The sequence below is a fragment of the Bos indicus x Bos taurus genome, chromosome 13, assembly GCF_003369695.1.
Source record: "Bos indicus x Bos taurus breed Angus x Brahman F1 hybrid chromosome 13, Bos_hybrid_MaternalHap_v2.0, whole genome shotgun sequence".
Lineage (NCBI taxonomy): Eukaryota > Metazoa > Chordata > Mammalia > Artiodactyla > Bovidae > Bos > Bos indicus x Bos taurus.
Genome location: NC_040088.1, coordinates 10,766,115 through 10,888,010, shown reverse-complemented (window position 1 = coordinate 10,888,010; position 121,896 = coordinate 10,766,115). Strand labels below are relative to the sequence as shown.

The window sequence follows — 121,896 nt, the reverse complement described above, 5'->3', positions numbered from 1 at the left end:
CTTCAGCCCCCTCTGAAACAGTTCCTCCCATGTCAGCCTTGCTTCTCTTCCCATATCCTGCTCATACCTATTACAAGGTCCTGGGCTCTTCTTCTGGCAAACAGAAGCCCTTTCCAACTGGAAAATGAGGAAGAGGAGCCTCCACTTGCTCCCTGGGCATGCTGCCCCACTGCCAAGTGGAGAACTAAGAATAGGGTAACAGCTCATATTGATGAAGCGACCTTGAAGGAAGTAATCTGCTCGCTTTCAGAGGAGGGGCCGTACGGCCAAGAAGCACTCATGAGGGAGAAGTTTCACCTCTAGAGACAGTCTTTTGGACAAAAGAAAAATGAGCTACCTGAATTTCAGCATACATGCAAGTTTTGTGTTTTAGTTTGGTATTGTGTTTATTTTGAGCTACACATTTGAGGGTGCACCACAGAACTTTTTCAGGCTTGAGGCCGCCAAAAGTCATCATCTGGGCCTTCATCTCTCCCAGCACAGTCAGATCCTTTGTTGGTTCATCAGAAATTATGAAAATTTTCATCTTGCCACAAATCCCTCATCTGGATCCCACAGCTCCCAGGTCCCCCATCTTTTTTTCTGCCTTGGAAGAGTCCTGCCAAGACTCCAAGGCAGTGGTAGTGATCACAGGCCCTGGTTAACATCCACGAGGTGGTTTTAAATTCCTCTATGGCACAAGACACCTTCAAAGGACCTTGGACCTGGCAGCGGAGGACAAACTTCCAGAGGTGTCAGTGGCCAAGGCTGAAAAGGGGACCAGCCAGGCTGTGTGCTGCGCTTCAGCCCCCAGGGGGCGCCGGACTCCAACCAACCTTACCTGACTCCTCGTTCCAGCCGGCTCTGGAATGAGCTTTCCCCCACCACCCCAAACCATTCAAGGGGATTAGAAGGCTGTCATCTGCCTGCCCCCTCACCTCACACTCCCACTTTACACACACACACATACACACAGGGCCAGTCTGCAAATCCCCCCAACTGGGCTGGCTGCCCACTCCCCCCTTCTCTTGGTGCACTTTATTCAAACCTCTGTAGAGTACAACTCCTCCCTCCTCACCCCCACCCCCTCCATCGCCCCTGCGGTCCTTCCAAACCCATCTTTTTTCTTTGGGACCCCTGGATTATTCCAGGGTTTTGACAACCTCTTTACCACTCATGAGCTACCTCATCGGATGCTCACAACCATGATACCTGTAAAGAAGGCAATGGGGCAGGGATGACGGTCTCCTTGGCAAAGAGGAAACTAAGGCCTACAAAGAGGGGGTCTCTGGCATGCAGTAAGTCAGGGATGACACTGGGCAGACAGCCAGGACTCCTGAGCACCAAAGAACTCTGGAACCTGCCTGAACTCAAGCCTACTGGTGAGGGACCCTCCCCTCCAATGCTCATGGGGGCTGTTGGCTTGACTTAGCCACTAAAATAAGTCAAGATAATTGCTTTCCCACCCCTGGCTTGTTGTGTGAACTTGGGCAAGTCTCTCCTCCCATCTAAGCCTCTGGAAGCTATGATGATGGCCTATAGGTCCTTCCTTTGACTGAGACGCTCTGTGACTTTCTGACAGGAGCCCGAATCACCTCCACCCACTCGAGGTTTCTGGGGTTTCAATTAAAATGCAAGAAGCTTGTGAGAGGGCTAATGACTGTACTTCAGGTCAACAGCAATAATGACCCCAAAATGGGAAGTCTGCACTTACTGCTCTCAATTACTGGGCTTTATATGAGCTTTAATGTTTAAAGTTATCCTCACTACAACCCCAGGAGGTAGTAGTATTTTCTCTGTTTTATAGATGAGAAATTGAGGCTCGGAGAAGTGAAGTAAGTATCCTAAGCAGGACTAGAGCCCAGGGAAGCCAATCTCAAAAGGCTGGCTCTTTTGGGACTTCCCTGGAGGTCCAGTGGTTAAGACTTTCAAAGCAGGGGGCACAGGTTCCATCCCTGACTGGGGAACTAAGATCCTGCGGGGTGGGTGGCCAAAGATTTTTTTCCAAAAGGCAGGCTCTTTCTTTTGCTATATGCTGCTCAGGGAATCTTTTAGAAGTTGGCTTTACAAACCCAAGGTCTTCCCTAGAAGGTCTGTGGCCCTGTCAGGACTGAAGCCTTTCAGCCACCCCTCAGGAGGTATTCCCAGGTGGTGCAATGGTAAAGAATCTGCCTGCTAATGCAGGAGCTGCAGGAGACATGGGTTCGATCCCTGGGTTGCGAAGATCCCCTGGAGGAGGAAATGGCAAACCACTCCAGTATTCCTGCCGAGCTGACCCCATGGACAGAGGAGGTTGGTGGGCTACAGTCCATGGGGTTGCAGAGAGTCAGACACGACTGAGCAAGTGCACACACAGGAGGTATTATGGAAACTGTAAGAGAGGCAGGGCCTGACCCAGCATGACCCAGGGTCCTCAGCTTCCCTCCTCCTCCTCAGACCAGTCCCCCATCCTGAGGCCACAAGCAGACCCCACAGCCCAGGCAGAGCCTGTGAGCAGATGCAAGTTTATTATTGCATAGACGGCAGCTTCCTGAACCTTCACCCCAAATACCAACCCCCAAACAAGACCCCACCCAGGAGCCCTGGTAGCCAGAGGCTTATCCCCAACCCTAAGCCAGACCAAAAACCCCAGACAGCGACCTCAGAGCCCAGGCCTGGAGCCTGTCTCCCCTGAGAAGCACCCCCGGCCCACCCTCCTCTTGCCCTACTTGTCCAGAAAAGCCCACACACGATGGCGGAGGCCCTGGAGGACAGCAGAACCCACAGGCTCCTCTCGGCAGAAATGCAATCCAACAAGCTCAAGGCCCCAGCAGTGCTTGAAACAGTAAGTGTGGAGTTGGAAGGAAGGTTCCCAAGTATTGAGGGAGGAAGGGAAAGCTGACCCCATCAGAAACAAACTTTAGGTCAAAGAGCAAGCCCGGGGGGAGGCCAGACTACCCCTGCCCCAGCCCCCAAGGAGCAGAGAAACAAAGACAGAAAAGCAGCTGCTCCCCTCCAACTCAGTTTAAATGTCCTGGTCACGTCCTTCCCCCCGCTCAACGGGGCCTGGACCACTGGCCCTCCATCCTTCCCCAGCGCCGAGGCCACAGCCCCCACCCACTCCCAGCCAGCACCAGGGACAGGAGAAACCAGAATGGTACACAGCACATTGGAAAGGGGCTACATGCAAAGACCGGCTCCTGCCAAGCAAGCCGAGGAGCTTATCACAGATGGCAGGAACCCCACACCTGCTCCCCTCTCCCTGGGACACGCTGGCTGACAAGCAGCCTTCTTCAGCATCGGCCTGAGAGTCTGCCCCAGCGAAAGCTGCCTGGGCTTCCATGCTCAGCACCCCCCACCAATCAAGCCTGCGGTGGCCCCTGGGAGCGGAAGCGGACAAACCAGTTCACGGGCATCCCTGAGGCTTTATCTCACCGGCCCCACGGCTCCTGCAGGGTGACCTCTCCTCACCCTCAGCATCCTCGAAGCCCCCATGTGTAATGCCAGCCCCAGGCTCAGGCGCCCTCAGAAACAGGGCCATCCTAACTGCCCCTCAGCCCTTCTCCCCACACACCCCGCCCCCTGGCCACCTGGTCAGCGGCTTCCCAGCCAAAGGTCCCAAACCCTCACGTCTCCCCCTCGCCTGCTGGTCCAGAGGGAAGCTAACTGGACCGGTGGGAGGAGACAGAAGCACTGTATTCTGGGATATTCAAACAGAAGATGTCCATTTCCTCTGTTGTCATCCTGAGCATCTGGAAGCAAGGGACAGAGTATGGGAGGGGTCGGGACTGAGACAAGAAGGGCCGGTGGGCTGAGAGCATCACCCGCCATGACCCACCACAGGGATCTCGTCACTTCCTCCGCTTGCCTGGGAGGCCTCAGAAGTTTAAAATAAAGCCAGGGAGGGTAGGAAGGAGGGGGCTGGGATTTAACATCCTGGTTTGGTGACTTCTCCCAAAACACAAAAAGCCTGGGGAGGGGGTGACCTAGGGTAGTGGTGGAGGCGAGGGAGTGGATGGGGATGGGGGATGGAGCAGATTGGGAAGTTCAAGACCAGGGCTCTTCTTTCAGGGCTTTCCCTGCCACTGGGCAGAGAGCTCCCGGACGTTGCCCAGCACTTTTCTCTTCCTCTGGGCATTGCCTGTGTCTGGGCACAGATGCCACGGGAAGCCTCCTTCAATGTTTGTGGTGTGGATGCGAGTGGACCCCCAGCAACCGGGTCCAGTCCTCCTCAGCCGCCCTGCCTGGCACTGCAAAAGATGGGTCCATGCATCCTCAGCAGGAACTCCTGGCTCTGCAGAGAAGAAAAGAGGTCCAGGTGAGGGAAGGATGGAGGAGGGATGAAGGCAGGGGCCGGGGGTGGAGGTGAGGCTGAGCCAGGCTCCGGGCAGGGTTCAAGGAGCAGGCCTGATCCTCTCTGGGGCAAGATCTCTATCACCAGCACCATCCCTGCCTCTGCAAGCCCGCAAGCCTCAGCCTTGGGCTCTGACTCAGTGGGACCAGAGACAAGCCCCAGAGGCCCCTCCTTGGCCCATGCAAGGCCCTGCTGGAGGCTGCCTCTGCCTGTTCCCTTTGCCTGGTACATGCTGCCCTCCTCTCCTCCCCTCCCTCACTGCCATCTGGCTCGCCCCTCACCATCCTTCAGGTCAGGAAGTTGGCAGTCCCCGCTGCAACCATTCCCAGATCCCCTAGGAAACACGGACCCCGCTGGGGCCAGCATCTGCTCCCAGGGCAGCACCTACCAGGCTAATATTGTCACTGGCTATTTACCCTTCTCCTTCTCCTCTGGGACTGAGTAGGAACCCCCGGCCCATACTAAGCTAGAGTCAAGGGAGGCGATCTTTGAGGGGAGCAAGGCAAGAGGCAGCAAGTCTTGTTAGCAGCACCAAACACAGGATTCACAGTGTAAAGGCTGGTCCTAGTATGAGGAAGATTTGATTTGCCTTGTGGCTACTTTGGGTTCCCAGGTGGTGATGGTGGTAAAGAACCCGCCTGCCAGTGCAGGAGACCTAAGAGACTATGGGTTGGATCCCTGGGTCGGGAAGATCCCCTGGAGGAGGGCATGGTAACCCACTCCAGTATTCTTGCCTGGAGAATCCCATGGACAGAGGAGGCTGGCAGGCTTCGGTCCACAGGATCACAAAGAGTCGGACACAACTGAAGTGACTTAGCACGCATGCACGTGGCTACTTCACCCTGAGACCAGCGAGGGCCATTTTCCTTCACCCCAGCCCTGCCCACTTCCTTTTCACCGGACCTTACCCAGCTCCTGAGCTCCATCACGGGGAGAAAACCAACTGATGGAACCGACTGACTGACAGCAGGGTTCAGGAAGAGGACTGAGGGAGGCGGGTGGAGAGTGCGAGCAAGAGAGAACCAGAGGACAGGGAAAGAGGATCCGGCCATCCGGGCGACCTCAGTCTAGACTTCCGGGGCTCTGTGGGGAGGAGGTCAGGAACTATTCTGCTTAACGTTTAAACTGCAAGACTCTTACACAATGAGCCATAAGTTAAAGGTTTACTTTCACGTTCGCCTCATTTCTTGGGGCAGGAATGTGTCCCTGCTGTGTCCCTATTCCCAGCAGAGCAGGCGCTCAGTAAAGGGTGGTTAAATGGGCTTCCCTGGTGGTTCAGGGGTAAAGAATCCACCTGCCAGTGCAGGAGACACGGGTTCGATCCCTGGGTCAGGAAGATCCCCTGGAGAAGGAAATGGCAACCCACTTCAGTATTCTTGCCTGGAAAATCCCATGGACAGAGGAGCCTAGAGGGCTACAGTCTGTGGTGTCGCAAAAGAGTTGGACACGACTTAGGGACTAATCAACAACCACAACAAATGAATGGTGAGTTCGTGAATGAATGAAGCCCCCAGCGTTCACCTGACAGCCAGCCAGTGTTCTGTGCACGTTGGGCCAACGAGGGTGCGTGCATGTGTGTGTGCGCACTGGGGAGAGATGATCTCTCAAATCCACACTCTAGGTCCCTGCCCCTGCTGGGGGGTGGGCCTCAATTAACCACAAGACAGTGGCCCAGCAGGCCCTTACTCTCCTCCCCAGAGACTGCCGTGCTCTCCTCCCGGCCTCACCTGGGGGACGAGGTCAGGTCAGCAGGTGAACGAACAGGATGGCCAGGCCAATGTTCAGCAGGATCACCATGCAGATGAGGACGGTGTTGGGGACCTGGGAACAGCCGAGACAGGCTGCCTGAGTCCCCAGGAGAGCACACTCCCCCACCCCAACCCTCCGCAGTGTCCAGCACCTGGACAGACCATCCGAGCTGGAAGGATTCCTGGAGGAAATAATCAACCAAACTGCTCAGGGTCTAGAGAGGATCGAGAACGTATCCCAGGGCACACAGCGGGCAGAGCTGGGACTGGAATCCAAGTACATGGCCGTACCCACTGCTAATTCCTCTGGGGCTGCATCTCTCAGGCCCTCTGAGCCCAGCTTCAGTCTTTGGCACTGTAGCTTCCTGCTCCCCTAACAAGGCCAGAGGGCCAGGACTCACCCCCTTAATGAACCATTCCTCTATCCCCCCAAAGCCCTCCCTGCTACACCATGTAGTAGAGGCTATTGGAGCCCAGCCTAGATCCTTCATAAACAGGAGCAGCCCACAGCCTAGCTGCTTGGGACTCCTAGTCGCCTCCTCCAAAGGAGCGCCCAGACAACTGTACAGAGGCCAGCCCCTGCCCAAGGTGGGGGCACTCTGCCTGTAACCCTGGGTCAGGCTGCACCTAACTAAGCCCACATCCCGGCAGGGGTTCCCCCCTGCCCTGTCCTGTGCCATCACCCTGGTCCCCCGGTCATCTGCCCCCCGAATCCCACTTCCAGCTCCCCGCCCCTCCCGCCCCCTCCCCCCCCTCCCGCCCCCTCCCCCCCCCGCCCCCCCCCCCTCCCCCACCACTTCCACCAGCAGCCTCACCTCCTCCACCTCGACCTCTGTCGCCGCCGCGGCCTCCTTCCGAGCCTTCTTCTTGGCCCCAGCCTTGGTCAGCCCTCGGGCCTCCGTCTTGCGGGCCTTGACCTTGGGTTCGGCTTTGGGCACGATGGGCTTGGGTTCCAGCTTGGCGGGGCTCTCGGGCGCCGACGCGGGGCTTCGGGGCGGGGGCGCCGTCCCGGGCGCGGCGGCTGCGGCCGGGGAGGGGGGCACGGAGTCGGCGGCGGGGGGCTCGGGCTCGTCCTCGAAGGGCGGCGGCGCGGGCGGCGCGGTGCGCACGGCGTAGCTGTGGTAGCCCTGGTACAGCGCCACCTCCGGCTCCTCGGGCCGCGCGGGCGGCGCCTGCAGCGCCTCGATGGCCATGCGTTCGCTGGCCGGCCGGGCGGGGCTGCGGCGACCCGCGCCGTCGGACGGCGTGACCGGCCGGCTGCCCTCGCCGCCGCCGCCGCCGGGTTCACCGTTCCAGGCGCCTGGGCTCAGCAGGCCGTCTTTGGACGCCGCGGCCGGACGGGGCCGCTTGGGCTGCGGGGGCGTCCCGGCCGGCGACGGGGGGCCACCCTCGGGCGCCGGGGTCTCCCGCTCGTGCAGCTCCGGGCTCTCGCGGAGCCGCTCCGGGAGGCCCGCGGCGCCGGGGCCCCGGTCGGGGGAATCCAGCAGGCTCTCCGAGTTCTCCAGGATCTCCTGGAGCAGCCGGCGCTTTTGATACTCCGGACCTGCGGGGAGACCACAAGGGGAGGTGGGATTCGAAGCTGGGTCCCCGCACCGGCTGACCTTGGGCAAGCCGCTCCAACCCCGCTGAGTCTCGTCAACTTACTCAGCCAGCACTGACCTGCAGCCACCAGGTGCCAAGAACACTGTTTTTAAGCCATTCCCCAATACTAACTCATTTACTCCTTTGAATAACCCTATGCTGCTGCGTTGCTTCAGTCGTGTCCGACTCTGTGCAACCCCATAGACGGCAGCTCACCAGGCTCCCCAGTCCCTGGGATTCTCCAGGCAAGAACACTGGAGTGGGTTGCCATTTCCTTCTCCAATGCATGAAACTGAAAAGTGAAAGTGAAGTCGCTCAGTCATGTCCGACTCTTTGCTACCCCATGGACTGCAGCCTACCAGGCTCCTCCATCCATGGGATTTTCCAGGCAAGATTACTGGAGTGGGGTGCCATTGCCTTCTCCGGAATAACCCTATGAGGTGGATGCTATTATTTAGCCTCCACTGCACATAAGAACTCGGAGAAGGCAATGGCACCCCACTCCAATGTTCTAGCCTGGAGAATCCCAGGGACGGTGGAGCCTGGTGGGCTGCCGTCTATGGGGTCGCACAGAGTCGGACACGACTGAAGCAACTTAGCAGCACATAAGAATAAAAGGAGGCTCAGAGAGGTAAAATGCCTTGCCCAAAGTCACCCAGCTGACCAAGAGCGGAGCCGGGGCTGGCACACAGGCTGTCTGGCTCCAGAGTTTATGCTCTTTATGGTCACACCGGCCTCTTTCCATTCTCTTATCTGAAAAACAGGCCTAATGATATCTATTTCATAAATACTAACTGTAAGATTAATCGAGTGGGAAAAAAAAAATGCCTGTGAAATGCTGAGCGCAGAACCTAGCACGTGGTGACAGCTGTTGCTATGACTACCCAAGGCGGAGGCTGCCAGCCAGCGTCGCTCTTCCTGGGACCAGCAGGGGGCGCACTGTGATGGGACGCGCGACTCCTCTTGCCGGGCTGAGATCTGCACTCTGAGGTCTTGTATCTAGCCTCCTTTGCTGCTGCTGCTGCTGCTGCTGCTGCTGCTGCTGCTGCTGCTGCTGCTAAGTCGCTTCAGTCGTGTCCGACTCTGTGCGACCCCATAGACGGCAACCCACCAGGCTCCCTCATCCCTGGGATTCTCCAGGCAAGAATACTGGAGAGGGTTGCCATTTCCTTCTCCAATGCACGAAAGTGAAAAGTGAAAGGGAAGTCGCTCAGTCGTCTCCGACTCTTCGCGACCCCATGGACTGCAGCCTACCAGGCTCCTCCGTCCATGGGATTTTCCAGGCAAGAATACTGGAGTGGATTGCCATTTCCTTCTGCCTTGCTGCTGCTGCTGCTAAGTCGCTTCAGTCGTGTCAGACTCTGTGCAACCCCATAGACGGCAGCCCACTAGGCTCCTCTGTCCCTGGGATTTTCCAGGCAAGAATACTGGAGTGGGTTGCCATTTCCTTCTCCAATGCATGAAAGTGAAAAGTAAAAGTGAAGTCACTCAGTCGTGCCGGACTCTTAGCGACTCCAAAACCCTTCAACATGGAGAGCACCAGTCGCCCACTCTGATGGACTCCCACCACTGTATTCAAGGGCAAAGTCTGGATCAGAGCCAGGAGGTCCTCCTCACTCTGCAGCCTCATTCCCCAGGGAGAGGAGACAGGCTCCAGTTGGGGAAACCTCTTATTACCACCCCAATCTCAGCCTGAGTCCCCTTGACTCATCCCACCCCATGCCTGCACCACGCCCACAGATGCTCACAGGCATGTGTGGACCCAGTGGAGCATCTCAGCTTTCCACCAAGCAAAGAAAAAGGTGTCCACCTCCCCATCCCCACCCCACGGACTTTCCCCACCCCATCCTGGCCAGTCCCCTCCCTGGCTGGCCCTACCTGGCTGGTAGAAGTCTGGAGCCAGCTCCCTGGCCAAAGTGCGGGCAATGTTGGACTCTTGGTTAGCAGCCAGGGCAGCCTGTTCTGCTGCCTCAGCTTTGGCCTTGGCGTGGCTTGTCCTAAGGAGACGACACGGTGGAGTCTCAGGATCCCTCCAGAGAACCAACCCTCTCTGCCCTTCCTCCCCCACCCACAATGAGACACCGTGGACAACACTTTTGTTCACTTGGGCTGTCAATGAATATTTATTAAGCCCTGTGGTCCAGGCTGTTGTGCGTTCCCCCGACCATTTCCTCTTCTCTCAGGGCACACAGATGGACTCCATTTTCCAGCCTCCCTGGGGTTAGGTGTGGTCAGGTGACTGGCTAAAGCATTGTGGGAAGACAGGATGATGCCATTTCCAGGCATGGTCCACAAAAACCTGTCCTGTAATCCACAGTGTCCTCTCTCTTCTCCGCTGTTGCTGGTAAAATGCAGAAGCCAAGCCCCCAGAACAAGGGACTTAACCTCATTTGTGTCACAGCTCTTTTCAACCTGGTGACACCTCTGGACCCTTTCTCGGTATACTGTTTTAAAATGCATAAATTACACAGGATTACAAAGACATGCAATTACACTGACACACTGTTACCAGAATATTTAAAGGAACAAATCTGTAATATAAGAATGTATATTCTTCTTTATAAACACATGAAACAAAATATTCAGCAGGCCTATTGACCACCATAACTTAAAAGTATAGATTAGCATAAAGGATATTTCAAGGATACATGCAACAACAGGAATGTGGCATGAAAATATATGTGATTTCTATGAGTGACAAAGTCAGAGATACTGCTAATACTACTGTGATTTATTGCCGACTTCTGTAATTGAAGAAAATACTAAATTTCAGTTACACGTCAGTAAAAATAGAGATGTGGTTTTCCCTGTCCGGATCCCTTCACTGGGCAAATGCACCCACCCTTGGCTGCTGAATTGACTGCTGATGGCTCACTGCTGTCTCAGAGAATTGCAACCAATAAGAAGCTACCTTGTTCCAAAGGTCCATACCCCTCCCCAACCCAAGGAGCCTATAACCAATGACTACTGACACCAGCCAGCCCCTTTTTGCCCCAAGAGGAACCAACTCTTGAGGTACCGCTCAGGCTCCAGAGCCCCACCGTGGGATGAGGTTGAAGGACTCCAGAACACATCCCTGCTTAGCTACTTCTATGTCCCAGCCTGCCTCTCTCACTCTCCCTTGCTTCTGAGAGCACTTGCTCCATAAATCGGCAGTGCAAGAATCCTCATCTCAGACTCAGCTTCTAGGGAATCTAACCTAAGGCAGCATCCAGATTCACAGACTCGCTGAATTCTATCCACAGAACCCCCGTGGCCCCCAGGGTCAAGAAACATGGTGGAAGGAACTCGGGTCCACAGATGATTATTGCATGGAGCAAAGCCCACCTCCCCAACAGTTTCATATTAAACATGCAACATTTGAGCATTAAATTTAAACATTAAACTCAGCAAGCCTTAAATGTCTACTGCATTAAGCGCCTAAGATTTGGGGGATGTTTATTTCAGCTGTTAATCTAACCTAACTAGGAAAAGCACCTACAAAAATATTAACAGCCCCACTAACCAATGGACTTCAAGGTAAAGAAATTAAAGATTATCTCATGTAATCATCATGATGCCTTAGGAAGCTGGTGCTCTTATTATTGTCCCTATTTTACAGAAAAGGAAACTGAGGCACAGGCAGGGTAAGTAACTTGCCCAAGGTCACAGAGTCCCTAAGTGCAGCAACTGGGATTTTGAACCCAGGCAAGATGATTCCAGACCCTGTGCTGCTCTGAAGAGTGTGCCGTGGTTGGTCAGGAGCCAAGATTCCAGGGGCAAGACAAGCGCCTTTCAAAAGGAGGAGATGGGCTGGACGCAAGCAACCAAAATTATTTAATATAATGTAACCAAATAAAAGGGATTCCCTGGTAGTTCAGCTGGTAAAGAAACTGCATGCAATGCAAGAGATCCCTGTTCACTTCCTGGGTCATGAAGTTCCCCTGGAGAAAGGATGGGCCACCCACTGCAGTATTCTTGGGCTTCCGTAGTGGCTCAGACGGTAAAGAATCTGCCTGCAATGCTAGAGACCTAGGTTTGATCCCTGGGTTGAGAAGATGCCCTGAAGGAGGGCATGGCAACCCACTCCAATATTCTTGCCTAGAGAATCCCACCGACAGAGGAGCCTGCGGGGCTACAGTCCGTGGGGTCGCAAAGTCGGACATGACTGAGCGATTAAGCACAGCACAATTAAGTGCCATTGTGAGAAGTGCCATAAAGGAAGAGTATAGAATGTGATGAAAATGTCCAACAGGAAGGCTTGATGTAGATCAGTGGTGGAGGGGGGGATCAGGCAAGGTTTCCTCGAGGATGTGACAGTTGAGACCTGAAACTGATACATCCATTGATTGGCTCATCAGCACTGAGGCAGGAACAGTGAGCCAGGCAGAGGGAAGGGCATGTGCAAAGGTCCTGAGAGGGGGTACAAGCGTCATGTCTTTGGGGAACTGAAAGGTCCAATCAGTGTCCCCATGAGCAGATGAGTCACTTCCTTGGGGATTTGATCTGCGTGTATCTCCAGCACAAATTGAGCCCCATCTAGAGATGAAGTTTACTAAGCTCCCTCCAGGTGCCAAGCCTTTTGCCTACGTTACGCCTTACAATCCTCAAAACTGCCTGGGAGGTAGCTTTTATTGAATCTACTCCACAGGTGGGGAAACTGAGTCTCAGAGCAATACCTTGCTCAAGGATGCCAAGTAACAACTGACATTTACAAAGCATTTACAACATGCCAAGAGCTTTATAGAAATTAATCCATTTCATTTTCCCAAGTACTCTTTGTGGCCCATCATCCCTCTTTACAGAGGAGAAATCCAAGGCACAAGAAGGTTTAAGGAGCCCACCTACAACTCATCCAACCAGCAAGTGAAAGCAAGGTTTCAAACAAAGGCTTTCTTGGGCCTAGAGTCTGTGCCTTTTGTCACAGGTTTGTCCGTCCACTCAATAGTAAGTAGTGGGGGATTTCCCTGGTGGTCCAGTGATTAAGAATCTGCCTTCCAATGCAGGGGACATGGGTTCTATCCCTGGTCGGGGAACTAAGATTCCAATGCTGCTGGGCAACTCCACCCACACACAGGAACTACTGAGCCCTGCAGGCTCCAGATCTCTGGTCTACAAGAGAAGCCCCACTCACCTCAAGGCGAAGCCCGGGCACCACAACTAGAGGCCCAGCACAGCCAAAGTAATAATAAGTAGTGGAGCTCAAACCCAGAACTGTCTGGTTTCTAAGCCCCTCCACTGCCACAGAAATGTTTACTGAAGAAAATAAGATTATACTGAACGAAAGAATCCATAAAAGAATGCACGCATACATACATGTACACCTGCATGGGCAAGGGGCAGCATAGAGAATAAAGAGCAGGCTTTTGGAATCAGCAGCCCTGGATTCTAACTTTGGCTCGGCCATGGCTGGGGCTAGGGTGCAAATGATGCATTCACCTCGGGCTCAAAATTTAGGGGGCTGACCAAAAAAAATTAAAAACCTCAGTAATCCAGATAAACAATACTTGAATGCAATATTTTTTAAAGTCAAAATTAATGCAGCAATAATCCTTGATGAACAAGTTATGAAAAAAATGTCAATAAAGTCCAAATCCAGACCGTGCACTTCTACGACTCACCTCACTCGCCTCCCCCTAGTCCCAACCCTACAAGGACTCTAGGACCTTGGGTGAATGGCTTTGCCTCTCTGTGCCTCAGTTTCTGCGTCTGTAGGATGATAATTCTCCTCTCTTGGAGTTGATGTGAATGGCTGAGAAGCAACATAGGAAGGTGTTTAGCCCGGGATGGGGCTGAGGGATGGTGATGGTGGTGGTGGTGATGGTGGTGATGGTGATGGTGATGATGATGGTGTTGATGAGGGTGTTGGCAGCGGTAGAGAAGAAAGAGGAGGAGAAAAAGGAGGAGAAAGATAACACTTGTTACACCGAAACCAACTGTGGAACCAACAAGGGCCCACTGTATAGCACAGGAAACTACAGAAAGAATCTGAAAGAGTATACACACACACATATGTATAATCAAATCGCTGGGCTGCACGTCTGAAACTTGCATGATATTGCAAATCAACTATACAATTAAAAACTAAAAAAAGAGAAAAAATGTAGTGCATGCACAACCCCAGACACACGTTTGCCTGTACATGGGTATGTGTGATTCAAAGATCTAAATTTTCAGAGACACTTCCCTGGAAACCTGAAACCCCAGGTTGGGTGGGGGAGGAGGGGAAAGACTGGGCAAACCTTCAAACTGAGAAAATGTCCTTTTTTGGTGGTGTGAGCTGGATGAGGCTTGTTTCCTGGGAAGCTGTGTTGCAGGACGGACTCTTCAGGCCAGAATGGCAGTCTTCACACTGAGCCCTGGAAGGTTCTAGAGGATCAACAATGGACCCTCCAGGGCAACCAGAACAGGGGTCAGAGGGGGATGGCCACACAGCCCCCTCTGTAATAAAGGTAATAAAGGCTGCTGGGCTTGAAGGAGGCACCCTTGACTGATTGAATACCTTACCAGCCCCGCTCCAATGCCTCTGATCTCAGGAATGGCCCCTCAGCTCCCTAGCCCTCAAGCCAGGCATCCCAGTGTCTCCCACACCCTCCTTCCTCATCTTTCAATATTCACAAACAAGCACCACCAACTCCTGTCTCTCCTGCTCCCCCCGAGGCTCTTGATCTGCCTATTCTCCATCTTTCCATGGCTCCTCCTGCCAGGTTCCCCTCTGCCCTCTGTAACCTCCCTGCTTCCAGACTCACTCCCTACAACCGATCACACACAGCTTGCTTGCCTCACCTCTTGCTGACAGTCTCTGCAAGGCTTCCTATCTTGCAGAAAGTAAAGTCCAAAGTGCTTAGCACGGCCTTCAAGGCTACCCAGCCTTGAAGCGGCCCTGAAGCGCTGAAGCGGCCCTGATGGGGTGTATCTGGCAGCTTACCAGGTAAACGGCAGGCTGAAGTGCTGCGGTCCAGAGGCTATCTTCTAGTCCAGTGGCACTCACAGTGTGATCCATGCAGACCCCAACCCCTCATCACCTGGGCACTTGTTGCGAATGCAGATTGGGGGGGCTCCACCCCAGATCCACTGAATCAGAATTTCTCAGGAGGAGCCCAGGAATCTGTGTTTTATAAGCCTTCCAGCTGCTTCCACTGCTCATTAAAATTTGAGAAGCCTGTGCTGGACAGATAGAAACATCCAGCTCTCTCTTGGGCAGTTCCCAGCCTGCTCAACCATCCAGGAGCCTTGAGGGTCTCCCTTCAAGCACCAGGCTCCCTCCCTGAATCCAGGGCCTGCGAGGGAAATGCAGGCACCATTTCTTTTCCTATGACCACTTGGGGAGGGGCTTTTGGGGAGGGTCTCCCAGGAGGGCTCTGCCCCTTCTGTAGAGAAGGGAAGGAGCAGTAACTGGGGCAGGGGGTGGGGCAAGGATCAGTCACCCTTCTTGATTTCATCAGATTTTCTTTCGTCAGCAGGTTAAAAATAAGGCTGGTGGTGGCCCAGGGACAGGGCAGGGCCATAACCCAGTGGGAGCACTCCCGACAGTGTCGACCCTCACTCTTGTCTCCCTTCCCCACCCTGGACCCCTCACCACCCCGGAATAGCTGGCCTCGTTGCCCAGGCGTCTCCATCAAGCTCTGATGGCTTTACTGGGCCAAAGCAGGGGCACCCACAGGAGGCACCCCTGACTCCTCTGCTCTGGTTGTTCCCCCATCTGGAATGTTCCTTTCCCTCCTTCCACCTCCCAGCCTTAAAGGGCCAGCTTCAGACCCACTTTGACTTCCAGATTTATTCAGTTAATGCAACTTTATGGAATGCCTGCTATATGTTAGGAATTTTCTGGGTGCTGTGGCTATGATAGCAAGCCAAGTATCTAAAAATCCCTTGTAGGGGGACTTCCCTGGTGGTCCAGGGACTAAAACTCCATGCTCCCAATACAGGGGGCCCGGGTTTGATCCCTGGTCCGGGAACTAAGATGCTGCCTGCCACAACTAAGACCCGGCATAGCCAAAGTACATAAGTAATTAAGTGAAAGTCACTCAGTCGTGTCTGACCCTTTTCGACCCCATGGACTATACAGTCCATGGAATTCTTCAGGCCAGAATACTGGAATGGGTAGCCTTTCCCTTCTCCAGGGGATCTTCCCAACCCAGGGATTGAACCCAGGTCTCCCGCATTGCAGGCAGATTCTTTACCAACTGAGCCACCAGGGAAGTCCAAAGAACATAAATAAAGATTTTTTTAAAATCCCTTGTAGAACTCACATTCTGTTGTAGGGGTCAGCAAATTAGGGCAACAGGCCATATCCAGCCTGTTTCTCTATCACCTGTGAGCTAAGAATGTTTATTATACTTTTTAAAGCTGTGAAAAAAAACCCAAATAGTAATTTTATGACACATGAAAACTATACAGAATTTAAATGTGTGTCCATATAAATAAAGTTTTATTAGAACAGAGTCACATGTATTTGTTTACTATTGTCTAGAGCTAAGCGGTTGCCACAGGACTGGAAAAGGTCAGTTTTCATTCCAATCCAAAAGAAAGGCAATGTCAAAGAATGTTCAAACTACCGCACAATTGCACTCATCTCACACGCTAGTAAAGTAATGCTCAAAATTCTCCAAGCCAGGCTTCAGCAATACGTGAACCGTGAACTTCCAGATGTTCAAGCTGGTTTTAGAAAAGGCAGAGGAACCAGAGATCAAATTGCCAACATCCACTGAATCATCGAAAAAGCAAGAGAGTTCCAGAAAAACATCTATTTCTGCTTTATTGACTATGCCAAAGCCTTTAACTGTGTGGATCACAATAAACTGTGGAAAATTCTTCAAGAGATGGGAATACCAGACCACCTGACCTGCCTCTTGAGAAATCTATATGCAGGTCAGGAAGCAACAGTTAGAACTGGACATGGAACAACAGACTGGTTCCAAATAGGAAAAGGAGTACATCAAGGCTGTATATTGTCACCCTGCTTATTTAACTTATATGCAGAGTAGATCATGAGAAACGCTGGGCCGGAAGAAGCACAAGCTGGAATCAAAATTGCCGGGAGAAATCTCAATAACCTCAGATATGCAGATGACACCACCGTTATGGCAGAAAGTGAAGAGGAACTAAAAAGCCTCTTGATGAAAGTGAAAGAGAGTAAAAAGGTTGGCTTAAAGCTCCACATTCAGAAAACAAAGATCATGACATCTGGTCCCATCACTTCATGGCAAATAGATGGGGAAACAGTGGAAACTGTCAGACTTTATTTTTGGGGGCTCCAAAATCACTGCAGATGGGGATTGCAGCCATGAAATTAAAAGACGCTTACTCCTTGGAAGGAAAGTTATGACCAACCTAGATAGCATATTTAAAAGCAGAGACATTACTTTGCCAACAAAGGTCCGTCTAGTCAAGGCTGTGGTTTTTCCAGTGGTCATGTATGGATGTGAGAGCTGGACTGTGAAGAAAGCTGAGCACTGAAGAATTGATGCTTTTGAACTGTGGTGTTGGAGAAGACTCTTGAGAGTCCCTTGGACTGTAAGGAGATCCAACCAGTCCATTCTGAAAGAGATCGGGCCTGGGTGTTCTTTGGAAGGAATGATGCTAAAGCTGAAACTCCAGTACTTTGGCCACCTCATGCAAAGAGTTGACTCATTGGAAAAGACTCTAATGCTGGGAGGGATTGGGGGCAGGAGGAGAAGGGGACGACAGAGGATGAGATGGCTGGATGGCATCACTGACTCGATGGACATGAGTTTGAGTGAACTCCGGGAGTTGGTGTTGGACAGGGAGGCCTGGCGTGCTTCGATTCATGGGGTTGCAAAGAGTCGGACATGACTGAGCGACTGAACTGAACTGAACTGAACTGAAACGGTTGCCACAGCAGTCCATGACCTGCAAGGCCAAAAACATTTACCATCTGGTGCTTTACAGGAAAAGTCTGCCCACCTCTGTTCTAATGCATCCACTCAACAATGGTCTCTCCTAATATTCTAATTAATAATATTAGTCTACTATTGGTTGAGCTCTTTGTGCCCAGTTCTGTGCTGTGATCACCTTTACACAAGTGACTTCAGAGAGGTGAAGTCACTTTCTCAAGGTCAAACAGCTAGAAAGTATACCTGCCCAAGCTCTTCCCCATTACACTGAGCTGGCACTTTCTTGGTACTAACTGGACCAGGTCCTCCACATGCTGGTACTAGGGATGGGGATAAATTAGATCCAGCAGGCATCTGAAGAGCTCCCAACCTAATGCAGCCCCTCCAAATCAACTGTGCAGCATCTCTGAAAATCAGCGGATGGCAGGGGCAGAGCAAAGTCGCTAAGCCACAGGGCAGGGCAGCTAAAAAGGGACAGCTCTGGTAGCCTTGGCTCTGCTCCTTATACTCTCAGGCAAGCCTGAGGCCCCTGAGCCCCAGTCTCCTCATCTGTACAATGGGGATAATAACAGCACCTATCCTGGAGAAATGGTATAAGGAGTATAAATGAATAAACATTCATCAGAAGGGTGAAGGGTACAAGCTCCAGTCCATCACATTCTGACTTTTGCTCCCTGGTCTCAGTTTCCTCAACTGTGAAATGGGGTTAATAACATTTACCTCAGAAAATTACTGGGAGTCTGAAATGAGATTGCACAAGAGTACTTAGCATAAACTGAGCACTTAACAAATATTAGCTATTATTATTGTTACAGTTTTGGTTATTATTATAACAATGTTTGGGGATCCCCAGGTGGCTCAGTGGTAAATAATTTGCCTGCCAATGCAGGATACACAGGAGACTCAGGTTTGATCCCTGGATTGGGAACATCTTCTGAAGGGAGGGCATGGCAACCCACTCCAATATTCTTGCCTGGAGAATCCCCATGGACAGAGGAGCCTGGTGGGCTACAGTCCACAAAGAATTGGAGACGACTGAAGTGACTGGGCACATAAGATAGTTTACCAGCAACTCCCTTCCAAAAGTCTAAGGACTGCCAACAAATTGGTATTTAAATAGATATTCTTGTAGCAGGATATGTCATGTAAACTTTATTTCAAAGTTCACCCAGTTTGTAGCATAGTATAGTACTTCATCCCTTTCCATTGCCAATAACGGTCCACTGTGTGTGTGGATAAACCAGATTTAGTTTATCTGTTCCTCAGCTGAAGGACATCTGGAATGTTTCCATCCTCTGGTTACTACGTATAATGCTACTATGGATATTCCTGTGCAAGTCTGGGGATGGATGTAGGTTTTCATTTCTCCTGGGTGTACACCTTAAGGCGTGGAATTGCTGGGTCATGTTGTAGCTCTTTTTAAACTTTTGAGGAACTTTCAGACTGGTTCTGAGTTGAGTGCACCATTGTACTTTCTTCTAGTAACATAAGGGTTCCGATATCTCTACACCCTTGTCTACACTTATTATTACCCACTTTTAAATTTTAGTCACATAATGGTTTGTGAGGCTCATTTCATTGTACTTTTGATCTGCACTTCCCTGGAGGCTAATGATGTTGAGTGTGTTTTTAAATGTTTAATGACCATTTATGTTATCTTCTTAGGAAAAAAAATGTTTATTTAGATTCTTTGCCTGTTTTCAATTTTTTTAAGTTGTAAAAGTTCTCAATATATTCTAGATACAAGTACCTTATCAAATATAGGATTTGCAAATATTTTTCCCATTCTATTGTCTTTTCAATTCCTTGATGGTGTTCTTTGAAGCACAGAAGTTCTTAAGCTTAATGATTTCCAATTTATCTATTTTTCCTTTTGTTACCTATACTGATGCTATCACATCTAAGAAGCTTTTGCTTAACTCAAGGTCACAAAAACTTACTACCATATTTTCTTCTCAGAGCTTTATAGTTCAGTTTTTACATTTACATCTAGGAAGACTACTTCTAATAAGGAAAAATGAGAAATAAACTAAGCGTTCATACTGCCCTAGGAGACAGGCACTACAACCATTTTACAGATGAAGAGACTGAGGCACAGTGGGGTTAAGTCACTTGGCCATTATTTTTATTGTGAACATTACGCCAGAAATGGCCCCTGCTCTGGAAGGATCTAGAGTTTGGTAGGAAAGATAAGACAAGGTGAAAAGTTTTGAGAACAAACATACACAAAAGGCTACAGGGCAGGAGGAAGCCCATGTGGTGAGCTACATGTTCATAATCTGCATTTTCTTATTTTCATATCATATATTATAAATATATAAAAGATGTACTAGAGGACTTCCCTGGTGGTCCAGTAGCTAAAACTCTGTGCTCCCAATCCAGGGGGCCTGGGGTTCTATCTCCAGTCAGGGAACTGGATCCCACATGCCCCAATGAAGACCTGGTGCGGCCAAATAAATAATTTTTTAAAACATGTAATATAATATGGCTTCATCAGCACAAAAGAATATGAAAAATAAACAGATTTTTTTTAATATTTTGGTATTTGAGGTGGTTAAGAGCAGTTTTTTCACAGTGGGTGACATAAATTCTCTGTACTTTGATTTTTTTTTTCCATCTGTAAAGTGGGGATATGAATAGCCCCTGCCTCACAGAGTTGTAGAATTATCGTACATAAAGTATTTAGAATAGAACCTGGCACATAGAAAGCTCTATGCAAGTATTTTAACATTTTAAAAAGTTGATTTGTTTTAGTTGAAGTGGAGGGGTATGCGTTTTGAGTCTGGGGGGCTGTGCCACCCCCTAAGAGCTTAAGCAGAACCTCCCCACCTTGGAAGCCCAGACTGAAATCCCCAGGCCGTGGAGGTGAACGCTTCCAGATTATGTTTTACAAAGACCTTTCTCCTCTTCTTGAAAAGGAATCACCAGCCCAGCTGGGAAATCTTCACCATGTGTGAGTGTGTATGTGACACCCCTTCCCATCCTCCAGTCTCTATGCAGGAGACAGAGTGACAAGCTGCTGTTTACTGAGTGCTAACTATGTGCCAGACACTTGACCTATGTGGTCAGCTGAATAATGGCCCCAGGGATATCCAGGTCCTAAATCCCTGGAACCAGTGAATGTTACCTTATACGGAAAAAGGAGCTTTGCAGATGTGATTAAATTGAAGATCCTGAGATGCAAGAATTATCCTGGGTTAGACAAACAGGCTCTAGATGTAACCACACATGTCCTTATAAGAGGGAGGCAGGAGCAGATGTGACCACAGGAGAGGAGAAGATGATGTGATGATGGAAACTGAGATGAGAGTGATGCCATTTGAAGATGCAGGATGGGACCACAAGCCAAGGAATGGCAGCGGCCAGTAAGAAGCTAAAAAATCAAGGAACTGGATTCTCCTCCCAGAACCCTCAAAAGGAACCAGCCCTGTCATCAACTTGTCTTTAGCCCACTGAGACCGATCTCAGACTTCTGACCTCCAGAACAGTAAGAGAGTAAGTCTGTGCTGTTTTAAGCCCCCACGTTGGTGGTCATTTGTTACAGAAGCAACAGGAAACTGCAGCAACCTGTGTGATCTCATGCCATCCTCAGGCAACTCACTGTGTAGAAGAAAGGAAAGATCAGGAAATTATTTGCCCATGGCTCATTGCCAGGTGACAGTTCAGTTCAGTTCAGTTCAGTCACTCAGTCGTGTCCGACTCTTTGTGACCCCATGAATCGCAGCACGCCAGGCCTCCCTGTCCATCACCATCTCCCAGAGTTCACTCAAACTCACATACATCGAGTCGGTGATGCCATCCAGCCATCTCATCCTCTGTCATTCTCTTTTCCTCCTGGCCCCAATCCCTCCCAGCATCAGTCTTTTCCAATAAGTCAACTCTTTGCATGAGGTGGCCAAAGTACTGGAGTTTCAGCTTTAGCATCATTCCTTCCAAAGAAATCCCACGGCTGATCTCCTTTAGGATGGGCTGGTTGGATCTCCTTGCAGGCCAAGGGACTCTCAAGAGTCTTCTCCAACACCACAGTTCAAAGGCATCAATTCTTCAGTGCTCATCTTTCTTCACAGTCCAACTCCCACATCCATACATGACCACTGGAAAAACTATAGCCTTGAGTAGACGGACCTTTCTTGGCAAAGTAATGTCTCTGCTTTTGAATATGCTATCTAGGTTGGCCATAACTTTCCTTCCAAGGAGTAAGCGTCTTTTAATTTCATGGCTGCAATCCCCATCTGCAGTGATTTTGGAGCCCCAAAATATAAAGTCTGACACTGTCTCCACTGTTTCCCCAACTATTTGCCATGAAGTGATGAGACCAGAGGCCATGATCTTCGTTTTCTGAATGTTGAGCTTTAAGCCAACTTTTTCACTCTCCTCTTTCACTTTCATCAAGAAGCTTTTTAATTCCTCTTCACTTTCTGCCATAAGGGTGGTGTCATCTGCATATTTGAGGTTATTGATGTTTCTCCCAGCAATCTTGATTCCAGCTTGTGCTTCTTCCAGCCCAGCATTTTTCATGATGTACTCTGCATATAAGTTAAATAAGCAGGGTGACAATATACAGCCTTGACAAACTCCTCTTCCTATTTGGAACCAGTCTGTTGTTCCATGTCCAGTTCTAACTGTTGCTTCCTGACCTGCATATAGGTTTCTCAAGAGGCAGGTCAGGTGGTCTGGTATTCCCATCTCTTTCAGAATTTCCCACAGTTTATTGTGATCCACACAATCAAAGGCTTTGGCATAGTCAATAAAGCAGAAATAGATGTTTTTCTGGAACTCTCTTGCTTTTTCCATGATTCAGTGGATGTTGGCAATTTGATCTCTGGTTCCTCTGCCTTTTCTAAAACCAGCTTGAACATCTGGAAGTTCACGGTTCACATATTGCTGAAGCCTGGCTTGGAGAATTTTGAGCATTACTTTACTAGCGTGTGAGATGAGTGCAATTGTGCGATAGTTAGAACATTCTTTGACATTGCCTTTCTTTTGGATTGGAATGAAAACTGACCTTTTCCAGTCCTGTGGCCACTGCTGAGTCTTCCAAATGTGCTGGCATACTGAGTGCAGCACATATTGAGGTGGCACTAGTGGTAAAGAACTGGCCTGCCAATGCAGATGTAAGAGACGTGGGTTCGATCCCTGGGTCAGGAAGATCCCCTGGAAGAGGGCATGGCAACCCACTCCAGTATTCTTGCCTGGAGAATCCCATGGACAGAGGAGCCTGGTGGGCTACAGTCCACAGGGTCCACAAAGAGTCAGACATGACTGAAGGGACCTAGCACAATCACTCACACATAGCTAGTGAGGTCCAGAGCCGGCTGGAACACGACTCCAGGTCTGTCTGGCACCAGACCCTTTGCTGACCCACGCATCTGCTGCACACTGCAGTTAAGCCAGAAGAGCCCAGCAGCTGGAACTGGCTACAACTATGCTATTTCCCCCAGGGGCCTGGGCATCCCTAGCATGCATCCTGCCTGCCTGAGAGTCCAGAGCTAATGGTTACCAGCAGGGACACCGTCAACTTCCCCAGTGAAAGGCTAGTCCATTGGAAACTGGGATCACCTGGATGACTACATATGACTGAGGTCTGGCTATACTATGGCAGCCAGTGAATGGACAGAGAGGGGACATGAGGCCTTGCTCCCCCTCCCCACATGGGACTGGGCTCTACAGTCCAATCTGAAGCCCAGCTCTCAGCAGTGAGGCCTTTTCTGCATGAGTTGGCTGTACAGAGAAGCTTCCTTTTTAAAAAATCTGTGCCAGGGACTTCCCTGGTGGTCCAGTGGCTAAGACCCTGCACTCCCAATGCAGGGGGCCCAGGTTAAATCCTGGTCAGGGAACTAGACCCCACATGCTGCAACTAAGTTCACATGCCACAACAAAGATCGAAAATCCCACGGGCCAGGACTATGACCCTGGGCAGCCAAATAAATAAACAAATATTTTAAAAAACAAAAAGCCTAAGCCAGATTTTAAAATCACATTTTGTGAATTATGAGAACAGTAATATCGAAGCAACAGCACTGTGAACCCACTGTGCTAAAACAAGGGCTATGTTAGCTTTTGAGCCTTCTTTTGAGCCTTTTATGAACAACTGTTAATTGTAAAGCCCAGAATTTAAGAGCATGGAATCTGAAATCACGCTACCCAAGTCTGAATCCCTGAGTTAGACATTAGCTGTGTGGCCTGAGCAAATCACTTAACCTCTCTGTGCATCCATTTCTTCTTCTGAAAAGTGAGCATGGCAAGAAGATTTTTCAGGTGGCTCCTGGTATTCACACCTTTATGGGATTCAGCCCCCACCCCCCGCCACTATGGAGTATGGGCTGAACTCAGTGACAGGCTTCTAACTAAAAGACCATGACAATGGTGATGTCACTTCCATGACTAGTTTACAAAAGACGGCAACTTTGCTTTTGATAACAGACTCTTGCTGGCCTTGATGAAGCAAGCTGCCATGCTGGGGAAGCTTTCATAACAAGGAACTGAAGACAGCCTCCCACCAACATCAGTGAGAAGCCAAGGGCCTCAGTTCAAATGCCCACAAGAAACTGCATCCTCCTACAAACAAGTGCATGAGGGTGGAGTGGATCCATCCCCAGTGGGGCCTTCAGATGGGACTACAGCCCCGACCAACAGCAGCCTCGTGGGAGACCCTGAGCCAAAGGGCCCAGCTGAGCTGTGTCCTGATACCAAATGGACAGAAACTGTGAGATAAGAAATGTGTGCTGTTTCGTGCTGCTATGTTTGAGCATAAGTTATTATCCAGTGATAGACAACTAATACAATTGGGATCATAATACTTCATAGGGTTGTTATGAAAATTAAAGGAATTAAGATACAGAAAGGGCTTAGAACAGTGCCTTGCATGCAGTGTATATACAGTAGTGTTATCCTATAGTAGTATGAAAGTGTTAGCTTTCACTATTATACATTTCTTACTTACATAATTTTTCGTGTTTCCACATATTCATGTTTATCATTTCAGACCCCCTAACCTTTCTTCTTTTGAAATTTAACATCTACCTATTTTTAAAATACGTATTTACTTATGCATTTGGCTGCACCGGGTCTTACTTGCAGCATGCAGGATCTAGTTCCCTGACCAGGTGTTGAACCTGATACCAATCTGCATTGGCAGCACAGAGCCTTAGCCGCTGGACCACCAGGGAAGTCCCAACATCCATGTATTTTTGTGCTAGTGCTTCCTCTTCTGGGAATCCGACCAACTGACATACTCAAACTGTGCAAAATGACACCCATACAAGGGTATTTACTGCAATCCTGTTTGTAAGAGCAAAACACTGGAAATGAAGCCAAAGCAAGAAGGGGGGACTAGTTGACTACATTATAGTATAATCAATACTTGTTGAGTACCTACTATGTGTCAACACTGTGCTTAGACGTTTGCATGTATTATTTCATTGTATCCTCACAATATTCTCTAAAGTAGACATCACTATCAATCCCCATTTTACAAGAAAACTAAGGCTGACAGGGTTAGGTAATCTGTCCCACTCACACGGTCAATAAAGGAGGAAAGCCGAGAATTCCAGTGTGTTTAACACCAAAATAAGACAAAGAAAGCATGTGTTAGTGTTGGAGTCAGACAACCTGGTTTCAAACCCCACCTCCTTCACGTCCAAATTGTACGACTTTTGCCAAGTCATGGAACCCCCTCCAAGTCTCAGTTTCGCCATCTGTAACTCAGGTTAATCACTTTGCCAACAAGAGTCTGTATAGTCAAAGCTATGGTTTTCCCAGTAATCATGTACAGATATGAGAGTTGGACCATAAAGAAGGCTGAGTGCCAAAGAATTGATGCTTTCGAACTGTGCTGCTAGAGAAGACTCTTGAGAGTCCCTTGGACTGTAAGGAGATAAATCAATCAATCCTAAAGGAAAACAACCCTGAATATTCATTGGAAGGACTGATGCTGAAGCTGAAGTTCCAACACTCTGGCCACCTCATGAGAAGAGCCAACTCACTGGAAAAGACCCCTGAGAAAGACTGAGGGCCATAGGAGAAGAGGGAGACAGAGGATGAGATGGAAAGATAGCATCACCGACTCAGTGGACAAGAATCTGAGCAAACTCTAGGAGACAGTGAAGGACAGGGAGCCTCGTGCGCTGCATGCAGTCCATGGGGTGGCAAAGAGTCAGACACAACTTAAGTGAACAACAACTCAGGTTAGTAATTGCACTTAGAACTGTACCGTGAGGATCAAGTGAACTGTGCCATGCGAAGTGTACATTCATTTGATCATGACAAGCATTTACTAAGCGCCTACTGCATGCCAAGTCCTGGGCTAGATCTAGGGGCACAACAATGAACAGAAGAAATCTACCTCCTAGAACTTACAGACTAGCCCAGCATGCGCATAGTGGAACCCCATAAATGGTAGCTGCTACTATTAGAGACTGATTCTTCTTCCCCAGGGTTGGTCTTCCCACCTGGGTCTACTGGTGACGTGGGTCTGGGTGTGTTCTGCTTCCCTCACTCGCCCCCCCCCCGCCTCGGCTCACCCCCACCACCCCCACCACCACCCCCATCCCCGGTGAGCCAGCCAGCAATGGCATCCCAGAAGACTCGAGTCAGCAGACATCTCCTGCCTAAATAAGGACAAGGCGTCCAGGAGAGCTTTCTGCGAGCCGGAGGAATGTGACAGCTGAGCCCGCCCGCCCAGCACCCTCCCCCGCCTCCGGCCCCTCCCCAGGTATGGCATTCCAGCTTTTCCCAGAGCAGCCCCCAAAGTCCCCAACACCCCCTCCCCCAGCCCAGGCCGCTCTGATAACTAACTGCTAAGGAGCCTTCCGGAGGAATTCCAGGCAGCTCCATCTGCTCCTGGGGCTGGCATCCCGGCTGCCACATGGAGAGGAAGAAACTGCAGGGAGGGGCCAACCCAGCCCCAACCCTGGAAAATTGCATCCCTTGGTTCGAAAAGCATTTCCAGAGATATTCTTTGGCCTCGGGCACTGTGTCAGGTGTGAGGGCCCCAGCGGAGATTCTGACCATGCTGCTGTCTCCCCGTCCCCACACCAGGCCCCAGCACTCACACCTGCTCCTGGTGGGGTGGGGGAAGGCAGACACAGCTAGTCCAGAGCATGGGGCCAGGGAAGACGTCTTCGAGAAGTTCTTGCTGAGGCAGGGGTTGAGCAGGGGAACTCTGGCACCAGATGACCGGAGTTCCCATCCTAGCCCTGCTTCTTCCTAGCTGTGTGACCTTGAATGAGTTACCTAACCACTCTGGGCTTTCATTTCCCCATCTGTGAAATGGGAGAATAACAGCACCCACCTCAGGGTCGGGAGGACTAAGTACACTGGTTTTGCAAAGTGCTCAGAGCAGCAAGGAGGAGGTCGCGTCCTCAGGATTTGTTCAGGGTGACCGACGGGAGAGCCTACCATTTAAACCAGGGTGCCTGAGGGTGAAAGCGGGAGCTGTTTATAAGTATACCCTGCACAATCCAAGGCAATCTCGGGCACACGAGGCCGCGTGGTCGTCCCAGACTTGACCACAACTAACGTGCCAACTGTCACCGCCAGCGACTACATATGTCATCTTTGTAAGCAAGCCCTGCAAGAGGTGAACAGCATATCCAGCACACTGATCTGGCCTTCAGATTTCCCAGGAGGAAGACACGTGAAACTGAAATTTGAGCTGGAGTCAAAGAAAAACATAAAGGATTTCAATGCATTAGTTAACACATATCTATTGAGCTTTTTATGTGGGTCCGTACCTGGGCCCTGGGGTGAAGGGGGAGGAGAAAGAAGTATCAGAAGAAGCAAAATAAAGAAGTAAAGGATTCCATTCCCGGTGACCAGCCATAGTTGGTCAGATAATAAGAGGGGATTTGGGGACAGGATTCAAGACAGAAAAGACACCATCAGGGAGGGGTCAGGTCAAAGGTGGACCCTAGGGATGTAACCATTGGCAGATCAAATGCAGAGCAAAGGCAGAGAGGTGGGCAGGAAGGGGACCTCAGGAACCAGATTTTGGACCAGAATTGAGGGTCCAAGTTTCATCTCCACCCCTAACGCGCTGGCTGACCCCTGGCAACTCACACAATCTACATCGCCTCACTTTCCACAGCAATAAAATGGAGCAAACAATACCTTCGCCCTTCAGGGTTGCCCGAATACCAAATGCGATGGAGCCTGTGAAATTCCGTTCAGTTCACAGGCAGGTCGCAAACGGAGAACACGTGCTCTACAAGGGGTTTTGTCCACTGATGAATCCCCAGCACCAAAAACAGGACCTGGCCCACAGTGGGTGCTTAATAAAAATTTGTTGAATGAATAAACAGCAGCCATTATAAATATTATTATCGTAAGTATTATAATACTTATAAGCCAGTAATAGGCCTGGCTGAGCTGGAGCAGAGGAAAACAAAGGAGCTTTTTTACAGGAAACAGGCTGAGACAGGTGAAAGGATTTGCCTGAAGTTACTCTCCTAGTAAGTCACAGAGCAGGGTCTGGGTTCCCGGCCAGGATCTTCAACCCCACCTTCTCTGTCCTCCTGGCCTACCTATTTTTCGCCTGTCTTCTATAAGCATTCCCTAGGTGCCTACTAAGTGCAGGCATCTGACAACATAACAGGAATAAAAAGAAACTTAAAACCATAAATCTGGCCTTAAGGATCTTATAGACCTGTAAAGAAAATCTACAGGAAAATAATCTAGTTGAGAAAATTCAGGTTTGGTTTTTTTTGTTTTTTGTTTTTTTTTTAAAATATGGACTATTTTCTTTTAAGTCTTTATTGAATTGTTACATTATGGCTTTTGTTTCATGTTTGGTTTTCTGGCTGCCAGGCATGTAGGATCTTTAGCTCCCCAACCAGGGATGGAACCGGCACTCCCTGTATTCAAAGGCAAAGTCTTAAACACTGGACCACCAGGGAAGTCCCAAGTTCAGGCTTTTGAAAACAGGGAACCCAGAAGAGGAAGAAACATAGTAAACTTGCCTGCAGATGAGAGCTCTGAGCTACAGCCTGAAACAGAGAAGAGATGGAGAAATCAAGCCTGGTACTAAGCATGTACTGGAGGTGACCTAGGCAAGCTCTTGACAAGACACTGGTAGCTTGAGATCAGCCATAGCCATCTTTACACCATGGAAACTGGCAAACTCCAGGAAGCAGAGTTCAACTCCGTCCCCCACCCGCCAGCCCCTCCAAGAGCTACTTAATCAGCATACTACTTCTCAAAATAGACATGAACTAGAAAAAAGTTAACAGTCTCAGCAGACTCAAATTATGTCTTACCTCCTACCTGGACAATCCCCCACCCCGCCCCATCCCTTTGAAAAACACGTTATTAGCTCTCTTGACAAAAAGCACTTAAATTTGCCATCTCCAAGCACAAAATCTCCCCTCCCTATTTATCACAGGACACTTTCTGAGTGGGTCTCAGGTGGCGTCAGAGTATAAAACCTGCAATTTGCTCTGTGACTGAGCTGGGGAAGCGAAGGGGATCCCTCCAGGCTGTATATAGGCATCCTTTCTTTTCCCTGCGTGTAGTTCTGGGAAAATGACAAAGTCTTATTTTCAATTCTGACTCTTATTTCCATCTGAGCTGGTCAGATGGAAAAGAAAGAAGGGAAGAAAAGGTGGTAAAAATAGAGGGAAGGGCAGGAGTCAAGGCAAAGAAAGGTTGTTTAAAACACACACACAGTTTTCATGAAACTGAGAAAAATAACCTGGCAATGTCACTTCACCAAACTGCTTTCCTCTGCTTCGTGAACACAAGCCTGGACTATTTCCCAGCCTCCCTTGCAGGGAAGTGTGGCCATGGACCAGATGCTGGCCAATGGAATATGAGAAGACATGATGCGCCTTACTTCCTGGCCAATAAGAACTTCCACTTCCTCTTTCAATGCGTTTTTCCTTTTCATTGGCTGGACGCAGAAGAGCGTGATCATCTTGGAAGCCACATGTGGAAGACAGCAGAGCTACAAGACTGGAGGAGACCGGGTCTTTGAATCATTGCACGGAACAGAGCTGCCCACTGGTAAGAGAACCCATTTTGGATTTTACAAGAGTGAAACATAAACTTTGCTGGATGTGTTCTGTGTCTGTGTGTTTGCTGGTTTCTTACAAACGGAGGGACAGAAGCAGATGAGGAAAGACGACAAAGGGACTCCTGTGCATCTTCTCTCCAGCCTGGGGGAGAGGGGGCTTCTGTTCCAGGGCTCCCGCAGCGAGCCTCAGCCAGGAGGTCAACTATTCGCCACTGGAAGCCAGAGTGAGAGCAGGACACCTCCTCTTCTTGGACAAGATTCAGGAAGGCACCGTTAGTCTGAATGCCCATCCCTCTTTCAAAAGAGCCCCACAGGCTCATTAATGAGTCGGTCATTGCCGAGCATTTAATGAACGTCTACTGTGTATAATGCCTAAGCTTGGGCTCCTCCCATCCACAACTCCAGAGTCCAGTTGCCCTTCTAAAGACCGGCTTTCCCTCCCTTTCAGGCTCTGGAAAGAGGGAGAGGAGAAATCTTTCAGGCCAGTGACTCAAAAGCTTACTACTGACAGGACCAAAAATGATAGGTGGTACCAGGACATTCATCGGATAATACTGGCCCTTTAAAATTCAAAGTCAACCATTCTGATTTCTTCAAAAAGAAAGTCTCATTTCATGCTTATATATCTTTTTTTTTCCCTCTTGGCAAATATTTATTTATTTGGCAGCTCCAGATCTTATTTGCTGAATCTTCGATCTTTAGTTGTAGCATGCAGGATCTTTTTTTTAGTTACAGCATGTGCGATCAAGTTCCCTTACCAGGGATCAAATCCAGGTCCCCTGCATTGGGGGCATGGATTCTCAGCCACTGGACCACCAGGGAAGTCCCTTATATATTCTTAATGAGTCTTATATTCCATTTTTTAACAGAGAGAGACCAGAGCAGCAAGTAGCCTTGATCTGAGCTTTTAGTAGGCAACCCTAGGGGGGACAGTTGAATGATGTTTTGCTTCACTGTATTTTTTTCTTTTTCTTGTGTTGTGTGTTCTAGTGTTCTTGTGGTATTATTTCTTTTTGTTTTTTCCCACTAACTCCTCTTTATGTAACACTGGATTTCGACCTATGGTAATGATCTAAAGATCCTTTATAAAAATAAGTTTCGGACTTCCCTGGTGGTGCAGTGGATGAGAATCCGCCTGGCCATGCAGGGAGCACAGGTTCAATGCCTGGTCCGGAAAGATTGCACATGCCACCAAGCAACTGAGCCTGTGCTCTAGAGCCTTCGGGCCCCAACTACTGAGCCACACGATGCAATTACTGAAACCACACACTCTAGGGTCCATGAGCCACGACTAACAAGCCCCTGCACCGCAACTACTGAAGCCCATTCATCTAGAGCCTTGCTCCACAGCAAGAGAAGCCACCGAAATGAGAAGCCCACACACGACAGTGAAGAACAGTCCCCAGTCGTCACAACTAGAGAAAGCCCACGTGAGGCTGCGAAGATCTGGTGCAACCAAAGATAGATAAATAAATAAAGAAGTGTGTTCATGTCCAAAAAAATTAAAAATAAATAAATTTAGGCTTAGGAAGATTGTTGGTTTTTTTTTTTTAATAGTAAAGAAATAGTAACCCAAAGGGTATATATGGCCATGGTTCGGCTTGGGAAGGTACATCAGTGAACGACATTTGGGAAACTCCGGCTCACCCCCCAGGGTCACACCTCTGGGCCTTTGCTCATGCTGGTCCCGCTGCCTGCTCTTCCATGCAGACCTCACTAGGCTCCCGTGGCCTTAGTCCGGGCTGAAGTCATCTCCCAAAGAAGCCATGGTAACAATGTGCACGTGGTCGGGCATGGGGAAGGCCAAGACAAACAGGCAAATCTGGGCCGCTGTTTTTCCCCAAAACAAGGAAAGGACAGTTCAGCAACCTAGGACACAGAGACCAGTGGGGAGCAGGGACTTGCCCAGGGTCATTCAGCAGGTTGGGGCAGAGGCCGTCTCACCCTCACACCATATGGATGGGATGACAGAATACCACCACCACTATTGAGACTTTGGCCGGTAACTGTACTTGGAGAAATTTATTCTAGACATATACTGATCCACGGGTGAAATGATGAATGTACAGCTTTATCTCGCAGAGCAAAATTCTGGAAGTTACCTAAACAATCCCTGCAACAACAGGGGCTTGATTCAACAAACGATGATTCAGCTATACAATGAAATACTATGCGGGAGTTCAAGCAGAAAAGTTCTTTATTTAGAAAGATCAGGAAAGCTCTCTGATATATAAACATAGCAAAGAGAAAAAAGCAAGGTTCAGGGCTTTCCTGGTGGCTCAGTAGTAAAGACTCTACCTGCCAATGCGGGAGACACGGGTTCGACTCCCAATCCAGGAAGATCCCACGTGCCATGGAGCACAGGCCTGTGACCTGCAACCAACGAGCCTGTGCTCTAGAGCCCTGGGAACTGCAACTACTGAGCTCATGAGCTGCAGCTGCTGAAGCCCCACAGCCTGGAGCCTGTGCTCCGCAATGGAGAAGCCACCTCTATGAGGAGCCTGCACCCTGCAACCAGAGTGTAGCCTCCACTTGCCACAACTAGAGAAAAACCCGAGCGACATCGAGGACCGAGCACAACCAAAAATAAATAAATGAATAAGTAAATAAAATTAAACAGAAAAAAAGGTTCAGACAAGTATGTATAATATGCTGCCTTTGGAGGCAGAGAGAGCAAAACAGAAACCTACAGGTTTGCTTGTATTAGATGGCACGACAGGACACTGCCATTTTGCAGGTCAAATGAAGTTCCACCTTAATAGAGTAACTCTGGAAGGAAAAGAAAAAACGGCAAATAACAGTTGACCAGGGAGTGTGGAGCAAGCAACCAGAGGGCAACAAGGGAAGAAGAGAGACTTTACATTTTTGCCTAAAAGTGGGGTTTTGAACCACATGAATGTACAAGCAATTAAAAATATAAAAGAATGAATAATTGGGGCTCCAGGGCCAACTTTTCTGGCACGGAGTGCTTGTGTCTATAACCACACCAGTTGGGGCGCTCAGGGAAGAACTATGTACATCTGACACCCGGTGGGGGTGGGGGCTGTCCCGGGGGGCATCTGACAAATTCCCAGCTACAGGACTTGCTTGGTGACATTTCTGAGCCTACCTGCTGGGTCAGAGCTCAGGGGCCCCCAGCCTTGGCCAGGCTTCTGGCAAGGCTGCTGCCAGTCCTGTGGGGTCACGGGGTTGGCAGCAGGTTTCTGTGACCTTGGGGTGATACCCCTTCCCAGACAGGGTTGCATGGAGTGGGGACTGATGGGAAGAGCACTGGGGCAGTCATGCGATCGCCCTTACCAGGGATGCGGCTTGGCCAAAGGTGGCTTTAGAGAGATGGATCCCCAACGCAGCCCCTCCCCAGACTGTGGTCCCACTCCACACCCCTCCTGGAGACGGGAGGAGAACGGCTGTCCCCAGTCTGGGCTGCTCTCTGGTTCCTCATTCAACAACACCCGAAGGAATCACTGAAGAAGAAGCATGGTTATAATAATAATGACAAATGCCGCTACTGAGTGACACCTGTATGCCAGGCGCCGGGGCTACGGTGCACGCATGCTCAGTCGCTTCAGTCGTGTCCAGCTCTTTGCGACCCCACAGAGTGTAGCCCACCAGGCTCCTCCTCTGTCCATGAGGATTCCCCAGGCAAGAATACTGGAGTGGGTTGCCGTGCCCTCCTCCAGGGGATCTTCCCGATTCAGGGATCCAACCTGCATCTCTTATGTCTCCTGCACTGGCAGGCAGGTTCTTGACCACTAGCACCATTTGGGAAACCTGTGGCTAGTACTTGACATAAACCATCTCATTTTAGCCTCACAACACCCTCATTGGGAAGTTGCCACCATACTACAAGGCCAGGGAAACTGAAGCTCAAGAAGAGTGACCTGTTGAATGAAGCAGTGTCATCTGACCCCAAAATCCATGCTCCTGATCACTAAAGGATGTCTTGTGCCTCTGTTTCTCCACCTGGGAATGTGGAAAAAGCAACAAGGCTTGTAAACAGGGGCTGAGGAAAGGGGCTGGAGATGTTTAGACCAGAGAAGACTCTTGAAGGTGTTAAGATCATAATCTTTGCATCTCCCCAGGGACGTCCGGGGCAGGCACTGCTAGTCGCTCACCAAATATCCATTCTTCCCCTTCTTGCCTCCTAACAGAAGTGTAACCTTGCTCAGGGAAGCAATGTGTCCAGCTAAAAATATTCACCTTCCCAGATCCCTTGCATGCAGGGAAGGCCATGTGATCCACTCTGCAGAAGAAGATGTGAGTCCCCGGTGGGCTTCTTTCCCTATCAAGAGATGCCGGTGCATTCTGCCCCCGGATATGAAGGTGGAGCTAGGGGTGCCGTGGCCATGTCTGAGTACAAGGCCAGAAACCACCTTCTAAGGAGAGCAGAAAGGAAAGACAGAGGGAGGTAGGCCCCCAGGGCATCTTGGAGCTGCCACGTCAGCCTTGCACTGTCTTTCTGGTCTGGGAGAAGATAAGTCAAGTGCTTAAGACAAGTACTGCTACCCGCAGCTGAACACGTTTCTAACCCACACAGTCCCCAAGGGCAGGACTGGGACCAATGAACTGAAGTGACAGAGAAGCAGAGCATTCTCCTGGTTTGAGCCAATCTTAAAGCCAAGGCTGTCCAAAGTTGGTCTGGACCAGCTCAAGAGGAGTGAGTTTCCTCCACCTGGAGACACAGAGGCAGTGACCGAAGGGCCGTTTGGCAAGGATGATGGGCAAGGCATTCTGACATTGCCTGGGGCTGGACCAAATGGCCTTGCATGCTTTAATCATGCCCACTTTGAGAGGTGAAGAAAGGACCCCAGGATGTGTGCCCAGCCATGTGTGGGCCAGGTTGCTGCCCTGCGATGACCTGAAAGGCCCCACCCAGGCTGTGTCTACACGTTCAACAATAAGGGCAACAGTCCACATCTGTGCTGTCCTACCCGATAGCCAGGGGGCCCTTGACATGTGGCTACTGAGACTGAAGAATGGCACTTTCATTTCAGTGTATTGCCATTTGAATTGCCACACGTGCAAGAACAGAGACACAGACATAGAGAACGGGCTTGTGGACACAGCAGGGGGAGGATGCGGAGGACACACTGGGAGAGCAGCAGTGACATGCACACTGCCGTGCTTGGTGGCGTCTGACTCTGCGACCACGGTCTGCAGCCCGCCAGGCTCCTCTGTCCATGGGGTTCTCCAAGCAGGAATACTGGAGTGGGTTGCCATTTCTTTCTCCAGGGGATCTTCCCAACCCAGGGACCGAACCCAGGCATCCTGCATTGCAGTCAGATTCTTTACCCTCTGAGCCACCAGGGAAGCCCATATACTGCTGCCACTGCTGCTGCTAAGTCGCTTCAGTCGTGTCCAACTCTGTGCGACCCCATAGACGGCAGCCCACCAGGCTCCCCCGTTCCTGGGATTCTCCAGGCAACAACACTGGAGTGGGTTGCCATTTCCTTCTCCAATGCATGAAAGTGAAAAGTGAAAGTGAAGTCGCTCAGTCATGTCTGACTTTTAGTGACCCCATGGACTGCAGCCTACCAGGCTCCTCCATCCATGGGATTTTCCAGGCAAGAGTACTGGAGTGGGGTGCCATCGCCTTCTCCGATAGCATGTGTAAAATAGAGAGCTAGTGGGAAGTTGCTGTATAACACAGGGAGCTCAGCTTCGTGCTCTGTGATGACTTTGAGGGATGGAATGGGGGTGGTGGTGGAAGAGAGGCTCAAGAGGGAGCAGATGTGTGTGTGTGTGTGTGTGTGTGTGTTGTGTGAGGGAGGGCATGTATGTATACATGATCAGCATGCATGTATAGCTGATCCCTGGTAGCTCAGCTGGTAAAGAATCCACCTGCAACGCAGGAGACCCTGGTTCAATTCCTGGGTTGGGAAGATTCCCCTGGTGAAGGGATAGGCTACCCACTCCAGTATTCTTGGGCTTCCCTGGTGGCTCAGAGAGTAAAGAATTTGCCTGCAATGCGGGAAACCTGGGTTGGATCCCTGGTTTGGGAAGATCTCCTGAAGGACAGCATGGCAATCCACTCCAGTATTCTTGCCTGGAGAATCCCTGTGGACAGAGGAGCCTGGCGGGCTGCAGTCCATGGGGTCACAAAGAGTCAGACAGGACTGAGCAACTAAGCACAGCACTGCATAACTGATCCAAGGCTTCCCAGATGGTGCAAGTGGTAAAGAACCTGCCTGCCAATACAGGAGACATAAGAAACATGGGTTCGATCCCTGGGTCAAGAGGATCCCCTGGAGAAGGGAATGTCTACCCACTCCAGTATTCTTGCCTGGAGAATCCCATGGACAGAGGAGACTGGTGGGTCCACAGGGTCACAGAGTCAGACACAACTGGTGTGACTTAGCACACAGCTGATTCATGTGTTGCACAGCAGAAACTAACACAACACTGTAAAGCAATTACCCTCAAGTTAAAAATAAATGAATAAATTGCCACATGTGGCTAGCGGCCCCCACATTAGCAGAGTGACCTGTCCCCACCTCACCCCTGCACTCTCCCCAGCCTCTTATACTATGGTTTTCTCTCACTCCACATCAGTCACGCTGGTCTCCTTGCTGCTTTTAGAACATTCCAGGCACCTCCTAGCTCTGTCCTCTGCTGGGATGCTCTCCCCTCAGGTACTCCATTAGCTAATTGGTTCAACTCCTTCATGTCACATATTTAGAAAGGCAACTTGCCCCCTCCCACACGCTCTAAAATTTATTCATGTCTGCTGTGCTGTCTCCCCAGCTAGAATGCAACTCCATGTAGGCCAGGATCTTGAGGTTTTCCTCCCTAAGTATCTACATCACTCCCTAGCACACAGTAGGTTGTTGTCGTTCAGTCACTAAGTCATATCCGACTCTTTGAGACCCCATGGACTGCAGCACGCCAGGCTTCCCTGTCCTTCACCAACTCCCTGAGTTTGCTCAAACTCATGTCCATGGAGTCAGTGATACCATCCAACCATCTCATCCTCTGTCGCCCCTCAGTCTTTCTAGCATCAAGGTCTCTTCTGATGAGTCAGATCTTCGCATCAGGTGGCCAAAGTATTGGAGCTTCAGCTTCAGCATCAGTCCTTCCAATGAATATTCAGAACTGATTTCCTTTAGGATGGATTGGCTTGATCTCCTTGAAGTCCAAGGGACTCTCAAGAGTCTTCCTCAGCACCACAGTTAAAAAGCATCAATTCTTCAGTGCTCAGCCTTTTTTAAGGTCCTACTCTCACACCTGTACATGACTACTTGAAAAACCATATATAGCTTTGACTATACAGACCTTTGTCGGCAAAATGATGTCTCTGCTTTTCAATACATATTTGTTCAATTTGATTGAAAGCTTAACTGAGTCAAATGGAGGGTGCCTCCCCTTACGAGCTGTTGGAGACCTACCTATCAATCAGTCAACAAGGCTTCCTGAGCCTCACTAAGTGCTGGGTGCTGTGCCGTTTGCTGGGACCTGGCAGTGAACACAGCCAGTGAGGGTCCCCGTGCTCTGGAAATGGACAAAGCAGCAGGGAAGACAGAATGAGTCAGGACAATGGTGGGGGAGGCAGCTGAGGCTGGGGCGCACAGGAAACATGTAACAGGGAACCCAGACTAGGAAAGAGCTCAGGGCTCCCCTGAGGAAGAAACAATTGAGCTGGGTGAGGTCTGATACATGAGAAGGTGTTAGCAAGACCAAGAGTAAGGGAAAAGCATTTTAGGTACATGGAACAGAATGTGCAAAGGACCAAGGGCAGGAAAGAGCATGGCCCTTTGGAGGAACTGAGGCTGGAGGTGAGTGATGGGGAGAGTGGTGTGAGATGGGGCTGGTGGGGGTGAGCTTGAGCCAGACAAGAAGGGTCTTGGGGGCCGAAGCAAGGAATCTGGAATTTCTCCGAAGGGCAGACACCCATGATGCCCACATCACACCCCCTCAGTCTAACTCCCAGTTTCATCCATAGCTTTTCGGGACAGCTCCACTCACAGGAAGATGCCTCTGGCATGGCCAGGGTCCCATCCAGGCTTTCTGCCCAGAGCCTGCTCTTGATGCTGCAGGAGGGAGGCCCGTTCAACCCACCCCAAATGCAAGCGCACCCGAAAGGACAGGGGATTTATGCCCCAGAGAAACCTGCCGTGAGTGGAGACTGGAGCCAGAGGATACGGCTTTGCTCACTTTCCCTCCCCGCCATTCTACAGGGGCACAGTCTCAGGAGCGTTCTGTACTGAAGTCCCCATCCAACCCAGTTCCTATGGCTGCCACCATGCCTCCATGACACACATTTATATTTGCTTTTCCTTCTTCTCTGTCTCTCTCTACCCACACCCACTTCCTCTCACCTCCTCCTTCCTAGCATCACTTCCCAAATCCACTTCCTGCACCCAGATCCTCGTTTCAGGCTCTGCTTTCAGGGGAAACCAAACTGAAGACTCCATGAAAGTTTTGCTCGTAAGAGTGATACGTATGGTCAGGCTTACATTTTATTTATTTTTTTAATCTTTGGCTGCACCACAGTGCATGCCAGATCTTAGTTCCCCAAACAGGGATCGAACCTGTACCCCTTGCAGTGGCAGCCTGGAGTTTTTAACCACTGGACCACCAGGGAAGTCCCCAGGTCTACATTTTAAAATCTCACTCCAGCTACTGAGCAGAGTCTAGGGCAGGAAGAAAACTGAAGAGCTGATGAGGGGCCCTTACAGTGGCACAGTGAGAGGCGCTGGTGGCCAGTTTAAGGCTGTAGACTCCAAGGGGCCCTTGGCTGCCCCTCAGGCTGAGAAGCTCAGCAGCAAGGCAGGGTGATGGACAGTTGGCCCCAGCCTGCCTGTCTGTGAGAACCAGGCTCACCAATTTCCATCCTGCAAGCCCGCCCTGGCTCTGGAGACCTGTGGCAAAAAGATGCTATTTTTAGAGAGCTGGGTGTTTACTTGAAGGATTTGAAGACTGGGCTTTATTTTTAACTGCTCTCCCAATGGCAGGGACCCACTGGTGTGGACTTAGGAAGTCAAGTGGAAGTTGGACTGGGCTTTGGAAACCCAGGGGAGTGAAACAGCCTGCGCTTGGGGAAGGATGAAGCTTGGAGGAAATGCCAGCCTGCCTCACTGAGTTCCACGTGCCTGACTCTCTGGTTAAGAAGAATGATGATAAAGCTGGCCAGGGCCTCTCCTTACCTAACACCGAGACTGCATAAAGTCCTCTACACACATCATCTCATTTAGCCCTCATCACGACGTGGGAGGCCAGGCTGTTAACTGTTTCCATTCTGCAGATGAGGAAAGTGAGGCTGAGGAAGGACAAAGGACATAATGTCTGCAAGAAACAGAGTGGGGGACTTCCCTGGTGGTCCAGTGGTTAAGAATCTGCCTCGCAATGCAGGGGACGCTGGTTCGATCCTTGGTGGGGGAACTAAGATCCCACATCGGGGAATTAAGAACCCACATGCTGCGGGGCAACTAAGCCCTGTGCCACAGTGAAGACCCAGCACAGCCAAAAAAGAGAGAGAGAGAAAGAGAGAGAGAGAAACAGAGCGGGATTTGAACCTCAATTTCTTCACCTCCCCAGGCTTTCAACTGCTCTGCCATACAAAAGGATGGCTGGCCAGGCACCAAGGTCAAGGCAGGGAATATCTGACTGGCAGGATAGTAACCTGAAATGTTAGCACTCAAAGACTTTTTCTTCCAACAGTGCTTAGGAGGGTAGAGCCCAGATCAGAAAATCTAAGCCTTGTTGTATCAGTTACTTGGGGACTTTGGGCTAGTTTCCTCACCTGTGAAATGGGTTACTATAATAAATAGCACTGCCCTCATGAGGATTTGGCTCCATTCCGGTGGCTCAGACAGTAAAGAATCTGCCTGCAATGCGGGAGACCCAGGTTCGATCCCTGGGTCGGGAAGATCTCCGGAGGAAGGAAATGGCAACCTACTCCAGTATTCTTGCCTAGAGAATTCCATTGGCAGAGGAGCCTGGGGGTGGGGGGGGGGGGGGGTTGGGCTACAGTCCATGGGGCCTGGGGGTGGGGGGGCTACAGTCCATGGGGCCACAAAGAGTCGGACACAACTGAGCAACTAACACTTTCATGAGGATTAAATGAAATGATGCGTATAAAAGGGAATTAGCACAGAGTCCGGTACCCAGTGGTCAGAACGTGGCCCTGACCTGTGCCTGGCCCCATCCTAAGGGCTCAATCCTCTCATGCGCCCAAGGCTGGTCCTCTCATGATCCCCATCTTAGAGATGAGGAAATGGAGGGACAGAGGGACTTCCCTGGTGGCCCAGGGGCTAAGACTCCACACTCCCAATGCAGGGGGCCTGGGCTCAATCCTTGGTCAGGGAACTAGATCCCACGTGCTGCAACTAAGATCTGCTGTGGCCAAATGAATAAAATAAACTATAATGGTAAAAATTAAAGAAAAACAGAAATGGAGAGACAAACTTTGGAGGGAAGTTACTTGCCCATAAGGCTATCAAGTGTCCAGGACTAGAACCCAGGCAGCCTGGCCCCGAGTCTGAGCCCTCAAGCACTTGGCCGTATGGCCACCACTATCATTCTCACCGTTACTGTTATTCTAACACCCGGTGTCCAGGCCCTTCCAGTGATGCCCCCCGAGTCCCTGGAGCTGCTGCACTGAGGCCCAGCTCAGCTGCCATGGTCAGGGCCACGCACTGGCTTCGCAGGGTTGGACCTTCTACTGGGACATGGGGAAACCCTGGCATTGCAACAAAAAGGTGATCTTTCTCCCCAAAGTGCAGGCTGTTGGCCTGTCTGTTCTCTGACTGCTATTTAGGCTGAAATATCAAGCTGGAAAGGTTCCAGAGCCAGACTGAACCACAGTTTATAGGGCCAGGCGGGGGGGAGATAAAATGCTCTTTTCCACCTCCCAGATCCCTGTCCTCTTCCTGGTTGATCTATTAAACGTGACCCAGAAACCAAGTGAGGTTTTGCAAGAGCCCCCCAACTCTGTCCTCTGGCCATGCTCCTCTCTCTGGGTCACTGCCCCTTTTGAGGCCTCAGTTTCTCCATCTGCTAAATGAACACGTTGGGTGGCATCCTCTGACTAGCTTTGTCTGAGGACTGATGGGAGTGATGCTGAGTGTTTTCTCTGCACCTCCACTCTCCGAGCTCCGAAGGCCTGGCTCCCCCAAACACTCTGCCCTACAGTCTGAACATCGCCCTGCTGCCAGGGACCCAGGCAATCTCTTCTCTCTCCCTAGACCACTGGGCTCAGAGGCCTTAGAGTCACAGCTGCCTCGTGTATATCATGAGAATCCAGCTCTGACAACTCAGGAAATTCCATTCATCCTGGGCTTCGGTCTCTGGGAGCAAGGGGATTTTGTCCATCTGGCACTTCTCAGAAGAGGGATAGGATGCGGGGGCAGGAATCCGGGGTTTGGGGCCCTTCCAACATGTTGAGGCCACCCCCTGGGCATTTAATCCTCCCTGATGGAACCCCATATCCAGGAATCTCTGGAGGTCAGCTGGAAATAGAACAAGGGAGAATTTCTGCTTTTGTGGGCCTGGACAAGTTAACAGGGACCACTGGGTTCATGGAACACCCGACTGTCCTCAAACAATTTGGCAAAGATGCAAAAGACTGATAATCATGGTGCTGATGATGGTGTGAGGAAAATACCCTCTTATACATTGTTGGGTTGGGTTATAAATTTGGTGCAACCATTTTTGGAGATGAACTGGGATTCTGATAATAATTAAAACACACATTCTTTTTGACTCAGCAATTCCACTTCTAGGAATTTAACCCATAAAAGTACATCTGTGCGAGCAAGGATGACAGGCAGAGACATGGGAGCATCCCAGCAGGCTAACAACTTGGCATGCCTTGCAATGATTACTCTTAAATACCTATTGAACATATATGGGGAGGGGGCAGTGGGACCTTAGATAGGGGTGTTTGTTTGTGTTAATCCACTCAAGGGTATCACAGATCTTTTCAGGGGAGAGACCACTGAATTTACATTTTGACCATGAATGTCAAGAGTCAGTCCCTTGCAAAGACCTGGGCTAATGGCCTTATATTTCCAATGCATTCAAATGATGCCTGAGTCGCCCTGAGAGGATAGGGTACCTGGCTGAGCCATCCCTTTAACCAGATCCATGAGCAAGAACATGGGTCCAAGGATGTTCAATGCAGCCTTGTTTGTAATTGTGACAACATGAAATGCTTTCAATCTCCGTCATGAGAGATCTGGTTAAATAAGCCAAGCCACATCCAAACTGTGGAATATTATGCAACTGTTAAAAAGACAAAGGCAATATGTACACACGATGACGAGATCTCAAAACAAAAGCAAAATGAAGTTTAAAAGCAAAATGAAGAACACTATGTAGGTAGTTCGGTTGTGGAAAATAAAAACAAAAAATCACAAACCAGAATAGGTAAACGGAATGATGCTATGCGTGAAGTGTTAACAGTGGCTACTTTAAAGGTACAATCAAAACGGAAGTAGAAAAGATGTTTTATTAGTTTTTATCTTCTATCATTCTGAATTTCCTTACATTTCAGCAAGTATGCTGTTCTGAACAACGTAAAAAAAAAAAAAAAAGAAAAAGAGCAAAGAGAGAAATTACCTATCTGAAGTGGCAGAAACTGTCCCAGGTAAGATCACAGACTCTGGGGCCAGAATAATGGATCTACCTATGTGACTTGGAGTATGTTCTAACAGTCTCTATGTGCCACAGTTAGAATTAGATGAGTGGATTTAGCTAAGCATTTAGAACAGTGCCTGCTGCATAGTAAGTTCCAAACTCCTTTACCCGGCGTTCAAAGCCGTCCTCACCTGGCCCTAAGCTGCCTTCCCAGCCTCATCTCTAATCGTTTTCCCCACCCATGGCACCCCTGCCAATGACTCATGGCTCCCAAAATAAACCACACACATTCCTACCTCCATGGCTTTACCTGGAATGACCTTTCTCTCCCACTTCTCCACCTGGCAAACTCCTAAGCAGACTTACCCACAACCTGCAGGGAATCTCCCAGACCACCTCTGGGGCAAATAGTTACTCTTTGTTCCTCTAACACACCACTGATTGTGTCAGATTCCAGCCTGTCTTGTCCACTAGGCTGTGAGTCCCCAGAGGAGGCTAGCCATGCTGATCCTTTGGGTGCCCAGTGTCCCAGTACAAGCTTGGCCCAGAGTAAGTGCTAATCAACACTTCTGAAAGAAAACCAGCTAAAGGTTAGGTTATGGTTAAGGCCATTCTAGAACCAGATCTCTTGACTCTGGGGTCTCAACTTCCAGCTCTGCCATTACTGAGAGGAATGACCTTGATTGAGACACTCAATCTGTCTGTGCCTCAGTTTCCTCATCCGTAAAATGGGAATAATAGTACCTTCCTCATAGGGTTGTTCTGAGGATTAAGTTAATATAACTAAGGTACTTAGAATCCTTCTGGATCCTAAAAATAAGAACTATATAGATCCTTGTTAAACAAAAATTAAATAATCAGGCGCAAACATGGGAAAACTTAGCCCTAGTCCAAGGCCAGCCCCTCTTCCCAGGATGGTCTGCAAAACCTGGAGGGGCTGGAAATGAGTGCTGGCAGATGTGAAATCACAGCCTGAAACAGCGCCAGGACTTCCCTGGGGGTCCAGTGGTTAGGAATTCGCCGGCCAAGGCAGGGAACATGGATTTGATCCCTTGTCTGGGAAGACCCTACGTGCCACCAGACAACTAGGCCCGTTAGCTACAACTACCGAGCCCACACTCTGCAACAAGAGAAACCACCACATCAAGCCCACTCACTGCAACTAGAGAAAGCCTGTGAGCAGGAATGATGACCCGGTTCAGCCAAAACTAAATCAATAAATAAAAACTCTTCATAAAAAAAAAAGGGAAGAAATAGCACCAGACCCGTTCTTTTTGTTAGTCAAGGACCAACCCTGGTCAGGTGCTTACAGGTCTCTCACACCTGTCAATCTCTAGCCAATGTCTCTTTTCAGCAAAACGGGACCAGACTTCAGGCTTAGCATCTTTGGCCTTAAGGTTGACCTCAGGTTGACCTCAGACTTGAATAGCATTCTGTTTTCAGAACCTCCCGTGATATGGGTCTCTCATTTTTAACAGTGTTCCAAAGTCTTCCTTTTCAGTAAGTGTACATATGTTAAAGTAAGTTGATTTGAAGATAGAGATTAAATTGGAAAGGTCCATATAGTCAAAGCATGGTTTTTCCAATAGTCATGTATGGATATGAGAGTTGGACCATAAAGAAAGCTGAGAGTCGAAGAATTGATGCTTTTGAACTGTGGTGTTGGAGGAGACTCTTGAGAGTCCCTCCGACTGTAAGGTGATCAAACCAGTCAATCCTAAAGGAAATCAATTCTGAATATTCATTGGAAGGACTGATGCTGATGCAGAAGCTCCAATACTTTGACACCTGATACGAAGAGCTGACTCATTAGAAAAGACCCTGACGCTAGGAAAGATTGAAGACGGGAGGAGAAGGGGATGACAGAGGGTGAGATGGGTTGGATGGCATCACCGACTCAACGGACATGGGTTTGAGTGGACTCCAGGAGTTGGTGATGGATAGGGAGGCCTGGCGTGCTCTGGTTCATGGGGTCGCAGAGAGTCAGACACGACTGAGTGACTGAAATGACTGAGATTGGAAAACAGAGGTGATATGTGGATGTAGCAAAAATTGGGACTGTGGCCTGCAGAAATACAAGCCTGGGAAATTGTTTTTGGGACCGTGAGAGATGATAGGCTTCCCTCCAGCTGATATTAATATCATTCTCAAGGGAGACTCAGATCAGTACAGAATGACTCATTATAACACAATTCATTGTTAACAGTGTACACCTCCTTGGACGCTTTCGAAGCAAAGGCCCTTTACATGGGCTATCTCTTTTATCCTCTGCAACAATACTTTGAAAGAGAATGTGATTCCCAGTTGACTGAAATGGAAAGTGAGGCATAGAGAAGTGAGGTAACTTGCTTAAGGTCACACGGTTTGTAAGAAGCTGAACGCAGATTCAAACCTGGATCTGTCCAATGTCATAGCCAAGCTCTTGGCTCTAAGCTTGCCAAGCTCTTAGCTTCTGCTCATCTGAGAAATTCACCTCTCAGCAACTCACAACGCCAACTCTAACCCTGCATTCAACCTGGGAACTTCCAGGGTCAGTCAGGGAGTGGGTGGGAATCGGGGTGGGGACGTGGAGGAGCAGAGAACACATGTGTTCAGGGGACCCTATCTTCAGGGTCACACCGATGCCACCATGGTCCAGAACCTGAGATGTTGCAAACGTCACACCCCGGGGAGGCTGAGAACTCCTGCGGGCCAGCCCCTGCCTCTGCTGCTGTGGCACAATGACAGCAATAACAACAAGAATCCTAGACAATGACAACAGCAGCTAATATTTATTGAGTGCTTCCTACTTCTGGCCCTTGTCCTGAATGCTGCGTATATAGTATCTGGTTTAACTTTTGTGAAAACGTTTCGAGGTAAACATTCATTTCCTTTTAGACATAAGAGAATTGCAATCTGCAGAGAAGACAAGATATGGGCGGCAGCAGCAGAGGGCAAGCTCCCTGTGCTCAGAACCTCTCCCTGTGCTCCTTCCAGAAGGGAGCCGTTTATCAGGGTGTTGGCATGACAACCAGAAGGGCTGAGATGCCTCCTCAAACATCCCAGCTTCCTTCCACAGCCCAGCATCCATGACCTTAAAAGGCATTACAAAAAGCGAGAGTAGCCACAAAATCAGAAACCCTGAAGCTAATACCCCCTTGACCACCTAGTGGCTATGAGCCTTTCTTTGTCCCTTTCCGTACCTCAGTTTCCTTAACTGGTCAGTGAAGGAGCTGGACCATCTCCTTAGGGCCCTGAATGGGTCTAGGAGCAACACTGCCCAAGAAAAGTATAACATGAGACACACATGCAATTTTTTTTTTTTTTTTTTTTACTTTTCTAGTTGCCACATTCAAAAATGTTAAAAGAAACAAGTGAAATTTATTACAATAATATGCTTTCTCTAACCCATTATATCTAACATATAATCATTTCAGGACTTCGGCAGTCCAGAGATTAAGACATCGCCTTCTAACATAGGTGATTGCAGGTTCAACCCCTGGTTGGGGAGTTAAGATCCCACATGCCTCATGGCCAAAAAAAAACCAGAACATACACAACAGAAGCAATACTGTAAGTGGATTCAACAAAGCCTTTAAAAATGGTCCACATCCCCGCCCCCTCCCCCGCAAGAAATATAAACATTTCAACCTGTAATCAATATAAAAATTTATTACTAGGTTCCTTTACATATTTTTCTTATGAAGTCTTTGAAAGCCAGGGTCTGCTTCACACTTACAGTGCATCTCAATTTGTATCAGCCACACTTTAAGACCTCGACAGACACACAAGGCCAGGGGCTACCATATTGGACAGCGCAAAGCTAGAGTCGCCTTCAATCTAGAGCACATTTTAGGGAATGAGACATCTCAGCTCTCTCCCTTCTCCCTGGGAAAGCAGTCCTGGTCCTAGACTTTGAGCTGAGAAGTTCCTTTCAAGCCCAGAGCAGACAATCTGAGGCCACAATGGAGAGAAACCCCAGGCTGCCTGGGCCAAGGAGGTTGGGAGAAAGGCTCTCTGTTCTCTGCAGCCTGATTACTCAACAAAGCCCCCGGGAGCGAGGCTCCTCCTAACCCAAAGATTCCCTTAATTGGAAATTCAATCTGAGCTTAAAACCGAGTCAAGCAGCTACCCACACTCCCCACCCCCACCCCAGTGCCACCAGCTCTGTGGGCATCCAGGATAAGGAATCCTAACCTCCCCTCCCGGTGGCACCACATGGAGGAAGCTGGCACCACCTTCTCACTCCTGAGACTCAGTGCCCAGCCATGGGTCTGGCAGCCTTCTTGGAGGGAGCTCAGTGTCTTCATGTTCAAGGGCACAGCCTTAGCAGAAAGGACAGGGAGGGTAGGGAAAGCAAGGCGGGCGGAGAGGGGCAAGCTTTTGTCCCCAGCAGGGGAAGACCTTGGGGAAATCCCTCCTTCTCTGCAAGCTTCCATTTCATCACCTTTAAAATCGAACATGTTAAACGATGGTAAAGACTGCTTTGCTGTTGGCTGCTCTGTGCCAGGCATTTTTCAGGCATTATCTCATCTACTCCCCCAAACAAACCCAGGAAAGAAAGAAGAGCCAGGGTTCAGAGTGGTGAGGCGACTTGGGCAAGGTCACACAGCAATTCAATACAAGAGCCAGAATTCCAACTCATGGACTTCCAAATCAAGAGTTTAAGCTCTTACCTCATTTAAGCTCTTTGGAGCCCCAGGCTGGCACAGGACAGCCTTGGCTTATGCCTGTCGTAACTATATACACTTGGCATAATAACTTTAAATGTTCCTTTGGAGAGAAGAGACAAATCTTCCATACAGAAGAATTTCTAGTTACGTATATGGATACTTTACCCTCCAAAAAGGCAGAGGTTTAATTCCAGACCCTTCTGAGTGTGGGCTGAACTGGATGTCTGGGATCCAGAGATTAAATTAGGGGGAGGATAAAATGGTAATTTGACAGCAGAGAAACCCAGCAGACACCACCTGAAAGTCTGAAGTTTAGTTAACAGTAAGGTATGAATGTTGGCTTTGATGAATGTGTCACTGTAATGAAAGAAGTTGACATTAGAGGAATCTGGGTTAAGAGTATATGGGAACTCTCTGTACTACCTTTGCAGCTCTTCAGTAATCCTACAATGATTCCAACATCAAAGTACTATTTTTAAAAAGTGACCCCTTGGGACTTCACTGGTGATCCACTGGGTAAGACTCAGAGCTCCCAAGGCAAGGGGCCTGGGTTCAATTCCCAGTGAGGGAACTACATCCCACATGCTGTAAAGATTGAAGATCCCGTGTGCTGCAAACTAAGACTCTGTGCAGCCAAATAAATACTATAAAGTGCTCCTAAAAGCATCCAATAAATCATATGACTATCTGGCTCTGCCCCTGACCAAGAAATCTTAAGAAAATCACCCATACCTTCTTTCTGCCTTAATGACAGTAACTATTCACACATTCCTAGCAACTGAAAGTTTACAATGTTTAGAGTGGGCAAATGTGCCGGTTAAAGCTTTGGAACCAGAAATCCAGGAGCTGAAGCCCTGGTTCTCTCACTTGCTTGTCGGGTGGCCTGAAGTGCACTGTCTTCCTTCTCTGGGTCCCAGCTTCCACATCTGTAAAACGGATTCACGGAAGGTCATGATAACTTGCATCTGTGGAGCCCTTGGCTAGGTGTCCAGCACAGCGGTGGGTACTCTGATGTGCCACCCAGTTTCCCCTTCAAAACCCAGGATTTATTTCTCGCCTCCTCCTGCCCTCAAGCTGCTCAGAGTACAGCCTACTGTCAGTCCTGTCCAGGGACGGCCACTAGCTAGAGAGAGCCGACCAGCCCCAGGTCATGTGCCTTCTGGAGGTCAGCTTGGATTCAATGCAGAGGCTCCAAAGATCCAGCCCCCTCACTTCAACTCGGGAGAACTTTGAAGGTCCTCTCCACTGCAGGGCGCCCCTTGAGGTCTGCTGAGGCACTGTGGAGACTGCATTGCAGCCCAGCATGACCCTCTGCCCAGTCCTGCCTCCTTCCCTTCCCCAGATATTGCTCCTCAGAATGTGCCCGTAAACTCCTGCATATTCATCTCCATCTCAAAGTTGGCTTCTGAGAGAACTCGTCCCATGACAGAGCTGTGAACCACTGGACACGGACTATGTTTCTTAACCCTCAGACCCACCCATTTTTATAGATGAGACAACTGAGGTTGATTTAGCCAAGAACATACACGTAAGAAATGGTGGCATCGCAGACAGGGAACGGAAGTTCAGATGGGCAAACTGAGTTGCCCGTCTTTCAGGTCTGAGCTGAAGGATGAAAGAGCTAAGACTCAGCCCTGCTCCTGCTTAACCCTTAAGACTACAGTGTGAAAGCCTCCATCCCAGGCCATGTCGAGCCACCAGCAGGAGGGTTCTCGGCACGAGGACAGGCTGGTACCTCTCACGGCTGTCCTGCCACACCCTCTGTTGCCCCCGCAGTTCGTCAACACCTGCAAAACGGGATTAACAGCAGTGCCTACCTCCTCATGACCTTGTATAAATGAAATGAGTTACTATACATCCCTGGAAGGAAAGTTATGACCAACCTAGATAGCATATTCAAAAGAAGAGACATTACTTTGCCAACAAAGGTCTGTCTAGTCAAGGCTATGGTTTTTCCTGTGGTCATGTATGGATGTGAGAGTTGGACTGTGAAGAAGGCTGAGCGCCGAAGAATTGATGCTTTTGAACTGTGGTGCTGGAGAAGACTCTTGAGAGTCCTTTGGACTGCAAGGAGATCCGACCAGTCCATTCTGAAGGAGATGAGCCCTGGGATTTCTTTGGAAGGAATGATGCTAAAGCTGAAACTCCAGTACTTTGGCCACCTCATGTGAAGAGTTGACTCATTGGAAAAGACTCTGATGCTGGGAGGGATTGGGGGCAAGAGGAGAAGGGGACCGACAGAGGATGAGATGGCTGGATGGCATTACTGACTTGATGGACGTGAGTCTGAGTGAACTCCGGGATTTGGTAATGGACAGGGAGGCCTGGCGTGCTTCGATTCACGGGGTCGCAAAGAGTCGGACACGACTGAGCGACTGATCTAATCTGATCTGATCTGATACATCCCTGATGGCTTCCCTGGTGGCTCAGATGGTAAACAATCCGCCTGCAATGCAGGAGACCTGGGTCTGATCCCTGGGTTGGGAAGATCTCTTGGAGAAGGGACTGGCAACCCACTCCAGTATTCTTGCCTGGAGAATCCCATGAACAGAGGAGCCTGGTGAGCTACAGTCCATGGGGTCACAAAGAGTCAGACACGACTCAGCAACTAACACACATACGTGAAGACATCAGAATGGTGACTGGCTCACAGGAAGCCCATTATAAGAGTTAGAATATAAACAAATAATATAAGCAGCATAAAGTTGCAACTGTGAATGTTGTAAGAAGACATCTATGCAGCTGAGTGAGAGTCAGGCTGTGACAGGGGGTGAGGCTTCATCAGCTCTATATGGGGGTCAGACTTGACCCGATCTCTGGAGGAATAGAAATTAAGGGGCAGCAAGAGGAAGGAAGAGTAGTCCAGACAGAGGAATCAGCAGGAACAAAAGCCTTCGGACAGGTAGAACTAGAGAAGGATGATGAAAGGCCAGTATGACTAGTACAGAGCCAAAAATCCAGGTCCTAGGATACGATGGTAGAAACTGAGGCTGGATAGGAGGGCAGGAACCACTTACTACCTGGCCACTCACTACCTGGGTGATTTGCAACTTTATCTTTCAGAGCCTCATTTATATCATCTGTAAAATGGGGACAAAAATAGTACAAAGTCATGAAGGAGACTGAATGAGTAGATATTTGTAAACCACTTAAAATAATGCCATGCACACAGCAGGTATTATAAACGTTTGAAGGTAATATTGGAACTTTTTCTGAAGTACAGTGAGAAGACATAGAGGGGCTCGAATATGGATGAAAGTGTAGGTACTAAGCGGATGGAGAGTGGATGGACGAAGGGCTGGGGGATGGGTCAGTGGAGGTGGCTGAGAGAATGGACAGGCGGATGGGTTGCTGGGTCTGTTTGGGTGATGAAGGTGGTTGGATGGATGGATAATGAGTGGATGGCTGGATGACTGGGCAGGTGGTAGAAGCGGATGTTGTTTCAGTAGACAGAAGCATGACTGGGTAAAGGGGTGACTGAATAAATGGAGGAAATCAGATGAATGAAGGTGGTGGGGTAAATGGATGCATGGTTGGATGTTAGGATGGCTGGTGGTTCAGCAGACGGGAGAAGTTGAGTGAATGTGGGTGCTGGGGATGAACGGATGGATGGGTGGTTGAACGGGTGTCTGGGTGGCTGGAAGAATGGTTGTGGATGGATGGGGCGGTGAGTGCTTGGTTGAGTGGGTGTAAAGATGGAAAGCTGAATGGATAGATGAAGAAATGGTTGGGTGGATAAGGTGGATGTTATACAGGGGCTGAGTGGATGGATGGATAGAGGAGTTGGGCGAATGGAGGGATTGCTAGGGTGAGTAGTAGAGAAGTTGGGTGAGCGAAGTGGGTGGATGAATGGATGAATGACAGGGTGGTTGGATGGGCGACTAGGTGGTTGAATAGGTTGTTGGGTGGTTGGATGGGTAACTGGGTGATAGAATGAGCAAACAGAAAATTAAGTGGCTGGGTGGGTGGGATGGACAGTTGGGTAGAGAGATGGTTGTTTAGGTCAATATTATAAAAGTTGGGTGAACGTAAGGTTTAAGTGAAGGGAGGGATTGGTGAAGTGTGTGAAGCTGTGGGTGGGAAGAATCGAGTGTATAAATGGATGGATGATGGATAGACAATGAATGGATGGGTGAACAGGTGACATGAGATCCCGAAGCACCGCCAATAAACCCGCTATATAAAGTCTTGGGGGGAAACCCCTGATGGTGAAGGAAGCAGGAACAGGGCCTCTGAGGTTGCGCTGGCCCGGGACCCTTCCCGGAGTGGGACGCTGCCCATCCACGCCCCGCCCGGGGGTCCTACCTGGAGGCGGCGATCTCGGCCTTCTGGCGCGCGATGGCGGCGGCGCGCTGGGCGCCCTCCACGCTGTGGTCCACCTTCTGGCGGACCTTGCTGCTCTTGAGCGGCAGCACGCGGCGCTTGGTGCCCTTGACCAGCACGTTGTGGCGGTACTTGCCCTCCTCGCGGCGGCCGTCGGGCAGCGTGGTGCAGCCGTAGCCGTGGCGCAGGTTGTCCAGCCACTCGCCCTCGTAGCGGAGGCCGCTGGAGCGCTCGCTCACGCCGAAGCCCGAGCGCTTGTCGTTCTTCCACTCGCCCATGTAGGTCTCGGTGGTGGTGGCGTCGATGTCGGCCTCGAAGGGCGCGGCCTCGTCGGCGCCCTCGCCCAGGCTGCCGGTGGACGCGGCGTCGCTGGCGCCCGAGCTGAGGTCGCTCTTGAGGAAGCTGACGCGGCTGCGCTGGCTGCCCAGGGACGTGCGCGACTCGGCGCGGCGCAGCTTCCCCAGCAGCGCGCCCCGCTGGAACAGGCCGCCGCCCTTGGCCGCCCGCGCCACCGCCTCGGCGTTGGCCAGGAGGCTGAGCGCGAAGCCGCCGCGCGGGATGGCCGGCCCGGGCAGCGCGGGGCCGTCGGCGGCCGGCGAGGCGGGCGAGTCCGGGGCCAGCGTGCCGTTGCTGTGCTCGCTGCGCAGGGACGAGAGCGACGTGCGCAGCGGCGAGCGCACCACCACGGCCATCCCGTAGGGCACGCTCTGGCGCACGCCGTAGCCGTGGCGCATGCCGTTGGTGAACTGGCCTTGGTACGTCCCTGCGGGCGAGGAGAGGACGGTCAGTGGAGCTCCCAGGGCTGCCAGGGAGCCCGGCCGTGCCACGGCCAGGCCGTCGAGGGGCAGGGGATGTGGAGTGACCGGAGCCAGCGGGCCTCCGAGGGTTGAGATTGCCTGAGTGTGTGAGAACACATGCCTGAAAGCCAGGCGTTGATGCAGTGGTGTGAATAGTCCCATTGGTGGGAACGTGTCAAGGTCACGAGCATGCCAGATGGAGTGAGGTGGAATGGCGCAGGGCATCAGTGTGTGAAGCTGTGCCAGCAGGCGAGGTCCCTCGAGTGCATGGAGTTACACGAGTGTGCCAGGACATGAGCAGACAGTGTGTATATTTCTGCTGGTGGGAACACACTAGGGTCTTTAGTGTGCCAAACAGAGTGAGGTTGAGAGAGCCTTTTTAAGTGAAGAGTGAGCCAGGTGAGGCTCTGTGAGTGTGAAGTAAACTGAGCGTGCGTAGAAATGGAATCACACAAGAGAAATGAAAAGTGCCAGAGGGAGAGTGGGTAAGACAGTCAGTTTGTGAGGTAGTGTGAAAATTGCATTTGTGTGAGTGTGCAAGGTAGGGGAGCATGTGGAAGCATGAGTGTGCAAGGCAGTGTGTGCACAGAGGGTGACCAAGATCACACCAACGGGTCATCATGAGATGTATGTAAGGTTATGAGAGCATCTGTGGTCTTCAGTGTGCAAGGACAGGTAAAGTTGTAAAGGTGCAAGACTTAGAGGATCAAAAAGTGCAAACTTGTGAGCAGGCAAGGCTCTGTATGTAGGTTAAATGTTTGTGCATGGTTATCCTGGTGTTCAAGGTGAAGTGAAGGTCCAAGGTCATGAATGGCTAAGGCGGTGTTTTCATGGTGGTATGAATGTTGGAGGGCATGGGCAAGTGTGAATTTGTGCAAGGCCATGTGTAGAGAAGACGGTTGGGGGCATGAATATCAGTGTCTTTTGACTGTATAGGCTCATGTATGTCTGATGCCGTGTGTACACATGGCGTGAGTGCCTAGCGGAGGTGACATTACGGGTATGTGTGAGGTCTGAGTACACAAGGCCATATGAGTGCTGAAGTGCAACGTAATCTGAGATTGAGACACCCGATGCTGAGTGAGGGTGTGAGGTTGGGCGCATTAATGAAACTGAGACCATTGACACTACATGTACGCAGGATAGTGGCGTGTACAGGGAGCTATTAGCAGGAAGGCCTTGCGTGTCCATGAGTATGAACACATGAGCTCCTGGGAACTAGAATCTGTGCACGTGACTGTGACATGCATAGAGGGGCGGAAGAGAGTAGTGGTTAGAAGCACAGACTCCGGAGCCAGGCTGCTGGGTCTGAATCCTGCCTTGGCCCTTGCTAGCTGTGTAACTTTGGGCAAGTGACTTAACCTCTTTGTGTCTCAGCTGTCTCACCCGTTAGAACAGATTAACAGTTGCCTCTAACCTCATAGGGTTGTTGGAGGTTTAAATGAGTTAATATTGCTGATGAACTATGAAGGAAAAGATATGAGTGTGATTTTGTGATTCTGCAAAGTTGTGCTAGTGTGTGTGGTCACCTAGCTGCATGAACAAGCTGATACAAAGCTACAAAATAACTTCATATTCCACCCCCATCCTAAGAGGCTGTGCTCCCTGGGGCTCCATCCAAGACCTCCCTCCATCTAAGACCTCCCACGCCCTCCCCTGTCCTCCCTGGGGGATTGCATCATCTGGTGCTTTTATAACTGCCACCTATCTCTTGCTGGTTATCCTGACTATATCCCCAACCTCTTCCCCTCTGCAGCTCCACCTTGAAGACAGGTGCCCCCAGATGTGACACAGCATCTCCAACTTGTCACCTCCCCTCCCAGCTCCCCAACACCTGTTCTGCCTTCTGGATCTTCCTCCCCGCAGCAGCACCCCTGAAAGCCATTTCTCTGCCTCCATCTTTGTGCCTGGAGTACAGAACAGTGCCTGACACAGCATGTTCGCTGAAGTGAGGGGGCAATTCAGAGCCTGTGTTTTAAACACAAGCTGATATGCAGCCCTGATTAACCAAACAACCAAATGGCTTCCCAACAAATACCCAGGATGGCTGCTGCAGCTGCTAAGTTGCTTCAGTCGTGTCCGACTCTTCGCGACCCCATGGACTGCAGCCTACCAGGCTCCTCTGTCCGTGGGATTTTCCAGGCAAGAGTACTGGAGTGGGTTGCCATTGCCTTCTCCAGGATGGCTGCTAAGGGACCCCTAAGGTCAACCCAACAGGCATGCTCCCATTCATACCTTTGCATTGGCTGTTCCCTCTGCTTGGAACTCTTTTCCCTCCCAATGTCCTTGAAGTGTTTGCTCCCTGAGGCTTACCTGACCACCCTGTTTAAAATTACAATCTGCCTGGGACTTCACTGGTGGTCCAGTGGTTACGAATCCACCTTGCAATGCAGGGGACACAGGTTCGAGTCCTGGTCGGGGAACTAAAATCCCACATGCCGCAGAGCAACAAAGCCCGCGACCACAACTAGAGAGTCCCTGCGCCAAAACAAAAGATCCTGCACGACGCAACAAAGATCCACGTGCTGCAATCAAGACCCAATGCAACTAACTAAATAAATGTTTGTAAAAATAAGTAAAATGCTAACACCCACCCAAATTTCTTTCCCCTTCCTTCTTTGCTTTTTGTTCCTTCATAGCATATCTAATATTACATATATTTTGCTTTTTCTTTTGTTTTTTGACTATCTTCCCTGGGTTTCCTTGGTGGCTCAGTGGTAAAGAATCCACCTGCTGACACAGGAGATGGGAGTTTGATTCCTGGGTCGGGAATATTCCCTGGAGAAGGAAATGGCAACCCACTCCAGTATTCTTGCCTGAAAAATCCCATGGACAGGAGTCTGGCAGGCTACATGGGGTTGCAGAGAGTTGGACATGACTGAGCACACACACACACACACACACACATACACGGCACATCTCCCTAGTAGAATGTAAGTTCCATAAATGCAGGATTTCCATTCTTTTTTGTTCACTGTTGTATCCTTAGTACCTAAAATAATAATACTATTCAATAAATATTGTTGAATAACAATATTCAATAGATATTTGTTGAAGGAATGAGTGAGTAGCATGAATTTTATAACTATTTTCTCTTCTTTCTGCTCTAGCCAGCTGAAAATGGATCTGCAAAAATGACCAGAGAGATGTTTATAATGGCTCCCATAAGACTCACCCAACATGACACAGTTAATAAATGCAGAGTGATAAATGCAGAGTGTCACAACTCACATCCATATCTGACTGTGCTCCTTCCAAAAGTCTCAGAAGAAAAAAGAAAAAAAATGAGACAGAGAAGTGGACGAGACAGCACATTGTGGACAGACAATGAGACAAGAACAGGACAGAGAAGATAGTAAACTGGAGGAAAGAAAAAAGCTAATCTCTGGATTGAATAGCTTGTGAAATCAAATCAACCAATCTACCTTTAGCTTAAATTTGGCATGAGATGGGCTGACGTGGCCCCTTTAAGCCTAAGAAAAACTGAGATTGCAACAGGAGAGTGTCTCTTGGCCTCCAGTTGGGGAGGAAACGGCCAGGCTATATTAGGAAACTTACAAGCAAGTGACAAGAAGCGCAGACACCCAGGGGAGGTTGGGAGTGACAGGGCCCTGGGAAGGGGAAGAGCCAAGTGCTGGGGTCATTCCCTGCCTGACTCTCTCTAAGACAGGACAGTTCTCTCTGGGGACAGGAAGAATGCATCCAAAGAGGGAGAGGGGAACCCACCCAGAGCCATCTGGCTGAGAAGGGCCCTCTGTGTAAGGAAGTGCTTCCTCATACCCTTTGGGATGGCCCCTCACTTGAACTTGTAGACATTACAGGGCTTGCCTGCAGGGTAAGGACCAAGATTCTCAGCAGCCTGCAAGGCCTGACGTGGGCTGCCCCTGCCCACCTCTCCGGATTCATCCTGAATGGCTCTCCAGGAATACTCGCCTTCCTACCTCAGGGCCTTGACACATGCCTCCCCTCTTTTTCTTGGTGTGCTCTTCTCCTCTTTCCTCCCTTAGTCAACTTCTAGTGACATTTCAAGCTTCAGCTTAAATCTGACTTCACCTAGGATGATTTCTTGAGCCCTCCCCCACCCCCCACCAGATACTGCCACATGATGTCAGTACTTCTGGGCGTTGTGTGCAGTCACAGCCAACAATGTTTATCATCGTTTATTCACCTTAAGCCTTTCCTACCAGACTGTGGCTTCCAAGAAGGGATGGGATCCTATCTTGCTTATTTGCCATGATCTCATCATCTACACAGTACCCAGGCATAAGGAAGCCCTGAGTGAACATCTGGGGAACCTGGGAGCATCTCCTGAATGAACCTTACTGTTCTTTCATGGTCAGGAACTGTATCTTGTCTTTTCCCTCACAACTCAGCGTATAGTAAATTCTCAGTTGGGACTGGCAGTGGCTGCCGAGAATATTCACGACTAACTCTGGGAGTTACTGGGATATTTGTAAAAAACTGATGAAGGCTATAACCACAGTAAATGCCATCCTAATATACAGACCAGACTCCTCAGTTTAATAAAACCGAAATAGTGCCTTTTCCTTGCAATCCTTGTTCAGGTTTAGTATAGAATAACCTGGGTTGGGAAAGACTCTGCCTACCAGTGCAGGAGACACGGGTTTGATCCCTGATCAAGGAAGATCCCACAGGCCACGGGGCAACTAAGCCCATGTGCCACAACTATTGAGCCTGTGCTCTAGAGCCTGCTCACCACAACTACTGAAGCCCACGTGACCCAGAGCCCGTGCTCCGCAACAAGAGAAGCCACTGCAACGAGAAGCCTGAGAACTGCAACTAGAGAGTAGCCCCTACTCTCTAAAACTAGAGAAAAGCCTGCACAGCAGCGAAGACCCAGCCCAGCCAAAACTAAATAAATACATAAAATTATAGTAAAAAGAATAACCTGAGTTTTAATCATAACTCTTGACACTGGGTAGTTCTAAAACATGCATAAGTTATTGAAGCCAGTTAAGTCTCAGTTATGTCTATAACTATAACATGGAGGTAATGATACCTCCTTCCTGTGGCTTTTCACTCATTCCTTTGAATCAAGTGTTGGCAACGAACTGGCCTAGGTGCTGGGGATGCAGTGCAAATAAGTAGATGTGGTCCCTGCCCTCAAGGGGCTTGGAGTCTAGTGCCAGCGATAGATTTGATTTAATGGCACCCCACTCCAGTACTCTTGCCTGGAAAGTCGCATGGACGGAGGAGCCTGGTAGGCTGTAGTCCATGGGGTCACTAAGAGTCGGACACGACTGAGCGACTTCACTTTCACTTTTCACTTTCATGCATTGGAGAAGGAAATGGCAACCCACTCCAGTGTTCTTGCCTGGAGAATCCCAGGGACGGGGGAGCCTGGTGGGCTGCCGTCTATGGGGTCGCACAGAGTCAGACACAACTGAAGCGACTTAGCAGCAGCAGCACAGGAATAAACATTAGGCTGCCCCAGCAGTGTGATCCAGAGAGATGACCATCCAGTTCTTGGTTGGCAGTGGAATGGGGAGGGTTGGTTGACCAAAGATTAAGTGAACTCTATGTGAGGCAGCTAGCACACAGCAAGTGCTCAATAAAGGCTAGCTTTTTGGCAGGTCAAAGTCTTTGCTCAGAAAAGCTGGCCCAGAAAGGATTAACTGGGAAGATGAAGAGGAGCCAGGAAGGACAGAGAGAACTTAGAGGGAGAGAATGAGACCAGCTCTGGTTTTCTCCCTAGGTCTGCGTGCTTGTAAGAAAGCGGGCTTGTGTCCTGGGATGCCCAGCTTTTGCTGGTTTGGGGACACTTCTGAATCAGGGAGGCCTCAGAGCGTCTGTCCTTGGGAGGAAGAGCATTTGGGGGATCTGTTCATCAGTGAGACTTGGCCCCCTACACACAGAATGGAGGAGTTTCTGGAAACCATATCTATAGTATAAGATCCACCCCTCCGGGGCCAGAGTTTATGGCTTAATTGACCTGGATACTAGAAAGCATATCAGATGGTTGTAATATGCATTCTGTCAACGTTCTCCACTGACCTCAGCCAGCATGCTCTGTCCCTCTGTTGTAAAGCCTGCTAACTGAGGCCCTTAGCACCCTGATGCACCCATTGGCAGCTTGATCTCTAGCAGATCCATGCCCCTGTTCCCACATGTGGAGTTGTCTATTTAACTGTTCCTAAATGTATTCACTTCTGTTGTACGCATTATTTGTTTGTTTTAATTATCTTTGGCTATGCCAGATCTTTGTTGTTGTGTGCAGGCTTTCTCTAACTGTGGTGAGCAAGGGCTACTCTTTAGCTGTAGTGGGTGGGCTTCTCACTGAGGTGGCTTCTCTTACTGCGGAACACAGGCTCTGGGTGTGCAGGCTTCAGTAGTTGCGGTCCCCAGGCTTAGCTACCCCAAGGCATGTGGAATCTTCCCAGCGCAGGGATCGAAACCACATCCCCTGCATTGCAAAGTAGCTTCTTAACCACCAATAGGGAAGCCCCGGACTCATTATTGAAATATTGTTATTTGTTAACATTTGTTCTCTAAACCAGTGTACTATGAGTATACAGAGAGAGAGTCTAACTTCTCCAAAAACAAGATGAATGTTTTTGGATGTTCATAAGGGAGAGAGTTCCTTAAAAATCGCTCTCAAACTTGCCATGAATGGGCTAACTATAAAAGAATGGGAAAAAAATATAAATTTTTAATTTATAAATTAAATTTAATTTCTTGCTCCATTTTAAAGAAACCAACAGAAACCAGAAATTGTAAATGATATGTTACAGGAACGGAAGGCAGACAATGAGAAACTCCACTGAATATCTACACGTTGTACCTAATGTGACAGGGCTTCCCCGGTAGCTCAGCTGGTGCAGAATCTGCCTGCAGTGCAGGAGACCCTGGTTCAAGTCCTGGGTCAGGAAGATCCCTGCAGAAGGGATAGGCTACCTACTCCAGTATTCTCAGGCTTCCCTTATGGCTCAGATGGTGAAGAATCTGCCTGCAATGCGGGAGACCTGGGTTGGATCCCTGGGTTGGCAACATCCTCTGGAGGGGGATCACAGTCCATGGGGTCACAGAATCAACACAGCACATACCTAAATGTGATATAAATTAAAATAAATATCACAAGAGACTTCCCCTGGCAGTACAATTGTTAAGACTTTGAGCTTCCAATGTAGGGTATATGGGTTCGATCCCTGGTCGGAGAACTGAAATCCGATGGCCACACAGTGCACTGAGAAAATAAATAAAAAATGAATATCTTAAGGTTTATGCTGCCAAGTCCCTTCAGTCGTGTCCGATTCTGTGCGACCCCATAGACGGCAGCCCCCCAGGCTCCTCTGTCCGTGGGATTTTACAGGCAAGAGTACTGGAGTGGGGTGCCATTGCCTTCTCCCCTTAAGGTTTATAAATCATTTAAAAATCTTTCTCTGCTCTCACTAACATTCAGTTAACCAAGTTGCATTTGGCATCAATGACATCAGATTAGAGGGCTTCTACTTCGATTTTAAACATCAGTGTGAGTACATCTGCTGTGACCAAGAGATGGGTCCATCTCAGGAAAGAAGATACCAGATGGGTAACTGAAACTAAGACAAGGAGAATAAAAGCCTGTGTATGCCAGTACCCTGATGTGTGACTTTCCCATAGGGTGTGAATCCAAGGTTTGGATGAGTTTATTTAGGGCAACACTGCACTTTTGTTTTTCTTTCTCAAGTAAAGGATGCTTCTGACCTGAGTCACTGGGGACTCTGTCTTCTACCTGGTCCGCTGGAATTCTCCCAATGTGGTAGGTGCAGGTCATTCTGTTCAGACCACAAGAGGCCAAACTAGAGATATATAGCCTAGAAGATTCTTCCAGCTATACAACCTAATGATCTATTAAGGCAGGCTCTCAAAAAATGTGTTTCTCAAAACTGGTGTTAATAGTTTATCATGAAAAAAAATTCTGAAGTCAAGACAATTTGAGGAGGTTAAATGAAATGAGTTTTTCTGACTGTGAGACTATGCCAGAAGAATTATTTTATATATTTTATATAAACTATTTTAAATATATTATTATATATATATATATATATATATATATATATGTATATATATATGGCAGTGCTTGGGTCTCTGGGTCTTAATTGGGACATGTGGGATCCAGTGCCCTGACCAGGGATCAAACTGGGCCCCCTGCATTGGGAATGCAGAGTCTTAGCAACTGGACCACCAGGGAAGTCCCCAGAAGAATTATTCTTCAAGAATTTTTCTTAATTCTTCACTATTCCTCCCATGTGTCTCTGAGAAAGATTCTCAATCCAGGGGCAAATCCTGATTGCTCTAAGTCAAGCATTAAAGTCTCTCCAGCTTGCCAGTGATTGGATTAGTCGTGAGCGTGTGATGAAATCTGACCTTGAGACTTGAGGGTAAGTTGGCTAGTGGGGTGGGGCAAGGGAGACAAGAGAGGTTTCATAGCTCTTATAAAGAGATACATGGGGAGAAACATACCCTCTTTTTCTGCTGGATGTTGTTGAATGTGGACATGACTCCTGGAGCAGTGGCCAGAGGGTAACTAGCTGAGAGCAAAACCCACACTCTGTGGATGGCAGAGCAAAAAGATAGCAGGAGTCTGGGTTCTTGCTGGTGCTATTGCACCTTCAAATTAACTGATCCTGAGACTTCCCTACCTCTGGAGTGTTGTTATGTGCAATCAGAAATATTCTTATTAAAAAAGATCTGTGCTGCCCAATAATGGTAGCTACTAGCTGCATGTGGTTATTGAGCACTGGATTGAAAATATTTAGTACAGAAAAAAATGTAAACTATCTCACTAATAACTGTATATTGATTACATGTAGAAATGATACTTTTTGGGATAACAAGTTAAATAGAAGATGTGTAATTGTAAAGCAATTTTCCACCAATTTTTAAAAAATATGTGATTAAAATTGATTTCACATTTTAAAATGTGGCTACTAGAAAATTTTAAATTACATTTGGAGCCCACATTATATTTCTATTGGGAAGTGTTGGTTTTAGGTCATTTGGAAGTTAGCGCTTTCTATTACTTACAGACAGAAAAAAATATCCTAAGAGATACAGGTCTAATCATTCTAATTTTACAGCTGGGAAAATTGAAATAAAAAATGTAAATGACTTGCTCATGATCATACTAGTGTGGCAGTTGTTGGAGATCACAGCTGAGTAACCAGACCAGTGCCTCCTCAGCACCTCTAAGAACCTGAGAACACCCTTTACAAGGTAAAGGTTCAGAAGCCTTCACCCAAATCTCAGCCCTAAAGAAGTACAACTATTCAGAAACCCACAGGGATGTAAAGCAATTATCCTTCAATAAAAAATAAAATTTTTAAAAGTATATAAAGAAAATAAAAGTGTGATTAAAAAAAAGAGAGAGAAACCCTCGGGGAGTCTAGAAGACACAGAGTCCACTTTGAGACAGAAAAGAGATATGTGGATCAGACCATGAATTCTGCCTCCAAATACAGACTGCTGCTGCTGCTGCTGCTGCTAAGTCGCTTCAGTCATGTCCGACTCTGTGCGACCCCATGGACTGCAGCCCACCAGGATCCTCTGTCCATGGGATTTTCCAGGCAAGAGTACTGGAGTGGGGTGCCATTGCCTTCTCTGCCAAATACAGACTAGACACTGAGAAAACCATTCCCTCTGGCCAGTGACACCTGCCTATTTCTAGGAAACTGTCTGAGATCCAAATATCAGTGTCCCTAACGGACTGACGAGAGATGGAGAGGAAGGAATCAGGACAGGCTCCTCTCTGGGGGTCCCCACTGTCCATGAAAGTCCTCAACTGACAGTCCAGTGTGTCTGCATGACCTGGTCCCAGCTCACTTTCTCAGTTTTGTCTTCCAAATCCACTAAAGCCCATTTTCAAAGCCACCTGCTTCAGAAAACTACCCAGGCCACCTCCTTCCTCCAAACACTCATCACTTCATACCACTAAGAGCTGCTATCTTGTCAATATCTTGTCTGTTTTGTCCAACAGTGTTCCCTGATCCTTTTCCCCAGGTCCTCTATTTAGGAGTTAGCTCAAGATCTTTGGGCAGGACGGTGAAAGCCTCATCAACAGATTCAGATGGGTCAGACACGACTGAAGCAACCTGGCACACACACACCAAGTTCTTCTCAAGGCTCAAAGGAAGACAACTCTTGGAGCTTCCCAGGTGGCGTGAGTGGTAAAGAACCTGCCTGCCAATGCAGGAGACACAAGAGATGTGGGTTCAATCCCTGGGTCGCGAAGATCCCCTGGAGTAGGAAATGGCAACCCACTCCAGTATTTTTGCCTGGGAAATCCCATGGACAGAGGAGCCTGGGGGTCTACAGCCCCTAGGGTTGCAAAGAGTCAGACGCGACTAAAGCAACTTGGCATGCATATACATGACAGGTAGGGGAGTGAGGACCAGGAAGTCCAATGGTCATAGCTCTTGTCCAAGCACCCCCAAATCAGACCAGGCAAACCAGGTATGCACATTATGGTGAACACACATGCCCACACCATGGACACCCACATAGATGCTCTTGAGTAGAGGGGACCCATCCCAGCTTAGGTCTAACCCACCTTGGTAATGACTGTGGACCCTGTGTCCCAGCAAGAGCAAGTCAAGCAAGCCTGAGGCATCTCTAGGGGCAGCAAAGAATAATGGAAATTGCTTGGGCTTCAGAAACAAACCTGACTCTGAATCTCTCTTTAATACCCCAAAACACCCTTCTCTTCATCTCCATCCCATCCACCTAGTTCGGCTGCACCAGTTCTCCTGGAGAGACAACAGCATCTTCCCTAGTCTCTGCCTCCCGGGATACCCACTTCAATCCACCCTTCGCTGCCACCAGAGTCCTCTCCCTTCTAAGATGCAGATCTGATCACATAAAACCTGGTTTTTGATGGCTTCCCAGTGCCTTGAGGAAGGATTGTCCCCTAGGAAACAGATTCTGAGGCTGAGACTGCACGTGGGTGATTTTGGCGGGAGGGGGACTCTCAGGACAAACACCTGTAAGGGAGGAAGCAGGTTTCCATAAGTGGAAGAAGCTGAACAGATCCCATGGGGTCACTGGAGCTGGTATGACCTTCAGAGTAGTTTGAAATTGAAACAAGGAGGCTTTGTACTCGAGCATCAGCTCATTAACTATGGGTTAACCCCAGAGGGCGGTGCCTCCTTTTGTCAGAAGGCAGTGCCCAGCTATGAGCCATCAGCAGCCCACACTCCCGGCAAATAGGGGAATGAGGACCCTGGTCCTGAGGGATGTCTGATGGTGTCCCACAGCCTCCCCTGTAAGAATGAAATTCAAACTCCTCGTTGTGACCCAGGAAACCCTCATGGCCTGGGTCCTGCCAACCCTTGTCTCATATACGCCATTCTTCCTCTGAGTCTCTGTGCTCCCACTTTTCTCGAACACAAATGCTCTGCTCCCACCTCCAAGACTTTACACTCAATATTCCTTTTATTATAAAAACAGTATTTATTTTTGCTGTTGTGTGGGCTTTCTCTAGCTGTGACGGGGGCCGCTACTCTCCAGTTGCGGTGCGCAGGCTTCTCATTGCAATGGCTTCTCTCGTGGTGGAGCAGGGGCTCTAGGCACATGGGCTTTAGCAGTTGTAGCATGCAGGCTCTAGAGTGTGGGCCCTGGTAGTTTTGGCTCTTGGGCTTAGCTGCCCCAGGGCATGTGGAATCTTCTCAGACCAGGAGTCAAACCCGTGTCCCCTGCATTGCCAGGTGGATTCTTAACCGCTGGACCACCAGGGAAGTCCTCGATATTCCTTTTGCCTGGCACAAAAGTGTGGTCCTCCGGTCACCCATCCTTCAGATCTTAGCATCAAGGCTGATATCACTTCCTCCAGGAAGCCTTCTCTGATTACCCAACCAGATTAGGTTCACCCATCATCAGCTCATAAACCCTTCTAACTTATCCTTCAAATTACAAATACCATGTTGTAATTAAATAACTGTCTGATGCTGGTCTCTACTGTTATAATGTATGCTCTGAGGGCAGGGACCAAGACTGCCTTGCTCATCACAGCATCTCCAACCCTCAGTGTGATGACTGGCCCATAGAAGGCATTCAGCTGCTGCTGCTGCTGCTAAGTCACGTCAGTCATGTCCAACTCTGTGTGACCCCAGAGACGTCAGCCCACCAGGCTCCCCTGTCCCTGGGATTCTCCAGGCAAGAATACTAGAGTGGGTTGCCATTTCCTTCTCCAATGCATCAAAGTGAAAAGTGAAAGTGAAATCGCTCAGTCGTGTCCGACTCCTAGCAACCCCATGGACTGCAGCGCACCAGGCTCCTCCGTCCATGGGATTTTCCAGGCAAGAGTACTGGGGTGGGGTGCCATTGCCTTCTCCCCTAGGCATTCAGCAGATACTGTCAATTGAGTGCATGAGTACTTGGCCTTGGACAAGTTCTCTTTGAATGTATCTCCACCCAGCAAGGGCAGAGCCAGCTTCTTTTCAGGGTTGCTGTGAGTAAAGTATGAGTTATCTAGCAGAGACCTCAGACTCTCAACAGATGTTGGCTCCCTTCACTTCTTAGGAAAAGATTGCAGGGTGACCAGTCTTCCCCATTTGCCCGAGATCGAGGAGTTTCCCAAGAAACTTTACTACTTTCAGTACTAAAGCCAGGACAGGACAGTTCCCAGGCAGATCAGGAGGGTTGGTCACCTAAATCTGGGTGAGAAGGAGACAAGGGCATTTCATATTAATTAGTGCAGTGCTCATGGCATGCTGGTAAAACAGCTCCTTGGAAAAACAACTTTGATTCATGTGTGTGCATGCATGCCAAGTCACTTTAGTCATGTCCAACTCTTTGCAACACTATGGACTGTAGCCCACCAGGCTCCATCTTCCCAACCCAGGGATCGAACCTGCATCTTTTACATCTCCTGCACAGGCAGGCAGTTTCTTTACCGCTAGCGCCACCTGGGAAGCCCTACCCTCATTCACAGTGTTAACCAATTTCTGTCATCTAAATATTCCTCTCATGGCCAATCAAGCTACCAACAGTTAAACAGCCAGTTTGCAACATTCCTGAAAACTTAACAATGGGCTGTCATGCATCAGTAGGAGCTAGTGGCAGCCCTGTAGCCAATACTAACTGCATGTTCCTGCTATCTGCACATGCACCATGTGGTCATAGATGACCTCAGTGCAGGGGTAAGTGACGTTATTTCAGTTCCAAGAAGGGCACAGCTTGAAGAGCATCTAGTCCAAGGCAACAAGTCACCTATCATGTGGGCTACCTATTTCCCATCCATCCTGTGTCCACAGCAGACACTGCTAATCGATCATGATGCTGACTCCTAACATGGCCATGCTGTCTCCCTTCACTGCATCTCCAAGAAGCCACAGTCAAGTAGCTGATGTTGCACATAAGAGAAATTGACTTACCTCTAGGAGTAAGTGTGGTTCAGCCCCTCATTATGCAGGAGAGGAAATTCAGGCACAGAGAGGTAGAGGGACCTGCCCAAGGTCACACAGCCAGGCAGTGGCTCAGCTGGGACTAAAGAACAGATCACCTGCCTGGCTTGCCCTTTCACTCCTGCCTTGCCTTGAAGAGCAGCCTACCCCAGAGTGGGGTGGAACAAAGGGAAACTATCTAGGATCTGAGCCTAGATTCTGGGGGGCTCTGCTTAGAGCTCCCAAAGTCTTTTCGTACCTGAAGGCTTCTTAGCATAAGTGTTGTTCATCTGTTGAAGGGAAGGCACTTCTGAAAATATCACACAGTTGCACAGGTTGACTGCATAAAATTCAAACAATTGAGGAGTATTTAAACTAAAACATTTTGTACTGGGACTTTCCCGGTGGTCCAGTGGCTAAGACTCTGCACTCCCAATGTAGAGGGCCCAGGTTCGATTCCTGGTCAGGGAACTAGATCTCAAATGCTGCAACTAAGACTTGGCACAGCCAAATAGATAAATACATATTCTTTAATTATTAAAAAAAATTCTCTGTACTGTCTCCCCAGGAGTAATCACTGTTAACAATTTTGGTCCTTCCAGGATTTCTTCTGCTTATTTACAAGCCTATGCATAGCACAAGCGGACTAAAAGATTAGCTGTTCCCCACGCTACCACTCTCCCTCTCAATGAGAACACTGCCCCCCCCACAGTAGGCACTCAATAAATATTCGTCCAGTTGCTCTTGTTTGATTAAAATGCTTTAGATTCCTTTCTGTATAAATATAGGTGAATCTGTCTCTTTTTTCCTCCCCTCTCTCTCTTAAAAAAAAAAAAAAAGTTTTTATTGAAGTATAGTTTCACTTCTATTTTTTTCAGAGGGTTATACCACTTGGCATGTGGGATTATGTTCCCTGGACCAGGGATCCAACCCACACCCCTTGCAGTGGAAGCATGGAGTCTTAACCACTGGAACTCTGTCTTTTTAATGGTTTTAGTCCTTCCTGGCATGGTCTCATGGATTCACTGAACAGTCCCTTTGGGTGACTGTATAGACAACATTCCGTTTTTGCTGTAACCATCCCAAGGCCTTGCTCTTTGGCTCGCCTGCAAGGTGGCACCAATGTCTCTTCCCATGGCCTCCAAATGCTCCCTCCCATCAAAGCTCCACTGTCTTCCACTTTCCAAGATTACCACCAGGGGACCCAAAGTGGAGGGACTGTGAGCATGGGCGACCAGCTCCTGGGATCAGGATTGGTTTGCAGTGGGTGTATATAACAGGTCCCGGTAACCTGCAGGGTTCCACCACCCCCACACATAGAGGCTGCTCTCCTAGCTTGCACAGGAGTCAGGGGATTAATCAAGCCTGACACCGCCTGGATGCTGACAATCCTGGAGCCTGGAGGAAAGCAACTTTGCCAGGTCCTGGGTCAGTTCGGCCATGCTGAAGGCCTAGGAAGCCAGGAATAATTGAGGGTGGGGGACGCAAAGGGATCAAGGGGAGAGGGTCTGGGTTCAGACGCCCCACTGGTCGCTCCGAGGCCCCTGTCTGTGTGCAGGCCTGCGCACAACCCTTACATCCACGTGGCTTGTGTAACAGGCATCCCTCACCCTCAGTATCCAACACTGAGCTCCTGACCTTACCTCTTTGAATCCTCATCCCATCTCAGCTCAGGGCAATGCCATCCTTTGCAGCTCAGGCCTTGAAACCTTCCCTGACTCCTCTTTCTCTCCACACACCCTCTCTGCAACCCACGAGGCCAATCTATCAGTTCCACCTTCAAACTCTGTGGTTGACACAGAGTTCAACCACTTTTCCCCACCTCTGCTGCCCCAAGAGGCTGGTCCAAAGCATCATGGCATCTGAACTGTATCATTGCAATAAATGATTCTAATCGATCTCCATTCTTCTACCTTTCTGCACCGTCTCCTCCCCCAGTCTCCCAACACAAAGCAATCCCTTTAAACAAAAGCAGAGAAAGTCATTTTTGTTTTTGTTTTTTTGGTCATGAGGCATGCAGGAATCTTAGTTCCCTGATCAGAGATGGAATCAGTGCCCCCTGCAGTGGAATCAGAGTCCTAACCTTTAGACCACCAGGAAATTCCCTCATATTACTTAAAAAAATTTTTTTAACTTTTTATATTATATTGGAGTATAACCAATTAACCATGTTCTGATAGTTTTCAGTGGACAGCAGAAGGACTTGGCCATACATGTACATGTATCCCTTCTACCCCAAACTCTTCTCCCATCCAGGCTGCCACATAACACTAAGCAGAGTTCTCTCTGCTATACAGTGAGATCTTACTGGTTATCCATTTTAAATATACCAGTGTGTACCTGTCCATCCCAAACCATGTCACTTTTATAGCCCCCATTATTCTCAGGATCAAAGCCAGATTCTTACCATGGCCTCCTAGGCTCTGCATGAACAGCCCTCTCTCCACACTTGCCCCACAGGAATATTACACAAGGGAAGTGACAGCCTTCTCTGTACATCCCACCAAGGGGCCCTGTTGCCAGGTTGTCCTGTCATCAGCAATGTGAAATTTGATCACTTTGTTAAGATGATATACATAAAGGATTCAAGTTGTATTACAAATAAAAGAAAGAGAAATATCGTGCTTGAAACACAGAGCTGTGGGCCACCGTCAGGCCTTGGGGTGGCCCCCACTCCACACAGTTCAAACAGTGGTCAGCAGCACATCATATGCTTGAATGCTTCCAGGCACGAGGTGCTCACTCCTTGCCAGGGGGGAGGGGCTTCTGGAGTTCCTACTGTCCCTGGGTTGCCCTATGGATTCTGCCAGGCAGGTCTGGGCCATTAGACTCAGGAGTGACCACTATGCAGGAGTGAGTAGGGGAATCAGTCGTGACCAGACTTAACCCACCTACTCTGTGGCTCCAGCTTGGGAAGGGATAGGAGAGAACTAGGTCTAGGGCAGGAAGCAAGCCTGTCTCCCTCACCCCACACTCTGCCCTCAACCAGGGCCCTTAGAAAATGAGGCTGGACATTCCTCACAAAGGTGTGGCAGCCAGGGCTGGTCCAGGGAACAGCTGCTGGGGACACGGAATTAGCAGGCACTGGAAACATGCCAGCTCGATGAATGCCAAGGGCCTGGCCTTGGACAGGGGCACGTCTGGGGAGATTTGGCCAGCTGGACACATGCATCCGAGAGAACAAAGCTGCAGAGAGGAGGACTAACGACGTCCACTTCCCTGTCTTACTCAGGGTCCGCTCTGCTCCCCTGGAGGCCCAGATAAATGCCAAGAAGCTGCCATCACAGTAGCCCAGCTGCCTGTCACGCTGACCCCTGGCTGTGAACTGGGATGTGAGATTTTCAAGATGAGGTTCAATTATGCTGATTCTACATTCGCAGTGGAATCCACCTGACGTGGCTTCCACCTGCACTGGCAGGGCCCAGCGCAGAGCTAAGCAAGTCAAAGGCTTGGCTGCTTAAGTGCTCCAAAGTCAAAAGCTGGGTTTTGATATTTTCCCCAGAGGCAGCTGTGGTTCAGACCATCCTGAATTAGTTCGCCCTTTGGTCTGCGAAGGAAACTCGGAAAAGAAGGTGTACGTTTCAGCCCTTCCTCTGAGCCAGGCATCACGCTAAGCCCTTTTCATGGATTATCTCGTTTCATTGTTTCAGCCATATTTTGAGGGAGATTTTGACAGCCTTGGTGGAAAAAAAGGAAATGGAAGATAAAAGAGGCCATACGATATGCCCATGTGTGTAAAATGAAGAGGTGGCTCCACCTGGACTTGGACCCAGATCTGGCCACTTGAAGCCCCAAGTGCTTAAGTAACACATGCCTTTAGTCCCATCAGATTCTCTTAGGTCTTCTACACTTAAGCTTTAACAGCGATCAAGAATTTTTAAACTAAAAGACGTTCCTTTTAAATCTGAAGGAAAAAACCCCAAAAAATCCCACCAAAACTAAGAAATTAATTTAGTAATGTAAAAGGACTGAAGGCTAATGTACAAAAATAATTTTATGTCTATAACCTAGCAATGAACAATAGGAAAAAGGAAATTTTAAATGCCATTTATAATATCATAAGAAATAAAATACTTGTTAATTTTACTTTTTAAAAAAGTGCAAGACACTGAAAATGCTAAAACATTGTTGAGTGAAATTAAAGAAGACGTAAGTAAGAAAGGATATATACCATGTCCATGGATTGGAAGGCTCACTGCTGTTTAGATGTCCACTCCCTCCAAATTGATGTAAAAATCAAATGCATTTTTCTCTAACTATTTTACTCATAATCACTCTTGAGAGTCCCTTGGACTGCAAGGAGATCCAACCAGTCCACCCTAAAAGAGATCAGTCCTGGGTGTTCATTGGAAGGACTGATGTTGAAGCTGAAACTCCAATACTTTGGCCACCTGATTCGAAGAGCTGACTCATTTGAAAAGACCCTGATGCTGGGAAAGATTGAGGGCAGGAGGAGAAGGCCATGACAGAGGATGAGATGGTTGGATGGCATCACTGACTCAATGGACATGAGTTTGAGTAAACTCCAGGAGTTGGTGATGGACAGGGAGGCCTGGCGTGCTGCAGTCCATGGGGTCGCAAAGACTCAGACACGACTGAGGGAATAAACTGAACTGAACTGACAGAATAAAAGGGATGTAATGAATGCATCAGTATGAACAATGCATCCAATTGTCAGAAAACTAACTAGGATCCAAAAAATAGAAAAAAAGAATTTAAAAGCAACAAAAGACTTCCCTGGTGATCTAGTGGTTATCAGTCTGTCTGCCAATGCAGGGAACATGGGTTTGATCCCTGGTCCAGGAAGATCCCAGCTGCCTTGGAGTAACTAAGCCTGGGTGCCACAACTACGGAGCCAATGCTTTAGAGCTCACGAGCTGCAGCTACTGAAGCCCGCACGTCTAGAGCCCATGCTTCGCAACAAGAGAAGGCACCACAATGAGAAGCCCTGAGAATCCAGGCACTGCAACAAAGAGTAGCCCCCACTCGCCACAACTAGAGAAAGCCTATGCGCAGCAACGAAGACCCAGCATAGCCAAAAATAATAATTAAATAGTTTTTTAAAAAAAGCAACAAGATCAACAGTTTGCACAGATCTGTATGGATGAGTCTCTCAAATTCTCTAGTGAAAAGTTAACATAATAACTTCTTTACAAATTGCCTTTGGTTCTTGTGACGTTGTGCTGAATATACTTCCTCACGATCCATCAAATGTGTTTTTAATCAAATTTCCATCAGGCCTTTTTGGTAGAAATTGACAAGCTGATTTTATAATGTACGCAGAAATGGAAATAATCTAGAATAACCCGAAAAGTCTTGAACAAGAGAAGTCGGAGGATTTACTCTGATTGAAAAACTTGTTTTATGGGAGATTGGAATTGACACATATGCACTACTGAATACAAAACAGATAACTAAGAGAGGCTTACTGCATCGCACAGGGAACTCTGCTCAATACTCTATGCCTGTGTGGGAAGAGAATCTAGAAGAGAGTGGGTGTATAACAGATTCACTTTGCTGTACGCCTGAAACTAACACAACTTTGTCAATCAACTATACCCAAAAAAAAATTTACAACAAAAATAAATAAAAACTTATTTTAAAGTTCCAGTAACCATGCTATCATGATATCGGCACAAAGATAGACACCTAGATCAATAAAAATGATATTCTTTTGGGGAGCGAATATAGAAAGAAATATGAAAGTTAAGTTTCTTCAAGGAACACATGTCACAGACCCAGGTCATGTGACAGCAGATATTACTCAGGGCTCTGTGCTGTGCTTAGTCATTCAGCCGTGTCTGACTCTTTGCGACCCCATGGACTGTAACCCACCAGGCTCCTCTGTCCATGGGGATTCTCCAGGCAGGAATACTGGAGTGGGTTACCATGCCCTCCTCCAGGGGATCTTCTCCACCCAGAGATTGAAGCCAGGTCTCCTGCATTGCATCGGATTCTTTACCAGCTGAGCTGCTTAGGGCTCTAGCTTGGAAAGTTCATTTAGCTCCCGTGTTCACTTAGGCTAAAATGAGCTGAAGCCGTCAGCATTGGGAAAAACAAAGAAATCTGTACCCAGAGCATAGAAGGTTCCCTTTTTGACCCAGTTGTCACACTTACACATAAAAATATCATCACTTCAGCATGTAATAATCAAAGCACTAACCACAGGCCTAATTCTGTTCTAAGTATTTAATGTATAACAATGCATCATTTAATTCTCTCAAAAAGAGAAAATAACATTTCTATCAATTGAAAGTCACTCAGTCATGATGCCTCTTTGTGATCCCATGGACTATCCAGTCCATGGAATTCTCTAGGCCAGAATTACTGAAGTGGGTACCCTTTCTCTTCTCCAGGGGATCTTCCCAACCCAGGGATCAAACCCAGGTCTCCCACATTGCAGGTGGATTCTTTACCAGCTGAGCCACCAGGGAAGCCCAATTCTATCAATAAGATCACATACAAGAAAATAGCAAGTATAGCATACAGGGAGAGAAATATTACTTCATAATGACTTGTTTCAGTTTTACATTTTTATATGTATGCATTGAATTATAATAGAAAATACATATGTTAAAGTGGGTTATAATTATAAAAATTTGAAAGCCACTGAGAAGGCAATGGCACCCCACTCCAGTACTCTTGCCTGGAAAATCTCATGGACAGAGGAGCCTGGTGGGCTGCAGCCCATGGGGTCACTAAAAGTCAGACATGACTGAGTGACTTCACTTTCACTCTTCACTTTCCTGCATTGGAGAAGGAAATGGCAACCCACTCCAGTGTTGTTGCCTGGAGAATCCCAGGGACGGGGGAGCCTGGTGGGCTGCCGTCTATGGGGTCGCACCGAGTCGGACACAACTGAAGCGACTTAGCAGCAGCAGTGTAGTAGAAGAGAGAATTAAGAAGCCTCAATAATATAAGACATGTATGATTCTTAGCACATAGTCTGATAAAGACTAGTAAAGACTCCATAAATGGTAGAGATGGTTATTACTACTGTCACGGAGTCTGGTAAAAACTAATAGAGATTCGGGACTTCCCTGGTGGTCCAGTGGTTACGAATCCACCTCCCAATGCAGGAGACACAGGTTCTATCCCTGGTTGGGGAACTAAAACCCACAAGCCTTGGGGCAACTAAGCCCGAGTGCCACAACTAAGACCCAATGGAGCCAAAAAATAAAAACTGGTAAAGATTCAACAAATAGTGGAGAAGACAGTTGTTGCTACTTGGTCTTAATAAGGCCAACTTCATGGGCATTCAACCTGTACACTCACACAAGACTCTGAGCTCAGAAGGGCCCTGACCTTGGTTTAAGGCTCTGATGTCACCATCTTGAAATTCTTAATTTTGAAAAAGGGGCCCCGCATTTTTGTTGTGCACCGTGTCCCTAAACTATGTAGCCAGTCTTGATTATTTTGTGTAGTTGTTTATCATTTGTTAAAATGCTGATTTACAGTATAAAATATTTAATTGTCACTTATGATGATCAAATTCCATCTCGGCCTCTTATCAGTTAGAGGACTGTCGATCTCAGTGTCCTTGTCTATAAAATAGGGGTAATAATAATAATACTTCCCTGTAAGGGTTATAGTGAAAGTTTAAGTAACACAATGCTTGCCATGTGCCCAGATGAGGACCAAGCACATCATTCATACTCCAAAAATGTTAACTATTATTAGCTTTAGGAGGAAAAAAATGTCAACCTTGGGCTTGTTTTTCCTGCTGCACATTTTGGGGAGGGGATTATTGAATTAGATCCATGGTCCTGGAATTTATTTGAGCACCAGATTACTTGTAGAATCTGATGGCTCTTGCAGGAAATATCTCCCAGAAAAACACAGAGAGTCCACGCACAGAGTCCTGCAGTTTCAGGCCATTCGTGGGCCTTGGAATCCTAGGCTCAGGCCCAGGTCAAGATCAGAGGAAAACCAAGATCACTAGTGGCCCTTCAAGTCCTAGAGTCTGTGGGTCTTGGGTGGGAACCGCCAGGCAGCCATGCAGCTGTAGATTACTACTTAAGGGCTGGGTGTGCTGGCTTTGGGCTTTAAGTCAGCAGCTATTTTTAGCTTTGCTATATATGGCCAGGGGAGGAATGTGGGGCTATAGATGGGGGAGGGGTGCCAGGAGGCTTAGGGCAGGGTTTGGAAGACTCCTCTGCCTGGACTACCTTCCCCTTCCTACCAGAGAATTGGAACTTCCAGCCAAAGCAACAAGCAGAGGGGCAGAGGGAAGGTCTGTGCGTTTAGGAATGACTGGGGCAGCCATGAAGATGTCAGGTCAAGTCACTTTACAAAAGTAATATTCCTATTTTTTGACTGTGATCTGCAACAAAAAATACATTTGAATCATGATATACATATAAACAGATGTTTCGATACACAAAATATAGATATATAATCTCCAACTGAACAAACATTTCAGGAATCAATACTTTAATCTCATTCTCTATGAAACACTCTGATATTTTCTATTCTGTTCTGTTCTATACTTTCCTTTCTTTTAAAATGCAGGTCATGACCCACTAAGTTGATTTGGCCAAATGGGTGGACAGCTCCAGTTTGGAAAGCTACTCTTTGGTTTGGAGCAGGCAGACACCTGTAACACCAGACCGCAAGGTAAGCCAGGGAATGGAGGAAAGCAGACGTGTTATCACTTGGATCAATGCTTCTCAAAACTGAGAATGAGACACAAATCTCAGCTTGATCTCCGCTGGACAGCAAGCTTTGGTCTTCAGTCTTTGTACAGTGTTCTCACCACCCGGAGCAAGCGTCCTCACCACTGTCACCTGGCTGACTTTGTACTTCAGAGCCCCACTTGTCACCTCTTCCAGAAGGCCTCCCTGAGTGCCTCAGTCTCATTAGCCACCCGCTTCTTGCTCGCTTAGCCCCCAGCATGTCCCTGCTTGGCACCCAACACAATTTTTTGTTACATTCCCTGGAAGGCGGGGTGACCTCTCCCATCCTGTTCAGTTCTACACTCTCCCCATCCCCCGCCACCACCCACCCAGTGCTGGCTTCCTAATAATCACTCAATAAATATTTACTGGATGAATTAGTGATAGTTAATAGTAATAATGGCAACTGCACATTCATCCCATGAGAAAGCTTAGGAGAGGTTAGCATAAATCCATCTTAGGGATGAGGAAACTGAAGCTCCAAGAGACAAGAGAATACGATAGGGGCAGGGTGGTGATCCAAGGCTGCCCGGCTCCCAGCCGTCCCTAATCCCAGGATCTTATTTGTCCACATTCCCCTCAGTGCTACCCAGGATGGGGCAAAGGGCAGGTCCTTAACAACCCCTGGGAAAACTGATGACAGGTTGATTAAAGAGATTTTCCGAAGCAGTGGCCACGTCTAATTTTGGAGGATTGTGCTTGGGGGAGAGGATCTCTGAGGTTTCCAGACCCCCTGGATGTGGGGCTGTCTCTTTCGAGAGGAGAATATGGGCTTCTGACAAACCAGAGGGGCAGACCTCCCGATGACCTAGCCTGGAGGGCTCCTGGACACACCTAGGCTAAAACCCAGGGCCCTGCAAACCTTCGTGCCCTGGCCCGCCCACATCTCCAGCAGCAGCCCCGGCAGCCCAGCCTGTGCCCCTCATTCACGCCTCTCCCACTGCCCCGGCGTTCTTGCTGTTCCTCGTACGTGCCAAGCCCAGTCCCGCCTCAGAGCCTCTTCAATCTCATTCCCTCTGCCTGGGGTTTTCCTTCCTTCTCCCGTCCTCCCTACCTTAGTACTCAGACACCCGCCCTCCAAAAAAAAAAATTACCCTCTTCCCTCTCTGCTAGTTTTTCCGTAACACAGGTAACTTTTGGAAATTGCATCTGTGTTTGTTTTCCTGTTTATTTCTGTTTTCTTCACTAGACAGGGAGCTTCCTGAGGACTTTGCTTGCTCACTGCCTCGGACCCTGGGACTTGCTGCGGGAGGGCGCCTGACACATCATTGGTACTCTATGAAGGAATGAATGGGTTTTCCCTATTTTAGACATACTGGGACATCAGCCTGTAGTTTCCCAGAAATATTGCTTGCCCCTGTGACTCATATCCATGCTCCCCACACACAAACACACACTGTGTGGGGAGGAGGAATAGGGTAGGGAAGGGGAGGAACTTTCTGCACATGCATATTTGCACCACTTTGCCTGGCTCATTGATGCCCAGCAAGCCTGCGGGGACCATCTCCACTTGGTAACTGGAACATGTGAGGTTTGCTTTCTGCTCACCCCCAGTGCTCTGTGCAGTGACCAGTATAAACACCTGAATCGCACTGAATTGCAGAGGTTCCGCAAACAGCTCAAGGTCACCAAATTAGGAAATGTGAAGCCAGATTTAGTCCAATTCCAGCCAGCCATTGTGCCACGAAAACTCTGTTAACAACCTATTAACATCCAGGTACATTGGAGGTTGAGCCCTCACCAGATAGCCAGCAGTAGGTAACCCAGTCAGGAGCCTGTCCTATACCTGAGACCACTGTCTACAAGCCTCACAAACACAATCTTCCCATCAAGATGCAGTTCCGATGTCACCTCCTCTAAAGCCTCCAATGACCTCCTCAGACCTAACTTCCCTTTACTGCCACGGCACACTATGAGTACTTGCATATAAGTGTTTGTCTGCAAGCATATCTTTGAACCCATGGACTCTACCCTACTTCTCTCTACCTCTAACCCTTTTTACAATGCCTGGTGAATGTGGTACTACAGAAATATTCACTGAACAAAAGTATGCTTGGGTGGATAGATGGATGGGTGGATGAGTAGATGGATGGATGGATGAATGGATGAGTGAATGGATGGATGGATGAGTGGATGGATGGCTGAGTGGGTGGATGGATGGATGGGTAAATGCATGAGTGGGTGCGGGGGTGGATTGATGAATGAATGAACGAACACTTCATGATCTACTGGCTGAAAATAATTTTCATAGCAAAATTGACATTAGACACCAGTTCTTCTGGAGCATATTCCAGAGCTCTTTGTACACCTAGCCTGCCACAGTCGCAGTGGTGTCTTATTGAATGTGTCTTGAATGTGTGTTTCTATGGCAGGCCTTGTACCAAGCATGTCTGCCAATTTTCTCGACAGCTCCGTTATTAGCCTCACTTTTCCTGTCAATGAAATGGATGCAGAGAGAGGTGGAGCTGCTTGCCCAATGCCACACAGCAAATCATATCCTGGCTCCTCCTGCCCCACTCTGCGCCACCTTCCTCACCCCATCTGGCCCCTCCCCAGGTCTGCAGGCTGCAGGCCGGGCTCACCTCCATCCGCGTAGGTCTCGGTGCCATAGCCGTCCTGCAGGCCGTTGTTCCAAGTGCCCTCATACTTGGCACCGCTGCTGCTGCTCTGCCGGGTCCCGTAGCGGCCCTTGAAGCCGTGTGTCCACTCGCCCTTGTACAGCCAGCGTCCCTTGGTCTCTATGCCCAGCCCATGCCGTTTGCCCTGGCTCCAGTATCCCTCGAAGGTGTTTCCGCTGGGCCAGGTGTAGACACCCGCCACTTCAAAGCCAAAGTTCCAGGAGCCCGAGTATTCCCCCTGGCCCTTGGGGCCCGTGCACAGGCCGTGCCCGTGGGCCTTGCCCCCCTCCCAGCCCCCACAGTATGCCCCGCCATCATCAAAGTCAAAGCGACCCCCGCTCATCTCATCGTAGCCCCGGACCTCCTCACCGTTCTCCAGCTTTGGGGGAGAAGGTGATGGGGAGAGGGGGTGCCAGCAACTCTCTCCAAGCAGCTCAGGGCTGGGCGCCCCCCTGACTCACCGCGCCCCGGGAGGAGGGAAGCGAGATGCCACCCGAGGCTGCAGGAACCCAGGAGCCAAGTCAGCACTGGGTCGGGCGGTCAGTGCCATGCCTGGGAGGCCCCCACTCAGTCGGCCAGAGGAAGGCTGCCAGCCGAGGAGGAAGTGGAAAGGAAAGGTTTGAAGTCTCCACGGAGTGTCCCCAACCTGGCTCCCATGGAGTCAAAGGAAAAAGTGCTGTGATCTCTTTAAGAAGTGCAATGGGAAGGGTGGGGTGGAGGGGTCCCCAGTCTGTCTTCAAAAAGGAGAACTTTTCCTCTGTGACAGCCCCCAGCCCAGAGGCTGAATTCCCGGCAGCCGGCTGGCCCCCTTCTCCTCCACCCCCCTGGGTGTGCCGGGCTGTGATTCCGCGCCCTGCCCCGCCCCCCTCCAATCCTACCCTCCTCCTGGGATGGAAAGGTCAGTGTTGCCCTAACAAGGCCATTGGATCTCAGAGGCTGCTCCCAAAATAACCCCCCGGCCGGCCCAGCCTCCTTCAAAGCGGGAGGGGTGTTTCAAACTGGGCTGGCGCTTCAGACTCGGGGAGTGGCTGGAGGGATGAGGAAGGGAAGCTGAAACCAAGTGTGGGTAGCCGTGGAGGGCGGATCGGGCGGCTTTTCTTCTCTTGGGTAAAGAAGAGCTCCCTTCCACCTTCCCGGTCCCTTGAGTGTCCAGCAGGGAGGGGAGAGGAAGACCCAGTCCTGAAACACATTCAAATCCCCCTGAGTGTAGAAGCTGGTGAACCTCAGCCCCAGCGCCACTCACATGCCCCGACAGGACCCGGGGCTATCAGAGCATCGCTGCCAACCCCATAAAGGAATCTGGTGACCTAAAGAGAAAGGAACGGGCATGGGGTCACATATGCTTTTGAAAGCGGAGGAGGGAACTCGGGAAGAAAGGTGAAGTTCTGCAAACAGAGTGGGGTTAGATAAAGTGAATCTAAGTCTGACACAACCCAATTCCCGCCCTGCCCCCCGCACCCTGGGAAAACCCCTGGGAAGAGCCCCGTTCAAGAAGCATCATCTGGATCACTCCGTTTCTCTCTTCTCAAGGGCGAGGAGCCCACCCTCTGCTCTCTAGTTCCAAGACACAGCAGGACTGGTTGTATCGCCAGGAGATCGTCTTAGAAATACTCAACGATCATGTTTTTGTTTTTTTTAATTCTCTTTCCAAGCTCTCTCTTGCTGTGCTCTCCTGAGAGCCTGGGAGGCCAGATTTCAGAAAGCTCCTAGGGCAAGGTCAACAGCAAAGGGACTGACCAGCCCTCAGGTTCCCACCGAACTCCAGGAAAAGGGACAAATAAATCTCCATGATGAGAGACAGTGGCCAAGACCTAGGGATGGAAATTTCAGATTTCCCTGGTGGTCCAGTGGTTAAGAATCCGCCTGCCAGCGCAGGAGACACAGGTTTGATCCCTGGTTCTGGAAGATCCCACATGCCCTGGAGCAACTAAGCCCATGCACCACAGCTACTGGGCCTGAGCGCCTAGAGCCCACGGTCCGCAACAAGAGAAGCCACCGCAATGAGAAGCCCGTTCACCGCAACTAGGGGAAAGCCCTCAAGCAGTGACAAAGACCCAGTGCAGCCAAAACTAATAAATAAATAACAGATTTAGGGTTTTATTTTTTAAAAATGGAAATCCCAGCTGAACCCAGGGTTAATAGGAGCACAGTAATTCTGTGAAAGAGAGGAGCCAGCAAGCACAGGAAGCTGTGCGTATGTGTGTCTGTGTGTGTGAGAGATGGGGGGGTGGGGGTGGCAGTGAGGAGGATAGAAATCACCAAAAAAAAAAGCCCAGAAGGCATTTGAGAACATTCAACTATTATTATCTGACTCCAAACTTATCTGTCATACTCTGAAACCCACGATGACTTAGGCCACTTCAGATCAGATCAGATCAGATCAGTCGCTCAGTCGTGTCCGACTCTTTGCGACCCCATGAATCGCAGCACGCCAGGCCTCCCTGTCCATCACCAAATCCCGGAGTTCACTCAGACTCACATCCATCAAGTCAGTAATGCCATCCAGCCATCTCATCCTCTGTCGTCCCCTTCTCCTCTTGCCCCCAATCCCTCCCAGCATCAGAGTCTTTTCCAGTGAGTCAACTCTTCACATGAGGTGGCCAAAATACTGGAGTTTCAGCTTTAGCATCATTCCTTCCAAAGAAATCCCAGGGCTGATCTCCTTCAGAATGGACTGGTTGGATCTCCTTGCAGGCCAAGGGACTCTCAAGAGTCTTCTCCAACACCACAGTTCAAAACCATCAATTCTTCGGCGCTCAGCCTTCTTCACGGTCCAACTCTCACATCCATACGTGACCATAGGAAAAACCATAGCCTTGACTAGACGAACCTTTGTTGGCAAAGTAATGTCTCTGCTTTTGAATATGCTATCTATGTTGGTCATAACTTTCCTTCCAAGGAGTAAGCGTCTCTTAATTTCATGGCTGCAGTCACCATCTGCAGTGATTTTAGAGCCCCCCCAAATAACGTCTGACACTGTTTCCACTGTTTCCCCATCTATTTCCCATGAAGTGATGGGACCAGATGCCATGATCTTTGTTTTCTGAATGTTGAGCTTTAAGCCAAACTTTTCACTCTCCACTTTCACTTTCATCAAAAGGCTTTTTATTTCCTCTTCACTTTCTGCCATAAGGGTGGTGTCATCTGCATATCTGAGGTTATTGAGATTTCTCCCAGCAATCTTGATTCCAGCTTGTGTTTCTTCCAGTCCAGCGTTTCTCATGATGTACTCTGCATATAAGTTAAATAAACAGGGTGACAATATACAGCCTTGATGAACTCCTTTTCCTATTTGGAACCAGTCTGTTGTTCCATGTCCAGTTCTAACTGTTGCTTCCTGACCTGCATACAAATTTCTCAAGAGGCAGTTCAGGTGGTCTGGTATTCCCATCTCTTGAAGAATTTCCCACAGTTTCTTGTGATCCACACAGTCAAAGGCTTTGGCATAGTCAATAAAGCAGAAATAGATGTTTTTCTGGAACTCTCTTGCTTTTTCCATGATCCAGCGGATGTTGGCAATTTGATCTCTGGTTCCTCTGCCTTTTCTAAAACCAGCTTGAACATCAGGAAGTTCACGGTTCACATATTGCTGAAGCCTGGCTTGGAGAATTTTGAGCATTACTTTACTAGCGTGTGAGATGAGTGCAATTGTGCGGTAGTTTGAGCATTCTTTGGCATTGCCTTTCTTTGGGATTGGAATGAAAACTGACCTTTTCGAGTCCTGTGGCCACTGCTGAGTTTTCCAAATTTGCTGGCATATTGAGTGCAGCACTTTCACAGCATCATCTTTCAGGATTTGGAATAGCTCAACTGGAATTCCATCACCTCCACTAGCTTTGTTCGTAGTGATGCTTTCCAAGGCCCACTTGACTTCACATTCCAGGATGTCTGGCTCTAGGTCAGTGATCACATCATCGTGATTATCTGGGTTGTGAAGACCAAGTCACCACCAAAGATGTGTCCTTGTTTAAGAAATGGATAGACAAGCCTCTCTCCCTTCACCCTTAGCTGATCCTGGTTCTTATTACCACTTGGTTCCTTCCTTCTTCACAGTCCCCTGCCTTAAAGAACCCTTCTCGGCCCACATTTTACCCCCGGATAGAAACACCCAGCCTCGGAGCTCTTTGCCAAGCAGACATGCAGCAAAAAGCAGCAGATAAAGACTGTCTCATCTGGGTTTTGACTCACCCCAGCCTCCTGCCCCGCAGGTTGCCTGACAGCCTGGTCTCCCAGTTCACTGCTGAGACCATCTCAATGCTGCCCCTGTAGAACTCTGCTGTTGCCACTTCTGACCAACCCTGGAAAACCGCGTGTTTCTTTCCACCTCCGCTCTCCAGGGGAGAGGAAAGAGCATCTCCAACTGGAAGCCAGAGGACTCTGAGTTCAAAACCCTTTGTAGTTTAAATGCCCAGCAAATCGGCATAATCCTGTTCTAAGGCTGGGCGGCTGGCTGCTGTGTCCTAGCAAGCTGTTCCAAGTGTAGCAACTGTTCATCCATACGCCTCCCTACAGTGGTTCCTCCCAAGGGCTGGTACACGTAAAAATCACTTGTGATACGTAAAAATGGGAACAGATTCCGGAATCCCACCCCCTCCCCAACCTACCAGATTGTCCTGGGAGGAGGCTCCAGCACTTGCATTCTTTTTAAAATCTCCTCGGACAAATCTGACTCTCATTCCCAGTAAAGAACCACTGTAGGTTTTCAAATTAAGAAACAGTTTCATAATAATGTACAGATCCATGCCTTCACTGTGTAGGGTAGATAGTTATGGAATTAGATTTGTGTTCAGATCCTAGGTCTGACCCTCACAAGCTGTGTGGCTTTGGACTATCTGTTAATTTCTCTAAGTCACAAATTCTTTGTCTGTAAAAGCACCTATCTCAAAGGATTCTCAGGGTTTTTTTCTAATTTATTTGTTTTTTAATTGAAGGATAATTGATTTACAGAATTTTGTTGTTTTCTGCCAAATATCAACATGGATCAGCCATAGGTATACATATGTCCCCTCCCTCTTGAATATCCCTCCCAAGGATTCTCAGTTTCAAGGATAATAGTATCTACCTTATATGGCTGGATGAGGATTAAGTGAGTTAATGGTGTAAAAAGACTTGTGCATGCATGCTAAGTCATTTCAGTCATGTCTGACTCTTTGTGACCCTATGGACCATAGCCCACCAGGCTCCTCTGTCCATGGGATTCTCCAGGCAAGAACACTGGAGCGGGTTGCCGTGTCCACCTCCAGGGGGTCTTCCCAACCCAGGGAAGTCTGCATTGGGTCTGTTACCTCTACGTGCATTGGCAAGCAGGTTCTTAACCACTAGCACCACCTGGGGAAGCCTGTAAAATGGCTCAGAAGACACTAAATACCTAACAAATGTTTGCTGTTATTAATATTATCCTCACAAGATAGGTTGCTTTTCACAACCTAAATGTCCATCGACAAATGAATGGATAAAGAAGATGTGGTACATATGCACAAGGAAATACTACTCAGCCATAAAAAGAATGAAATAATGTCATTTGAGGCAACATTGATGAAGCTAGAAATTATCACTCCGTAAGTGGCAGCTGGTCCCATCACTTCATAGGAAATAGATGGGGAAAGAGTAGAAACAGTGTCAAACTTTATTTTGGGGGGCTCTAAAATCACTGCAGATGGTGATTGCAGCCAGGAAATTAAAAGACGCTTACTTCTTGGAAGGAAAGTTACGACCAACCTAGATAGCATATTCAAAAGCAGAGATATTACTTTGCCAACAAAGGTTCATCTAGTCAAGGCTATGGTTTTTCCAGTGGTCATGTATGGATGTGAGAGTTGGACTGTGAAGAAAGCTGAGCGCCGAAGAATTGATGGTTTTGAACTGTGGTGTTGGAGAAGACTCTTGAGAGTCCCTTGGCCTGCAAGGAGATCCAACCAGTCCATTCTGAAGGAGATGAGCCCTGGGTGTTCTTTGGAAGGAATGATGCTAAAGCTGAAACTCCAATACTTTGGCCACCTCATGTGAAGACTTGACTCATTGGAAAAGACTCCTCTGATGCTGGGAGGGGTTGGGGGCAGGAGGAGAAGGGGATGACAGAGGATGAGATGGCTGGATGGCATCACTGACTCGATGGACTTGAGTCTGAGTGAACTCCGTGAGATGGTGATGGACAGAGAGGCCTGGCATGCTGCAATTTATGGGGTTGCAAAGAGTCGGACACAACTGAGTGACTGAACTGAACTGAACTGAAGTAAGTCAGAAAGAGAAAGACAAATACCATATGATATCACTTATGTGTGGAATCTAAAATATGACAAAAAATAAAGTTATCCATGAAACAGAAACAGACTCACAGACGTAGAGAATAAACTCACCGTTGTCAAGGCAGCAGGCAGGGTGAGGGAGGGATGTGGGGGGAGTTTGCGATTAGCAGATGCAAACTATTGTATATAGAGTGGATAAACAACAAGGTCCTACTGTGGCATAGGGAACTATATTCAATATTCTGTGATGGACCATAATGGAAAAGAATATGAAAAAGAATGCATGTGTACATATAACTGAATCACTGCGCTATATGGCAGAAATTAACACACTGTTGTAAATCAACTATACTTGAATAAAATAAAATAAATTTTTAAAAAATAAGTTGCTTTTCACACTATCATGCTTAATAAAATTATTACCAAAGGGAAGAAAGTGAAAGTGAAGTCGCTCAGTCATGTCCAACTCTTTGTGACCCCATGGACTGTACCGCACCAGGCTCCTCCCTCCATGGGATTCTCCAAGCTAGAGTACTGAAGTGGGTTGCCATTTCCTTCTCCAGGGGATCTTCCCGACCCAGGGATCGAACCTGGGTCTCTCGCATTCCAGGCAGATGCGTTAACCTCTGAGCCACTAGCGAAGCTTAAGGGAAGATCACCCCTTAAATATTAAGTACCTTAACACTGAAGCACTCCTTACTTTTCCCAATGTGTATTTACTCAACATTACCCTGTGTGGTTTTCCCCTTTTCAAACTGATAAATTATATTATTGGCAAAGGGACACTGATTTCTCGACCGTTTAAGTGAGGCGTTCTCTGGCGGTCCAGTAAGAAAGCTGCGCTTCCAACGCAGGGGGCACGGGATCAATCCCTGGTTGGGAAACTAAGATCCCACAGGCCGTGCAGCACAGCCAGAAGTTTTGGTCAATTTTTTTCGGTCAATTTGGTACCGGCCTTACCTGACCAGCCATCACTTCTTTGCCTCTCCCTTTAAACCAGTGAGTTTCAGGGAAAGGGAGACCCCTTGTGGCCACATGTGCATTACAACAGATTTTTCTTAGAAAAACCAAGTTCTACATTTGAAACGTATATACTAAACTTGGAACGAATTTTAAATTGCTTTAAAAGGTAGCTATCCCATTCTCTCTTTTTCGCAGGCTTTTCTCACTCCACAGTGTTGTTCTTGGGTCAGAAGGTGCAGTCACTTGCTTCCCTTGTCTCCTCAATTTCTCTAGCGTGACTGCTTCCTAGGGAGGGAGGAGAGGAAGGGACTGAAAATCCAAAACAGAGAGGAATGCACACAGAAATCTACTCGGGTCTCACGTTCCTTCTCAGCACCGAAGACTTAGTTAAAGAAGCCTCACCTTCCCAGACAAGTTATCTGGCTGGGTTACATGCCTTCCGACACGCTGACTCCTTCCCCCACCTATGAGCTGTCTGAAGCAAAGATTATCTTCATTCCAAAAAAAAAGAAAAAAGAAAGAAGCCTGAATACCTCCTAAGTGCCTGCCTGGCACTCCAGCTCATCTTTTTGTGCCCAGCACCCTCACAAACTACGTGCCCTCATCTTTCCTTCTTATTTGGCAGCTGACAACCCCCTTCTTGAGATGCTTTTTCACTCTACTCCTAGGGCTTGTCTCTCGGTTCTGTCCTGCCTCATTGGCTGCTCCCACACAAGTCTTCTGCAGGTTCCTCCTCATTGCCCTGAGCTCTAGACTTTGGAAATGATCCAGAACTTGGTCCTCTTACTGAGAATCCACATTTACTCTCTAGGTGATCTCCTTTGCCAGCAGAGTTTTCAGTAACACCCACACCCTGATGGCTCCTAACTTTGGATCTCCAGCCTGTCCCACCCCTGATCTTCAGTTGCATATCCAACCACCGACTCAGCATCTCTACATGATATCAAAACCAAACTCCCAAAGTCTCCTCCCAAATCTGCTCCTCCAGCCAACTCCCACTGTATTAAACCTTGGGAATCATCCTTAATTTCAATCCTTCTCTCATACCTTATGTGCACACATGCTAAATTGCTTGTCGTGTCTGACTCTTTGAGACCCTATGGACTGAAGTCTGCCAGGCACTTCTGTCCATGGGATTCTCCAGACAAGAATACTGGAATGGGTTGCCATGCCCTCCTCCAGGGGATCTTCCTGACTTAGGGATCAAACCCATGTCTCTTATGTCTCCTGCATTGGCAGGTGAGTTCTTTACCGCTGAACTTCCCTGGTGGCTTAGATGGTAAAGGATCCGCCTGCAATGCGGGAGACCTGAGTTCGATTCTGGGTTGGGAAGATCCCCTGGAGAAGGGAACAGCAACCCACTCCAGTATTCTTGCCTGGAGAACCCCCATGGACAGAGGAGCCTCGGGGGCTACAGACAAGGGGGTTGCAAAGAGTCGGACATGACTGAGCGACTTTCACTCACTCTTTACCACGAGCACCCCCTGAGAAGCCCATATCCTTATATCCATCACTTATATCCATCAGTAAATCCCTTTAGCTCGACCTTCAAAATAATTCCAGAATAGGTCTTCTCTCCTGCACTGCCAAGGTCTGAGCCACTTGAAATCATTGTCTGATTCACTGCAGTAGCCTCCTGACTGCCTCCTTCCTTTCCTTTTCCTAGCTCCCCTCTTAGTCTACAGAGCAGCCAGTGGTCTTTATAAAAGACAAGTCTGATGTCTCTCCTGTCCTCCAGACCCCCTCAAAGGCTCCCTGTCTCCTCACAAACCAAAGCCTTTAAAACGACCCAAGAGGGTCTCCATGATCTGCCCATCACCCATGCTTCTGTGACCTCGCCTGCTTCAACGAATGCTGCCAGGAATGCTCTTCCCCCAAATATCCACATGGCTCACTCTCGTTATCTTCAGGTCTCAGCTCAGATGTCACCTCCTCACGGAAGCTTCTCTGACCACCCCAAATGAAACAGCAACTCCTCCCACTGCCCTAGCCCTTGCTCTCTCCTAATCCTCCTCTCCATAGCATTTTCTCCACCAAGGATTTGATGTCCTATTCCCAGCACCTGGTATAGCATGACTGTGTTGACAGCACTCAGTGAAGATATGTTCAATGAAGTTACACATCAGGATGCTACTTTCCAAAACATCAGAGTAAAAATCCCTCAAACCACAATTTGAATCTGTTTTCCAGGATGCATCTGACAAACAAACATTGGTCCCGTAAGTTGGACTCACAAATGGTCAACTGTCCCAATTAGGAACACATATTAAAGCTGGCCCAACTGGGTTTGAGTGATCTTGGACTTCCAAGATTCACGTTTAAAGGAAGATTCTGACTGAGATGTAAATCTTACACCTCATTCCTGCAAATCTGGAGTTCCCAAGTTTTTGTCCAAGTGTGGATTTCTCCAACAGGTTACTCAGCCATTGGAACTTGGTCCTTTTCAGTTATGACTCTCCTCCTATCAACTCTGAATAAAAAACGGGCCTCACTCACCCTTCTCGTGTGACTGTTCTGTTAATATACAGAATTAATAATTGGACTGCTGCTTTGAAAAGCAAACTAAAACCTTAAAAGACTTAACAGACTTAGAACTATTTTAGTTCAAGTAACATGTTCAGCTCAATTTACTCCACTTCTTTCTAGTAAAAAAGGTAAAGCAAAACACTAGCTGTGTTGGGGAGTGGGTGGGGGGAGGGGCCATAGGTGCCCTTATAACCAGAAGCCCTAATGGCCTAGATTCAGTTCACTTGCTCAGTCGTGTCCAACTCTCTGCAACCCTGTGGACTCCAGCACACCAGGCTTCCCTGTCCCATCACCAACTCCTGAAGCTTGCTCAAACTCATGTCTATCAAGCCGGTGATGCCATCCAATCATCTCAACCTCTGTTGTCCCCTTCTCTCCTCCTGCCTTTGATCTTTCCCAGCATCAGGGTCTTTTCCAATAAGTCAGTTTTTTGTTATCAGGTGGCCAAAGTATTGGAGTTTCAGCTTCAGCATCAGTCCTTCCAATGAACATTGGAGTATATTCATTGGATATATTCAATCAGAGAAGAGAATGGCAAACTAGTACCCTTGCCTTATATGGCAGCATGTCACTTTGGAACCACCCAGAAAAGAGAGGGTTCTTCCTCCAGTGGAAACTGTGGACAGACTTTTGTTCGAAACTTTAGAGGGAGCTGTGGCCTGGTCGGCCTTTAATTACAGGACACGGCATGGATAAAATTCTCTTTGGGGCCTGCTGGGGTAGGAGGGCAGTACAAAGAGATATCCATCCAGAACATTTGAAACTGAGGTATGAGAGCTATACTGCAAGTGACTGAAACATGCCATATATACCAGAATGCGAGATGGAGCAGATACATGGCAGTGTCCAACATCACACCCCTCTCCCGCAAAGCAGCAGCCCACTCCAAGCTGCTTCTCACGGAAGAAACCTTATGTGACGTGTCTCAGGGCGAAGAGCACCAGCAGGGGTTTGCTTGGTGATGGTTAATGATTCTCTCAAACAATATAGGGCAGGCCAGCCAGTTTATTTATATTGAATCTAAACCTTAGATCTCTGGCTTAACAATAACATAGGAAACCTTTAAAGACACAATAAATCTTAGGTAAATCAGAGATAGTTTAAACCTGTCATGTACTTCTAATACCGCTGGGCTGGCAATTACAGCATGACAAATGTTCAGTCCAGTTACAAAACCACATTTCATTTTCCTTGGCACCCAAATCTTAACACACATCTGAAAAATGCACGGTTTTTTCAAAGGCTTTCACCATAAATATGCTGCTACCAGTCAAGCAATGACCGTTTGTTCACCCCCAGGGACATTTCTAAATGATCTGCTCACCTTGGTGGGTATGTAAGAACTCAGAAAGTTAAGTTTAAAGAACGAAGATTAACTGACTGAGATGCCAAGAAAAGTTTTTATTGCAAGCACAGTGAGCAGAAGGAGATGTCTTCTCACACAAAGTAGCTGCAAGGTCTGCTGTTAACTAACTCTCTGACAACCCTTCATTGGTTAAAGCACAGTAAGGAGCTTCTTGCTCTCAGGTGTACATCATTTCTGCCATGTGGGACATTTTCTTGGGGATATACAAGTAATATTCCATGTAGCCCGACAGGTCCTCAATGGTCACATCATCCACGTAGACACGAGCCTGCTCAGAACAGGAACGGGGAGAGCCAGACAGAGTTCTCGTGTGAAGCGACTGAGAGTAGTCCTCAAGTGTGGATCTTCGTTCTGGGGCCAAGGGGGGGACATTCTGCAGGCCTGAAAAGGAATATACCTCCATGTCATGCCACCTCTTACACTGGCACTCCTTGCCTATGCATACACATGGCTTGCCCAGGTTTAGCTTGGAAACCGATTGAAAGTCAGAGAGATCATTGGCCTGGAGACTTGCTTGGGAGACTTGGGGAGCATCAGAGGAATCTTCCTCCTTACTCTCTGATGGGAGCCTTGGAACCGAAGTTCTCAAAGGCTCAGCAACCGCCCCTGTGTGATTAGTATCGAGAGAAGATGAGCATTCTCCTGCATTGAACTCTTTAGGGGTTGAAATTCCCAGCCCACTGCTGCCATCAGGGGAGTCAGTCTGGCTTTTGTGCTTGAGCTGGCTGCTGGAAGAAGCTATTGTACTGCAATGTATGAACTTTGGAGGATGAAGGACAGGAGACTTGGAACGGCGGCGACGCTGGGTTCTCACTGCTCCTCGTGAAGACTTCCTTGTAGACCTAAGAGGAAAAAACACACAAGAGGATGTTGGGATACAGTGTTCTTCTAAAGAGATCTTTTAAGATGGTTGGGAAATTGCCACCTCTCTGGTGAATGAGTGAAAATAAGTTCTCCACAAAGACGTGTGCCCACCTCCATTGTCAAGCTGCCCGAGCCTGTGCATCTCAAAAACTCCAACACCCCCTTACTATAGGAGAGGTGAAGGGTAGTTTTAAGTCACGTTTCTCAGACCAAACATTTGGTGCAGAAGACCTGTCTGCCCTGTCCCAACCCTTGTCTTAGGAACCTCTGACCAGTGGTTTGGGGAAGCACTCTGCACAGACAACTTAGAAAAACCTCAATGCTGGGCTCCATGCTCTGAACAAGGCAGTTTCAGTACCACCACGGGGCGGGGCGGGGTGGGGGTGGGTAGCTAATGCTACAAATAATCACTCGTTCAACAGAATGACAGATTTAGAATTCATTTCTATCACTGGAAACAGCTGAACAACAGATTTAGACACTCTCAAGTTTTCAGATACTGGGAATTATCAGGCACATTATGTAATTTTTATAAAAAATATTTAATAAGAATTGTGCAAAGAGAAAAAAGTTCAAAATTGCCAAGCAAACTTGAAAGAGATAATGGCCGAGCAATTTTCTGAACTGATGCAAGAGAATACAAACACAAAAAGCACACAAGCAGGACAACTAATTGGAGAAAACCAAAAACAACAGGAACATCTTAAAACCAGCTAGAGACTAGATGGATTATTGCCAAAAGAAGAAAAATTAAGTCTGAAAGTAGGCTTTTCAACAACAACATGGAAGCCAGAAGACAACACCTTCAAGTGCTAAGAGAAAACAACTGCCACCTAGGACCACGATTTCAGGTTCACTAAAGCAGGGATAACTTTCAAGAAAAAGGATGAAATAAAGACATTTTCAGAGAAACATTCTATATGGACAACTAACAGAGAGCAAACACCCCCACTGCGCCTTTTTAACTAAATAACAGACTTCTTTAGGAAGAAAGTGACCCTATACGGAAGGTCTGATGCCACAATGGTGAGAGTAAAGGAAGTGTACATGAGATGAATCTAAACCAACACTCTCTAATTAAATACAATGAAGTAGGGTAAATAAAACTGAACTGGTGAGACAAAAATAATTGACAGAACTGAAGTACCAGGTTGGGAGGGGACTGGAGCAAAACAGTTCTGAGGAGGAGGGCTAAGAGAAACAAAGTATGTAGTTTCCAAACCAATGAAAGGAAAACTGGTATGGAGAAAAACAAACACATTTCAAACAATTTTTCAAATGGGGAGGACAGGGAAGGTGGGAACAAAAGAAATAAAAAAGAAAAAGCAGGACAAACAGCATAAAAGAGCAGAACAAATCCAAATATATCAATAATCAAAATAAATGTAAGTTTAACTCCAGACAAAACAGACTTTAAGACAAAAGCCATTATGGGGGATTAAGAAGGTCACTAAATACAGTAAAAGTCTCAATTCATCAGGAAGAAAACATTCTAAACTGGCATGAACCTAGGCTATAAACAAAACAGCTTCAAAACGATAAAGCAAAGATATAGAACTTACAGGGAAAATAAACGAATGTACTCCACTGGGGGAGACTTCAACAAGCCCCTCAATTATTAATAGGCCAAGCTAACAACACCAACAGAATTATTTGAAAAAAGATCCTATAAATAAGACATTTAAAAGCTTACTTTAATGGACATTTATAAAACCTAAAAATGATGAGAGGAGAGCCATTCTTCTCAAACACACATAGAACATTTATAAAAACTGACTATGAACCAGGCCAGACAGCAAGTCTCAGCAAATTCACAATGAGAAGAAAGACTCTTCTTTAATTGGTGCATCTTGGGTTCTGTATCATAAGACATTCTCTTTTGAATTTTCAGCAAAGAAAATCCAGTACCACGTTAAGGTGCTGGGATAAAAACCATGTGCAGTGAGAAGTTCTTACCCATGCCAACTGTCTTTAGACGCACATGCGGACTTAGGTTTGGCATCCTCTACTGCTGCTCTGACCGACGCTCTGACACTTGCGCCTTCTCCAACAGACAGAGATGCTATGGACCTGAAGACAAGAACAGAGTTTACTGCTTAGAAAACCACGCAAGAAGAACACACTGCTCTCACCAACCCAAATGAAACTTGTGTTAATACCTTTATTGCCTTTTCAGTTTGCTTTTCTCAAGAATTGCTCAGCTTTCACTGTAAACTGTCCTTCAAAACCAAATTTGGAGGATCCCTAAGAGCTCACAGTTGCAAAACTGTAAGCCAAAGAATGATTCTTAAGTATAACCAGCAGTGGGATATAAATAGACTGTTTATCTGGGGCAGATCGGCCGTATGTCCAGGGAGAATGCTAATGACACTGACCGCTTACTTTATGTGGGCAAACCAGAGCTGTGGAGACTAAGTTCAGGAGGATAAACTTTAGGAGACTCAATCTAACTCTGGGAGACTCAATCTAAATGAATCCTTTTTCAAATAGTATACGACTTATACAAAAATATTCTGATTTTTACAACCAATAAACCTGAAATATTATTCAGTTAAATCTCTACAGTTTAAAACTACACAAGTAATGTGGGTTCTCAGTAAAGAAGATGAAAAAATTTAAAAGAGAAAAGAATCAACTCTAATTTCACAATCCAGAAATCAACATTAACATTTAACATCAAATTATTCTGGACCTTTTCAATATACACACACACACAGAGCTCCTACTACACATGCTGCAGCACTGTAGTATCCTATAGAAAGAGACAGTCTACTAAGTAACAAGATGCTCACTCACTGAAACATAATTTAAAAGCTGGCAATAACTAAATGTCTAATAACAGAAAATACCATACTATATAAAATTAGTGGTGTCTGGTACACAATGGGATATTAGGAATTTATTAAAAATTAAGCGTACAAAGAACTTTAATGACATGGGAGAATGCTTATAATATTAAGGGAAAACAGCATGGATGAATACCTGTACATATATTATGATTTCAACTGTGTAAAAACAGTGATATTACAGATGATTTAGATACTAACAGTGGTAATGGTAAGGTGTGATTTTTACTTTTTTATCCATTTTATGATTTAAATAAGCATGTATTATGCTAAAGATATATATATATACAGTCTGAAAAAAAGAACTATATTGTTTTGCAATTAAATATATAGAGTCTATCCTGATAAGACAAATACCATTAGGAACCAAAACCTGTTCAACAGGATCATGCTGAATTCCTTGGCAAGGCTTGGTTAGCCTATGAGTCAGTACCTCACATGTTCCATTTGTAAATCAGCAACAATTCCAAACAACCAACTAGAACTGCATGACACACTACACAAGTCTTATTCTGCCTAGTCACAGTAATGACTCACCCCTTGCACTCTTACTTGGTTTTCTGAAATGCTCTCCACTGCTCCTCCTCTTTATAATTTCACACACAGTAGACTGCAGGCTACAAATACACAGTATCGGACCGTAAACTGTACAGAGTATTTTAAAAGATTTTATGTTCCAAGTAATTTTTAGGGGCACAGAAATAGCTTAATTTTATGTTCCAATGAAAATACCAGGAAAGAAGTCTGTGTATCAAGAGTTAAGTAAATTTATACACTAAGGGATTTACATATACCTGTGCATTTGTAAGTATTTTCCTGATTAAAAAATTGCATAGATTTGCATAGTCTATACCAGAAATCACAGAAAATTACACTATGACTAGAGTCTGGAACTATGTGTTTCTCTGCTTTGTTTCTGCTTCCCAAAATAGCAAGTACTAATCAATTCTAATGGCAAGATGATCATATTGGCAAAATCACTAGAAGATACTTGCTGTATCATGGAAACAATGTCAGCACCTGTAACAGCTGCTGTGCAAATCTATGAGTATAAATTTTCTCATTTGGTAGGTCAAAAACAGGATTAGCAATAGGCAGGCAGCTGTAACAACTAACATCTATTTAATTTTACTATGCACCAGGCACTGAATGTGTTTCTTCATGTTGTCTTCACAAAAATGGTTAAGAGCAGAGGTTCTGGAGAAAAATTATCTGGGTTCAAATTCTGGCTCTACCACGTCTTACCAATGTGACCTTTTATAAGACAATTCATCTGTAGCTCCTCTGTAAACTATACAGTATACTCTGTACTGTCTATCTTCTAAGTTGGTAGTGAGGATTAGATGATATGTACAGAGTACTTCAGTATTGAGGGCATAGTAAAATAAGTAATAAATTTTAACAGTCATTACTGCTCCTTGCTGAGTTGGGTTTCCGTTCATGAAATGAAATATTGTTATATCCATTAAAATTTAAGATATCTTCTGGCCTGGGGCAAAGAATGGGGATGAAAAGAGTCCTGCATAGAACATTTTGCAAAGGGTGAAAATATTAACATTCAGACAGCAGCTGGTCTGCAGGTGCTCTAATTAGTTTGACCAAAGGGTCCAAGACTATTGATCTCAGTGACAGAACCCTAATGAATAGAGGTTTCCATAGTGATAGGCTCAGCGATCAGAGCCCATGAAATTGACAATGTCTGCAGAGATTCCTATTGAACCAACTCACTTTCAGTGAAAAATACTGTGATTCCCTAGAGGTGTAGGAGGAACTCTCTGATGGGACACTGACTGCTAATGTGTGATTAAAAAGAGGCAGGGGGCAGGGAAAGCGGTACTCTACTAAAGTTAAGGATAATTCCCAACCTTGGAATACAAATGAGCAGCTACTTCTCAAAATTTAACAGAAGAGTTTCTTTTATAACAATGTTATACAGAATTTGGTAAAATATCACACTATTAACATTTATACTTCCTACAAATAAAAAGAAACTTTAGAAGAGAAAGAGCTCCCCTGAGGAAATGTCTACTTAAATCTAGTAAACAATTCCCCAATAATATACTTCATATTTAATTACCCTGATGCATCCACTCTTAGTTTCTTGAAAGCAGTTTGTAGACTCTCCTCCTCTCCATCCTTGGCTTCCGATTTCATTGTGAAAGTTTTTACACTATTATGGATGTTCCCGTTAATACTAAAAAAAAAAGAAAAGAAAAATTAAATGAGCAAAGTGAAAACAGGTTAAAATCTGTATTCCTGATACTACCATTGCTTCTTAGTGGGATAGAGTGCAAATTTCTATTTCTAAAAGGAAGTTTCAATGATTAGGAAACTGCAGGTTTTATTTCTTAAGAGGAGACAAATGAAATGATACAGAAAACATGTGTTTATTATGATGGTATTTAAACTGTCCAAATACTTGAAGACAACATCTTGTTTCACAGTTTTGGAAATTAGATCACATTACCTAAAATCTGTGTTTCTGTATACTTTTTAACAGGAAGGGAAATCCTTCCAGTTGTAGAAGTCTAGAAACCTACAGAAAAGATGATCATTGCATTGGGAATAAAAAGGGAAAAGCTTAGTCTACAAGATTCTGATCTTTAAAATGCTACTTAAAAAGTGTATATATGTATATGCAAACATTCACTTTCCTGTGTATTTGAAACTAATACAATATTATAAATCAACTATATATACTTCAACAAAAATTTTTGAACAACAAAAAAACCCACTACTGAGTATGTCTCATCTAACTCTAAACATTTCAGGTAAGAATAACTACATGACACATGACAGCATTTCTCTAAAGCAATCCTGACGCAGATATGAGTATTTATACTCATCCTAATAATCATACAGATAGATATCAAGTTGTTACCACTGTCAAGGCAGGATTACAAACTTGTTTCAATGATACTGACTACTCCACACACTATCTATAAGGTTGATACCTTTGCTTTCTTTAGCTTCTAATACTCTCTCACAAAAATAGATGAACTACACTTGTAACTCAAAATCTTAAAGGTAGCTGAAGAGACAGGAAATAAAGGAAAAAAACTAAAATTGTTCTACAGATATGCCTTTAAATGATCTCTACCTAATCAACTAGCTTGATTAACCAAAGTTCTCCATTTCCCCCACCCTGATTTTTATATTTAAACCAAAAAGGTGGGGGGAGGGGTGGGGGGGAGGGGCGGGGGGGCCCCAGACCAACCAAAACAACGAGATACAATAGAGAAGTTAATCAATTCATTGACTCTAATCTCTCCATTTTTTTTACTTTTAGGGTAAAAACTTTCCTGATACCAAATCCAGAATGAAAATGGTTTCTATAAACATATTACTGGAAATCAGAAAGAAAAAAGTAAAACAAAAAAATAAGAAAATGAGGAATTTTTTAAGCATTCACTTCACCTTCTCTATTTCTAACCTGCTACCCCATCCCCCCCACCCCCACCCCGCCCTGGGCACTCTCCCAGTGAATAGTGCCTGGATCCTTGGAGCCTCTTTGATTTTATATCTGCTCATTTCTCAGGGGTGGGTTTGATGTTATTGTGAGACCTCTAATATTCTAAAGGTCAGAGTGTCATAATATGTTTGTTAATGTAACCACACAGTACCAGAGACAGAATTAGGAAGCAAGTAATCAAGACTATTTGTTTTATTTATGTGTAGAAGGTATTTTAGGCAGACTTCTCTGAGAACACTGAAAACAGTCTCAAAAGAATTTATCTAGTTTTCACCTCAACTTCTTAAAATATTGAAATACACTCCCCACAGATATTTTTGCTGGTTTATTTAACCAGTACGTCACTGTGAAGAAACAATATCAATTCCGTATTTCACTGGCTACTAATTCAGTTCTAGATTTAGAGGAGGATCCTCTCCCAGATACACAATAACGTCTTCTATATACCTGGGGAGAGGGATGGCCAAAGATCAGATATTCTCTTATTTTTGAAGCTCCACAGCATCTAAAACGGTGCTGTCTGTAGGCTGTAAACAAATTCCTCCTGCTGGCAGAACTAAAATAAAGTTTTTATTAGTTTTCCTCAATTACTTTATGACCAAACGCTGGCCCTCACAGAGGAACATCATATGAGCCAGTCTCCCCACTCCTCTGGACCCCACACAATCCCTCTCCGGGCCTCTCTAGAAATCAGCACACATCACATCTACACATGCATTGCTGAATTCTACAGGCAGGAATCCATTCCTTCCGCAAATACTGACAGAATCCCTACGCTGTGCTTTTAGCACTAGTCCGGATGCTCAGGCATGTAGGTGTGAACTCAGGACTATGAACCCCACTCCTGCCCTAACACTGTGCTAAGATGTTTTGCACTCAGATATGGAACTTTTAATTATACAGGGCTAATTTATATACTGTAAGTGACCTCCAGATGTTAATACAAACTCCACTAACATTCTTACTGGCACACTAAAAGAGCCATCATTTACAAACCAAAACAGGCCAGAATAAGACTGGCTACCGACTAAAACTCTAGGAATGAAGTTCCATTTAAACTATTTTCAGACTTCGAGCATTTTGATTACTCATCTTTTCCCTCAGTTAAATTAACCCAGAGCAAAGGTGAATCTCAGGTATGACCTTAACAGCTAAACAGTAGCGTGTCTGTAACTTTAAAAGGCTTTACCATGCTCCTCCCTCTTCCCATTCACTCAAATCGAGAGCTGCACAACCAACTCCGGGGATCTTACACTTGATTTATCTTCATTAAGTTTATGGGAGGCGTTCTTGCCGATTTTTACTGCACTATCTTCTTGAAATTGAACAATCCCCGCAAAGGTCAAACTTTTAAAGTTACTTTAAGTCAAATCACACGGGGATTCGGAGTTTCCCTTAACCTTTCAAAAAACCAAAACAAAAACACAAAATTCTTCTAAGTTCATCCATCAAAAGGGCAAATTCCTGACTTTTCTCTGACTTCAAACGAAGAGTAAGTCTCACAATATTATTTATATCTTGCAATTTTAACCAAGCCCACCTAACAACCACAAGCCTAGGTCCAAATTTCCCGGACCCTGAAAAGACCTGAGAACGATCAATAAAGGATCCGCGCGTAAGCGTGTCATCACAATGTTAAATAAAGCTTTTAGAAAATTTCCCAGCCCAGCAGGAAGCATGGAGTCCGGGAAAAGAAAATCCTGTCCAGCAACTCTGGAAGACGCGAACAAGACGAAGTTGCAACAATCGGCCCCGGAGACAAAACACGTTCATGTCTCTCTCTACCCACTCAACTTCTACACCCTCGGTGTAGAAGAGCTTTGTGCTTTGCTAGAGCACAAAGTTAATTCTTTTCACCCAGAAACTGGGTCGGTCGAGGTTAAACAAGATGGGGTGGGGAAAGGTCAGGGCCTGGGGGGGCAGTTCGGAAAGTGGGGATCTGTCTGGCGCCCGAACCCGCCCGGGCTCTCCCGCTGCAAAGTTTCCCCTTGAGGATACTCCCCCGGCCAAGATGAGAGGCCTGCGTCGGGCCAAAGGGGTGAGGGATCCAGAAGGAGGCGGGAACAGAGCCGAAGAGGCAGCCAACGAGACTGGGGCTCGGGAACCAGCGAGAAAGGGCGGGAAGGGGCAAAGGGCGGCCGAGGAGGGCGAAAAGGGGAAACTATGGACCGGCGGGAGAGGGCGGAGGCACGGCGCGGGGGCCGCGGAGGCGGGAAGGGGAGAGAGAGAAGAGCCTCTGGCAGGGCCAGGCCGCAGTGGCCGAGGGGGCGCGGAGAGGCGCAGGCCCGGCCCGGACGGCCCGGCCCAGGCGGCCAGCGTCGGCGGGCGACGCGGCTCGACGTGCGGCGGGAGGGCCAAAGGAAGCCGCCCGTGGCCAGGCCGGCCCGGGAGGCCCAGACGCGGTGACGCGGCGCGTCCGCGTCACGTCAGGGTACTCACCTTCTCGCAGCAGGGGCGCTCCGGTAAGCCAGTCCGGTCAGTTTAGAACGTCTTTCCCGGATCGCGGCGCCTGACTGACCCGGATCCAAATCCGCGGAGGGACGACCAGCGCCTCCGAAGTCGCACTGCGCCTGCGTCACCCAGGCACGCGCCCCGCCCCCTTCTCATTCTCCTCCCATCTCGGGGAATCGGCGACGGGGGAGGGCAGCGGCTGCGCAGGCGCGAGGTCGTGGCCGCGCGTCTCAAAAGCCTGGCGCCAGCCCCTCGTGAAACACGTGCGCCTGACGTCATTTCCTGTTATTCTCTTCCCTGGCTCCTCCCTCCGCGAAGGGTTCGCTGGGGATGGGATTTTGGGGCTTGCCCGCTTCTTCAGCTTGGTCAGGTGAGCGAGTGGGCGTGCTTCACCAGCCAGCCGCCTCCACTTCTGCGGGTCTCCTGGTGTTTGGTGCCTGGAATTGACAAGGCTGCGGGATTCCTCCGGGTGAGGCCATGATGGGGGAATCTTCACGGCAATGGACCCCGTCTGAGCGATTGGCGAGAGCCCCCTCTACGCCCGAATTGGACTTGCTGCGACATCTCCAGAGCTCCGACGAGAGCCCTCGCCTCCCAAGGATCTTCCAGGGCTGCAGAGAAATCAAGGAGGTATTCGACACGGTCAGAACCGTGAACGTGACACCGGAATCGGAACTGAAATGCCTTTACTATACCCCTGTTGTTTGACTTGAGGCAACTCACTTTTTTATCTCTGGGCCTCAGTTTCTCCATTCGGACTATTTCAGCGAATCTCTGTTTTTGTTTTTGTTTTTTTTCCAGCCATGGACTCCTTTGAGAATCTGGGGAGAACTGTAGACCATTTCGACAGAGAGACGCACATGCATACTAAATTTTGCGAAAAGGTTTAGGCAGGTCACCTAAGTAGGTGATTTTTAGGTATCTTGTCTATTTGTATGACTCATGACAGGCTGAGAAGGTGTGGGCTTCCCTTCAGCTGCCACTCCCTCCATCAGGAGGAGTGGTTCTGCGGAGTTCGGAGTTCGCTGTATGTCTCCTCACCGCACCCAAGCTCCCGTCTGCAGCTCTCGGAGCACCTATCAGCGCTGTATGGGAAAAGATGGCTTTCCTCAATAGAATGAGCTAAAGTTGGTCCTGGCCCAACCTTTATGTGAAGTTGTCACCAGAACCAAAACAGGACCCTCCCACTCCCCAATACCTTAGCTATAATCACCTAGCTAGATAGGCTGCTGAAAATATATATTTAACCTACCTACAGCTAGATCTTGGAAGGCCTGACCCATGTACAGGTCACTGGATAAGGTTGTTAAAGCATGCCATGGGCGCTGGGTAAAACATTCTAAATCTCCTTGTTAGTGGGAGAGGCTCAGTAACTGACAGCGGATGAAAAAAACCTGTTAATTGCGAACTTCCAACATCAAGCCTAATAATGCTAATAATGGCTGTCCTCCATTATGCAACAGCCATGCACATGTTTGCACATTTAATATTCCTGTGGTTTTTGCACATTTTACAGATGAGGATAACTGGGACTCAGATAACTTGTTCTGTCGCCCATTTTCCTGTGTCATACAGTGCTAGAAAGTGACAAAATAAGGATTGAAACAGTCTCAAAAGCCTGGCCATCCACTGCTGCCCATCTCTCAACATCTCTTAGAAAAGATTAAGAAACAGGAAAGTATCCCTGGTGGTCTAGTGGTTAGGATTTGGCACTTTCACTGCTATGGCTAGAGTTTAGTCCTTGGTCAGGAAACTGAAATCCCTCTAGTTGCCTCACATGGCCAAAATTATTAAAAAAAAAAAACAGGAAAATATGATGCATTTTTTTCCCCTCAGTGAATTTCCCGAGTGAATTTCATCATGACCAAAGATGTGTTCTTAAGCTGTTTGAAAATATTGCTTCAGATAAAACCACACATTCTTGAGGGCAAGGACTGTATCTAGATGAGTTGAATTCCCAAAGCTTAAGACAGATCCTGGAAGTTAGTAGGTGCTCCATACAGTTTTGATGAATTCTTCATTTTATCTTATTTATACCCATATGGCATTAAAATATTAAAACAAAAAGTGGTTTTAAATGCTTCATTTTAGGTAAGCATGTTTCCATCATAAAGTTGGATACTTTCTGAGGATGTGGCTCACTTCTCGGGGAGTATTTGGAAGGTGAGAGCCTCTACAAAAGTCTGTTAACTCATACCTCAGTGATGTGGCCTGAAATTTCAAGTCATTAGATACAGGCCTGACTCACTGTGTGGTACCTCCTGACTTAGAATGACGGAGAAGCCACAAACCACGTGACCTGAGGGAACCAGAATCCCAGTCTGCCGCTTACATCAGCAACACAGGATCTTTCTAGCCATAGAAAAGGCCCTGAACTTACGTGGAGACTTTCTGTTCAGGAAATTGACTTGGTATTAAGGCACACAGTAATGCCATCTAATCAGAATCTATGAAATGAAAGTTATTTGCTCAGTCATGTCCAACTCTGCAACCCCGTGGACTGTGTAGCACGCCTGGCTCCTCTGTCCAGGGAATTCTCCAGGCAAGAGTGCTGGAGTGGGTAGCCGTTTCCTTCTCCAGGGCATCTTCTCAATCCAGGGATTGAACCCATGTCTCCTGCATTGTGGGCAGATTGTTCACTGTTTGAGCCACTAGGGAAACCCATCAGAAAGCTAAGGTAGCTGTAAAATTTCATCAACAGTGTATTTCCTTCTTGTTACATGAATCTTATAAGTAATTGAATGCGTGCTCAGTTGCTCAGTGTGTCCAGCTCTTTGCAACCACATGGACTCTAGCCAACCAGGCTCCTCTGTCCATGGGGTTATCCTGGCACGTATACTAGAGTGGGTTGCCATTTCCTTCTCCAGGAAAGTGATTGAATAGAGGAGACTTAACTCCATCAAATTATACTGCAGAAATAATTTATATAGGAAGATGACTTTTGATTGAAAATAAATTTATTTTAAAATCAAAGCTTTTGATTTTCAAAAAATCAGAAGTTGCATGTGAATAGTAGGGGCAGGGAGAGGAAGTCAACAATAACAATTTGCTTTCTAGTTTGAGCAACTGAATGGGTATTGTTGCCTATTTCTCTCTCTCTTTTTTTTTTTTTTTTTTGGCCACACCACACAGCACAGAATATGGGATCTTAGTTCCTTGACCAGGGATCAAGTCCACATGCACTCATCTCTGCATTGGAAGTGTGATGTCTTTTTTTTTTTTTTTAGAAGTCTTATTTTTATTTCTAAAAATTTAAACTGAAGATTAGTTGGTATACAATATTGTATTAGTGTCAGGTGTACAACATAGCAATTAAGTATTTTTATAGATTAAGCTCCACTTAAAGTTATTGCAAAATAATGGTTATATTTCCCTGTGTTTTACATTATATCTGTGTTGCTTATTTAATTTTAATTTTATTTTATTTTAAAATTTTACAATATTGTAGTAGTTTTGCCAAACATCGAAATGAATCTGCCACAGGTATACCCATGCTCCCCGTCCTGAACCCTCCTCCCTCCTCCCTCCTCCCTCCTCCCTCCCCATACCCTCCCTCTGGGTCATCCCAGTGCACCAGCCCCAAGCATCCAGTATCGTGCATCGAACCTGGACTGGCGACTCGTTTCATACATGATATTATACATGTTTCAATGCCATTCTCCCAAATCTCCCTACCCTCTCCCTCTCCCACAGAGTCCATAAGACTGATCTATACATCAGTGTCTCTTTTGCTATCTCGTATACAGGGTTATTGTTACCATCTTTCTAAATTCCATATATATGTGTTAGCATACTGTATTGGTGTTTTTCTTTCTGGCTTAATTCACTCTGTATAATAGGTTCCAGTTTCAACCACCTCATTAGAACTGATTCAAATGTATTCTTTTTAATGGCTGAGTAATACTCCATTGTGTATATGTACCACAGCTTTCTTATCCACTCATCTGCTGATGGACATCTAGGTTGTTTCCATGTCCTGGCTATTATAAACAGTGCTGCAATGAACACTGGGGTACACGTGTCTCTTTCCCTTCTGGTTTCCTCAGTGTGTATGCCCAGCAGTGGGATTGCTGGATCATAAGGCAGTTCTGTTTCCAGTTTTTTAAGGAATCTCCACACTGTTCTCCATAGTGGCTGTACTAGTTTGCATTCCCACCAACAGTGTAAGAGGGTTCCCTTTTCTCCACACCCTCTCCAGCATTTATTGCTTGTAGACTTATGGATTGCAGCCATTCTGACTGGCGTGAAATGGTACCTCATAGTGGTTTTGATTTGCATTTCTCTGATAATGAGTGATGTTGAGCATCTTTTCATGTGTTTGTTAGCCATCTGTATGTCTTCTTTGGAGAAATGCCTATTTAGTTCTTTGGCCCATTTTTTGATTGGGTCATTTATTTTTCTGGAGTTGAGCTGTAGGAGTTGCTTGTATATTTTTGAGATTAGTTGTTTGTCAGTTGCTTCATTTGCTATTATTTTCTCCCATTCTGAAGGCTGCCTTTTCACCTTGCTAATAGTTTCCTTTGTTGTGCAGAAGCTTTTAAGGTTAATTAGGTCCCATTTGTTTATTTTTGCTTTTATTTCCAATATTCTGGGAGGTGGGTCATAGAGAATCCTGCTGTGATGTATGTCGGAGAGTGTTTTGCCTATGTTCTCCTCTAGGAGTTTTATAGTTTCTGGTCTTACATTGAGATCTTTAATCCATTTTGAGTTTATTTTTGTGTATGGTGTTAGAAAGTGTTCTAGTTTGATTCTTTTACAAGTCATTGACCAGTTTTCCCAGCATCACTTGTTAAAGAGATTGTCTTTAATCCATTGTATATTCTTGCCTCCTTTGTCAAAGATAAGGTGTCCATATGTGCGTGGATGTATCTCTGGGCTTTCTATTTTGTTCCATTGATCAATATTTCTGTCTTTGTGCCAGTACCATACTGTCTTGATAACCGTGGCTTTGTAATAGAGCCTGAAGTCAGGTAGGTTGATTCCTCCAGTTCCATTCTTCTTTCTCAAGATAGCTTTGGCTATTTGAGGTTTTTTGTATTTCCATACAAATTGTGAAATTATTTGTTCTAGCTCTGTGAAGAATACCATTGATAGCTTGATAGGGATTGCATTGAATCTATAAATTGCTTTGGGTAGTATACTCATTTTCACTATATTGATTCTTCCAATCCATGAACATGGTATATTTCTCCATCTATTAGTGTCCTCTTTGATTTCTTTCACCAGTGTTTTATAGTTTTCTATATATAGGTCTTTAGTTTCTTTAGGTAGATATATTCCTAAGTATTTTATTCTTTCCATTGCAATGGTGAATGGAATTGTTTCCTTAATTTCTCTTTCAGTTTTCTCATTATTAGTGTATAGGAATGCAAGGGATTTCTGTGTGTTGATTTTATATCCTGCAACTTTACTATAATCATTGATTAGTTCTAGTAATTTTCTGGTGGAGTCTTTAGGGTTTTCTATGTAGAGGATCATGTCATCTGCAAATAGTGAGAGTTTTACTTCTTCTTTTCCAATTTGGATTCCTTTTATTTCTTTTTCTGCTCTGATTGCTGTGGCCAAAACTTCCAAAACTATGTTGAATAGTAATGGTGAAAGTGGGCACCCTTGTCTTGTTCCTGACTTTAGAGGAAATGCTTTCAATTTTTCACCACTGAGGATAATGTTTGCTGTGGGTTTGTCATATATAGCTTTTATTATGTTGAGGTATGTTCCTTCTATTCCTGCTTTCTGGAGAGTTCTTATCATAAATGGATGTTGAATTTTGTCAAAGGCTTTTTCTGCATCTATTGAGATAATCATATGGTTTTTATTTTTCAATTTGTTAATGTGGTGTATTACATTGATTGATTTGCGGATATTGAAGAATCCTTGCATCCCTGGGATAAAGCCCACTTGGTCATGGTGTATGATCTTTTTAATGTGTTGTTGGATTCTGATTGCTAGAATTTTGTTAAGGATTTTTGCATCTATGTTCATCAGTGATATTGGCCTGTAGTTTTCTATTTTTGTGGGATCTTTGTCAGGTTTTCGTATTAGGGTGATGGTGGCCTCATGGAATGAGTTTGGAAGTTTACCTTCCTCTGCAATTTTCTGGAAGAGTTTGAGCAGGATAGGTGTTAGCTCTTCTCTAAATTTTTGGTAGAATTCAGCTGTGAAGCCATCTGGACCTGGGCTTTTGTTTGCTGGAAGACTTTTGATTACAGTTTCAATTTCCGTGCTTGTGATGGGTCTGTTAAGATTTTCTATTTCTTCCTGGTCCAGTTTTGGAAAGTTGTACTTTTCTAAGAATTTGTCCATTTCTTCCACGTTGTCCATTTTATTGGCATATAATTGTTGATAGTAGTCTCTTATGATCCTTTGTATTTCTGTGTTGTCTGTTGTGATCTCTCCATTTTCATTTCTAACTTTATTGATTTGATTTTTCTCCCTTTGTTTCTTGATGAGTCTGGCTAATGGTTTGTCAATTTTATTTATCCTTTCAAAGAACCAGCTTTTGGCTTTGTTGATTTTTGCTATGGTCTCTTTTGTTTCTTTTGCATTTATTTCTGCTCTAATTTTTAAGATTTCTTTCCTTCTACTAACCCTGGGGTTCTTCATTTCTTCCTTTTCTAGTTGCTTTAGGTGTAGGGTTAGGTTATTTATTTGACTTTTTTCTTGTTTCTTTAGGTATGCCTGTATTGCTATGAACTTTCCCCTTAGGACTGCTTTTAAAGTGTCCCACAGGTTTTGGGTTGTTGTGTTTTCATTTTCATTCAATTCTATGCAAATTTTTATTTCTTTTTTGATTTCTTCTGTGATATGTTGGTTATTCAGCAGCGTGTTGTTCAGCCTCCATATGTTGGAATTTTTAATAGTTTTTCTCCTGTAATTGAGATCTAATCTTACTGCATTGTGGTCAGAAAAGATGCTTGGAATGATTTCTATTTTTTTGAATTTACCAAGGCTAGATTTATGGCCCAGGATGTGATCTATTCTGGAGAAGGTTCCATGTGCGCTTGAGAAAAAGGTGAAATTCATTGTTTTGGGATGGAATGTCCTATAGATATCAATTAGGTCTAACTGGTCTATTGTATCATTTAACGTTTGTGTTTCCTTGTTAATTTTCTGTTTAGTTGATCTATCCATAGGTGTGAGTGGGGTATTAAAGTCTCCCACTATTATTGTGTTATTGTTAATTTCTCCTTTCATACTTGTTAGCATTTGTCTTACATATTGCGGTGCTCCCGTGTTGGGTGCATATATATTTATAATTGTTATATCTTCTTCTTGGATTGATCCTTTGATCATTATGTAGTGACCATCTTTGTCTCTTTTCACAGCCTTTGTTTTAAAGTCTATTTTATCTGATATAAGTATTGCTACTCCTGCTTTCTTTTGGTCCCTATTTGCATGGAAAATCTTTTTCCAGCCCTTCACTTTCAGTCTGTATGTGTCCCCTGTTTTGAGGTGGGTCTCTTGTAGACAACATATGTAGGGGTCTTGTTTTTGTATCCATTCAGCCAGTCTTTGTCTTTTGGTTGGGGCATTCAACCCATTTACGTTTAAGGTAATTACTGATAAGTATGATCCCGTTGCCATTTACTTTATTGTTTTGGGTTCGAGTTTATACACCATTTTTGTGTTTCCTGTCTAGAGAATATCCTGTAGTATTTGTTGGAGAGCTGGTTTGGTGGTGCTGAATTCTCTCAGCTTTTGCTTGTCTGAGAACCTTTTGATTTCTCCTTCATATTTGAATGAGATCCTTGCTGGGTACAATAATCTGGGCTGTAGGTTATTTTCTTTCATCACTTTAAGTATGTCTTGCCATTGCCTCCTGGCTTGAAGAGTTTCTATTGAAAGATCAGCTGTTATCCTTATGGGAATTCCCTTGTGTGTTATTTGTTGTTTTTCCCTTGCTGCTTTTAATATTTGTTCTTTGTGTTTGATCTTTGTTAATTTGATTAATATGTGTCTTGGGGTGTTTTGCCTTGGGCTTATCCTATTTGGGACTCTCTGGGTTTCTTGGACTTGGGTGATTATTTCCTTCCCCATTTTAGGGAAGTTTTCAACTATTATCTCTTCAAGTATTTTCTCATGGTCTTTCTTTTTGTCTTCTTCTTCTGGGACCCCTATGATTCGAATGTTGTAGCGTTTAATATTGTCCTGGAGGTCTCTGAGATTGTCCTCATTTCTTTTAATTCGTTTTTCTTTTATCCTCTCTGATTCATTTATTTCTACCATTCTATCTTCTAATTCACTAATCCTATCTTCTGCCTCTATTATTCTACTATTTGTTGCCTCCAGAGTGTTTTTAATTTCATTTATTGCATTATTCATTATATATTGACTCTCTTTTATTTCTTCTAGGTCCTTGTTAAACCTTTCTTGCATCTTCTCAATCTTTGTCTCCAAGCTATTTATCTGTGATTCCATTTTGATTTCAAGATTTTGGATCAATTTCACTATCATTATTTGGAATTCTTTATCAGGTAGATTCCCTATCTCTTCCTCTTTCGTTTGGTTTGGTGGGCATTTATCCTGTTCCTTTATTTGCTGGGTATTCCTCTGTCTCTTCATCTTGTTTAAATTGCTGAGTTTGGGGTGTCCTTTCTGTATTCTGGCAGTTTGTGGAGTTCTCTTTATTGTGACGTTTCCTCGCTCTGTGTGGGTTTGTACAGGTGGCTTGTCAAGGTTTCTTGGTTAGGGAAGCTTGTGTTGGTGTTCTGGTGGGTGGAGCTGTATTTCTTCTCTCTGGAGTGCAATGAAATGTCCAGTAATGAGTTATGGGATGTCTATGGTTTTGGGGTGACTTTGGGCTGCCTGTATCTTGGAGCTCAGGGCTGTGTTCCTTGCTGCTGTAGAATTTGCTTGGTATGTCTTGCCCTGAAACTTGTTTCACCCAGAGAGGTTTACAGCGTTATATGGAGAAGAGAAGAGTGAGGAGGGAGTTAAAGGTGACCCAAATGAGATGAGGTGGAATCAATAGAGGAGAGAGTGGGCTATTCAGTAATCTCTTCCTTACGTGCATTCCACAACTGGACCGCTCAGAGTTGTTCACAGAGTTATATATAGAAGAGAAGAAGGAGGAAGGTGGCAGAGATGGCCAGGAGGATAAATGGGGGGAATGAAAAAGAGGAAGACAGATCCAGCCAGTAATCAGTTCCCTAAGTATTCTCCACCATCTGGAACACACAGAAATTCACAGAGTTGGGTAGAGTAGAGAGGGGTTAGGGAGGAGACACAGGCGACCTGGTGGAGAAAAAGGAGAGTCCAAAGGGAGAGAGAGCAGTTAAGCCAGTAATCTCGCTCCCTAGTGAAAAATGGGTACTGAAGATTGGGTTCTTAAAGGTACAAAATTGGTAACAAATACATAAAAGCAAAAATTAAAAATCTAGAGTAGAGTTTGGAATTTCAAAAATATGATGTTAAAGAAAAGAAGAAGGAAAAGAAAGAGAAAAAATGAACAAACACAAACAAGGTCGCAAAAATTATAAAGAAAATATAGGTACAAAATTGATAACTAATACCAAAAAGCAAAAGTTAAAAATCTAGAGTAGAGTTTGGAATTTCAAAAATACAATGTTAAAGAAAAGAAGGAAAGAAAAAAAAGGGGGGGGGGAAGGTCAAAAAATTATAAAAATATATATATATATATGAAGTTTGCTTTAAAAAAAGGGTCTTCTTTTTTTTTTGCAAAGTAATCGGTTATAAAAGTGGAAATTAAAGGAATAATAGAGAACTTTAAAAATTTTTTTTAATTAAAATAATTGAAAAAAAAAAGAATGATCGTACAAATAGTAAAAATATATCTAGGACTTTCTCCGGTTTTGTTGTGAGTATTGTGGGTTCAGTTCATTTTTGGCTAGTTCCTTGGTCCGACTTATATTTCTCAAGATCTATAGGCCCCTTCCTATGTAGTTGGTAGTAACCACATGGTTTTAATCTATTGCCTGTAGCTTCCAATGCAGTTCCCTCTGTTATAGCTTCTTCTGTTTGCTGGTCTCTTCAGTGTCTGGTTTCTGCTCTGATACAAAGGGGATGGTGGAGGACACTTTTTTTTTTTTTTTTAGGCTCACTTGTTCAGTCGCGCTGAGGGGAGGTAGGGAGGGATGCTGCAAACAAATAACACTGGTGTGTGCTCGCAGCACCTCAGCCACACTGGGTCTGCCCCCCGTTCACGGCGCCTGTAGTCTCTGCCCACGCTGCTCAGGCTCTAGGTTGCTCCGCCGGGAACCATCCGCGGCCGGCCCTGGGCTGCCTGTACTTCCCAGGTCCAAGCCGCTCAGGTTCAGGCACTCGGGTAGTCCTCAGAGGTGCAGACTCTCAGTTGGGCCTGCGTTTTGTGCCCTTCCCAGATCCGAGCAGCTCAGGTGATGAGGTGTTTGGCGCGCGCGATTGCTGCGACTTATCACCTCCCTGCTGCTCGGTTATCTAGGTGTGCACCGGCACACCTTCTCAGGCAGATGTTGACCGTCCAGACCCCCAGGAAGTTTTAGTTAGCAAAGAAGCCTGCTTACAGTTTTATAGATAATGTCTCTCTGGGGCTGCGATTGTCCCCTTCCGGCTCTGGCTGCCTATCACCGGAGGGGGATGGTCTGCCGCCGGCTATCTCTGTTCAGTCCTTTGTTCCGTGCGCGGGCCTGGCGATGTCATAGGTTAGGGCTGGCTTTTCGCGTGGTAGATATCCCACAATCTGGTTTGGTAGCCCAAATTATTTCGCTCAGATAGCGCTCGGGGTATTTAGGCCAGATTCTTGCAATGCAGCCCGCGCCACGCCTCCCTGCCCAGCCCCCACTTGCTAATGGCGGGTGCAGGCGTCTGCGCTGCTTCTCTGCTGGGGGAGTTACCGTAGGGCTCGCAATGTGCTGGTTTTAATTGTTTATTTATTTTTCCTCCCTGTTATGTTGCCCTCTGTGCTTCCAAAGCTCAGCACAGATTCGGCAGTGAGAAGGTTTCCTGGTGTTTGGAAACTTCTCTCTTTTAAGACTCCCTTCCTGGGACGGAACTCCGTCCCTCCCACTTTTGTCCCTTTTTTTGTGTTTTATATTTTTTCCTACCTCCTTTCGAAGACTTGGGTTGCTTTTCTGGGTGCCTGATGTCCTCTGCCGGCATTCGAAAGTTGTTTTGCAGAATTTACTCGGCGTTCAAATGTTCTTTTGATGAGTTTGTGGGGGAGAAAGTGTTCTCCCTGTCCTACTCCTCCGCCATCTTAGCTCCTCCTGGAAGTGTGATGTCTTAACCACTGTACTTCCTGGGAAGTTTCTGTTGCCTGTTTCTAATGTCAGTGTCGAATCCAGTTGACAAAGGACAGACGAAGAACCACAATTAAGTGCAATATCACAACAAAAGCTAATACTTCTTTAGCTTATCCTATGCTTTTCCTTTAGCTTTTCAGAAGACTCATTTTAATTCTCACAATGGGCCCATGTGATTATCCTTCAGATCAGATCAGTCACTCAGTCGTGTCCGACTCTTTGCGACCCCGTGAATCGCAGCACGCCAGGCCTCCCTGTCCATCACCAACTCCCGGAGTTCACTCAGACTCATGTCCATCGAGTCGGTGATGCCATCCAGCCGTCTCACCCTCTGTCGTCCCCTTCTCCTCCTGCCCCCAATCCCTCCCAGCATCAGAGTCTTTTCCAATGAGTCAACTCTTTGCATGAGGTGGCCAAAGTACTGGAGTTTCAGCTTCAGCATCATTCCTTCCAAAGAAATCCCAGGGCTGATCTCCTTCAGAATGGACTGGTTGGATCTCCTTGCAGTCCAAGGGACTCCCAAGAGTCTTCTCCAACACCACAGTTCAAAAGCATCAATTCCTCGGCGCTCAGCCTTCACAGTCCACCTCTCACATCCATACATGACCATAGGAAAAACCATAGCCTTGACTAGAAGGACCTTTGCTGGCAAAGTAATGTCTCTGCTTTTGAATATGCTATCTAGGTTGGTCATAACTTTCCTTCCAAGGAGTAAGCGTCTTTTAATTTCATGGCTGCAGTCACCATCTGCAGTGATTTTGGAGCCCAAAAAAATAAAGTCTGACACTGTTTCCACTGTTTCCCCATCTATTTCCCATGAAGTGATGGGACCAGATGCCATGATCTTCATTTTCTGAATGTTGAGCTTTAAGCCAACTTTTTCACTCTCCACTTTCACTTTCATCAAGAGGCTTTTTAGTTCCTCTTCACTTTCTGCCATAAGGGTGGTGTCATCTGCATATCTGAGGTTGTTGATATTTCTCCTGGCAATCTTGATTCCAGCTTGTGTTTCTTCCAGTCCAGCGTTTTCTTATGATGTACTCTGCATATAAGTTAAATAAACAGGGTGACAATATACAGCCTTGACGTACTTCTTTTCCTATTTGGAACCAGTCTGTTGTTCCATGTCCAGTTCTAACTGTTGCTTCCTGACCTGCATATAGGTTTCTCAAGAGGCAGTTCAGGTGGTCTGGTATTCCCATCTCTTTCAGAATTTTCCACAGTTTCTTGTGATCCACACAGTCAAAGGCTTTGGCATAGTCAATAAAGCAGAAACAGATGTTTTTCTGAAACTCTCTTGCTTTTTCCATGATCCAGCAGATGTTGGCAATTTGATCTCTGGTTCCTCTGCCTTTTCTAACACCAGCTTGCACATCAGGAAGTTCACGGTTCACATATTGCTGAAGCCTGGCTTGGAGAATTTTGAGCATTACTTTACTAGCGTGTGAGATGAGTGCAATTGTGTGGTAGTTTGAGCATTCTTTGGCATTGGCTTTCTTTGGGATTGGAATGAAAACTGACCTTTTCCAGTCCTGGGGCCACTGCTGAGTTTTCCAAATTTGCTGGCATATTGAGTGCAGCACTTTCACAGCATCATCTTTCAGGATTTGGAATAGCTCAACTGGAATTCTATCACCTCCACTAGCTTTGTTCATAGTGATGCTTTCTAAGGCCCACTTGACTTCACATTCCAGGATGTCTGGCTCTAGGTCAGTGATCACACCATCATGATTATCTGGGTCGTGAAGCTCTTTTTTGTACAGTTCTGTGTATTCTTGCCATCTCTTCTTAATATCTTCTGCTTCTGTTAGGTCCATACCATTTCTGTCCTTTATCGAGCCCATCTTTGCATGAAATGTTCCTTTGGTATCTCTGATTTTCTTGAAGAGATCTCTAGTCTTTCCCATTCTGTTGTTTTCCTCTATTTCTTTGCATTGATCACTGAAGAAGCCTTTCTTGTCTGTTCTTGCTATTCTTTGGAATGCTGCATTCAGATGCTTGTATCTTTCCTTTTGTCCTTTGCTTTTCGCTTCTCTCCTTTTCACAGCTATTTGTAAGGCCTCCCCAGACAGCCATTTTGCTTTTTTGCATTTCTTTTCCATGGGGATGGTTTTGATCCCTGTCTCCTGTACAGTGTCACGAACCTCATTCCATAGTTCATCAGGCACTCTATCAGATCTAGGCCCTTAAATCTATTTCTCACTTCCACTGTATAATCATAAGGGATTTGATTTAGGTCATACCTGAATGGTCTAGTGGTTTTCCCTGCTTTCTTCAATTTAAGTCTGAATTTGGCAATAAGGATCATCTTCATTTTCCAGATGAGGAAACTGAAGCCAAGAGAAGCTAAGTAACTTGTGTGCCTAAGGTCACACAGCTGCTGAGTGGTGGATTTGGAATTTGAACAGAGGTGCTCAGGCTAGAGTCTGCTCTCACATGGGCTGTACCTTCCTGTGATAGAATACTTCTAAATGATGAGCTCAGTTTAGACACATTGACCTTGAGAGATTCTGGGGGCAGCCACATGGAGGTGTCCAAGGATCAGGAAGAGACATGGGTCTGAAGTTCAAGTGAGAGATTTGGACTGGAAAGAGATTGTGGAGTCAGCACACAGGTGGCCGATGAAGCCATAGGGAGGGTAAGGCCCTCCCCCCTCCGCTGGAGAGGTGGGAACTATCAGGAGGAAAGAAACAAGTGGGGCTGGGGGTTACTTCCTGGAGTTCCAGTAGCTAAGACTTCATGGTGGTGGTGGTTTAGACACTAAGTCGTGTCCTACTCTTGTGACCCATGGACTGCAGCCCACCAGGCTCCCCTGTCCACGGGATTCTCCAGGCAAGAACACTGGAGTGGGTTGCCATTTATATTTTGCCAAATATTTTTTTTTAAAAGGTGGGGGGAACCCTGGGAGGCAAGCAGTAAGCATTCCAGTTGTGGGGAAGGTACCTTTCCTTTGTACATGAATAAACTGGCATCAGATCTCTAGGTCACCAGCCAATATTCATTGAGTCCATGTCCTTGAATTTGTTCAGATCTGGGGCCCCTGACACGGCAGAGTTCTTGGACCCACAGCCCTAAGGACATATCCTGGGTGGCGATGACCCTCCCAGCTCTTTCCTCCCTGAGATCCCACTTAGTGGCCTGATGGCTTCCTAGACATCTTTTTTTTTTTTTTTTCGATTCTTCACAGCAACTAAAGGGCTTCCAGCTCTTCTGTCTACCCCTTCTCAGCTTTGTCAGCCCAGGGCCCCTCTCCATCTCCAGGGCTCCAAAGTGAGGTGCCTGGAGTCCCAAGTGACATTTCTCAACTCCAGGCACCGCCTCAAGTTAGTTTTTTTTAGCCTTTTATTCATACATTTCTTGTGTCTCTAACTAGATTCTAAGCTTCCAGAGAGCAAGAAGCATATTTCTTCCAGCTTTCCCCCATTCCCGCCCCACCCCAACCTCTATTTCCCCTGCAGGGTTGAATGTCCCTATACCTGGTGCTCCCCTGGCCCTCACATTTCCCCATCGTCGGTGGCATTGCATCATGTGACCAGGGTACCTGGCACAGAGTATGCTACAGAATCTACTGCGTGAGTGAGAGCCCGCCAATTGATCAATCCATCATCTTGCTCAGTAAATAATTATTTGCCTGCTGGCTTTTGAGACCCATAACTTGGGCTGTTGGCTCCTTTGACAAGTTAATATTAGTCAGCAGGGCCCTTCACAACAGTCCCTTGTTTGGGGAAGAATAGGCAAGAGGTCATCCTGCTTATTTAACTTATATGTAGAGTACATCATGAGAAACGCTGGGCTGGAAGAAGCACAGGCTGGAATCAAGATTGCCGGGAGAAATATCAATAACCTCAGATATGCAGATGACACCACCCTTATGGCAGAAAGTGAAGAAGAACTATAAAGAGCCTCTTGATGAAAGTGAAAGAGGAGAGTGAAAAAGTTGGCTTAAAGCTCAACATTCAGAAAACTAAGATCATGGCATCCAGTCCCATCACTTCATGGCAGATAGATAGGGAAACAGTGGAAACAGTGTCAGACTTTATTTTGGGGGGCTCCAAAATCACTGCAGATGGTGACTGCAGCCATGAAATTAAAAGATGCTTGCTCCTTGAAAGTTATGACCAACCTAGATAGCATATTAAAAAGCAGAGATATTAACTTTGCCAACAAAGGTCAGTCTAGTCAAGGCTATGGTTTTTCCTGTGGTCATGTATGGATTTGAGAGTTGGACTATAAAGAAAGCTGAGCGCTAAAGAATTGATGCTTTTGAACTGTGGTGTTGGAGAAGACTCTTGAGAGTCCCTTGGACTGCAAGGAAATCCAACCAGTCCGTTCTAAAGGAGGTCGGTCCTGGGTGTTCATTGGAAGGACTTGATGTTGAAGCTGAAACTCCAATACTTTGGCCACCTGATGCAAAGAGCTGACTCATTGAAAAAGACCCTGATGCTGGGAAAGGTTGAGGGCAGGAGGAGAAGGGGGCGACAGAGGATGAGATGGTTGGATGGCATTATCGACTCAATGGACATGGGTTTGAGTGGACTCTGGAAGTTGGTGATGGACAGGGAGGCCTGGCATGCTACGATTTATGGGGTCACAAAGAGTCAGACACGACTGCGACTGAACTGAACTGAGGCAAGAGGTGGGGAAGCAAAGATTAACTGCACTTTCTTATCATTCTGTTCTTAGCCCCCAAAGCTGTTATGGTCCATTAGTTATCATTGCCTTTCTCAGATGTTGACTGAGGGAATGGGAAGGGAAAGGGGATTTCTGGTTGCCTTGCTAAGTGACCTCACTGTATCCCTCTGCTGACTTAAAAAATGCAGAACAGGAGAGCTGTGAGCTAAGTTTTATTTGGAGCAAAATGAGGACTACAGCCCAGGAGACAGCATTTCAGACAGCTCTGAGAAAGGGCTCAAAGAGGCAGGGGGAAGGTTAGTAAATATGTGATTTTGGTGTACATGCAATCGAGTACATACTTTTTGCAGAGTTTCTGCTAATCATGAGGAGTAGTTGTCACCATGAAGGATTTTAGTGCTTTTCTAGATTTGAAGAGATACAGGAATTGGGCTCATAAAGTGGGCTCCTCAAAGTGTCCAACTATCTGAAGACCTGTTCTGCCATTTTTTCCCAGAGCAGAGTGCCCCATTTCTGCTCTCCACCCTGAACTCCTTTCAGGGGGTGTTGAAAATCAGCAGCAGCAACAGCAGATGATTTAATCCTTGTAGAGGTAAGTGGCAATTTGTACTTGACACCCCTGTGCACTGGTTCACAGAAAGTCTACAGCGACTCGAGTCCCAAACTGCATCCTCAAGAGCCTGGAGAGGAGATGGGAGGCTTTTCCTGGTAACTACTGGTCACCAGCTGGATCATGGAAAAAGCAAGAGAGTTCCAGAAAAACATCTATTTCTGCTTTATTGACTATGCCAAAGCCTTTGACTGTGTGGATCACAAGAAACTGTGGAAAATTCTGAAAGAGATGGGAATACCAGACCACCTGACCTGCCTCTTGAGAAACCTATTTGCAGGTCAGGAAGCAACAGTTAGAATTGGACATGGAACAACAGACTGGTTCCAAATAGGAAAAGGAGTACGTCAAGGCTGTATATTGTCACCCTGCTTATTTAACTTATATGCAGAGTAGATCATGGGAAACGCTGGACTGGAAGAAGCACAAGCTGGAATCAAGATTGCCGGGAGAAATATCAATAACCTCAGATATGCAGATGACACCACTCTTATGGCAGAAAGTGAAGAACTAAAAAGCTTCTTGATGAAAGTGAAAGTGGAGAGTGAAAAAGTTGGCTTAAAGCTCAACATTCAGAAAACGAAGATCATGACATCTGGTCCCATCACTTCATGGGAAATAGATGGGGAAACAATGGAAACAGTGTCAAACTTTATTTTGGGGGGCTCTAAAATCACTGCAGATGGTGATTGCAGCCAGGAAATTAAAAATTTTAAATTTTAAAAATAAAATTACTCCTTGAAAGGGAAGTTATGAGCAACCTAGATAGCATATTAAAAAACAGAGATATTACTTTGCCAACAAAGGTCCATCTAGTCAAGGCTATGCTTTTTCCAGTGGTCATGTATGGATGTGAGAGTTGGACTGTGAAGAAAGCTGAGTGCCGAAGAACTGATGCTTTTGAACTGTGGTGTTGGAGAAGACTCTTGAGAGTCCGTTGGACTGCAAGGAGATCAAACCAGTCCATTCTAAAAGGAGACCAGTCCTGGGTGTTCATTGGAAGGACTGATGCTGAGGCTGAAACTCCAATACTTTGGCCACCTCATGTGAAGAGTTGACTCACTGGAAAAGACCCTGATGCTGGCAGGGATTGGGGCAAGAGGAGAAGGGGACGACAGAGGATGAGATGGCTGGATGGCATCACCGACTTGATGCACATGAGTTTGGGTGAACTCCAGGAGTTGGTGGTGGACAGGGAGGCCTGGCATGCTGTGATTCATGGGGTCTCAAAGAGTCGGACACGACTGAGCGAATGAACTGAACTGAACTGAACTGGTCACCAGCAGGGGGAGCCCTAAGATCGTCCCTTCTGTAATTGTGATAAAACCCTTTTACAGAGTAGAGTGGGTTTTCAAAACTGTTGAAGACTGAGAGTTGTGAATCACTTGCCTTCTTGCTCAAGTTTCGTTCAGCTTTGTCATGGAAACTGAATGATGACATCAGGAAGGTATTAAGGTCAAGAAATAGAATCAAGCAATAAAACTACAGAAGAAAAGAGTCTGTAAATGGTGAGGACCAGAGGGATTATTTATTGAGGATTACTTATTTCCTGGCGTGCTGGTAATTCTGTTTCTTGATCTCATGTCGATTATAGGAGTGTGTTCAGTTTGTGAAGATTCATCAAGCTGTGACATAGTATAATTACATTTTTCTGTATATGTATTAAATTTCAATAAATGTTTTTAAAACTTAAAAAAAATCCTCTTATGTATAACACAAGATATGTATTGGATTAGGGTGATTGTTCTTTTTATCCCTTAGTTCTTAGCCTTATCTGAGTCACAAGACCCTCTGAAAAAAAACCCTGGTTAAGAACTTCTGCAGCAGCAAAACAGAGAAAAGGAGCCAAGGATGTAAACAGATAGTTCACAGAAAAAGAAATTCAAGTGACAAACATGAAATGATGCTCAGTTTTAATTTGCAAAAGATGAATGCTTATTAAAAGTGCACAGAGACACCAATTTTAACCTCTGGTTGGCAGCAATCCCAAAGTTTGACTGCACATCGGGTGGGGTTGGAGGTAGGCCATGGGGGCAGTAAGCAACTCAGATATTGCTGGAGGGATTGCATGATTACAGTATTAAAGTGACAAGTCTAGCAACCCCACCCTGCAGATGACATCTGTACGTCTATGCGATGACTTGTGTAAATGTTAGCTATTGCAGCATTGGTTGTAAGAGCAAAAGTATGGAAACAACCCAGGTGTCCATCTGTACAGACTAGACACCCAAACTGTGGTGCAGCCGCGTGCAGGAGTGTAGGTAGCTGGAAATGGGAAGCTCTCCATGGACTTAGGAGAGCCCTCCGAGATACAGGCAGTAAAAAGAAAAAGGGAAAGGAAGGAAGGAAGGAAAGGAAAAAGAGAAATGGAGAAAGAGGGAGGAAGGAAGGGGAAAAGATGCAAGCTAAGAATATTTATTTGTGTTACTCATGTCTGAATAAAGAATGAAAATACGTGCAGGACAGCAAGAGAAGCAGGTCAGAGAAGGGTGGGGTGGGGGCAGCCAGACTTCTTTGCCTGGACCTTGTGTTCTGATTTTTGAATCCTGTCCCTGTCTTACCTACGCAAAACAAGAGCAGCAAATTTAAAAAGTCCTGCTCTGAAGCTGTTGAGCTAAAGCCTCGAGGCTCTCATACTTAGCTACCAACTTCACAAGGGCGGTTTTTTTTTTGTTTGTTTTTTGTTTTTAATTTGAATGAAGCTGTGTCTTGATAAAGAGTCTTCAGCTTACTCTGTTGATACATTTGAGCTGCTGTGTCAAGGTTTCCTGGCTCAGCCTTGACTCCTGAGAATCCTTTCCTTGCCCCGCCTGTGCTCTAACCCAGTCTGCCCTCTCAAGTGTTGACATTTACCTATAATTCATGAGCGTCTTATTCTGCTTGAGGGAAAAGAAAAAGGTTTCACACGAAAACAAGTGCACCTTTTTTTTTATGTGTCCTCAGACGCCAATGGAGATCTTGTCCTTCGTCCTTTCGTCTTTGCCTGTCTCTGCAGCCATTCTCTTCCCCTTCCTCCTCCTCAGAGGGTCTTCCCTCCGAGACCAGCCCCCCAGCATAGTGTCACTCTGGTGCCTGTCTCTCGTACCTTCTCGGGAAACTCACACTATTTTTTCTGTACGTGTAAACACACCATGTGTCTTCTCCTATATTAAAAAAAAAAAATGAAAACAAAAAACAACCCACAAAACCCAAACCCACAGAGCCCCCTTCTACCTGGATTTCCCTTAAACACCTGTCCTTATCTCCCCTTTAGAACCACAGTCAATGTCTCTTCCTCTTTGATTCTCATTCATCAACCAGACTTCCATCCGCACTGAAGTGCTTGTGGCCAAGGGCAGGAGAGGCTTCCTTGCTGCTGAATCCAGCAGCCCCTTTCTCAGTTCTTAACGTTGCTCGAGTTCTGTGCACCTTCCGACACTGGACGTGGCCTCCTTAACTCAGTCCCCTCCCAGTTTCTGTGGTCCCTGCATCCAGGGCCAACCTCGCTGCTTCTCCTGTTGTGTCTCCTCCCCAGGCTCCTATTCCGCCCTTCTGCCGTGCCGGGGCCTCCCGCACCACGCTTCTTACCTCCCCTTCACTGCCTTGGATGAACCTGTGTCAGAGCATACAGGAATCCACTCTGATTTGCTTGAGTGGAAAAGGAATTGACTGCAAGGCGGTCAGCTCACTCAACAGAAGAAAACGCTGAATCGGCCAGACCTCATCAGGCTGGGGACAGAGCCTTTCCCAGGTGCCAGGAGTTTGCAGGCAGCCTCTCTGGGGCACGGTCATCAGATGCCACGCATTTGCGACACCCTCACCCAGTGCCCCTCTGCACAGGATTCAGGTTCTGAGGAGAGAAGCCCTGGGAGGCTCTGTGGCCGTCGGCAGACTTTTTCCCCCAGTGCCGGTACCCGGGGATGACCCCCATCTGCATTTTGTCACAGTGTTGTGATGTGCCTAAGAGCCAGGCTGGCCCTGTTAGAAGTCTGACTTCACCACATCTACCCCTCTGTGTGGCCTTGGCATGCTGCCCAAGCCTGGTACCTCCATTTACTGCTCTGAAAAATGGGGCTAATGATAGCGGCTCTACCTCAGAGGACTTGGCAGAACTGAGTGAGTGATGTAAGAGGACATTGCCTGGTTCCTGGTGAGTGTCCAACAAATGTCAGCTGCTGTTATTATTATTATTATTAGTGTATCTATTTTAATTGCCGATAAACTTATATACAGTTTTATATTCTGCTTTTTTTCCTGTTAACTATTGGAAGCATCTTACAAGGCACAAAATATTCCCCAAAATGTTAATGACTTTATGACTTTAAGTTTAATGACTTTAATTTTAATTTTAATGACTGAATTCTAGTCCATTACTTAAATATAATTTCTTCTGTAGTTAACCATTGCTTTATTTTTCGGACAGTTGTGTGTGTGTGTGTGTGTGTGTGTGATGTATGTGTGTGAGTTTTCATAATAAAGAACTCTGAAAAAGAGCACATACCATTTATATTCCATTTATATAAAAAGCAAAAAATAGAACTAATCGATGCTCTTAAAAGTCAGAAAAAAGAAGTCAGGGTCAAGGTTACATGGTGGGGGTGGGGGGCAGAAGTGATTGGAAGAGTAGAGCAGAGGGGCTGTCTGGGATGCTCATAACATACAGTTTCTCGATCTGGGTGCTGGGTCCATGGGCCTTCCTAGTTATGAAAATTCATCAAACTGTACTCTTAGGACATGTGCATTTTTTTTGTATGTATATTATACTTCGATAAAAACAACAATAAAAATGAGAAGAACTCTGAGCTGAAAAACCCTTGTTTGTGTGCATATACACATAAAAGGGGGCTTCCCTGGTGACTCAGATGGTAAAGAGTCTGCCTGCAATGCAGGAGACCCAGGTTCAATCCCTGGTTTGGGAAGATCCCCTGGAGAAAGAAATGGCAACCCTCTCCAGTATTCTTGCCTGGAGAATTCCATGGACGGAGGAGCCTGGCGGGCTATAGTCCATGCAGTTGCAAAGAGTCGGATACGACTGAGCTACTAACATACACACACACACACACACATCAAAGGGCTTCCCAGATGGCACTGCAGGAGACATAAGAGTCATGGGTTTAGTCCCTGTGTCGGGAAGATCCCCTGGATGAGGGCATGAGAATCCTATGGACAGAGGAGCCCAGTGGGCTACAGTCCACAGGATGGCACAGAGTTGGACACGACTGAAGAAACTTGGCACACACACATGCACACACATAAAAACGCGTGTGTGTGTATATGTATGTAAGAATGATTATTTGTTTAGAGTAGAATTTTATACCTGGGACACTTGAGTGAGAAGGTATGAACTGTTTAAAGTCTCCGGCAACACACTGATAAGTTGCCTGAATGAAAGATTATCGCCCATTTACACACTCAGGCCCACCTCCCTACACCCTCTCTATCAGTGAGATGAGTGTGTTTAAGTCTGTCTGTTGTGGCTGCCCTTCCTTTTATAAGGTCACTTTTATTTAACACATTTCTCTGAGTTGGTGGGAGATGGTTTCCTGCCCAAGGTGCTTCCGCATACATTACCTTTTATAAAGTTAATAAATTAACTGAGGTGTCCCACAAACCCTAGATGGGGTTTGTATGTCTGTGTTAACTTGCTTCCTGTCTGGTCCATTTTCCCATGGGTACAATTTTCTCAAATAAAAATATGGTCAATTAGATAAAGCTGGCTAAAACAAATGAGAAATTGAAAATAGAGTTTAGAACAGGTCCAGTGCCTATTGGTTAGTTTTTCTTATTCAAAAAGAATAGATGCTCAGAACAGAAAAGCTGCCAGTATTTCAGGTTCAAGTCCCCCATCCTCTGCCTTCAGAATTTCTTGATTGCTCTTCCAAAGCACCTTCTCCCAGCAGACACCCAGGCCCAGGAGCCACCTCCGAGAATCATTTTAGCCCAGAGACATGCCTCACCACAGACCAGGGCTCCAGGACAAAATGTATCCCCAGGCTGACCTTAGGGCCCCCGGAACACCTGCCATGCACTCATCTGCCCAGAAGCCAGGAAAAAAAAAAAAATCCTCAGGCACCTTTCTCAGCTGTGAAACCTGAGATCCACTCACCCATGCATCTCCCAGGCAGCATGGTCAGCCTTTACGGGGCTTCTGCAGAGCCTGGGGCTGCTGGCATGGGCTCTGGAGCAGCAGGGACACTCTCACGTTCCCGCCACTGTCGTCGTTTTCCAGTTGCTAGGTAATATCCGACTATTTGTGATCCCATGGACTGCAGCATACTAGGCTTCCCTGTCCTTCACTAACTCCAAGAGTTTGCTCAAACTCATGTCCATTGAATCAGTGATGCTATCTAACCATCTCATCCTCTGTCACCCCCTTTTCCTTTTGCCTTCAATCTTTCCCAGCATCAGGGTCTTTTCCAGTAAGTTAGCTCTTCACATCAGGTATTGGACCTTCTGCTTCAGCATCAGTCCTTCCAATGAATATTCAGGGTTGATCTCCTTTAGGGTTGACTGATTTGATCTCCTTATGGTCCTATTCTCTCATCCATGACTACTGGAAAAACCATAGCTTTGATTAGCTTTGACCTCCACTGGGCCTTATCCAAATGAAAAAAGGGCTACAGCCCCATCCCAAGCCCAACCCAAGCCCAACCCAAAATGCCAAGGAAGAAGAGCCCCATTCCTTTTACTTGGCTCAGAGCAAGCCACAGCCAGCCTAGAGGAAGTGCCTGTGGAGGATTTGTCAGTATTACCTGGATCCTCCCAGGTAACGTCCCAGGTGGCAGAAATACATAGGCCCGCCTTCAGCCTTCGCAGAGCTCCCAAAGCAGACTTTAAATGTGGGCAGACAGGTGGTCCAGTGGTTAGGAATCTGGCTTCCCGTGCAGGGGCACCAGTTCCATCCCTGGTCTGGGAACTGAGATCCTGCATGCTGTGCACAGTGGCCAAAATAAACACATTTTAAAAAAGCTTTATGAAGTGGGCAGACAGCTCCTGTCCTAGGGCTAGATGGGTGGGCAGGACTTCCGTCAGCAGTTCGGTGCATTTGCTGTGCAGCCTGCTGTGGTTTTACAGGAAGTAATAGCAGATGAGTGCTTCCCCGGTAGCTCAGCTGATAAAGAGTCTGCCTGCAATGTAGGAAACCGGGTTCAGTTTCTGGGTATTGTACCCATTACAGTATTCTTGCCTAGAGAATCCCCATGGACAGAGGAGCCTGGCGGGCTACAGTCCATAGGGTCACAAAGAGTCGGACACGACTGAGAGACTAAGCACAGCACAGCACAGCAAAGGGCAGATGAAAGAGGCTGCCTGGGCTAAGGACTCTGTCTGGTCTCTGGAATCCACACAGACCCCACACAGCAGAATGGCCAGCCTGTGAAGCCATGGATGATGGATATCTGAAACACTTCTGAATTGTGACTTAATGAAATAGAGAGGGAGGAAGACAAGAAGAGAGAGAGCGCTGTCGGAGGCTCCCAGAGGGCAGGGAAAGGAGCGCGGTGAGGGAAAGAGTGCCCATCAGCAAGTCAGGGCCTGCATTCTCCCCCTGACCAGCTGCTTCTCTGGGACACAGAAAGCCTTTTACTTCTTTGGCTATCAGCTTCCTTGCTCATTGGTTATTGGTAACATTAACTTTTTTTTTCCAATGTGAAATTTTCACAAATAAAAACATTGTCAATTAGATCAGTTCAGTTCAGTCACTCGGTCATGTCTGACTCTTTGGGACCCCATGGACTGCATCATGCCAGGCTTCCACCTGCCTTAAATCTTTCCCAGCATCAGGGTCTTTTCAAATGAGTCAGTCCTTTGCATCACGTGGCCAAAGTATTGGAGTTTCAGCTTCCAATGAATATTCAGGACTGATTTCCTTTAGGATGGGCTGGTTGGATCTCCTTGCAGTCCAAGGGACTCTTAAGAGTGTTCTCCAACACCACAGTTCAAAAGCATCAGTTCTTCGGCGCTCAGCTTTCTTTATAGTCCAACTCACATCCATACATGACCACTGGAAAAAGCATAGCTTTGACTAGACGGACCTTTGTTGGCAAAGTAATGTCTCTGTTTTTTAATATGCTGTCTAGGTTGGTCATAGCTTTTCTCCCAAGGAGCAAGCATCTTTTAATTTCATGGCTGAAGTACCATCTGCAGTGATTTTGGAGTCCAAAAAATAAAGTCTGTCACTGTTTCCACTGTTTCCC

At 47.0% G+C, this 121,896-nt stretch overlaps 2 protein-coding genes and 1 non-coding gene across 4 annotated transcripts; 1 reads left to right on the top strand and 2 right to left on the bottom strand.

Annotated features, from left to right (window-relative positions):
* Positions 1-360: 360 nt before the first annotated feature.
* JPH2 (junctophilin 2) lies at positions 361-77,346 on the bottom strand. Its single transcript, XM_027558494.1, has 6 exons — positions 76,472-77,346; positions 51,021-51,801; positions 9,520-9,638; positions 6,876-7,603; positions 6,040-6,133; positions 361-4,252 (listed from the first exon to the last, which is right to left on the bottom strand). Exons 1-5 carry the CDS (start codon positions 76,848-76,850, stop codon positions 6,053-6,055), a joined length of 2,088 nt encoding a protein of 695 aa, XP_027414295.1. The 5' UTR covers positions 76,851-77,346; the 3' UTR covers positions 361-4,252; positions 6,040-6,052.
* On the top strand, positions 65,613-65,685 carry TRNAG-CCC. Its single transcript has one exon. It is a non-coding gene; the product is annotated as a tRNA-Gly (tRNA).
* A 9,882-nt stretch (positions 77,347-87,228) lies between the features above and the next one.
* Positions 87,229-97,351, bottom strand: OSER1 (oxidative stress responsive serine rich 1). Of its 2 annotated transcripts, none has more exons than XM_027558492.1 (4): positions 97,229-97,351; positions 93,395-93,511; positions 90,428-90,541; positions 87,229-88,449 (listed from the first exon to the last, which is right to left on the bottom strand). In XM_027558492.1, the coding sequence occupies exons 2-4, from the start codon at positions 93,469-93,471 to the stop codon at positions 87,765-87,767; spliced, it is 876 nt and encodes a 291-aa protein (XP_027414293.1). In that variant the 5' UTR covers positions 93,472-93,511; positions 97,229-97,351; the 3' UTR covers positions 87,229-87,764. The 2 variants fall into 2 exon arrangements, with proteins under 2 accessions (XP_027414293.1, XP_027414294.1); XM_027558493.1 differs by lacking the exon at positions 97,229-97,351 and adding an exon at positions 95,237-96,232.
* Positions 97,352-121,896: the final 24,545 nt, after the last annotated feature.

Bases quoted from the DNA above. Each gene is read 5' to 3' on its own strand.
- OSER1 (XM_027558492.1), bottom strand. From the start codon at position 93,471: ATGAAATCGGAAGCCAAGGATGGAGAGGAGGAGAGTCTACAAACTGCT. The intron at 90,542-93,394 runs GTAATTAAATAT...TCTTGTCTTCAG, and splicing joins CTAAGAGTGGATGCATCAGG to GTCCATAGCATCTCTGTCTG. The intron at 88,450-90,427 runs GTAAGAACTTCT...TTTTCCTCTTAG, and splicing joins TCTAAAGACAGTTGGCATGG to GTCTACAAGGAAGTCTTCAC.
- JPH2 (XM_027558494.1), bottom strand. From the start codon at position 76,850: ATGAGCGGGGGTCGCTTTGACTTTGATGATGGCGGGGCATACTGTGGG. The intron at 51,802-76,471 runs GTGAGCCCGGCC...CCTCGCCCGCAG, and splicing joins CGAGACCTACGCGGATGGAG to GGACGTACCAAGGCCAGTTC. The intron at 6,134-6,875 runs GTGAGGCTGCTG...GGCTGTTCCCAG, and splicing joins CAGAGGTCGAGGTGGAGGAG to GTCCCCAACACCGTCCTCAT.